At 45.3% G+C, this 144,179-nt stretch overlaps 1 protein-coding gene across 4 annotated transcripts; it reads right to left on the reverse strand.

The window, feature by feature from the left end:
• Nucleotides 1-16,302: 16,302 nt before the first annotated feature.
• Nucleotides 16,303-109,380, reverse strand: BRINP1 (BMP/retinoic acid inducible neural specific 1). Of its 4 annotated transcripts, XM_073314212.2 has the most exons (9): nt 108,978-109,380; nt 96,893-97,070; nt 81,961-82,228; nt 51,270-51,460; nt 41,646-41,815; nt 40,138-40,243; nt 29,173-29,409; nt 24,609-24,831; nt 16,303-17,937 (listed from the first exon to the last, which is right to left on the reverse strand). In XM_073314212.2, the coding sequence occupies exons 3-9, from the start codon at nt 82,176-82,178 to the stop codon at nt 16,797-16,799; spliced, it is 2,286 nt and encodes a 761-aa protein (XP_073170313.1). In that variant the 5' UTR covers nt 82,179-82,228; nt 96,893-97,070; nt 108,978-109,380; the 3' UTR covers nt 16,303-16,796. The 4 variants fall into 4 exon arrangements, with proteins under 4 accessions (XP_073170313.1, XP_073170312.1, XP_073170314.1 ...); XM_073314211.2 differs by lacking the exon at nt 96,893-97,070; XM_073314213.2 differs by lacking the exons at nt 40,138-40,243; nt 41,646-41,815; nt 96,893-97,070.
• Between the last annotated feature and the right edge of the window lie 34,799 nt (nt 109,381-144,179).

Below are 144,179 nucleotides of genomic sequence, written 5' to 3' on the forward strand. Positions count from 1 at the left end.
ATGGAGGTGATACTGTTAAGAAGAGGGAACTGCTTCAGAGAAGTCACCTCCTATACAAAATCCCCCACTATCAAGGGGATATGTCCTCACATAGTTTAACTGATCCATAACTTTGGGGGTCCCTTTGGACTCCTCAGGGTGACTGGATGTTAAAAAAAATAATCCCTCTTTCCTCTGTGACAGGCCAGAAGGCTGAATCCTTCTTTTCAGTCACTGACCTAGCCATGGTGGCCCATGCACTTGTGACCTCTAGGCTTGGATGTTGTATAAAATTTAGGAAAGAAGCTACACCTTGAAAAATCTCTAATCAGTGTAAAATGTATCAGTTAGTCAGCTGAGCAACACTGGTAGCAGCAGACACATCACCCCAATGCTTCCCTCTGTGCACTGGTTCCCCAAAGTCCAGTTCAATGCCAGTTTCCCATAGTCAAAGCCCAAACATGCACGAGTGAGTGTCTCTCTCTCTATGACCACAGCGTCTCTTGATAATCACATTCCACAAAACCAACGAAACTGTTGATCAAGAGGGAACGGTTCTGCATTAGACAGAACTTACTCAATAGGTATACATCAAGTACGTAACTCCCTCCAGCAAGAAATAAGAATGATCTACCTGGGACCATCTATCTGTTCTTAGAACTACATGAAAAGTTCAGTACTTCATCATAGTTCTACACACAGACAAAACTAAAAAGCCCTGTAAACTAATCAAGCTATTTCTCCTAGAGGCTGGGAAGGAAGAATGAGAAAGAGAGAGTCTGTTTTTAAGTACTTAGGACCCAGGAGAGGGAGATGAGACATAGATAGGATTTGGGATGGACAAATAGATGGATATTACTTATTTTTAACTTTTGCTATTGAGGTAGTCTTAGAGCACTTTTATGAAACCTCCTTGCACTCTGTGGGGGGATAAGCACTGCTCTGAGTACAGACTGCAGCAGCTTTAACAGGAGTTGTGAATGGTCCCAGGCCGGTGTTCCCTTGCTGCTTTCAAGTCAGCTCTCCGTGGAGTGATTCCTTCCTCTCCCCAACTTCCACCCATACCTCTTCCCCTGTGGGGAACTTCAACTGGCTAAGCTCTAGCATGAAGCTGTGAAAGAGATTTCACATTCAGCTTCTCTCCTTTCACCTCAGCACTTAGAGAATGAGAGAGAGTTGAGTCTCCATGGGCAAGACATGTGTGAAAAGAGGCCAGAGGTTAAGTTCCAAGGAGCTGGCAAATCTGCAGGCTAATGGCTGCTTCTCCTGTTGAGGGGATTTCAAGGCCATCTGAAGTATTTCTGAGGTGGGGAGGGAAGGGGAGCTCTGAGCGGGTGACAGGAATACTGCAGGATGGAAGCGACTCTCACTGAAGCACGTCGGGTTGTGGCTGAGTCTCTGTGTTCGTACAGGGTGTAGTTGCTTTCACTGCCTCTCTGTTAATACAAGCCAGTCGACTCCCAAGGGCTTCGCACAGTGCAGAACCCATTCTGGGAGGTGTCTTGCAACTTCCTAAAAGATGCCAACGTCAATAGGAATTGAAGCTTTGCACCTTTCAGGAGGTACTCAGCACTTTTTAGGATCAGACCAGAGATAACCCGTAACTGCCCAGAGTGTGGGGGTGCAGGGGGAGGTTGGGGGGCAGATTGAGGGTAGCAGCTTCAGCATATGTTACTGAGCACTCTCAGTCCATGTGAGCATGCTCAGCACAAGCCAAGCAACAACTCTGGGGGGTGGAGGCACGTGACCCTGAGTGCCCTCCCCGCTGCCCGTCCCTTCTGGATCAGACACTGGAGAAGCAGCCACTATCAGCCGCTATGGCTCATTCCCTCTCCCCAACTACAGTAGAAATCAATAATTAACACAATTAGAACAATAATTAATAATTTTAATAGCAAAAAATGAAACCAACCCCTAACCTCCTCTGGGTCAAGTGCCTGCTACAGGCGGGGTCTGAGGATGGGGCGGGGCTGCATTGTCACAGGCGTAGAACAGGAGCCTAGAGTGGTCTTGGGTTTCTAGGAGACCTGCAGATTTTCAGACTAAACCTAATTCATCCCTGGTTTACCTCCATCAGAATCATGTGTAACAAATCCCCATGCTGGAGGCAGAAGACAGTTATTATTAGAGCTGAAAAGGAGATAGTAGCATTCCTCCCCACCCCCCGCCAATATCCCAAGCTGCTTTAATTATTATGCTCCCTATTTCTTATAGAGAACTTTTATCAGTAGACTTCTAAGCTCTTCACAATCTTTCTAATGTATTTATCCTCACAACATCCCTGTGAGGTATGGAAGTATTATCCCTGTTTTTTACAGATGGGGAAACAGAGGTTAAGTGACTTGCCCAAGGTCACCCCAGAAAGCTGCAACAGAGGAGAGAATTGAACCTGAGTCTCCCACACACAAGGCCCTGACCACTGGACCACTACTTCAAGCCCACCTTAGTGAGGGGCCAGAACTAGAACCTTCATCTTTCAGGTCCCAAAATACTAGCCCTGATCAATTGAGCTAAAGGAGAACTCCCTCAGCTGGTGATGAATCTAAAAGATGGCTTACACAGATTTACCACCTCCGCATAACTATGCACCATTCCATTAATGAGAAAATATCTTAATACCAATTTTGCAGATGAAATCTCTATATGTACTTGTAGTATATGGAGACACAAAACAGATTAGGACTGGGGCGGGGGGGAGTGGGGTGGGAGAAAGAGAGATTTCATTCCAGTACCCATTCACATAAAAAACTAATCAGCCTCCATCTTGGGAAAACTTCTTTCCACTGCCAACTCCCACAGAGCCTTGTGACTTCTAACGGTACATAGCTATTCTCACATTGGCCACCTAGTGGCAATTAGCATAACAAAAATACAGACAACATTACAGTACGTCTCATAGATGGCACAATGTATACTATGCTTTTTCTAGTCTTAGTATTTCTATAATGGGTCAGATCCTCAGCTGGTGTAATTTGGCATAACTCTGCCAAGCTCTGCCAAATTATGTCAGCTGAGGATCTGACAGAAATATTTTTAAAGCCATTTTTAAAGGGCTAAATTCAACTACGTGAGTAGGCTGGAACTAATTCTACTTCGAGATGAGATTCCACTCACTGAGCTCCCCCAGAGGATGTCAAGTGACAAGACACTCAATCAGTGAAATATGAAAGAGCATTATAACACCCACAGAGCAACAGTTCATTGGCTGAAAGCACCTAAATGTCAGTGCAATGTTAGCTAGCAGCTTCGGAAAGCGGTTAACCCTTTCGTGTCTCATTCATGTTCCTGATACGGTCTGCTGGCTCGAGTGCCCTATCCTTGTCATGCTGCCAGTGCTGTGTATTGCCTCCAACTTCCCTTGGCGCTTGTTTCAGGACCAAGGAGTCTTTGCTCTTGGAACCATGCATAGGTGGGGGAGATGGGAATTGATTTTTCTTTCTTCAGAGGATCAAAGAAAAATAAAGAAGATGCCAAATAATAAATATTGGACTTTCAAACATGAGAAAGAGAAGGAGAAGCAGCAGCAGGGGGAACAAATCTCTTGGGATATCTTGCCGTCTGAATATACAATGTCTATTGCAAAGACTGGGTTGGGTATACAGTGTATAGAGATGTGGGTTTTACAAACAGAATCAACATGAAGACCTCTGGGAAATCACAGAATGTGTGTTTGCTTTATGGTTTGGCTAATATAAAATGTAATTTTTTTTTCCTTAAAGAAATTGATCCTTCTTCATTTTTTTAGCTCTGGTTTCGTTTTCCATATTCCTGTCGTTCAGGTCCCTGGTTTGAATTATTCCTGTTTATGTGAAAGAGGCTAATAACACTCGTCTCCTCTGTGTCTCTCAATAATTATAGGCCTTCCAGAAAAGTTGGTTTTACAGTGGAAATTTGATAAAGATTTTAAAAGATTTTATTAGAAAGGATTTGGCTCCCACACAATTATCAGCTGTAAAAGGTGCTTTGCCCACCTCCTCTCGGGAAAGTGCTATTGATCATTGTACAAAAGGAAGACGTTTGCACACAGAGAAAAGAAGTTGGGGCCTCATTGCCTTTTAAACTTTGATGATAAAATTGCATCTAAAGTGTCCCTTGATCGCCTTAACTCCGCTGGTCTGCACTAATTAGGATGGAGCAAGCCGTACCTAGAGAGAGGAACATGGCTCATAAATCCACCTGTGCTGGGCAGAGCCTGGAACAAGGGAAAGATCCAATAGCTGATTTATAGAGTGAGCTTTGATTAAGAGGAACAACCTGATCCTTTTGTTTGGCTGATTGCACCAGATACCTTATAAAGCTCTGGTACAGTCAACAAATCAGACACGCGCCTTTAAAAATAGCTGCCCTTTTAAAGTTGAGTTATAGTTTTGAAAGCCTTGCTTTAAAATATTCCATGGGATCATCATCCTGTTGCCGATCCTAGAGAGATTAGTTTAATATCAAAGCCAAGAAGTATGGAGAGAATCATTTTGCTCTTGGCTATCTGAGTCTGTCTCCTTAATTCATTAATTAAGTGTGTTTTGGTCCCAACCCAGATTGAGGCCCTATTGTGCCGGGCACTGATCGTACGCACCAGCACACAGTCCATCCAAAACCACATGAAACTTTCACCATTGAGCACTACCTAGGTCTTATTCCATAGTCAGGATACACATAAGGTGAAATCCTGGCCCCTCTGAAGTCTGTTTTGCGGTATATTTTGAAATTTGAACTTTGCATTCCTATTTCAGTCAAAAGGCAATATCAAAATGTTGCAGAAAATAAATTTTGTTTTCCTACCGTTTCTACTTGGGGATGTTAGGTGCACATTGCACCGACAATGCAGAGCAGGTCAGAATATGGCCCAATGCTTTTAAAGCATCAAAAAAGGCCAGGATGGATTCCCCCGTAGGCAGCCAAGTCAGTGCACAAGAGTGTATAGTGTGTTATGTGCTTTTTATAGTGACAGGATTCTCGGCATATGGTATTTTGGATGATATTTCAGTTTTATTCTGTACTTATCTGATGTCAGAAAAGTACATATTAAGTCTTCAAAAAGGAGGGGGGGGTTAATCAGCTTATTATAGGCTTCCATGTATAATAAAGCATTTATCTGGCAGTAAACCCTGAATCCTAAAGGAGTTCATTGTAAAGTGACAGATTCAGGTCAGGGACATTAATGAACAGCCGATTGATGTGTGACGCATAATGATTGGGGAAGATGGCATTTCAGTTTTACAGAAGAACACCGGAACGTAGGAGTTGCCAGGCCCGATATCCTGCCACTGGTAGTGGCCAGTACCTGATGTTTCAGAGAAATAGGAAGTGTGTAGAGAAATGCCTTCCTTAACCCCCCTCCTCCACAGGATCAGCTTGCACCCTGAGGCATGAGACCTGATTTCACTATATGACCTTAGCTCCTTTAGCTGTAAATGCAGAAAAGCAGGGTGGTCCATTGGATAAGGGGACTTAAAAAAGGAGACCTCTTTTTTTCCCCCACCTACAGCTCTTTAAGCAAGTTTCCCATCCCATTACATGTCTAGATTATGTTTCAGAGTAACAGCCGTGTTAGTCTGTATTCGCAAAAAGAAAAGGAGTACTTGTGGCACCTTAGAGACTAACCAATTTATTAGAGCATAAGCTTTCGTGAGCTACAGCTCACTTCATCAGATGCATATTGTGGAAACTGCAGCAGACTTTATATATACACAGAGAATATGAACCAATACCTCCTCCCACCCCACTGTCCTGCTGGTAATAGCTTATCTAAAGTGATCATCAGGTGGGCCATTTCCAGCACAAATCCAGGTTTGCAGGGATTGTCTCTCACTATGTGTGTGTTGAGTGTCTATCACAATGAGTCCCAGAGGTTTGGTCCCCATAAACCCACTGACCTTTAATATCATTGACAGACCCCCTTATTTTTCCCATTTTACTGGGGCTGCTGCAAGATATTTATATGACACTGCCCTGGAAAACCACTCAGCTAATGCAGAAGGCAGCTGCCCCTTTGTTAATGCTGTTCTAAGCGGCAACTCGAGGCAGAGACTTTGTTTTCTTATGTGTCCATACCGCACCTAGCACAATGGGGTCCTGGCCTATGACTGAGGTCCCTTGGTACTTCTGCAATACAAATAACCATAATGAAATTATTAGTAATACCGTGCACATGCTCTGTAAAGTTCACTGGCTACCAGCTTGTTTCTGGGTGCAATGCAAAGTGTCTGTCTTGGTCTATAAAGCCCTATATGCTTTGGATCCTGGCTGCCTTGGAGTTTCATCTCGTTATGCACTGTCCCACCAGTTGAGATTAGCAGGGATACTCATGCTAACGGGCCCAATTTTAAACTCTGGGCTCTCGAGGCATAGGAATTCATAGAGGGCTCAGACCTACAAGGGGCTGAGCACTCTGGCCCTGATCTGGAAAAGCACTTAAGCATAGGCAGAACTCTCTGCTTTCCCTGTGCTTAAAGTTAAGCAGGTGCTTAATGCTTTGCTGGATTGGGGCCAGAGTGCTCAGCACCTTGCAGGCCTGAGCCCTGAAGTGATCCGCCTAAGCCCAATTATCTTGACTTTCAGAACAAACTGCAAGGCTTTCTTATCTACATAGGCAATTTCCTGAGTGAGCTGTCGGCCTGCACTGAACTTTTTTCAGCAGTCTTCACCTCAGCAATGAAGGTGCATATGAAACCACCACAGGGTGGGCAATGAAAATGATTAGGTTTCCACATGAAAAGAGATGGAAAACACTGGGACTGGTTTGTATATAGAGAAGAAATGAAGAAAGGTATATGATACAGGTATACAAATGAATGAATGGCATAGAGAAGGCAAATCGGGTGCCCCTATCTATTCTTTCTTGTTATTACAAGAAAAAGGGAATAGTCAATTAAAATGAAATACAGCACATGTAAAACTGATTGAAGGAAAATTTCTTTTTTAAATAGTACATAATTAAACTGTAGAAATCACTGCCACAAGACAGCACTGAGGATAAGAAGTTAGCAGGATTCGAAATAGGCTGTGATGAGGTGTGCCAGGTGTTTGCTGTCCCTTGCCTGTGGCCCAGATGCCCTGGCACACCCCACTATCAGAAGGTGTCCTGGTGTAAGGGAAGAGCAGCAAGTTTGGACCTCCAAGGCTTGCCTTGAGAGACTTCCCATGATCAGATGCTGGCAGAACCAAAGAGAGTTGGTCCTCCAGAGCCTAGAAGGGCTGGGTGCAGGTAGAAACCAATCCAGGCCCAGTAGGCTAAATTAAAAAATGGCTGGCTGCTTCTATCAGAGGCCAGTTCTGACTGAAGCAAGGACAGGAAAATGTGTTTCTTTCAGTCCTAACTTGGCCAGGGTCAGGGCCCAACCTTTACAATATTGGCCTTGGGTATCTATGAAAGGTTATTTTTTTATGTTTTGGACTTCAAGTATCTGACCTAGGCATGTCTATGGACAGTGAGAGTATTCAAGCTACATTAGACAGGACATTATATTTAAGAAGAGATGTAAAACCCACATGCTTCAGGGGATAAGCCCGCCACTAAATGAGAGGGGTTAGGAAGAAATACACCATGGGCAAGTAATTCCAAAATTGTCCTGTACAGAGTTTCCTGTGCCTTCCTCTGAGGCATCTATCATGGTAGACTGTCAGAAATATGATACTAGAAGACAGGCCAGTGGTTTGAGCTGTCGTGGCAATTCCTTCATTCCTGTTTGTATAAAGTCCTTTTTTCCCCCCTAGTGTAGTTACTTTCAGTTTGTGATGGCTTTCAGTCATGTGTTTGTAAATACCCTTGATGAACAAATTAACTAATTAATTAGGCCAATAGTATGGAACAGTTCTTCCTCAGACAAAAGGCTTGATCCTGCTCTCAAATGCACTATTGTAAATTAGGATTTAACCCAGTTGAAATTAGTAGATTTTTCACTGGTGCAAGATCCAAATTAGAGCCATAATGAACAGAAATGAAACCTGGATGAAAATCCTGGGTTCAAACTCCATCTTAGCTTTCATGGGAGGGTCAGAATCCAAATCAAAACCCAGATTCAGGTCTTTGGCCCCTGCTTGGTTAATGAATCAAAACAAAACCCTGGATCCTAATGCCTTAAAGGAAAGGTTTCAAATCCAGGTCTGAATTTCGCAGTTTAGGGCATTCCTGACCCTTTGTGCATGACAAAATAATATTTAATTGGTGCCATGTCATTACTAAAAACACAGAGCCGCGTCCCAGCTTTAGTTACACCTCCGTGCACTACAGTGCCTGGAGTTGTACTCCAGTAACCAGGTTGTAACTGAGTTCAAGGTTTGGTCCCCTATTTCCAAAAACAAAACTGGAATAAGTCTTTCTTTATTTGTTGCGAATTTCTGTTGTGTTTTCTCCCTCTACCAGAACCAGCAAAGACTTCCCCCTGACCCCCAGCTCTTCAGTCCCTTGGGCAGGCGTCAGGATTGTAAATGAAAGTTTGGTTTGTCACAGGACTGCAACAGCAGCAATTAATGCCATGGCAAAGCTCTTTGCTGCTTTCCATATGTTGCTAAGCAACTTGCTGGGAAATGGGACCGATCCCGACACCCGGGTTTGCCAGAGAAGGTAGACGAAAGCTTGCTGTCTTTTCAGAGTTTGGTCTTGGGGATTGAAGCACTGGATGGGGTCTGAAGACATGAAGGTTCCATTCCTGGCTTTGTGCAAACTCCCTGTGTATGATGGGCAAGCCACTTAACTGACCTGGTGTCCGTATTCCCTACCTGCAAAATGGGGGTGATAATCCTTTGTTGGTCATGTCTGTCTAGACTGTAAGCTCTTATGAATTATGCGACTGTATAGCCCTGAACTCCATTGTGGTCTCTAGGTGCTACTGTAATATAACAATAGTAAGAATCATTTCTGTCTGTCTGGACACGCTTTGCATCTTTGCCTCTTGAATTTGCCAGCCCCAGGGTCCTTTAGCAGCACTTCCTCTCACGCCAGTGCCCCTCAGTTTGTCGACTTTCAGTTCCACTCCGTACAAACCGCTCTTCTATTTGCAGAGCTTAGCCACTGAGACATGTTTGTGCTCTTGAGCCCAGGCTGGGCTTTTTTTCCCACTTCCAGAAACCAACCCTGTCGATGGTGTGGGTGGAGGGTGTTCAGAACATAGGTAGCCAAGCTACCAAAGAGGAGTGTGCATGTCACACATTTGCTCTGAAACTCTGATAAGAAAATCACTTCATTAGAGCTGGTTGAAAATCTGTGGATGAAACTAGAAGAAACTTTGAAATGTCAGAATTTCCCATGGAACAGAAATTCTATTTTCCAACCAACTGTACCTCTGATTTGTTCTCACATGCTGTTAACAGACCCCACACCTTCTTTTCCCTACTTAGTGAATGTTACAGTGAATGACCAATTATTAATTAATAATGATTTTATTACTGTTATTCCATAACATACCCAGCAGCCATCTTTCCCACCTGGAACATTTAGGTACCAGGTGGGACCAGACAGATTTCTACTCTCCATTATGTTTCTGGCCCTGATTCTCATTTTCACTCAGATATTTCACTACAATACTTGCATGAAAAGGTTTTCTGCCAAAAAATGGTCTTTTAATAAAAACGGAACATTTTTTGCCCCAAAAATTGTTGCCGCTGAAATTTTCCCATCTCTTGTGAAATTTTCTGTTTCTTTTTAACCAAGATTTTTATTATAATAGGTTTCCATTTTATTTATTTATTTTATTTATTTATTGTTACTGGAAACCCCATTTTCTTGCTGAAAACCTGAATTCTGGTAAACGAAAATTTTTGAACAGGACTACAATAAAAAATTTATTTAAAAAGAAATCTTAGAAAATTTCACAAAAAAGGAGAAAGGGGGCCAATTTGGACACTGCAAAGTGGAAAGAATTTTGAAATTTCAAGCATTTCTGTGAAATCCTTTTCTGATTTTTGACCAGATCCGGTTAAATTATATTTAAACCCAGTTTAAGGCCCCCCCTTTACACTGGGCACAAAGATTATATTTCCCCCGTAGTTTAAAGCCCATCCAGCTAACATGTCTTCAGATGAGTTGACTTGTGTCTTGTCAAGGTTTCTCGGTTGCATTAAGCTAACTCAACTGAGATAATACGATTGAAAAATACCTCCTGTTTTTCCTTAGTGCAACTGAGAACCTGGCCCTTGGCATATGAGAGATGTGTAGACTCATCTCTGACCTGAATTTACAATCTCACTGTTACTTCTTCTCTTTCTTCCCACTCCTTCCATTGCCCTGGGCAAGCTTGGTACCAGGCCCCTACACATGAAAGCCCCCTACAGCAAGAGCTTCCTTTTCTGACCAGTGCCATCCCTGATGACTATACACTAGTGGCCAGACCTCCCTCATCCGTGGTGTTCTCACTCCTTGAGCCACCTCCACCTTGGATTCCCCATCTCTTAAACTGCTGTTTGTGTTTTTGAGAGAGAAAGGGAGGAGGGAGTGAGACAGGGATGAAAGAAGTAAGACAGACAGGAAGAGAGAGAGAGATGGGTAAAGAGGAAGACTACAGGGAGAAAAGGAGGAAATGGGATGAGCCTAGTGCCACGGGACCATGTGGACTGACTTCTGACCTATGCACTGGGGCAATTTAACATGTCAAGAACTTTATAACCCAGAACAATGGATGAATTCCCAGGCGGGCAGGTGATGAGAAGAAACTCCTGGTCCCTGAACAACTCCTTTGATGGATGGAATTAGATACCATGCCTCAAACATCCGGTGTTTCCATGACTTCTTTGTAAATGGAAGGTGCTGAGTTTTCGTCCCTGACATCAAATGGCCTGGGTCAAATCCCGGTCTGAGTGAAGTCAATGAGAGTAGGATCTGTACCCCAGCTATTGCATGGCTCCTCTGTGCATGGGGGACTCTGGACTGGAAGGTTTTTGAGGAAGTATCTCTGGTTGGGTGTGTATCCCCATGCGTCTCCATTTCTTCCCAAGTACCGGTCCAGCCCAGGCTGAAAAAGACTGAGGGTTCACCACCCTGCTATAATCCATTGGTGGTCTAAATCCAGCCCACAGCCAACAGGAGTCCACATCATAAAACCCACAGGGCATTAACTGGAATCCTTGCTGGCACTCAGCTGAGAGGCCAACGATGGAATGGAGCATGGAGACTGACCATCCGTCTCATCCTGACAGGTCAGGATTCAGGTACGTTGGCAGGCTGGCGTGTGGGGAAGTTTGTATTGTTGCTGCCCAGACAGAACCTTATCTTCAGTGCATAAACAAGAGGTCTTTTGGGCATTCAATATAACACTCTACTAGCACAAAGCTCACTCAGAAAATAAATCAGGAGAAAGTGGCCCTACTGATTACATTTTCTGTTCCTGACCTAACGCCTCTATTTCTGAACGCTGCCCCAGATATTCAAGGGGCAGGTGCTGGTTTGGTTTTCTAAGAGAGCTGATTGATGTTTTTCACACAGAAATGGGAGGGGAAGGGTGCTTACATTTTTTTAAATGGCCCTTTCTGAAGCACCAACCTTTTCATCAAAACGTCTCAGCATTATCAAAACTCTCTGGGACGGAGGTTGTGAAATTTCCCGTTATATTTTTTTTCACTCATTTTTCCATTTAAAGCATTTCCCACTTTTTTTTAAAAAAAAATCTGGTTTTTGGTACAAAAAGGCAGTTTTTTGATAAAGAAAAAAAATGAAAAAGATGATTGGCAAAAATTATGGCAGAAACTGTTAGGGAAACCAATAAATGGGTCCATGTTGAGCCTTGCACAACTCTGAAATGTAATGAAATTATTTTCCAATTTATTTCCTAATCCTCCACCTTCCAGCTGGACGCATTCCAGATCAACCCTCGTGATTCTCAGCTTTCAGGCACCAGGCAGCAGTGTCTATGGCCTGTGCCATTTTTCCTTTTTCACCAACCACCAAGGGGTGGATTCATCAAGAAAAATGCATTAGTGTGAGACAGGAGTAAACAGCTTGCATCACTTTTCTAGTAGCGGGAGTGGAGAATTAGCTGATGGTCCCCTGTGCACCAGGCACCATCTGCAGAATGCTCTCGTAAGTGGTTTTCGGCAAGTGGGTGAAAGGAGCGGCCTGTTTGTGATGGCAGTGAAACACAGCACTTAAGACCAGTGCAGCTGTCACAAGGACATGCACAAACAAATTGTCCTGAAGGTGGATGATGGATCAGTAGGTAGGAATGAAGGGTGGTAACTGAACAATAAACTCTTATTCCTCTCTCAGATTTCCTGGACCCTTTGAGGGAGAGAAGGTTCCATCATTGGCTTCCAGGGGGAAAACCGGCCACTGGGCCTGGGAGCAAGAGCACCAAGGGACATGGGCATCAGAGCACTGGTGTCACCTCAGCCACACAAGAACCAGCATTATGCACCCAGCTACTAAGAGCCCCACTCTCATGGTTTGTGCCTGATCCTGACCCCACTGAAATCAATGGCAAAATGGCTGTTGACTGAAACAGCAGCAGGCCCCTTGCACACATTTTACAGGAATAAAATTGGACACTGGCAGGAAGGTTTCCACCCTGTGTTCCCTGCTCTCATTCTCCCTCATCCATCCGTTCTTACCCCACCTTTGCAAAAAGCTGTTTTGCTCCAGGTCTTATGCCTTGCTCTGGTTGCCCTTGAAATTGCTGAGGGGAGACTGGCTGGCGGGGTGACGAGGGTCATGCCCTTTGCCTCTCGTGAGGGCAGAGATGTGAAGGTCCAGACTCTGCCCGGTGATTTCATTTGATAGCTAATTAATGGCCTCCCCTCGTTTCCATGGCAACCCCATGCTTTGCTCCGAGCCCTGATCCAAACGGGCATTCTGCGTGCTCCCAGTGCCTGAGCATCAGCATACGAATGAGACATGCTGACGTTACCCGCTTGCCGCCACATCAGGCTGGCAAGGCTGTAATTGAATTTACAAAGTTTCCCAGCAAGCTTGTGGCAGATCCTCCCCTCTGTCCAGGAGCAATGGGTTTCAGCAGTGCTCTCCCCAACCCCCCACTCCCCCACCCATTGCTGGAGGGAGTGTAACGAAGACCCATCAAGCTTGGTCCCTTCCATGCTTTACCTCCGAGAAGGGGAGGTTTTGCTTTTGTTTTTACTTTGGATCCCTATTGTAATACAAGGGAAAATTAAGCATTAGGGAATATATCGTAAGGGGCAATCCTGCACTGCGTTCAATGGAGAGGCTAGACTAGATGTAGCCTTAAAGCTTGGCCCCTAATTCCCTACAGTGAAGGGAGAGGTAGCTGAGGATATGGCTACAACGTCACACTTGTGCAGTCAGACACGTTGGGTGCGTCTAGTTTTCTGGGTGGAGGGACCTTCTGGAGTACCCCTATTTCTTCCCCATTAGTGACCCTTCCCTCCTAGACCTTGTGTCATGGTGAGCCTACTTCCGGCCAAGGAATGGGGGTTGGACATGGTTCTCTCCAAAGCCAATCAGTGCTGCTTTGAGTACTGATTTGGGCCCCTCGAGAGGGATACAGGACACTTTCTCCCTCTGCCACCACCTAGGAGATGTGACATGCCTCTACACCTTTCACAGCTTGCAGAGCAAAGGACCTAAACATGGGCCAGTACAACCAGCTTTCCCTGGACGCTGGATGAGATTGTCATATGTGTTTCTTCATGGAGCATATGGGGCATGGAGCATAGAAGGAAACAGAGAGCACAAAACACTGTACAAAACCAGGCAAATTTCCCATTAGTAAAACAGAGCATGAAATCTTCCTTGCTGCATAAACAGTGCCTGCCCCTGGACCCACCTGCCCTAGGAGAGCAAAACATGGTGTAAGTGCTATCTCTATCAATTCTTCTCTCAGGAACCCAACCTGTGTTTATTTCTTTTTCTTGTGAGTCTGAGACTTGGTTTAAGCCCAGTATGTTGGCTGAGCTACCAGAGAGTTGTAATTTTTTTTATCCTGAAGGACAAAATAATTGATCCACAACATTTTGTCTTCATTTCATGATGCAATGACACACTGCCATGTTGCGACATCATTCCGTGTTGATGCCAGACAAAGATTCCACATTGTATTGATGTGGCATTGCATAATGATACCATGTAATAACATCATGCCTCATTAAATAAGTTTTGGACACCAAGGGGCGTCTATGTTAGACTTTTTTCCAAATAAAACTTTCCTTTTTTGCTACCCAGGGTCCAACTTCAACAGTAGTAGCAATTGCTGAAGTGCTAGTGGTCATCAGTGACTGACATTTTAACCCTTGAGTTCTCTAAATTTGCTTAGAGCAGGTCTAGAAAACAGTGATTGAAAACTCTGGTGGCTGCCAGTGCCATGTCTACGCTAAAGTTCCCATTTTGGTACCACCAGTTTCCGCCTAACGTAAATAAAACTACAGAGATTGAGCACCCCAGGAAGTCAATAGGAGATTTATGTATGTCCTAATTGTTCTGCAAACAAACACAGGACAGGCTTTGGAAAAATGGGTCTGCTGATGGATTTCTGGTTGAGTGGCAACTCCTCTTGCTATTGATGACTAGACCTGGGTGAATAATTCCTAAGGAATAATTATCTGATGAATTTCATTTCTTTTTCTGATAGCAAATTTCACTATTCCAGATGATACACCAAATCATATCAGTGAATCCTTCTTGGTCTGTAGGTTGTTCAAGAACAATATTTGGTATTTTAAATGTATTACTATCATTCTTAACTTTCAACTCTTTTGATTGGTCCGGTAGATTACATGGTATGTTCCTGATCCTTGACTGGGTGGATGTAATTTTTAGAAACACAGTTTCCACTGCAAATACTCATAATTACAAATGTGAAATTTGCTTCTTATGAATACTCTCCATTATTTGCTTAAAAATGACTGCTTTCTAATGTGAGCATGTTCCCTGGCAGGTATAGGCATGGAAACAAACACAAGAGAAGTCACAAATGTAACTGACTCCCCATCAAACACACAGCTTGGGCTGACCGCAGGATTTTACTCTTTCTTCTCTTGGTAGCAGCTCAGAGTAGTTTGGTTATAGCCCCTCCCTAGCTAGTTTGTTTGTGGGTTTCTCTAAATAAGTGTATGTTTCTTTCAAGGTTAGCTAATCCTCTCCCCTCCTCTTTGGCGCACAGTAGAGATGAGCCTGAACCAAAACACTGCAAACTGAACTCTGAGTCTGAATCCAGATTTAATTGTCCAACTTGATGCCGGGTGTCAATACACTCCATGGATAAAATTTTCAAAAACACCTACGTTACAAAATTTAACCCCATATCTTTGCTGTGGGCCTATCCAAAACCGTAGATCCAAACACTTCTGAATTTCAGGGTTCAGGGTCCAAATCTGAACTTTTTTGAGCTGAAATATTAAAACACAAAGCAGCTCAGGAACCACGGTTTAGGTTCAGGTCTGTCTCTAGGTCTCAATTCCAGCTTGTTCGAAGATACTGCTTTATTGCCTAAAGTGACCAGGTCAAGTAGCTGTATTTCTCCTGTTAGGCACTACACCGCCTTATTTTTTGGTGATTCCTCACCAAAACCTGTTGAAATCAGTCTCCCCCACCCCATCTTCAGTGGGTTGTGGATTGTGCCCTGAGTCTTCAATTATCTGCTCTGTGGGATTTTTGAAAAACAATAGAAATATATATTCCCAGTGCAAAACTTTACCCAGCCTAGTTACATTTTGATAATTCAACCTATTTTACTTCTGTTTTGCTTTTGTGATTTTGGGAGATTGGTCTGTTCTGTTCTGTTCTTCTTCTTCTTTTTTTCAAATGTTGAGGTCACTTTGATGACAGTTTGCAACAATCTGTCTCTTTCTTATGGGGCAAAGAGTTTAGTGTCTGCAGACGAAACCTGGATATTGTTTGTAGAGAGAAGGGGGGACAAAAAAGGGACTGTGTATGTTTGTGTGTGCGCGATTGTGTATATCGTATATGTGAAAAAAACTCAACTTGTATATTTTCCAAAGTGACTAATGATTTTGAGTGTCTCTGTTCTTTGGTGCTTGACTCGAGACACTTGCATTTGTGTAGCTGCAGTTGTATAGCTGGGGTAAATTGTCATAGATCTATTGACTTCAATGGAGCTTTGATCAATGGTGTCAATGGAGCTCTGACCATTTGGCTCAGCTGGGGATTTGCCCCAGTAGAGGTCCTGGTCCTTCAAAGGGGCTGATTTTCAGACAGTGCTGAGCACCAGCCCACTGGTAAGATATTTCAAGTTGGGCGCCCGAAGATGGAGACACCCCAATTCCTAGTCTCTTTGGAAAATGTAGTCCTTCCCACCTCCTTGTGCATGCAAGCCACAGCTATTACTCTCAAAGGACTGCCATCACCTCCCTTCCAGAGACAAAGTTCATCACAGGAGGGGTGAATAATTAAACATCAAGCTGGTATAAACCTCAACAGAAGAAATATCTTTTATCTTTTGGCCATTTACTCCCACTAGAAATAATGGCAGTTCTTTTACATTTAAATGTAATTCTTGGTTGGTTGGTTTGTCTTGGCACCTGCATAGCAGAAATCTTTACAATTCATTACAGAAACGTCCCTCCCCCAGCTCTGATCCTCCCTCGGATTTATTTTTGCAGCACCTGAGTCCTAACAAGCAACACCCTCAAGGTCGAGAGAGAGTAAGATGTGACCCATTTATGATGGATTATAGAAATAACAAACATGCCTGGCAGTTTTATACAGCTGCTAGAACGGGTTTAGTTTCCAACAAATGAAGAATTTCCTCTTCCCGCCCCCCCCCTTTTTCCGTATATTAATTACATTTTACAAATTTTCTTTTCTTTTCTTTCCCCTTTCCTTGTTTCCTTTTTCTTTTCATTTTTTTTTTTATACAGTGAAAGGATCAGTTACTGATGTGTCCACAGAAGAGTCTGGGTTAGCAGAGTTTGGCTGTCATCTGGTCCGACTGTTTGAGGATCTCGGTGTTGTACAGGTCTAGTGCATGGTTCACGCGGATGATCTCGCTGTTGGTCAATTTCAGGCGGTGCTTGAGCATACAGGAGAACAGATCCAGCTGGGGCTTACCCGGCGCCACGGGGGGGGCCAGTCTGTTGATTCGGTCCCGAATGTCCAGCAGCAGGAGCATGACGGAGGACGAGGAGTAGAACTGCCCACCTTGGGTGTACGACTGGTTGACCTGCTGCACAGCACTGCGCAGCAGGTCGGCGTTGAAACGCAGGCTGTAGCCGTAGACCTGCACGTCCGAGATCTTGATGTAGAACTGACGCTTGCTGGGGTCAGAGAGGTCCACGGGCCCTTGGCCCGTCTCGTTGCGCAGCAGGGAGGGCAGCCGAGTCCGGCTGCGTAGGTAGATGTGGACAGTCTCAAAAAAGGTTTTCCATCGGTTGCCCAGCAGCAAGGTCCAGTTGTAGCACTGGCTGTTCTGGAGGCGGCTTTTCTCCCAGCGCGGGTAGCCGAATTCCCCAAAGGGCATGTTCCAGCCCTCCGAGTGGCTCCCGCTGAAGGGGTTGACGTAGACAAAGAACAAAGGGTCCAGGCTGCTGTTGCGCATCTGGCATAGGCGCAGGGAGATGCCGAGCACCATGTGGATCAAGTCCATCCGGTTCTTGCTGCTCTTCAGGGTGAGGGACATACGCTTGCGCCACCTGGGGTCGAAGAAGGTGTCCAGGCGGATCTCGTTGCTGATGAAGGTGGCGTGCACGTAGAGGCGGGAGTCCATTTTCTGCAGCAGATACTTCAGCTCCAGATCCTGGAAATCCAAGTCTGTCTCAAAGCTGACGAACTGCTCACTGCGCTCCGAGTCCACGTTCTGCGGCTCGCAGCGGCCCCGATACAGCTTGTAGCCCTTGTTGCACGAGCCGCAGAGGGAGATGTTGGCCAGACTACACATGGCGCAGCTGTTGTTGCCCCCAATGATGCACGGGATGGGGCGTTGGCACAGGGTGGTGCTGCCGTGGCACACGCAGCTCCGTTGGCTCTCCAGGAAGGTCCCCCAGAACCCATTCTCGTTGCAGTAGAGCAGGGACTGAACCCGAGTAAGCCACTGCTGTATTGTCCTGCAAACAGGAAAACGAGAACTTTAGCCTCAAGGCTACAGATGGGCTCTTACAATTGAAGCTGCGCCCCTATTAAGGGTGGGGTGGGTCTGTGAGGCAGGGTTTCAGAAGCTGCATGTTCTGGCGTCTGGCATTTGATACATCCTGGTCCAATCTCCTTCCAGGTGGAGAATTAGCCTCCTCCTCCACTGGAGGATAAATGCCCTTTAAGAAATAGCTCTGGGGCAGATTCCCTATCCTGCATCACTCCCTTTGCGCTGCACAGACCATGCAAAAGAAAGACCAGCTGGCCTCAATTTCTTGCTGGGGGTTCACCAGTGTCCATGAGTCATCTGTGGGAGTGGAACTGAGAAGCCCAACAAGGGGTTGCAGGGAAAGGCCCCTTTCACTATCCCCAGCTGGCAGCTGGTTCCTTGGGGATCATTACCAACTGCTGCAGGTTATAACAGCTTCTCTAGGCTGAGACTGGGCAGTGACTCAGGGCATCCTCCTAACCAGCCCCTTGCTATCCCTCCCTTTTCAAAAAAAAAAAAAAAAAAAAGAGCTCACAATGTAATGAGGCAAACCCCTCTGGACCCTTGATCAGCTGATGGTGCACAGGTGAGTGATGCCAGAAAAGAAGCCAGAGGCTTGGGTGTGTGGTCATAGTCCTGCTAGTCCTGTAATGTTGTCTTTCTGACTGACCACCGCTTCGTACCTCCTTTCTAACCAGCCCTCCCCAGAACTCCTTGCGCAGCTGCCCCTCCCCCCTCACTAATGAATACTTCATTGTCTCCTCTGGGCAAAAAACGTTCTTGATTGGGCTGTAGTCAGAGGACTGGCTAATGACAAATTAGGATTCAGTCCCTGCAGAACAGGAGGAGTGATTATGGACAGAAGCTCTCAGAGCTGGATTAGTGAAATTCATGGCACCTGCATAGCCTGACAGCCGAAGAATCATTAAGCTGTGAGCTGTATCAAAGAAGGCATTAAATGATACAGCAGCAAAGAACAGCAAAAGGACTCAAGGAAGAGAAGAGAAGAGAAGAGAAGGGAGGGGTGAGGGAGAGAGGGGTGGAGGAGACAGAGAAATGGAAGGGAAGATATAAATAAGGAAGAGGGGAGAGATGTGGAAAAGAATTAGAAGCAGAGAGGGAAGGAGGGAGAGGTTAAGGAGGAGTGTGAAATAGAACAGAGGAGAGAAAAGGCAAATGGAAAGAGAGAAATTGACAAAAGGAGAAACAGAAGGGGGGTAGAAAAGAGAACCATGCAAGGGGGGTGGGGATATAAAGCAGAAAGAAACTGAGTGAAAGGCTCAAACTGAGAGGGACAGGGAAGCGAAATGATTTAATAGGAAAATGCTGAAGGCTGAGAAGTGTGAAGGGACCATTAGCACATTCCTCACTTGGCATGAAGCTGCCAGGGTCTCTCCCCCCCATAACAGCTAACCAGAACTGTCCTGAGAGTGGGAAAAGGCAGAGAGAGGCTAGGGAACTTGGAAACAAGACATTGACATCTAAAACGTCACTTTCTTGTCCTGACTGGAAAGTAGGACACTATGCTCGAGTCAGGGAAGGAGTCAGCATCCATGTCCCCCTTGTCCTGAAGTGCTCTAACCACTTGACCCCCTGACTACAATATAGGTGGATCACCTTCCCCTCAAGGAAGCACAATTCATTGCTTCTGCTGTACATGGCAATCTAAATATAAAACTGCAGCATTAGAGCATGTGCATGGGAAATAAAACAACCCGCCCATCTGCCAAATTGTTTTTTTGTCTGCCTGGGTGAAAGGCTCATTGATGAAGCACGAGGTTCCTGTGACGGAACTCCCCGCTCAATGGCAACAATGGGAAATCACAGGTTGCCAGGCTCACAGCAGCTATGGTGTCTTAAAGAGACATTCCAAGCTCCCACCTACACTGCAATTTCCACCATGACAGTTATAACAGAGGAGCCCACGGGCAGCAAGACGAACTCAGGATTGAGGCACCAGGCTGGGGCTTGAAAGACAGGCGTTCAAGTCTTGGCTCTGTCATATCATCTCTTTGCATCTCCGTTCCCTGTCTGTACCGTGGGGGCATTCCTTCCCTAGGCTTGCTGGGAGAACACATTTATTGCTCTTTGCAAGGGACCGGGGCCATATACATGGAAAGCGGATGCGGTTTGTGTCCTGAATTGTGTCCCTGCTCTGTGCTAAAAGGTGGGGCAAGGCCCCAGGGAGTGACCCTTTTGGGAACAGGCAAAGGAAAGCGAATCCGATCCAGGTTTTACACTGACCCCAGTGCACAGCTGGCTTCACCAGCTCTGTGCTGCCCTCTGAGGACTCCTGGTGTAGGGAGCATTCCAGGCTAGGGGTACGGCGAGAGTGTTCTTCTGCCCAGCAATTCTGTGTGCGTGCAGTGCCGTAAGCTGTCTCCCCTCTGCCCTTGCACCGGCCTCGGTGCCAGAAGAGGGATAAAGCTGATCTGTCTCGAGTAACGCTCGTAGGCATATATCTTGCTATGGAGACGCATTGGTGTGGTAGGAGCTGGGGACACATCCTGCAATAAAGCGGCACTGGCAGTGATGGCCACTCAGCCCCACAGAGCAGGAAGAAATTTGCCCACTGGAGAAGAAGCTGAAACCAGCCTCTTGGCAGGTTGGTAAAGAGTAACTGGCGGAGTGAATTTGATCTGACAATGAAGAGAGAGGAAGGGGCTTCTGCTGAAGCTAAGTATCAATGACTCCCCAGCCCCAGTGATACCCATCATGCAGCACGAGCCACTAACACATGGGTAAGGAAGAGGAATTGAGAGGCCAAAGGGCTGCACGGACATAGGAAGCACGCCAGGGCTATGGGTGAGAATATAGTTTATGTAGTGGGTGTATGTGTAGAGGTGGGGTTCATTGCAAGTTGATTGGGCAGTTACGGTGTTTGTAGAGCTATGCTACTCATGCTATGTGCCAACCTACATGTCAGACTATGTCTCTGGGTTTTGTAAATATATAAACACATACACTGTACATAGACTTAAATAACCACCATGCACACTCTTATCTTCAAATAATAGAGAGAAATACACTACACATGATTTAACAGCTACATATGCCTATACCTACCTTAACATCAGGGGCCCGTTTTAGCTCTGGTGTAAGCACAGCTCTATTGATTTCCTTATGCCAGGCCTGAATTTGGCCTTCCATGTGCATCATGCACTCAAAGATTCCCTGTGCACATAAACATATGGCCTGATTCTCTTCTCCTTTACACTGGCTTTACATGGAGGTAACTCCACTGACTTAATTAGCATTGCAGTGATGTAAAGTTGGTGGAACAGAATGTGGGATCAGGCCCTTTGTGTCTAATTCTGAGCTCACTTACATTGGTGTAAATCAGGAGTAACTCCACTGAAGTCGGTGGAATTAGATTGCTGTCAAACCACTCTAGTGAGTGCAAGAGACTAAGAGGGGCAGGAGGTTGGTTATGTGTGACCAAGCACATTTCAGAAGATGCTCTACACGGATATTCGTCTGGGCTGCAAATGGCTCACTGCAATAAAAAGCCCAATTTATAGCTGCCACACACAAAAGATAAACAGAAATAAGCCAGAATAGTAAGAGTTGACCTGATAGAAATTAGAGAAATATGACCGTGATCTGATTCTGTAATTGCCATTGTGTGGGAAACAGGCCTATGTCCTAGTCCAGCCTCGATGCTGTTTGGATTGTACAAATGCAGACTGCCCTTCTTCCCACCCACTTTCTCTCTGAGCATCCCATCCAAGAGGAAGCTGTGAAGAACAGGAAAGGCATCTCAGCCAAGATCTGGAAACTAGCAATTTTCCTCTTCCCCAAATCAGCATTATGAAGCGGTAATGGGAAGGGAGCAGATGATGGTACAGTGTTTTCTGTGTCTCAGCAGTACGGAGATGCAAGCAGGACAGGGGAAAAATACCATCTGCTGATAGCTGCAGATATATAGATAGATAAATAAATAAAATAAGAAGCAAAACCCAGAGTGTGCCTAGGGACAAGCTATAGACATGAAAGAAAGAGGTGCAATGAGAGAGAGAGATTGGATAGACAGATGTAGAAACAATCAAGAAAGACAGACACCATCTGAAAGCAAATGTCAGAGGAAACCAATATGTTTTGGATGGGTGTCTCTTGCTCCCTCCCCCCCAGAAGGTTAGAAGTGGGGGTTAAATTTCCATGTTTTTTTGTTGTCAGATTCAAACAATCGCTCTGCAATGCTGTGAACACTAAACACATTTTGCTGGCACATTAGAACCAGAAAATGAGAGGGACAATAAACTGACTCGTCTAGTGCTTGCTCTTCAAGCCCTGTCAAATGCAAAATACAAACTACACACAACATGCATGGTGCATGCATTAGCTCTTTACATTTCTGTCAGTTCTGTCTATTTGTGTCACCTGGCTGCAGTTGAGACCAGTGAACGACCCATCACCAGAGATGAAAGGGAGCTGCAGGCAGAGTGGTCTCTTTGAGGGGCCTTTGCTTTGGAATAATTCGCTCCCCTCCCTCTGGTTTAAAAGAGTTCAGATTTGTTGACCCTCTGGAAACACTTTCTTTGGGCAAGGCTGAAGGACAGGTCTGGGGGAAATGTGGGATGGTAGCTATGTGCGCTAGTTACAATGTGAAATTAAACATTTGATTACACATTTGTGTCAACATTTCATTGACAAATAAAGGGGACAGAGGATTTGAATATTTTTGTGAATCAGCCCCTTCTTTCTCATCAAGTAATAGTTGCCATGATGGCTTGATGCCATAGTGAAGTGAAAGTATGTGCGACTATTTTCATTCTTAAAGACTGTGAAATGTATTCTTCGCTAATGACAATAAGGCCAGCATCCGGGATGGATGGTCCTCTGTGTGTACTATGTATTAACTCTAAAGTTTTAAAATAAACTTACGTGTGCCCATTCAGTTTTCAATTTTAAATACATTACTACATGGTTTAATATAGGCTACAAGAATTAAGGAGTCATTTCTTTTTTAAAACCTATGAACCTGACATGGACAATGTACTTTTAAGAAACAGCAGGTTAATGCAAATCTTTACACATTTGCTCTTTCTTTCTTTCTTTCTTTCTTTCTTTCTTTCTTTCTTTCTTTCTTTCTTTCTTTCTTTCTTTCTTTCTTTCTTTCTTTCTTTTTCTCCACTATTGACAAAGGTCAGAGTGGTATCATTCCAATTACAAAAATCTCTACCCTCTCTTTTTCTTGGAAACACTTCCTCTTCTGGAAGGAGGGCAGTGAATGGCAATTCTATTTCTCTCTCCTTTAGGTTGCTATTGAATATACAATGTACTTTTCTATAATGCTTTTGTGCACGAGAGAGAGAAAGAGAGAGAGACATGCTGTTAGTATAACCCTTCCATCCTTTCAAAGCCAGTGGCATGAATGATAAGCATCTGTCTCTATGAACTGTGTACAATTAGAAAATTAGAATGTTTCCTAGCCCCAATAAAAAGAGCACTGAAATACATACCTCTCTCTCCATATCTGTCTACCGAGCCAGTCCCCCCAACTTAGTACAAATGCGGAATGACACATAAGAGTGGAAATGATAATATGCCTGGTGGTGTTGACTTAAACAAATCAAACACATCAGTCAGTTAAAAATTCAGCTGCCAGCATCCATTTCATCCTCCCTCACCCAGCTTTTATAGTGCTTGTTGGAGGCTCCCTTTCTGCCTGGCTGGCTTTTTAAAATAGAAGCGAAATGCTAACGACATATTTATATAAAAGCTTTGTATCAGCACAGTTGGCGGCATATTTGCTAGGTATTGTTTTCTGCTTGTGGCGGTGGTGATGATGCATGATTCAAAGATAATATATGAATGTCTATGTTACTTCTGCGTAAGCCAGGTTTGTTTGTAACGACTTAGCCAACCATCTAGATGGGTCAGTTTGAAAATGTTCTCCAGAAGAAAATAAAAATCCTTTAACCTTGAACTGTCCCTGGTGTCCTCATTGGGATATCGTCCACCTGCACAAAAATCCTCTGTGATTAAAGATGCCTTAGGGACCTGGAAGCATTACATTGACTGTATATGGCTAAGTGAAAACTCAAAATGCTCGTTGCCCTATGGATAAAATAGTTACAAGAGCCTCTAGTTAGCCAATTAATTATCTCTCGAAATAGAACAGACAGCTGATTAAGCTGGTGAAAAAAAGCAGTTCATCTACAAATGCTAACTTGGCCCATCCTCTCCCAGAGAGACTTGGAAGACGCCAGGCCTCATTATTTCCAGGGTTACAAGCATCGCTCCTCAGTTCCAGACAAGAGCTAGGACAGGGTGAGAAATGTTCATTGAAACCATGGAGACAGAACTCCAAAGATGGTGGGAGACAGCTCTAAATCCCGCCGCCTGGAAAGGCTGGGAGGAGTCAGCCATTACTATAGAGTAGCGACAGCTGCTATAGCTGTGACTGGACACCCATTTCCTCAATAACTCTGAGCATGCCTCTCTCCTTCTTTCACGCTCTCATTTGTAGCTCTGTCACCAGGGTCTGAGTCACGCCAGGTCCACAGTTTTGCTCTGCATTGCTCTGAGCTTTGTAAAAGAAAGAGGCACCAAGTATTCAAAAAATAAAACAAAACAACCCCCCCCACTGTGCTCCTCACTGAGGCCATCAGCAGGGGCACCTGCCTTGGACACAGGAGGTGGGGGTAAAAATACCTTTCTCTAGGCAGCTGGTGGTTAGGGTTGTGCCGGCACCGGACACTGAGGCCAAAGAGTTTGCGGGCAGTGCGTTGGATCTTCTGCCGTTGGGCTTCCATGGAGCTCTGCAGGAGTTTGTATCGGTTCTGAAGATCCCAGTCATTGCCCCAGTGCTGGTGGATGCTCCCGATGGTCAGGAAGTGGTTGTTAGGTAGCCTTTTCATGAAGGATTTAAACTCATCTAGGAACACACAACCAAAGTGACAGGCTTTGAGTGACTCATGCTATACTGGGGGCATAAGACCTAATACTAGCTACTGAAGCAATGACAGCCAAGGTGCAGTAGGGCCTTAATGACCAGCTGAAGCAAGCTGATGAGCATTAATCCTCAGGTTTGTCATTATCCTCCAGGAAGCCCCCTAATTCTGTGGTTGTCATTGCTATTATAAGGGGGGATTTGTAGCCAATGCATGTTATGGGTGAGATATTTTCCATTTATACTTGCAGCAGCAGGACATAGATGGAGAATTAATACTCCAGGGCATGGGATCTTAACCTGGGCGAGTCACCAAAGGCATTGTGGGATTGTACCCACCCTGCCACTGCTAAATGGGAAGGGCTCCCGGCAAGGCCCTAGTTATATGGGATGGGGGATTCCACTAGATAAAATGTGGAGATTAGAGCTGTTTAAAAAATGTTCAAGTGAAAAATGTTTCCATTTAAAAATGGCCTTTCTTTCAAATCCAGAAATTTTCATGAACGAATTTGGTTTGTTTGAAATTTTCCATTTTTTGCCCCACCACACCCGAAAATGAAAAATGTTGTCACTTTTTTCTGTCTTTCAGTTTATTGTTTTCATGTATTCCCCCTTTCCTTTCTCTCTTTTGGTGGCAAAATCAAAAAAGGGGAGGGAGAAGAGAGAGGGAGGGAAAAAAGCAAAGAGCAAAAAATCCGAGAAGCAAACATTTTCTAAACCAAAACTTTTCTATAGAGATTTTCTTGAAATTTTTCAAATAAATGAAAAATTGTTCCTTTTTGATCATCGAATCATAGAATATCAGGATTGGAAGGGACCTCAGGAGGTCATCTAGTCCAACCCCCTGCTCAAAGCAGGACCAATCACCTACTAAATCATCCAAACCTGACCTTAACTATAATCAATATTTTTTCCCCACTGTACGTTTCCTATTGTTCAACCTCTAACTCAAATCTAGCAGCCTAATAGAGAAAGTCTATGTATTAGCCGAGTAGGTAGTTAGGGAGGTAGATAGATATTCATCACCATACAATCTGAGCACCTAATAAAAATAATCACTACCACCACACTATAAAGCCCATAGGACATATGGTTTCCTACATCCTTCCCCAAAGGCAGCTGGGAGATTTTCTTTTTTAGTCATCTGCATTCCACTCAATTTATAATGTGGCATTCAGTCCCTTTCTCCTCCTCCCCCTAAAATGACTCCCTCCCATTCCCCTGTCCTCTGAAACTATCATCATGTATAATTGCTTCTGTGGACCACACTGATTATACCTAGTACCTTTTAGCAATAAAAGCTCTGCTTTTGCTTCCCGCCCCTTACAAATCAATTTCCTCCAAAGACGGCTTGTGTGAAAGGCCGAGCTCTTTTCTCTCTGATGATGGATGTGCCATGATTTTGTAGAGACGAGGGGTTGAAATTTGAGTTCTTTGTGTGTATGCTGATACCAGCAGCACAAGACTCGAGAAAAACAAAGCCAGCAAAATAAAAGCTGCAGGGTGTTGGTGCCAAAAGCTAAGGTTGACTTTAAGAAGACCAGTTTCTTAGTTAATATTTATGTGTATTAAAATGGCACCTAGAAACTCCAGCTGGGGTTGGTACCCCTTTGTGCCAGGCACTGCACACACATAATAGAAAACCCCTGCTCCAAACAGTTTGCATTCTAAGTTGTAGAGCTGGTTGGAATTTTATTCCTCCCTCCCCCACAGAAAATCTCCCACAATGTACCACAGTCTTCCCTTTTGAGCCACCCAGTGTATCATGGGAGTTCCACAGCTCTGGTTTATCATGGGAGATGTTGTCTGGCTGGGGAGCCCAGCCTAGAGAGGAGAATGGAGGAATAAGGTACCTGAACTACAACTCCCATGAGGCACTATGGTAACATTTCCAAATAATTTTTGTTTAGATTTCAGCCAACATTTTTGTGGTTTTCAGGTGTTCAGTCTTTCAATGAAAAGTTGAAATTTTCCAAGGAAAGCAGACACTGTTACATGCCCCCTCTCCCCACATTTACTCAAAACCCAATTTTTCATCCAAAACAGTTTTGAAGGAAAATTGTCCAGCTCTACTAATTAGACAAGATAGAAATAGGCTGTGTTATTATGCCCATTTTGCAGATGGGAAACTAAGGCATACAGCAATTATGGGGGATACTCTCAGCTGGTGTAAATCAGTATAGTTTCATTGGCTTTAAAGAAACCACACCAGTTTTCACCGACTGAGGATCTGCTCTCACATGACTTTGTGAGATCACACAGGGAATCTGTGGCAGAAGCAGGAACTGAGGGTAGATTTTTTGAGTTGCACTCCACTGCCATAAGCTCATGTGCATCTTAAATTCACAGTTCCCTGTTCCCATTTTGGTTAAGAAGGCCTAAGGGATAATATTGGAGATTTTCATCAAAATGTTTTTTCCATGGATGAAGACCAACTAAATAAGGAAGTTTTATTCACACAGTGAAGCAAAATGCTAATTAAACCTTAGATTTAATGTCACTTTCCACTTCAAGAAATACTTTATATGGAATGTAACAAATTGATGACTGAAATGTACCAATTTGATATACAAAATACAAATAGGTGTCACTTCAGCCATCATTGAAAGGCATCCACCTCGGGGAAGGAACATGGCAGCAGTTTAAGTGCACACTGCTACACAACATACCAATTCAGACCAGTTTTAACACCTCTACACTTTCAAAAAATGTCTGGGGTCTTTAATGACAACAATGGTTAGGATGTGAGATTCTGATTCTCCTCTTATACCAATTTAAATCAGGAACAACTTCATTTAAGTCACTGGGTCAGCTCCTTGGGAAATGTAAATTGGCATAGCTCCATTGACCATGCTGATTTGCACCAGCTGAGGATCTGGCTCAATGGTTCCTCGGTATAAAATCAGTGTGGGAGCAGAACCACTTGGAGCAGCAGTGAGCACACTTTCCAGGCTCTGAACTATAGATGAGCCCTTGGCAGATCATTTGAGGCCCACTATAGGGCACCTAGGTTAGACCATCAAGGGGTCAGGAGCCTACAAAACAATGAGTAACAAAGGACCAGCTGAGAAGCGTGGCTGTGATGCTGTGAAGGCCCTCCCTCCCCCCCTCCCCCAAGCTCAGGGCAGTTTTCATAAAAAGCATTTTATCCAAGGCCTTGCACCATTTCCTCATTGGACAAAGGAACATTTGTCAATTCAGAGCCTGAATAGAGCAGTTACGACTTAAGCACCAAATTGCATGAAACACCATTCATTTCAAACCCGCAGCAGAGCTGGCCAAAAGCCAAATGTGCTCCAAATTTGCTTTGGGTGCATGTCATGTCACACAACCCCAAAAGGAAAGACCCTAGGAGGGCAGTCCCTTCCTGACAACTTGCATTCCCACGCTGGAGGCAGGTGTAATTTGGCTGCACTAACAAGTGCATGCAGTGTGGGGAGGAGGGGACCAGTGAGCGCTTCATGGATTAATTCCCACTTTAAAAGGGGTGTGTCCAGGCAGGGGCAGGAGCAGTAACTCCACCCCTCTAGTGACTGCTGGGTGGAGCATTTATTGTACCTTCCCCACAGGTGTAACAAGGGCCAATGCCCCGGCATCCTACCCAGAGCCCCTGAAAGCATTATGCTTTATGAAAGCCTAATAAGGGGCCCAATTCAGATCTATGTTACACCAGCATCATGCAGACAAAACACCAATAAAACCACCAGACTAAACCACATAAAAATCAGGAACTTCAGGCCACCAGACACCAGCACTCAGATAGAGCTCCCCCTCTCCCCCCTCACCCCCCCGCCGCATCTCCCCACAGCACACCTCTGTCACAGAGGGCCTTAATCTGCCCTGTGATATATGCACATGAGCTGCCAGTACACCGATAAGGAGTGTGTAATTCCAGGAGAGCTAAAGATATGTTCTGCACCATTTACATTGTGGCTAATCTATAATGAAGTTAAATATCACTCCTGTTTAACGATGAAATAGACCATTTGGAATGCTAGCAGGGCCAATAGAAAATTTTCCATCAAAACTGGGTTTGGATAGAACATTGGGTTTTCTACGAAACAGCGTTCTTCATGAAAAGTGTCTGCTTTACAAGAAAATATTCCAATTTTTGTCCAAAAAAATGAACATTTGAAAAACAAAATCTTCTAGATATGAGACCAAAAATATTTCGTTTTTTCCAGTGTGGGTGGGGAGTGTTTAATGAAAGGTCAAAATGTTTTCTGGAAGAGAAACCCATTTTCCAAACAGCTCTTGCTCTTCTCATTCTTAAAAGAACAACAACAAAACCACAGAAGCTGGAAAACAGCCCTTTTCCCTGGTTACCTGAATTCTCCAGATCTTTATAAGCTTCCGTCCAGGACTTGCCCATGTTTGCCAGCGTGTACTCCATGATCTGAATGTCGGTGATGGGACAGTTGCATTGTGGGAATTCTTCAGCACACTGGCAGCCACACTGGCTGTTCCGACACACATACTCTCCCTCTCCATTGCACATGATGTAACTCAACGCAGACTGGACAAATTTCTCCTGTAAATACTGAGGGAAGATGATCTGGAGACCTGGCGCAGAGACAAGAGCAGGGAATGTGAAAATAAATGCTTTGGGTTGCCGTTTCTTTTTTTAAACCTGTTTCATTAACAGCTTGGGAAGGTGACACAGAGGCATTAAAAGTTGCTATAAGATTTCTTCCCTAGTTATCATGAGCAAGGAATTTGGGGTACAAGATTTATGCCTCAAGCGCCTTGCAACTGGTGAGCTGAGATCTGATTGCATCTGCTGGCCTTAAGGAGGTCATGGCGTGGGGTATCGTCTCAAAAGCCTTGGAAAATACACAACAGTATGTACTGCAAGAAGAGACATAAGGAGGGAGTCCTGTAGGTGAAAATGACATTGTTATACTATTAGGTGCTAGAAAAAGCCTGCTAAAAACCTGTAGCCTCACAGAGCTGCCTGGGAGGGGCTGCCTCTGTACCCCAACTCCAGAGTCCCCTCTATCCCACACTGGGGGGAGGTTGTCTCTATTCAACTCAACCCCAGACTCCACTACAGTATGCTCCACCCTGGGACACAGTGCTGGCCTTTAGGATGGATTTTTTCAGCCTCATCCACCAAGCACTAGTTCACCCATAATGAGCGTTATGCCATTCCGACCTATTTTGTTGGAAACTAAATATCTCTCATGGTGCGGAAATGTCGGACCTAGGCAAGAAAGACGGAATGAAGGAAAGGCTAGAGAGAGGTAGACAGAAAGAATTACCATAGACAAGAAAGAAAAAATACGGGGCGGGATTTGTACTGGTGGTTAGGGATTTTGGAGCCCACGTCCCACTGAGTATGTGCCACATTCTTACTAATGGAGACTGGCATAGTTCCACTGACCTCAATGTAGCTTTGACACTTTACAAATCCTGAGAATCTAGCCCTACATACGTACCCATTTCCACACACACACACACACAATCGCGTGCGCACACACTCTAGATATTTTTCTGTGCTCTCCTGTTAAAGCCCAAGTCTGTGGACTCCCTGCAGACGGCCTGGGGCCCGATAGGATTCACAGCTGTTTCCTTGTACCTGATAAGTTCTGCTTGTCAGACTGTGTCAGTTTCTGCAATGCATGAGGCAGGGGAGAACAATAACTATGAGTGAAGGAGCCTGGCCTGATTGCCTTTCCTCATAAAAGGCCCAGGGATTTCAGACTGGCAGATAAAGGAGTTTATGGCTTGAACAGCAGTGCTGAACTCCAGTGTAATGAAGGCACACGGGTCAATTACCGATCTGTTTGTGTTTCTATTGCTCTGAATTACAGTATCCATCGCTGACAGCTCATTGGAGTGGAATGAAAATAAGACAATAATTCACAGGATGAAACTGTGGAGAAAGGGCAGGAGGGCTGTGATCCCATTCAGGAGTTCAGCCCCTGTCTTTGGGATGAGTCATTTGCACTCTCGGTGATAGAAAGGTGGTTGGGAGCTCCTGGGAACCCACATCAGTGCTCGTTTTAATGGACGCTCTTCCCTTCTCTGGTGCAGGACGGAATAGCTCAGGTACTGGGGAATAACCAAGGCACAGGGGACATCCCAGACATCCTTTTCTTACCCCCTTGTGCACAAGACATGGTTTATGCAGAACGCCATGTCCACTGGCAGTGAGCTGTCCAATTGTCTGACCTAATTCTCAATCAAGCGCAGAGCAGTGGCAGCTGCCGGGCAGAATAAATATAGTGCTGTCTTCAGCCAGAGGTAATATTTGGGACACATGCATGAGGAAAGGGTTTGGGGCCTGGTTTTCAGAGGTACTGAGCATTTGTAGCCACCATCGATTACCCTGGAAATTATGGGTTCTCCACACCTCTGAAAACCACGTCCTTCGTGACTACTTCTCTGCAAGAATCAGGGTTGGTGTGGGTGTCAGGGGGAGCTCCATCAGACAATGGGGCAAATACAAAAAGAGGGTGAGCCCCTGCATGTCCTATTGATCTCTCCTGGGATGGGTCTCAAGAAGAACCTCAGGACTCCTCCTTTTGACTCCAAAAGGGATTGCAGGTGCTCAGCACCTTGCTGGATTTTGCCCTGCACTATCATCTTATCCATCTATAGAAGGAAATTTCCTTTTCAAACCTCAGTACTGGAGGTAGGCGAAGATCTCCAGTTGCCAGGCTCCAAGACTTTACTCCACTTGCCTTGGCAATGGAAAGTGAGCACAGAGCCGCTAAGGACTTTAAGACTTTCAAAGCATCTGGAGAAAGATCTTTGAGACCCTGAGGCCTCCTAGATTCACTGAGGGCCTGGGGCAATAGCTAGCCATGAGCTGGACTTATCACCTTCCATGGACCCTAAAGGAATGATCTAGGTTCCATGGATTTGACTCAGTGCTTTGTCTACACTCTACCGGAATGGCCTGTCCTGGCATCTGAGATCCCATGCAAAGCCTAAAATGTTGTTATGCTTTTCAGTTCACCAAACTTTCTTTTTTAACCTTAGTTGGACAGCAGCACCAACATGCTTCCCCATCCCAGCTAATGGGGATTGCTTTCCCATGCATAACAACCCAGCTAACCTGTGGGGAACCACCCTGTACATACGCACACATAGCTAGACACATGGTGCGCACTTCTGATTGACACTCATCTCCCCCTCACTTACAGACCACAAATGTACACTCATACACATCCCCATGCATGTACACAACGTATACTGCATGGCCAAACATGCAGAAATACTTTTCAAACAAACACCCCCTCATATACAATACATGCACGCGCCTATAGTTACACACACCCATAGAAATATGTGCATCCTCACAAATGCTCACTAGCAGGTCCTAATGCTCATTTACACTAAGAATGCTTTACACTGTGTAAACTCATTTACACTCAGTTTAAGACCAGGTGCTGGGGTCCCTACCACACACAGGTGGTGAAAGGGTTAATGTGGGCCTGACAGGCCAATTAACCCACCCGGTTGCTCCTAGAGGGTAGGCCAGACTTAATTAAAGATGAAGCCTAGCTGGGGAGTGGTACAAAGAGAAGCAGTGTGGAGCAGAAGGCAGAGAGTGAAGAATTCTGCAGTCACTTTTGTGGAAGTAGAGAGACCTGAGGAAACAGGGAGGCCCTGCATGGCGAGAAGGAAATCTGACGGGGGGAGGGAAGGTATCTGGAGGACACAGGAACGAAGCAAGCTCCTGTGGCTGACCCTGGCTGAGGACTGAGTGACAAGAAGAGAAGCCATTGCAGGGCCAGAGCAACCATCGGCAGGGGGTGCTAGGTGAGAGGGACCCAAACCCAGCCGTGAGTGTGTGCTGGATGAGGAAAGCCACACACCCAGCCATGAGGGGTTCACCAGCAGTCAATTCACCCTTCTACAGGCCCCTTCATGATGTCAGTGTGGTGTAAAGGGCGCTTAGTGAGTACAGGCCTGATTAAAAGTTGGCCTAAGACTCAATCTATCAAGGCACTTAAGTATGTATTTGCATTTAAACACATGAGCCGTCCTATTGATTTCAATGCAACTACTAATGTGGCTTAAAGATGAGCACACGTTTAAATGGTTGGCTGGCTCATGCACTCAGATGCATGCATTTCCAAAACGCGGACTTGGACACAAGAAATACAGCTCTGCAGCTTAAAAATTCCACGCATCCTGCTGAAGGTGTTTGCCTTTCTACGGGAACTCCCTGCAATGCACAAAGATTATCCTCCAGGCTAGGAAATCCCGGATAGGGGAGGTTGAATGTTAAGGTTGTAGGAATATAATCACACACCCCTACACTCCTGTTCACATGCACACGTAAACACGCAGAGGTGCACTCAGACCAGAGACAGGTATGCACACCTGTGCTTTCTCACCCACCAGGCTTCTGGGAGACTGCACACCTTAGATGGTAACCCATTGGTCAGGATCAATCACAGGCCGAATGTCTGACACACGGAAGTGCAAAGGCCCTCTTTAAAATCTGGAGGGAGCAGAGAGAGGATATGGGAGCTGGTGTGGGAAGGGACCTGAATTCATCTGGAAGGGGTTCCTGGAGAGGTGTTTTGGCCTTGGCCTGGACATATCTAAAAAGCATATTGCAACAATGCAGGCACCTTCACAGAGCCCCGCAATTAGAACCGAGTGACAAAAATGTTGATGGAACAGTTTTCTCTTAAAAAATGCAGTTTTGCTGGGATCCAAATGTGTTGTGGGAAATGTGTGGATGGGGAGAAAATGTAAATGAATTGTTTTGACTTTCTCATTTCATTAAGGTGATGCTGAAATGTTTCATTTCAACTTTCTCATTTCAACTCCTTTTGTCTTGACTTTTCCCCTATATTAAATATTTGAATAGCTATGATACACAAATATAATATAATAGTGTTTTGGGTTACTGTACTGATGTTATCAAAAGGAAACATGGTTCCCATATTGAAGTGAAAAGATTTGACGCTATCAAAGAAAAGCATTTTGATATTTCCAAAATGAATGGTCTGGGGAACTTTTTGTTTTGCTGGAAATTTAGAAATTCTGGATCCGTTTCGGAATGAAAACCAATTTTGAAATGTCAGAATTTCCCACAGAATGGAAATTCCATTTTCTGGCCAGTTCTTCTTGCAATCTCCAGCATTGCCACACAGAGCCAAACACCTCCAGCAGCCAATTCCTTTCCAATCGGTAACAGAATCAGCCAGTGCTCAACCCCTTACAGCTTGCAAGGAAGCTGGGCAAGAATGCGTAGAGCCCGCCAAAGAGATAAGAATGCGGACACACATGAATGCATACATTCTGACACCCATCCACGCACACACATGCTCTTTCATCAGTGAATGCTTCTACTCATTCCAGGTAGGATCAGGCCTAGACTCAGACACTCTGATGTTTGAGGACATTTAGATCCAGTTCTAAATCTTGCAGCTGACCCTTATATCTTGTAAAGGGCCTAACCAAAGCCTTCCTATGACCTTTGAGGCATGTTGGCTCTGGATCTGAACATTACATCTTGGGCCTATGACTGCCAGGGGCTCGGGCACTTCCTTGAGAATGGGACGCTCTCACGTGGAGGCTTCAGTCAAGGTCTGGCTGCAGCCAGCTGGTTGGGAATCAGAAATCCTCTCTGTCATGAAGACACTGTTCTTTTATTGAACTGGCCTCCGAGCAGAGCGACATGATGGCAGGAACACAGATTTCTGTCAGCGGCTCATGCTTGGCTGCTAATCAGATCAGAGTAGACTAAGTCACGATTCATTACCTGCAGCCCTGTGACTAATTCTTAGTGAGCTCTCACAAAGCAGCTGGAGAGGAGAGAAAAGAACCTAAATAATTATTCAGCAAACCGCCCTCCAGATTGGGTGGATAACATTAAGGTGTAGCTTTAAAGGTCACTTTGCTTTATTAAAAGGAGACCATTCCTCCCTGCCCTTGAGCCTTTCCCTTAGCTCTGGGTTGGCCGGTGTTGGGTTTGCCCTGTGTTGTAGCATGTAAACTGTGTGTGCTGGTTAGCTTGTTATTCTCACCATGAGTCTTCTCTGCGCCAGTTCACACAGCTGAGACGCATCCCAGGAGCGAGCACTTGTCTGTCCTTCCATTGCAACCAGTACCTTCCTCCTTCCCTGTCTGGACTCTCAACCTTTCCTCTTCTCTTTCTGTCAGCCTTCTCCTGTCCTCTCCCTCTCAACCACTACCCTCTTCTCTCTTTCGTTCCCCTTCCCTCTGTTCCTCCCTTTCCGTTTGGACCATCACAGTCTCCCCCAACCATCTCCCCCTTTTCCTCCCCTCCCCCATCTCTCTTTCTAGGGATTATGGGAGTCTGAGTGAGACTGTATTCAGTATTCATAGATACTAAGGCCAGAAGGGATCACTGTGATCGTCTAGTGTGACCTCCTGCATAACACAGGCCAGAGAACTTCCCCCAAATAAGTCCTAGGGCAGATCTGTTCGAATCTGGATTTAAAAATTGTAAGTGATGGAGAATCCACCATGACCTTTGGTAAATTGTTTCAATGATTAATTACGCTCACCATTAAAAATGTACATTTTAGTCCCAGTCTGAATTTGTCTAGCTTCCACTTCCAGCCTTTGGATCATGCTGTACCTTTCTCTGCTAGATTGAATAAATATTTTTCCCATGTAGGTAGTTATAGACTGTAATCAAGTCACCCCTTAACATTCTCTTTGTTAAGCTAAATAGGTTGAGCTCCTTGAGTCTATCATTATAAGGCCCGTTTTCTAATCCTTTAATAATTCTTGTGGCTCTTCAACCCTCTCCAATTTATCAACACCCTTCTTGAATTGTGGCACCAGAACTGGACACAGTATTCCAGCAGTGGTCACACCAAAGCCGAATGCAGAGGTAAAATAACCTCTCAACTCCTATGCAAGATTCCCCTGTTTATGCATCCCAGGATTGCATTAGCTCTGTTGGCCACAGCATCAAATTGAGAGCTCATGTTCAGCTGATTATCCACCTCGACTCCCAAATCTTTCTTTTCAGAGTCACTGCTTCACAAGATAGAGTCCCCCATTCTGTAAGCATGGCCTACATTCTTTGTTCCTAGATGTATACATTTACATTTAGCCATATACAAATGCACATTGCTTGCATCGAGTTTACCAAGTGATCCAGATCTCTTTGTGTCAGTGACTTGTCCTCTTCATTATTTACCATTCCCCCAATTTTTGTGTCATCTGAAAGCTTTATGAGTGATGATTTTATGGTCTCTTCCAGGTCATTGGTAAAAAATGTGAAATACCATAGGGCCAAGAACGCAGGTTCTCACTGGAAACAGAGCCACTCAATTATGATTGCCTGTTTACAGTTACATTTTGAGACCTATCAGTTAGCCAGTTTTTGATTCATTTAATGTGCACCATGTTAATTTTATATTTCTCTAATTCTTCAATCGAAAAGTCATGTAGTACCAAGTCAAGCACCTTACAAAAGCCTAAGTATATTACATCAACACTATTACCTTTATCAACCAAACGTGTAATCTCATCAAACAAATATATCAAGTTAATTTGACAGGATCTATTTTCCATTAGCCCGTGTTGATTTGCATTAATTACATTGCCCTCCTTTTAATTCTTTACGAATTGAGTCCCATATCAGCCACTCCGTTATCTTGCCAGAGAGCAATGTCAGGCTGACAGGCCTATAATTACTTGGGTCATCCTGTTTACCCTTTTAAAAAAATGGCACAACATATCTTTCTTCCAGTCTTCTGGAACTTCCCCAGTACTCCAAGATGTATTAAAAATCAACATTATCAGTTCAGAGAGTTCTTCAGCCAGCTCTTCTAAAACTCTTGAATCCAAGTTCTCTGGACCTGGGTATGTCTACACTACCCGCCAGATTGGCAGGCAGCAATCAATCCAGCGGGGATCGATTTATCGTGTCTAGACTAGACACGATAAATCGACCCCTGAGCACTCTCCCATCAACTCCTGTACTCCACCGCTGCGAGAGGTGCAGGCGGAGTCGATGGGGGAGCGACAGCATTCGACTCACCATGGTGAAGACACCACGGTAAGTCGATCTAAGTATGTCGACTTCAGCTACATTATTCACGTAGCTGAAGTTGCATAACTTAGATCTATCCCCCCCACCGTGTAGACCAGGGCCCATTTTAGTAGCTTCTGTTTAACCTCCTCTCGAGCTACTAGTGGAATGGAAAGCATGTTGTCATCCCCGTATGATGAGACTACATCAGCTGGTTTTCCCCAAATACAGAATAGAAATATTTATTGAACACTTCTTATTTTTCTGCATTATTACTGATAATTCTACCATCTACATCTAGTAATGGACCAACTGCATTGTTAGGGTTCATTTTGTTCCTAAAACTTTTTTTAAAATGCTTTTTTACTGGAAGTGTGCAGAGACTGTTCAGGGCAACAAAACACTACAAAGCTCGCATCTTTCCAGGTGCCCCCCACTTCCATTGTTTCTCTCTGCTCTTTGGCTTTCTCTTTTTAGCTTCCACGGTGCTGCACAACCTTGGCTTTCTGAATAGCAGTGACTACCGGGATGGTCAGAAAGGGTGCAGTTTTCTGAGTTTCTCAGCCAGACAAACTCCCACCATCCCCATTCTTTTTTGCCAGAGACTGATTCAGATCCTGATAATCATGGGGACTGACTGAAGGAGTGGGAAGGGGAAACTTTCTTTCTATCTCTTCCCCCTTCCCTCTCACACACTGTGTCCTCCTTCTCTCTTTCCCTTTGATTTTTATTCTCTCTCTCTCTTACTCTTTCTTCATTCACTCTCTCCCCCCTCCCATTGAGTCAGCTCCATGAAAGCAATGATGAAGTTCCCATTTCCAAATTCTCTTTCATTGACATTCTGTTTCTGTCTTTATTTCCCCTGGTTGCATTGTCCCTTCAAACCCCACTTGGAAGCTCTCCTCCCATCATAGCTAACCCTAATTCTGATCAAGTGAAAAGCAAAAATCAGAATTTCTGACGTACAGGAAATTATGGTATTCCTTTTTCTTTTGGCCCAAATAGGGACAAACATTTGAAATGTTAATTTTTTTATCGAATATAAAGTTCCCAATAACTATGAATTGGAAATGTCAAAATGAGATATTTCTTTCTATTTTCCACTGGGAAAATAAAAAAAAATGTCAACAACAAGATTCTGTGGAAACTTCATTTTCCATAAAAAAAAAAATCAACAAGAACGAAATGCTTTGTTGGAAAATTCTTGGCCAGCTCTAATAGCAATGCAAGACTTCCCTCTTTCCCTTCCCTTGGTTGGTCATACATATCCTAATCCATCATAATTTATTGTACAGCAGAGGTATCTGCTAAAGGTATACAAATCTGAAGATTGGACACATTATCGTGAAATCAGAGTAATTGGTCAAATCTAAGACCTTACTATAAATCTAGAGAAAATCACTTACAAAAATCTAGGATAACCCCTTCCCTGGTATTTTCAAAAGGGCCAGAGGACAATATGCCCCCATTGGTTTTCAGCCAATGTCTTTGAAAATCCCACCCTTAATTATTGGATGACTTTAAGCCTTATTGTTCATTGGGGCCTGATCCCAAGTTCTTTGAAGTCAATGGGAGCCTTTCCATTCTTCCAGTCTTTGGATCAGGTCCTTAGATCGATCTATCTATCTATCTATCTATCTACCTATCTATCTATCTATGGGTTTTGATTAGTGATCATCCCTATAGTATATATACGAAGCCCCACATTATATATTACTATCTATATAAGTTACGGGAAGGTACATTTCAGTGATCACCAATACATTTAAAGCAACATGGCTATTATTTTTAAAGAAAACATTTTTTAAAAAATCCACAATATGACTTAGTAAATTAAGCCCAATTTCTGTGAAACATCCTATGTTTCACTAAAATTAAAATAACGCTTGCCAATTTCTACTGAAAACAAAACCATAATATAGCCTGTTCTTCTGCAAAATTTAAATTTAAATCTATATAAAAATTGGACAAAGTGAACTGTTAAAATTCATATTTCCTATTTTGTTAAACATTGAGTATAATGACAAAAAGTTCATGCACAATACATTTTCTGCTCCATTGAGGTCAATTGAAAGACTCCTGTTGACTTCACTGAAATCAGGACTGGTCATTTAATTAATTAATGTACTTGGCCCATGACCTCTAGCTCCAAAATACAGGTGTCTATCACTTGTCTATCAAAGGATTAGCTATACTAGGTAGTAACTGTGGCTGACTCACACACCTCTGATCAGCCACCAGAGAGGGACAAAGGGACATTTGGCCAGTATGTTACTTAAATATCAGTGGCTATGTTGGTATTTCTTTACATTGATGTATATACAACAGTAAAAAAGCACCGTGGCCATTTATTCTCTGGTGCCTTTGGCTTTGTTTTAGAACACAGTCAATATGAATAACAAACCCAGCAGCATAGATTCACCTCTGTACTCAAGACACTAACCAAAAAGTTAATCTCAGTAGGCCTAATATTCCATCCTCATTCAGTCCTCTCACCTTTCCCAAGCCCCCTTACCCCCACCACCACCAAAAAGAAGTAGCTGAGCCTCACAGCTTGTTCTGAATGCCAACAGACTCAGACTACTTCAGACAAGTGGAGAGAGTTGCAAGGCCAAGTTTAGATAGGTTAAAACCTTAAAATCTGTCTGGAAACCAGTAGGCAGCCAATACAAATCACAGAGCACAGGTGTAATGATATAGGGACCAATCCAAAGACCAGCGAAGTCAGCAGAAAAACTCCCATTGACTTCAGAGGGCTTTGAGTCAGGTCCATAGCCCTGCTATAAATCTCTCTCTCTCTTTTAGTCCTTCTCTCTTTCTCCTTCTCCCTGTTTCAACCATTGTTACTCTTTACTATTCGAACTGCAGTAGCATGCATAGGACTCAGGGCCAAAATGGCAAAAGCTTTTAGGCACCTAAAGATGCATCTAGGCACCTAGTAGGATTTACCAAAGCACCTGAGCAGATTAGGTGTCTAACTCCCATTGGAAGCCAATGGGATTCAGACACTTACATTATTTAGGCACTTTTGGAAATTCCACTATGTTCCTAGACACATCTTTAGGCACCTGAATGCCTTTGCAGTTCTGGCCCTCAGTCAGGATCTGGGTCCCGCTGTGCTAGGCACTGTATATATACATAGGAAGACACTGTCCCTGCTCGAAGGAGCTTACTGTCTAACTGAAGACAAGGCAAGTGAGTGTAACAAACACTAGGAGAGGAAGAAGAAGGAGGAGGAGGTATGAGCTTTAATTTTCTCTTATCATGGCTCCCCCCCGCCCCTCACATTCACTCTTTCTTCTGTTTCCTACCTTGCAGGTGGAGTTTGCTCTCAGTGCTTTGCAGAAGGACAGAACTCACAGAGTCCAGATTGTCGTAGCTGTTACAGCCCAGGGGGCCAGTCCGAGTTTCTGTTACCTAGAGCCGGATGCCAGAAAAAGGAAACATGCCATTTGTTTGCAGCATTTCCAGGACGGTCCAGCCCCTGACATCTCCACTGATTGACGGACACCCTCACCCACCCCACCCTTACCAAGATACAACCTACATGATGTGGGTGAAAGCCAAATATCCCCAGTGGACAGACAGGGCCAGGTTAGAAACGCAAACTTGAAAAAAGAGCCACCTTCCAGACTCTGTCCAGGTGCAAACTGTCCCATGTTTTATGTTATTGCATCTGAATCTGGGCCTGGTGAAGGGAGGCCTGCAGGTTGATCCATGGGGGATCTCTGTTGTCTTAGACCAAAAGCCAGGAGAGGAATTATCCCATTGTCTCTCCATGGCAATCTAGAGCACATGGATTGAGAACCAGATAGGGTGAGTGATGTCGTGCCCCTCACCACACAAGCACGTACTATGGATAAACGGAGAGACAGAAAATCCTCCTGCTGCTTGTAGCATAGCTGTTGTTATTGTTGGTGTCTATCTGCAGAGGAGACCTGTCCTTTCTGAATTCACAAAGAGTGGTTATCTGCTGTCAGGGCTTCAATATCTCAATCCAGTTTCCCATCCTTGAGGGAATAGGCAGGGCCAGGAGACACCACAGAACAATAACACAAGCCGGAGCCTTTCAGCAGTGGCTGAGAGTGATGGCTTCATCCCGCCTGCCTTCCTTGCAGCACGTTCCCTGACAATGGAATCCCTCCCTAGTGGAGGCTGAGTGCTTTCAAAGGAGAAGGCTGTTGTTTGTGGATCCGTTTTCCTTTCCTTTGTATTCTCCTCCCAGTAGCTTCCCCCACTCCCCCTCCAGCACTCTATCTCTGTCCATTTCATTCTGGAAGCCTTTGTAAAGCCTCATTGTAGGCTTTTCTCATTCCCTTGTAGTCAATTCACCTGAGAGCTGTTCAATAGAGACTGTACTGATACCTGCGGTGGAAGACATACAAGGGTGGCATGATGCTGTCTAATATTCCTGCCACTACAGAACTGCTTGCCCATTTCCATTGTTGTTGCTGACCTGCCATGGCCATGCCCTCCCCAATATCACTGCTACACTGCAAGGACCATGATCTCCTTAACATCAATGCCACACTGGGTGTCCCCTTCCCAAAATCACCTTCATGCCGGAATGGTCTGTGCCTACGTGAAATGAGGGACACAAGAGAATTACTTTTCCCATCTAACATCAGTAGCACAGTGCAATAATTTGCCTTTTCTTGTGAAGAATGCCACATTGCAATTGCTGGTGCCTACCCAGCAATGAAACCAATTATACCCTATTAAAGGCCGAGCCCTGACTAGCATCCCTCTTGCATCGGGATGGCTGTCATTCCCTGCTCCAGTTCTCTCCCTGGAATCTCCATAGCAGCAGAAGCAATACCTTGATTGCTCCGGTAGAGATCTGGATCTCATGGAGTCTCCTCATGGTGCCATCACGGTCTACAAAGTAGGAGGAAGCAAGCTGGTGCAGTGCCTCAACGCTTTGGGTAGCGTTTCCTGACTTCCTGTCAAGTCGGCTTTTGTCCATGTACATGGTCAAGGCCTCCTCCCCTGCAGTGAAGGGAAACAGATTGCTACATTGGAAGGTTTGCTGCTACCCCACAGGGCAATGTGCAGAGGTACCTATGGTATCACATGCTGAACCTGTACCATGCAAACTCTGAGATCTCTGCACCCCTGGCGATGCCCTTGTGCAACAAAGCCAGTCCCATTCTTCTGTGCAATGGGCCAGATTCAAAATCTGGGTACAGCGCCATTGAGGCCAATGGTCCAAATCCCCAGCTGCTGTAAATTGGAATAACTTCACTAAAGTCAATGCTGATTTACACCAATGGAGAAACTAGCCCATTATATAGAACAATAACAACAACAAGGCCTGTCATTGTGGGGATACATTTGGAGTGATTTGCATAGGGCCAATATTTAGACTTCGTGGAAGAAGATGCAAATCTCATGGAAGTCTATTATCTTAATTCAATGGCATAAAGGATAGTTTAAGTTACATTTAGCTCACGAGTGAATGGGTCTGTGCTGAAAGGGTAAATGAGTGTCATTTGTAACGATCTGGCATCCAGTGACTATGCAAGATGAGTGGTTGAGAAGTATGGGAAGTAGGAGGGATGAGATGACAAGCAGAAAAAAAGCAAAGAGAAGTAGCATAAATGACGACTCTGCTCTTCCTGCAGTCCTGGAGAGCACAGGTGAAGCATGCTGTGTGGGTACAAGAGCAAGGGAAAAGGTATTGAACAGGACAAAGGAGTGTGGGTAAATCAGGCTCGGTATTAATGAGAGCACTGTTGCCCTGGCAATGACAGAGAATCAGGAAGTACAGAAGTTAGAGTCCCAAGAGGCAACAAACATTAATGAACAATAGCAACATTCTCAATGAAAAGAAAAGAAAGATGAAGAACAAAGTTTATAACCACAGTTTACTTTAAAAAAAAATCTATTCATGATGATATCTGAGCCGGAATACAATCTAGCTGACTCTGTCTGAGCTCTGCAAGGCTGAAAGGAGTGACAGGCAAAACCAACATATTTTCCTCACTAAGGTCAGGAAATCTGATTTTGAATGTACACGCGGAGCAGAAGGGGCCATTTTTATGTAGTTAGCTTTGAGAGAAGAATCAAAGTTTAATTAGGGTGGAAGTAAGTAGCACCTACTGTAATCCAACCTGTGTATCCAACAGATGAACTGATATTTATGCTGCTGATGATCATTGTAATAATAGGGTTGTATGAAAAAAAAAATGCATCACCGCTGTTTTGATGGATAACTATTTTACTTTAGGGACATTTGATTTTTTAGAGGAAAAAACTGATTTTTTCTGTGGGAAGCAGACACTTTCTGTGACAAACTTTGATTTGACATCAAAAAGGTATATGAAATGTGTCTCCAAATTTTTCATTTAAAAACCAGAGTCCAGAATATTTTGATTTAGCAATACTACTGCAGTGCCTAACGGGAATTGTAATTCAGTTTCCTCATGTCCTTATTCTCTATGGGCTAGACTCACTAGCTGACCCACATATCCCAGGATGCACCATGGCCAGGGGTCTCCCATGACACACCCCTGTCCCCTCACCAGGAGAGGAGACTGTGGTGCATCATGGCAAACAGTCTGACCAGGGAACCCAACCTAAGCGACAGAGAATGGGAGTTTCCAGCATCCAACTACAACTCCCATGAGGCAAGCTGTGGCATTTTCAAATGAAAATATTTTGATTTTTTTTGCCAGGAAGTCAAAATTTTCGATGGAAAGTTCTGACCAAAAACATTGTTTTCCTCAAAATTTTCCATGGGGGAAAACTCCCAGATTCTGACCAGCTCTAAATAATAACAACAATAATAATCAATAATTAACGTGTTGACAGCGATACCTAGAGGCCCGAGCTGGGGATCGAGGCTTCACCGTGTTAGGCCTTGTACACACACACAAAACGGAGAAGATGTTTCCTGCCCCAAAGGGTTTACAATCTAAGCATATGATGGGAGACAACAGGTGGATACAACAAACAGACGGGGGAAACACAAGGTAATGAGATTAATATGATAAGCATGTTAAGCAGCGGTCACAGCACACCAGCTGCTTAGCTGCTGTCAAATGTTTTGCTGGCTTTACAACACATATGAGTTTTTAGGAGAGCTTTGAAGGAAGATAAAGTAGTGACTTTGTGGATTTTTACAGGGAGTTCCTCTGTATGAGGGGGGAAGCTTGGGAGGAAATGCAAAGGTGCTTGTGGGAAAATGTGATTAATAGGCAATAAAGGCTGTAGCTTGGGCCAAATGTATCCTTGATGCAACTCCGCTGAACTCAGTGGAGTTGCACCAGAGATCAATGCGATCTTCTGTGTCCATTTCAGACTAGATTACTATACATAGTAATGGGGGCTCTGGACGGTACCGCCTAGATGGCAGTTAGACACCCAGCTCCTATTGAGTTCCAGTGGGATTTGGGAACTCCCTTGTGTTCTTTAGCAAAGCCCGCACCTTGTTTTTTTGCTTCCCATGCAGAAAGATCATGGCCTATGTCAGCCCCTGGTTCAACAATCACTGGTGGAATGCTTAGCTGGGACAATGCTTTGAATGGGGGCTGCTCTTGTACATGTACTCGGGGCAGGTCTACACTCTGAACTTACCCCGGTATAACTACAACCATCAGGAGGGTGAAAAATCCCCCCCCCCTCCCCAGCCCCCGAGCGATGTAGTTCTATCAGCCTAACCCCCGGTGTAACAGGGCTATGGTGATGGGAGGGCTTCTCCCCGCGACATCGCCACCATCTGTCGTGGAGGTGGATTCACCACAGGGCCGGGAGAAGCTCTCCTGTCAGCGTAATACGTCTTCCCGGAAGCGCTACCGTGGGAGAGCCGCACCAGCGTTCTAAGTGTAGACGTGCCCTGGCACCGCTGTCGTCGAGGTAGGGTGAATGTAGACGTCCGTGTAGCTCCAGAAGGGTGGGGCGTGGCACTGGAGGCACAACCAAGCCATGCTGAGTGTATATCCGCTGGTCGGAGGCAGATGTGTACTCAACACGGCTCAGCCTTGCCTCTGCTACCGCTACCATGCTACGATGGCTACCCGGCGGTCTGTGGTCACGCTACCACTCATGAGGCAGCACAAATATGTGTACACGAGTGGGGGACTCACACTGCTCGCGTGTCGTGTAGACGCAGGCCATAGAGACCAGGCAGAAAGCAAAAAGTCCTGGTTAAATCCCCACCCGTTAAAGCTACTGGACAGTAACCAAAGCTGCTAGAATGTTAAATACTGAGCCAAAAATGGCATCTACATTGACAGAGCTGAGGGGTAGGAACAAGGGTCCCAGACCTGCATGTAAGGAGGCTATATGAAGCTAGCACCTAGACAGTAGTTGGAGAACCCAAAGCTTTTACGGCACCTGGAGATCTGTGTTCTAGTTCCAAAGAAGTTGTCATTTGCCCCTCCGAAGTGTTTCAGTCTCACCACGGGGAGGATGAGGGGAAAAAAGAAAACCCTCTATGTGCTTCATTCAGTGCACATCCGGGGAGACAAGCAGCGTTCCTGAGACGTGAAGTACGATGGCAGGAGAGGGCAGGGAGAGACCGCTGCTTGAAACCCACGCTGCATGCATGGGCCTAAGACTGGGAAAAGCACAACATCCCGACGGAAAGAGAGCCAGCGAAAGCAGCCCATAGATCAAGAGGGGTTAATAGACTTTTGCTGCATTATTAAGTCTTAATTTCTCGTTTATTAAGCGGATGCTATGTTCAAAGTTGTCTTCCCTTCAGGGCTTTCCCTGCAAATTAGCTCTCGGCTCTGTGTACTCCATCCCTGAGTGTGTATGCCCTAGAAATGACCCTGCACCAATCCCTTTGTCAGAACTAAACTGGAGCAGGGCTGGCTCTCTATCAGGCTCCAGGGGAAACAAGCTGCTCTGCAACAGAAAGGCATCAGAAAGCCTCCTCTTGTGGAAGGTGTCTCCACAGCAACAGTGGTGGATGCAGGATGGCCTGCTCCATCTCTTAGACCTCCCTGAGCCCAGCTGCTACGCAAAACAGCTGCTACGCAAAAAGGGAGTCGTGCACATTTGTCTCTCGTTCTTTAGCTGGTTAAATGTCAGGCTGAGATTTGAATTAATAAAAAGCACAATTCTCTGGGTAGCTGCTTTTTTATGTGGTCCGAGGTCTTTAGAGAGTTAGGGGAAAAGCAACTCCTAAGTGACAATCGATTGGATGTCACAGGGATCTGGACGAGCCTGCAAAATCTGAGCGGAACCTGTCCCACTCCATGCACCATGCAGCGGGGCTAAAGCTGCTTTAGCTTCATCACGATCTCTGTCAAGATGAATCCTTCATTCCTCTTGCCCTGCCTGCCCCACCCCCACTGTTCTGGGCTGATGGACCACTTCGCACTTCTGTCCAACACCAGCTCTCCTTACAAGCCTCTGGATATTTAAAAATGTCGTGTTGTAAAAACAGGAGATGGAACAAGCCACTGTGAATAATTCACAACCTCACCCGGGTGAAATTAAAAATATATTTCACCGTTGAAGGTCTTTGCTATTTGGAATTTCCAGGGATGTGGAAGAGAAAAAGGCTGCCAATGGGAAGAAAAATAAAACCACAAATAAAACTCCAGGTTTCAGAGTAGCAGCCGTGTTAGTCTGTATTCGCAAAAAGGAAAGGAGGACTTGTGGCACCTTAGAGACGAACCAATTAATTTGTTAGTCTCTAAGGTGCCACAAGTCCTCCTGTTCTTTTTGCAAATAAAACTCCATTCGCCTCAATGGTTTCTTCCTTCACTGCCTTGCACTGTGTAAAATATGATTCCAAGGAGACATTTCCTCAAAAGAAATGAGTTCTCTCTGTACAGAGTTCTTTTAGGCCCTGCTTCAACCCATCATCCCTATCCAGCAAATCACTTAAGCACGTGCTTTGCTGTATTGGAACATTTCATGTGGTTTGGGGGAGGGAGGCAGGTGGAATTTGATTGGATGCATTGAACAGGCAGTTTTGGACTAAGGATTCTTTTAGGTCTGCATTCAATAATGGCTCGGACTTCATGACTTCAATGGACCTACACCAGTTTACCCCATCTGAGGATCTGGCACCTAAGTTGTGCATGAAAAATATGCAGGCAGGCATGCGAATCGATCTAATCTTGTCTACAGAGCTGCTCATTTACAGCGTGTTTAAAGAGCTTTCCGTAGCCCCCAGAGGAACAAGAGCCAGAAACCCTCGGAATTTCACTAAGGGTTTCGCTATTGGCAATCTATTTTATATGGAAGGTGCTCAGAGAATATGGTGATGAACAGCGTCACAAAACTTTAAGATAAGATACCTTCTTTGTCACTGCAGTATTCTCAGTGCAGCTACAGATACATGCCATACATGGTATTTAACTCTGTGTGCAAAACGGTCAACAGCTACAGGTGATAAATAGACAAACAGAAGCAAAAAAAATGCCCGTAAGAAATTTACTTCCGTTTTTCATTTTCTAAATGTTTGACATTTTCTACCCAGCTCCAGTAACCGGGCATGCAAATTGGTGACTGCGCCTGCAAGTTCTCCATCTTATTGATCTACTGGCATATGTTGCCCATACCAAGACCTGTCTGCAGTCCCTGGGTATATATTTGCATTGAATTTAATTATCATTCTTTTTTTCTTAAATGTGGCCCATATTTTTCCTTTAACTGTTGCATCCAGTTCAGGCCTCTCTGTCTGTGTTCCCCATCAGTGTCTCCATCATAGAATCATAGAATATCAGGGTTGGAAGGGACCTCAGGAGGTCATCTAGTCCAACCCCCTGCTCAAAGCAGGACCAATCCCCAACTAAATCATCCCATCCAGGGCTTTGCCAAGCCTGACCTTAAAAATATCATCCCTGCCTAATGCCTTGGTATGCCACTTCACAGAGCACTCTAAGATTTTTCCAAGTCCAGTGAGTTCCTCCTGTGGGAGAAGATTGTTTTCCTTCTGTATTCAGTTTGTTTCAGAGAAAGAGAGAGCATCTGGTTTCAAGAAACAAGGCAGGGTGTGAAGGTTAGGCGGGAATGATATTATAGACACTATATCAGCCAGGCTGCTATTCTGTCCATTCCAAGAGAGAAAATCACCCAGGCAGAATATCCAATTCACATGGTTCTTTCAAATGCTGCCTGTGCACTTATTTGGAGTTTGGCTTTACCATATTTACCCTGGAATGATTATCATCACACAGGCATCAGACACACATGCCCATAGGCACCCTCTCAAACCTGCAGCATATCCACATTATCTTAAAACTCACATACTCAGATATTGGTATTTGCATCCTCATAGAGCCATACTGTGATTCTCTCACACATAGAAGTACCTAACGCCACACGGAGTACTCTGTCCTCTTAAAAGTAGTCAGACATAGGGCTCAGTTCACCCACATGGTGTGGCACTGCCTTTTAAGATCTTGGGAGGTCTGAAATACATGAGGACCTAGGAAATAGGAGATACTGGTAGAAAGAAAGTGGTCCTAGAAGTAAGTCGTATTTTGGGAGGAAATCCTGTTTGTTTCTTTAAGGGCTTGTGATCAGGAGCTTTGCAGGGTGGATGTAGCCAGGCTCCTCTTGCTCCCAGCCAATTGGGATGAGCTTTAGGAAGGGGATCAGCATATATGTTGCCTTCTCCTTCATAGTATGGCTGACAGCAGCAGGAGAAGGCTGGCCTGCTGAGCCTGAGGACTAATTGGAGGAAGGGGCCAGCTGAAGGAGAAGCTTGCTAAAGCTCTACAGCTAGCCGAAGTTACCACCCTAGCTCCAGGGAGGAGAGCTGGGGGAGCCCGGCCTTAAAGAGAGACAGAGGGCACTTTCTGAATTACAATCCATCTGCTGCCAGAGAGACTGGCAGTGGCCTGGAAGTGACTCCTCAGCGGCAGGCTGGGAAGAAGCTGCAGGAGGAGATGGAGTGACAGTAGTGGAGACCTCAGCCCTGAAAGAGCTAAGGACAGAATAGGAGCATCCCAAGGAAGCAGTGATGGATTAGAAGGATCAACCCTTAGCTGTCTAACATGGTGTCCCTGGGCTGGAAAACCAAGAGAAGAGGTCTGTCCTGGGTCCTACTACAGGCTTCAGGACTGAAAGACAAAGACAGGTAAGTCCCAGATCATAGAATCAGAGAAGATTAGGATTGGAAGAGACCTCAGGAGGTCATCTAGTCCAACCCCCTGCTCAAAGCAGGACCAACGCAACTAAGTCATCCCAGCTAGGGCTCTGTCAAGCTGGGCCTTAAAATCCTCTATGGATGGAAATTCTACCACCTCCTTAGGTAACCCATTCCAGTGCTTCACCACCCTCCTAGTAAAATAGTTTCCTCATATCCAACCTAGACCTCCCTCACTGTCACCTGAGACCATGGCTCCTTGTTCTGTCATCTGCCAACACTGAGAACAGCCGAGCTCCATCCTCTTGGAACCTCCATTCAGATAGTTGAAGGCTGCTATCAAATCCCTCCTCACTCTTCTCTTCTGCAGACTAAATAACCCCAGTTCCCTCAGCCTCTCCTCATAAGTCATGTGCCTCAGCCCCCTAATCATGTTCGTTACCCTCTGCTGGACTCTCTCCAATTTGTCCACATCCTTTCTGTAGTGGGGGGGGGAACCAAAACTGGACATAATACTCCAGATGTGGCCTCACCAGTGCCGAATAGAGGGGAATAATCACTTCCCTCGATCTGCTAGCAATGCTCCTACAAATGCAGCCCACTATGCCGTTAGCCTTCTTGGCAACAAGGGCACACAGTTGACTTATATCCAGCTTCTCATCCACTGCAATTCCCAGGTCCTTTTCTGCAGAACTGCCGCTTAGCCAGTTGGTCCCCAGCCTGTAGCGGTGCATGGGATTCTTCCGTCCTAAGTGCAGGACTCTGCGCTTGTCCTTGTTGAACCTCATCAGATTTATTTTGGCCCAATCCTCCAATTTGTCTAGGTCACTCTGGACCTTATCCCTACCGTCCAGCGTATCTACCTCTCCCCCCAGCTTAGTGTCATCTGTAAACTTGCTGAGGGTGCAATCCATCCCATCATCCAGATCATTAATGAAGATGTTGAACAAAACCAGTACCAGGACAGACCCCTGGGGCACTCTGCATGATGCTGGTTGCCAACTAGACATGGAGCTGTTGATCACTACCCATTGAGCCCGATGATCGAGCCAGCTTTCTATCCACCTTATAGTCCATTCATCCAGATGGGGGCCAAAGGCCTGGCATAAAGGCCATTAGATTCTGAGTTTTCTGTTTGGACTTTTCTGTTACCCCCGGAAGGGGGCTGAGCTGAAAGCTGATCTGGCTGGAGGGCTGGGCCACAGAAGATGCAGACGGTTGCAGAACCAGAATGATGGATAAGGGGATACTGGAGTAGAAGAACCCCTTGCAATGCCTTGTCCTGGCACAAGGGTGAGCTATGGCAGTGGGTTTGCCTCAGCCGAGAGCACTTGTGCTACTCAGTTTAACTCCGGGCATCACTAGGGCTGCAAAATATTTCCAAGGCCTTCCATCTGAGCCCTCAGCAGGAGTGTAGACACATGTATATTGTCAGGGATGAGGACTTGCAGTTGTGCCTGCCCAGTCTCTGGGCAGCCTATGAGCACAACAGAGCTGCATGATTGACACCCCATCTATTGGCCGAGGAAGTCAACAAGCACTTTGGGCCAACAGCAACAACTGATCTCTGGCTGCTCAGCCCACACACCCACGAATGCAATCACTACTGTGCCTGCCCTGCTCCTAGCACTGCTCCAGCCCTGGTCCTACTTGTTCCCAGCCTCGTTCCTATCCTGCCCAGTCCACTGCATCCCTGCTTCCCTGCGTGGTTCCTGACCCTGGGCTCTGACCCTTAGCTCTCACTCTTGGTCCTTGACCCCAGCTCTGAGCTTGGGCACTGTTCCTGGCCTGACCACCTCTGTTCTGACCACTAGGCATGACTGCCCACACTACACACATCCTGTATGCACTCAAAACCTGACACGGACATGTGCGCACACATCATATAAACACACACCATTCTCACATCAAGTATGTGTAAACGCAGCTCACAGAAACACTCCACCATGCTATTGTCAAACAAAGCACACCTGCGCTCATGTCACTCACACCAATACACAGTACATTGTCACACCAGGCACACGTATCACATCTACCGACACCCACCCCCACACGCTCTGCTTCATAAGCCAAAGGGGCCATTCAGAGTTAGCCTGGGCTTCTGAGCAGATCTGCAGGAGAGTATGGGGCTTCAGGGGGGAAATGTGACAGCCCTGACTCACCACCATACGAACTGGCCTACATCCTTCCCCGGGTCTGAAGAAGAGCTCTGTGTAGCTCAAACGCTTGCACCTTCCACCAACAGAAGTTGGACCAATAAAAGATATTTACCTTGCCCACCTAGTCTCTCTTACATTTAAAGTGACACAGAGCTGGAAGAGCATGCTTCATCCCTTCTCCCCACTGTTACAGTGAGCTGCATACGAAAATACCCCAGTTGCCACCTACCTCCTAGGGTGGCAGAGATGAGGATGTGCGTGCCGTACTTTTTGATGATGGTATCAATGAACTGTTGCGTGGTGGGTCTCCTGCCCAGCAAGCGGATGCTCCTCTGGAATTCAGGCATCAGGGGCACTGGATTGCGGAGCAGGTCTCTCCGTTCGATGGCTGTGTTCCTCACCTTCCAACGGGCAAACTCCCTATGTGACAACACAGGAACACAACACAGGTGAGGCTCTGAGTCTGGACAGGAGGGGAGAACCACCAAAGAAGGGGGAAGATGAGGGCAAAGGGGAAAATATGGGAAGACATCCCCACATAGATACACAGGGGAGGCTCTGAGGCTAGACCTAGGAGTGGGAGGAAGAAGAGGAGAAGCAAGAAATTATTGCACAATGCCAACGCACCTTAAGGATCAGGGTCTAAGCTGCTGCTGCGGGAATCTCAACAAGTTCAGAAGTAAATTTCAGATGAGCTCCCAGAAGTATGGCTGTCCCTTTGTAGGGGTCAGAGTATCCCACATCTGCCTACTGCAGTGCTCCTACACCTTCCTCTAAAGGAGCTAGTTTGGGCCACTATTAGAGACAGGATACTGAAGCAGACAGCTCTTGGTTCTGATCCAGTCTGGCATTCCCATGTCAAAGTGTTTCCATCCTATCTAAACTCTCTGACTGTGCAAAACCCAGCTAAAAAGTTGGAGGGCACAAGCTTGCTCGTGATGTCCTGATTTTCCAGCCCCTAGAGTGCAGGGCAATGTGATCCTTGAACAACAACATGGACAGCACCTGCTCAGCACCTGCCCTCTGAAAATCAGGCCCCTTTTGGGTATGTCAAGTTGGGCAGCCAAAAACCGAGGCACCCGCCATTACTAACCTCTTTTGCAAAACCTTGGAGAAGGCCGAAGAAGAAAACCAGGATTTAGAACTGTCCTGCAATATGCACAGCACTATCTTAGGCAATATGTTGCCATGTCCAAATGAGTCACAGGCTGCAGTTCCTTTTCGTTCATTTATTCCAGTAAATCAGATAAAGCATTCATTTAAATAACAGGAATAACACTGTGTGGCACTTTCTGTCTCAATAAGCATTGGCATCCCCCTGTACAGGTGGAGAAACTGACTTGCCAGGAGATGATTTAGTACATTCAGCGGCAAAGCTATGATCAGAACCTGCGACTCTTGGCTCCCAGTCTGGCTCTCTAGCCACATGGCCTTGCTGCCTTTTAGATTATTTTAATGAATGTAATTATGCATGTGTTTATTTTGACTGGGTCCCATCACCACTCACCAGGGGGACTTACAGCAATAATATCAGCAACATACCAGCCTTTTAACTTAAAATGCAAACTCCAGAGCTAATTCCCACTTGTTAATCCTCAGACTTTGAAAAAGCTAAGCAGAAATTCCATTCCCAGTGCGCCCTGAAACTCACTACACTCAGGCTCTGGAAAGAGCAGATCCCAGAAACAGGGTCCTTTCACTGGAAATAGTCTGCCACCAGACTTGGAGTGTTTCCTCCCAGCAACCAGTAACGAGAACAACCCAATGGATCGGTTATGCCTATGATGGGACACATTGGGAGTCAGATTCTTGGTTCCAAAACTATTTACAAATAATGAGTGCCTTGAATAGCCCCCTGAAATGTACAGATGTTGAATGCATGGACCAATCCCCAACTAAATCATCCCAGCAGGGCTTTGTCAAGCTGGGCCTTAAAAACCTCTATGGATGGAGATTCCACCACCTCCCTAGATAACCCACTCCAGTGCTTCACCACCCTCCTAGTGAAATAGTTTTTCCTAATATCCAACCTAGACCTCCCCCACTGCAACTTGAAACCATTGCTCCTTGTTCTGTCATCTGCCACCACTGAGAACAGCCGAGCTCCATCCTCTTTGGAACCCCCCTTTCAGGTAATTGAAGGCTACGATCAAATCCCCCCTTGCTCTCCTCTTCTGCAGACTAAATAACCCCAGTTCCCTCGGCCTCTCCCCGTAAGTCATGTGCTCCAGCCCCCTAATCATTTTTGTTGCCCTCCGCTGGACTCTCTCCAATTTGTCCACATCCTTTCTGTCGTGGGGGGACCACATCATGTGCTCACGGCGCTCACAGTGGCATATTGGTGTGATGTGGTATGAATGTGGTGCCTGATCTGACCCCATGGACATCAGTGAGCTTGGATCAGGCCCCTGGAGCCTGCAATAGCCATGCAAGATGCCTCGCGCAGCTCAGGCCACTCACGTGAGCCTGCACTAGCTGATGCAACTGAGTTGTTTTCAAGGGTAGCCTAAGTATAACTCAGTGGGGCAGACAGAACTAGCAAAAGCCATGGAAGACTGTTGTGAGTCCATGTGAAAGAGATGCTAATGCCTGATGTGGGAAAGGGAGGGGAGAGCCAGTAAGGAGGGACAGTCTACATACTGCTGCCTAGGGGGCGGCAGACACTCATACATCAGGCCTTCCTCTCTGTCCCAGTAACGAGATAGATAGATAGGAATCACCCCTTCTGAGCTAGCACTAATGAGTGAGCAGTCCACACTGTGTGTCAGAGAGATGGAGGGAGTTGCTGGGGACGATCTTGACACTCGTTAGTGGTACATTCCCTCCAGGGGAAAAACAAAACAGAAAAATGCTGAGGAGGGAAACAGAGTTGAAAGCACAGTCTGGGGACATCACCCAGAGCTCCCACTGAGTCTCTACAGATAGGAGAATACAAGGGCACGTACATCTCTATCTGGGGAGAGGAGTCTGAAAAGGAGAGGCCGTTGGAGCAAATTAAATTCTCCATCCTCAAACCGCCAAGGCGACCAAAGGACATAAGTGGAGAAACAAGTCCAGTGCAGACCTTGGAGACCGTGATTTGAAACCAAAGAGAAATGCAGCAACCAAGGAGCGGGACTGAATATGTGAAAGAAACAGAGCAGAAAGGTTCACAATGACGCCCAGAAGTACCACGCTAACTAGGCCACTTCCTCACCTCCCTCCCCTCCTCCCAGTGGGTATTGCTGCCTATGGGCCCTGCAGGACAGCAAGGGGATCCCATGCCCAGCATATGCTCCAGCAACGTGGCCCAGCACATGGGCTAAGGGCAGAATGACTCCTTTTGGAGCTGTCACCGTAGCCAGGTTGAACACCCCGCCTCCCTTCCAGCTTGCTCACTCCCCCTCTCCTTTTAAAGCACGGCTTAAAAGCCACCAGCTGCTGCATGCTGCCCACAGCTGATGAGCTGTCAGCCCGTGCTCCTCCCACACAACCCCAACCCAGGACTTGCAGTTGCCAGCCAGCCTCCTGTGCCCCCCAACACCTCAGCGTTGCTGTTGTTATTTACTGGGTGACATTAGTGTGATCAAGGGAATGAGCCAAATACCCTGCTCCAAAGGTTTGACTTTCTGAGAGCCAGATTGTACAGTTCTGCGTGCGTAGGTGAGAGACCTCTGTGGAGGTGCTTATCTGCCCCCTGTCTCCACAGTGTCCAAGCACCTCACAAGCATTACTGCATGCATCCTTGTGGCAGCCCTACGGTGTAGGAAGTTTTATCAGCCCAATAGGACAGATGGGGAACTGAGGCACAGAAAGTCTCATTGAGTTGCCCGAGGTCACTCACAGAGATTGTGGCACAGCCAGGAATGCACCCCGAGGTCTCCTGTGTTCCAGTCCAATGTCTTTATCCAAGACCATGCTTTTTGTCCCTGGCCTCACGCCCTTGATCCAGGGCTGGATACACTCATAGTTCTCCTGGCTCTTGAGTGCAAGACTCCTTGAGATTCCTGCAGGCAGTAGATATCCCCAAAGGCTCCGATGAGGGGCAGGATCCCAACAGGACCATGGCACCCACCCACCAAGCTGCCCTAACACAGAGTGAGGGGTCTTCCTGCCCCCTTTCAAAGGGTGGTAGAGGTGCTTTTCCAGCTGCCCCTCTCCAAAATGCCCAGGACAAATCCAGGCTGAGCAGTTTGTCTCGGGATTTCCTCTGCAGAATGGCCTCTCCTCCCTCCATGACAGTGTTGGGCCATTAAAGGCTGCGGTTTTCAAAGGGGCAGAAGGGAATTAAGTTCCCACAGGAGTTGCTCTAGAACCTCGCAGGATCCTAGAGCCCAGCCTCCAGCCCGAGCCCAGACGTCTACACAGCAGTGAAACAGCCCTGCAGCCCAAGTGCTGCGAGCCCGAGTAAGCTGGCACGGGCCGGCGATGGGTTTATATCTGCAGTGTAGACATACCCCTTGTCTTCTTGGAACATTCAGCCCACAGCTTCAACCTGGCTCTGTCATAGATACACAATACAGCTCAGATTAGCACACCAAAAAAAATAAATAAATAAAAGAGTGGAATTCCAGAGCAACATTCACAAAGAAAAAGAGTGCAAGCCGAAAGTGATCAGGCATGATAGATGGAGTTCACTTGCCAGCTAGAGAGACAGACAGATACATGACAGCTAACTAGCCAGACTGATGTTAGAGCTACTGATCAGGGCAGTAAACAGCAGTTTGTTACTGTTGGGGTGTTCTGCAGGGCAAGGCTGCACGTGAGGGCTGGCTGCTGCCACAGAATTATAAACCTTTGAAGGAACCCCCACCCCCCTTACAGTTCCCCCCCACACACTAAATTATCTAGTCTATCCCCCATTAACCCTGGCCAAGAGAGGATTGCCCCCCGTCAGTGGTGTGTTCTCCAGCCCTGTGTCTAGTCTAGTCTTAAGTGTTTCAAGCAGCAAGCCCTCCTATTTCCCTGGACAATTCTTCCGCCGTCTCTTGGATTTCACTTTTAGGAATTTCACTTTTTTTTTTGTTGTTTTGTTTTTCTCTCACTCATATTTTGCCGAAAAACAGCATTTTTTGGGGGGGGGTAGGGGGTGCCAAGAACAACATGGATTTTGCAAACAGGGATGAGAAATAAATGGCTTCAAACTTGGGTAGATTTTGTGTGACCTTGAGAGTACCTCGGTAAGTGGATTGTTCCAGCACTAAATTAAAACACAATCAAACAAGCATGACTCCGAGTCTAGTGCTGTGTGTTTGGACAGCGAGTGGGTCTCGCTCTGTTTATGCGTGAGACGTAATTATTGGGTGCTGGAAAGATCAATTTAAAAAAAAAAAGAGAAGAAAATGGAATACATTTTTTTTTATTATTGAGCTAAAGCCTAGGGAGGGTAGGAAGGATGATTTAGTGGATAGGGCATTAGGATGAGAGGCAGAAGACAAGGGTTTGGTTCCCAGCTCAGATTTCTAATGTGACCTTAACTAAGTCATGTAATCTGCTCTGTGGTTCAGGTGCATATCAGTAAAATGGGGATCATTTCCCCCTACTTCACAGGGGTAAAATCTACTGATGACTGCGAGGCTCTCAAAAACGAGGGCTGTATACGTACTAAGCTAGACTGTGGGTTCCAGATGCTCAAGTCTTCTTCAAGGATACTGAATCTTCCTCCAACTGAAGACAATGGCAAAACTCCCAGGACAGACGGCCACATGTTTTCAAAGCAGCCACTGATTTTGTGTCTCCATTTTTGGGGGTGCCCAATTTGAGATGCCGTCAATAGGCCTGACCACAAAAAGTGCTCCATAGCTCCAAGTGATGTCAAAGGGGGGTGCTCAGCCCTTCTGAAAACCCAGGGGCCATGCAGTGTCCTAAACTAGACACCCAAATATTGAGAGACAGTGAGAATTAGAAGCCGCTTTTGGAAATTCGGCTGCACAGCTTTAAAAGTTAGTTAAAATGTGTTGTCCCTTGGCTGAGTCCCCATTTTTGTTTGAAAGGAAACAGGAAGAACAGAAGGTGCTAGGTCGCATGGCAGAAAATGTATCAATCTGCTGGAACACATTTCGTGTAGCTTTTGGGGATGCCAGATCCTCAGGTGGTGCAAACCTGTCAAAGCTCCATGGACATCAGCAAAGGTACACTGAATTACACCACCTGGATCTGGCAAATTTTGCTGGAATCCATTCTCTCTGACTACAGGGATCTGGTTATAGCGAGATCACCTTGTGGGCTATTTAAACTTGTCAACTTGTCCCCTCCTGTTTTTATGTGATATTCTTTGTGCACCTTTCATTCCCAGCAGCACTGGATTTACCCTTTCTAACTCCAACCTTCACCATATCCTTGTCCGCACTGGGTAATTTTTGCAAATAGTTCCTATTACTGCTAACAGCCATTCAGCTGTTTGCAGCATTGTTCTGGAGTGATCTGGAATGAAAAACTTTTACTTGAGCCAGAGGTTCCCACATCCCAGGCCAGCCCCATGGCCACCATGCGGCACACACCTATGGGAATCAAAAAGCTCAGATTTCGATCCAAAAATGGGCGTTTTGATACAATTTAGCTTGGGGGGGAAACATTTTAAAGGTTTCCGGGATTGTTCCAATATGGAACAAAACCCAAATTTTGAAACCTTGCAAAAAAGTCGCCACGAACTGGAATTCTCCTCCTCTGTTCACTGCTGGCCCAATTTCACTCCCAACACAGTCCTCCCTTTAGCAAAGAAAACTTGGCATTCCCCCAATTATCGATTCAAAATTACACTTCAGCAAAGATCAGTTTTTCCTTCAGAGCCCTGACATTTCAAAAGGTTGCATGTTTGTGGCTGTCTCCATTTTGGGGTTAGTAGCGTGACACACCTTAAAGGAACTGGATTTCCAAGTGTAGGTGCTCAGAACTTTCTGAAAAATCAAGCCACTTCAAATCAATGGAAAAAGGCTCATGAAGTCTATTTGATGGGGGAAACTGAGGCACAGAGAGATGAAACCATTTGCTCTAAGTAACACAGACATGGTGGAGCCAGGAATAGAACCTACCCACATCTCTTCATAGCCAGCTCATTGCTCTATTCATCAGGCCACACTGCTTCCTATATTTTTCCTACTGATCCAAGTGAAATGATGATACAGCCCAGTGCAGTTAAGGGTGGACAGAGGCAGATGACAGCTGTAACAAGGTCCCTTTAAAACCAGCATTCAGCTGTAACTCAAGAATCCCAGTTCTCATGGGATGATTAGGCAGCAGTGTGCAAGCTCCAGAAGAGCGTGAAGCAGAATCTGCTGGAGTTCTGCCAGTGGAAAGGTGCTGGACTTGTTTTTCTATGTACGCGAGGGAAGAGGTGATGCAAATGCACACCAGCATTCAGTTGCCACCAAAAAAAACCCCCAAAAACCACCCCAGAAGCTGAGAAATCAGTCTAATGAAACGCAAACCACTTCCTTTGGGGAAGCTATATTGACCCCATCCTGTTCTTGTGTTCAGGGAGTGGAGGGGGGATTTTGTGAGGTTAAGGTGTGAGACAGAGTTGCTTACAGCTGATTCAATATGAATTTATAGTCCCCTCTATTTGTTTCTCTTCATCTTTATATATGTATTTTTATGAATAGATATTTCATGATATTTTAGCCATCACAAGTGCCCTTCATCTGAGGATCGCAAATTACTTTATTAACCAGCAAAAAGAAAAGGAGGACTTGTGGCACCTTAGAGACTAACCAATTTATTGGAGCATAAGCATCCGATGAAGTGAGCTGTAGCTCTCGAAAGCTTATGCTCCAATAAATGTGTTAGACTCTAAGGTGCCACAAGTCCTCCTTTTCTTTTTAACGATACAGACTAACACGGCTGCTACTCTGAAACCGTTATTAACCAGCTGAGTCTTTTGGTATCGTTGTGATGGCAGAGAGATATTATAATACTCATTTTGCAGGTGGATAAACTGAGGCACAAGGAGGTTAAAGGCAAGGTTTTCTTGCACTGGAATTGCAGTGCATGCAAAATGCAAGCTAGCAGACTGTGCACACAAAGCCCCATAAGCGCCTCTTTACATGAATCAATTTGGTCATTTCAGCTGTAAAGGAAAAAAAACCAACCACCCACACTGATATCCAGGAGTCAAATCCATCCCCATTGAACTCAATGGCAAAATTCCCATTGGCCTCAATGGGGGGAGCCAAGGGGGAGGGCAGGATTTCACCACAGGTGTGCAAATGCAGAGAATCTGAAAGGGCAGCAGGATCACAAGCAGTATGTGAAGCTGTCCCACTGTGATAGGAAGTACAGGCCCTGTGCAGCGGGCAGAGTGAACCATCTGCTTCTGCTAGAGGAATGAGCACAGTTACCTACCCTGATTGCTGGGCTTTGCATATGTGAGCAGGGTTGGGCCAGTTGGGAGCAATTAATTAGGCAATTATACACCCCGCCTCACCCAGCACCCTATAAGGAGATGTGCAGCAATGTGGTGCTGGGGGTTGTGTTTGTTAGTGGGAAATGGTCTTGAGACAGGGTGGGCTGGGGGCACCTTTTCCCCTGCTAAATGACCCATATTTCAGACGTTTGGGTTGGGCTGGGCTGGAGTCAGCCACTTCATGCTGTTGAGTAGCTGAAGAAAGCCCTGCTGTGCTTGGTTTGGGGTTTAAAGAGGCAGGATAACGTTTTCCCCCAGCGCTTGTACAGGATCTTTCCTTGCTTGCATGGGGCTTTGGCCTCGACACTGCATAAGGGCTAAAGGAAAAGCATTGCTGATCTCTCTGTTAAGGAGAGCACCGCTACTGATAGCTCACTACTCACAAGGGGTGAGTGATGACCCAAAGAGGGCAGAACAGAGACAATTATGGTTCTGCCTCCTCCTATGCATATGCTCACCCACGTAGCTGGGCAGGCTACCCAGAGAGAAGTATGCTGCTGAGCGATCTCTATGCACAGCAGTATTCCCAACCCCATGTGGTCAAAAACCATGAGTCAGGCCCCAAAAAATCATGAGATTTACAAAAAATAGAACACATTTTTTGTTCTTTTTATTTCCCTTCTGGATTTTGAGCCTTTTAGGGATCCTTTTTTAAGGCTTTTCTCTGCAGCTCTGAGAAACAGATTATTATTATGAAAGCTAAGAAGCAGAAACACATGACTCCAGGAGCTGGGGCTTAAAAGCGAAAACAAACAACACCAACTCTCACAAGATTCACAATAATAAATAGACCTCTCTGCCTTACTTCCTCATTACCAAATCCCTAACAAATCTGGCTGCTGGGGTATTTACCCATCTCTAGTTGCTTCTGTCATGCAATCACCCCAGAATCCAGCATTGAGAGTGTGTTTCTGACTCCGATCCTGCTCCAGTTGTAGTTGATGCCAAAACGCCTATTGACTTTCAATAGGAGCAGTATCAGGTGCTCTGTCTTTCTCATCTCTCCATCTGTCTGTCTGTCTGCTTTCCTATGGATGCCGTACTTTAAAGGGCAGGTGGTGGCTGTGTTTAGAGCCTCAATCTTCCTGAGCATTGAACCATTTTGAGTCACACACTGATCGGCGGAGCTGAGTTTCTCTGACTGATTGTTTTCTGATTTTGTTTAGCACTGCATCCGGGCTGCATTTAAATCTTATTATAAAATCATTTTCATGTCCATGGATTATAGCTGTGACTCACTCCAGTGGGGAGCACTAAAGGGAGGGCAAGAACACAGCATAGGCATGCAAGGTGCTAAGGGACTTTTAGAGGTTATATGATACCATCTCTAACAGGAGCTAGTTGAGCAAATGTTGTGTGGGGTGAACAAGTACCACTTTATCAGCTCCATATCATCCCAGGGGTGGTTTTCCACATATCAGTAATCAGTTTTCCCTCCTCGCCATCTTGCTGTTAGATTAACAGATTTTAATGACAGAAGGGTCCATTGTGATGACCTACTCTGATCTTCTGCATAACCTCAGCCACAGAATTTCACCCAGTGATGCCTGCATTGAACAGAACTCCTTGGGGTTGAGCTAGAGTGTATCGTTATCATCTGTTTGTTTGTTATTTGTATTCTGGTAGCAGCCATAATGTGCTAGGTGCTGTCTGCAGAGAGAAAGACACATTCCCTGCCTCCAAGAGCTTATGATCTAAGTCCCCGATCTGGCAAGTGAGGTCACATGGGTGGACTGCAACTCTAACACGTAGCCATGCTGAAGCCAACGGGCCTCCATACAGTCCCCCTGAGTTGTTGTCATCTGCAGTATAGGGGCCTAAGAAATCAAGCAGCCTAGCAGCCCACATGGGAGAGGAGAGGGATACAGCCCAAATGTGCAGTATATATTACAATCAATACACCTCCGTGTGCCTGCCATCCCTTCACCCTACCCTGACCAGTTTCTTATGGGCATCATGGCAGAACTAGGTCCTGAGGAGAGATTTGGAGGAAAGGGTAGTGATTAGAGTTGGTCTTTAAAAGGGGGAGGGGGTGGAAGTGGGAGAGAATACACAGGTTTCTTTTTCATTCCTTCCCCTGCCTTCCCCCGCAAAATGTGAAAAGATTCCAACCAGCCCTAATAGTGACCTGACAAGGTTGAAAAGGGAGAGAGTGCCATTCACAATGGGCAGTGGGGTAAAAGGCACTGAGGTGATTATAGGAGAAGTCAACGCGGGTAAGTCAAGGCTCACATGATCAGCTGTGAGAGGTGGAGTCAGCTAATCCTGCACATAGTTTGATCCTTCTGAAACCAAAAGGAAGGGGAACTACAGAGAAAGGACTTCTGTTGCCTTGTGAGAACAGCTAGGAATAGTAGGCATCTTGTGGTGGGGGGGATCCTCTTGTGTTGGTTACACTGTGTATGTCAACACAAGCTATTCTCATCTCTTCTCTTCTCTTTTCTTTTCATGCCACCCTCATCATCCTAGTATCTGATCCCCTTCCAGCAGCGCATTGTGCAACATGACTAACATCCTTCTCGTATGGTTCGAGCTCTCCTCCTCCTCCCTCCTGGAGGAGAACTGTGTGTGCAGGATAGTTTTCTGTGGGATGTTTGACACAAACATTTCCAGAACATTCTGTCTAGTGGAAAAGCCAAATCAAGAGAGCAGAGGAAGCAACACCTAGTAAGCTACTGGACATGGACCGACGAACAGGCTCGATGGCACTAGGACAAAGTCTCTCTCTCCACAGCAAAGCTAATTCTCCTGCCCAGGCCATGTGCATTCCAAGAGGGTTCTCCAATGTTCATGCTCTTCTTCTTTCTCTCTCACCAATCTTGATCAGATCTCTGCTCCTTTCCCCCATGCCGGCTCCTCGTCTAAGTACCACCTTCCTCCCCCTTCACACGTTGTTAGTGCGAGATGTTTCACCTCAGGAGATCCGGCCATTCGGAATCACCCTTCACGTGTCTCTCCACATCTCGCTGATCCCACATCTCATTTCAATCTCAGCTGAAATCGTATGTTTTCCCTCCCCTGCCCCCGGTGTTCCCTCTGCTGTTGTTGATGATTTATCGCTGCGAGTGCCCTAGTCAGTGCTGCAGAGTGGTCAGGGATGCGGTTTGTATGAAAGATGCTATAGGAAATAAAGTAGTATTCCACGGTATTTGTCACTCCAACTAAATTCAGCCGCACTCCATGTTACACAGAAGGCTTGTCCCTCACTCATAGGGCACTAGATTCTTCCTTCCCTGACTAGGTAGTCCAAGAGGAGGCCAGAGAGTGCAGCCACCAGTGAAATGAGCCCCACATGTTGTATGCAACTCCCTGAGGAAAAGGCCAGTGAAAAGCCTTTATACACTTCAGTCTAAAAGTAGAACAAGCCTTTAAGATCCAGCCAAGACCCCCTTCCCTGGCACCTGGTTTTTGCTGCTACATTACTCGAACATGAATGAATCCCCCCCCCCCTTCCTGGGGGAAAGACCAAGGTGCTTCAACTGTGCCTAAGCGAGAGTTTTGCTAGCAGCTTGCCAAGAAATCAAAGGTGGCCCCTAATTTCCATCAAATGGAACCAATTGGACATATTCTCATCTTTAATACAGAGCCGTGGCTCATGTAAACTACATATCTTTGCATGTAGTGTGGTGGAGCCATTTGGCTCAAAATGGAGCATGAGTGCAGGGACCCAGAGGTGTTTGATAGAGGGTGCAAGCTGTATTGTAGAGCTCCATGGATGCATTTTGTCTATGGTCCACCGCTTTGGCCACTCCTAGCCTAGAAGCTGTTGCTTTTATTAATGTGAAAGTATCAACAGAGAGAAATGCTGATGATATCTCCCATACACTGACCTCCTGGACCTGGGCTGAGAGTCATCCTTATAGTATAAAATTCTGTGAGGACTTAGATGTACTAGAAAGTCCATTAAATGAGAACTTGTCTGGACCATGTTGAAGAGATTTCTACCTGGCCCTTTCCCAGTTCTGGAAAAGCAGGAATCATCAGGAAACAGTCAAACTATTCCCAGTAAGACTCTGAGTCTGTGGACTTGTTCTTCTACATGCATACTTCTTCCTACTGGGATTTTCCATGAGGCAAACTCCATGGTGCAGCTGGTCATGGGAAGGCTGCTGCCTACACACTAAATAAATTCTCGTGTGAGGCTCTGTTTCTCTATGGAAACTGCACCCTGCATTTCTCTCCATGGGTTTTTTCTCATTTCAGGCTCCATAATAAATTAACGAGAAGATGTTTTCTTTACACCAACCCTAGGACAGACTCTCTTCTGTACTCGATTAATCTTTAGTGATCTATATTAAATACTTATCTGAGGAAACGAGCCCTGTATCGCAGCAACATTTTCTATTATGAGACTTTATCATATCAAGAGAGATTTTTCCAGTGCTGACTCCCTCGTACGTATTAAGCCGGAATTTCCGAGAGAATGACACACTTTTTTTTTCCTCCCAATGACCTTTTCTCTTCGTAACAAGCTGCTGATATGTTGGAATTTACAGGGTTATAAACGCTTTTTATTGAGTGGGAGGAGGCTGGGTAATTCAGCATTAGCTTTCCTAGGAAAACCCGAGGGAGAGGCTGTGATATTTGACACCAGTAAAGGCATGAAAGGCCTTCTGGGATCACTGGACACGAATGTCAGTGGAAGTCAGAAGGCTTGTGAGCCTTGTGCTCTCTCTGACGATGGACCTTTCAAACGATACCAGCTTACAGGAGTTTGCCATCACAGGAGACAGAAGGAAAGGGATCTAGAAAGGGACTGGGAGTCAGGATTCCCAGGTTCTCTCTCTGGCTCTGAGAGATGAGTGTGATTGGGTAGGTGATGGGGAGCCAGGACACCTGGGTTCTCTTCTTGGCTCTGCAAGGAGAGTGTGGTCTAGTAGTTAGATCAGGAAAATGGAAATAACAATTCTTGTGTCCTCTTTTGGCTCTGCCACTTAATTTCTGTGTGACTATGGGCAAGTCATCTGACATCTCTCAACCTAAATTAAACCTTATATAAAATAATAATAATTAATCATTAATTGTTATTATTGTTTTGTTGTAGTACTTAAAGGGGGACTCACTCATGGATCAGAACCCCTCTGTGCCAGGCACTATTCAAACACAGAATAAAAAGACAGTGCCAGCCTCAAAGAATTTATAACCTAATACTTCCCTGCTTCACAGGGGGGTTGTGAGTTAAGCTGGTTAATAATCATCAGTGAATAGCTTATTCCACACATTTCAAAATAGTTTTGTATAAATTGTTTGAGGAATATATGCACATTATAAATGATTTAACTAGCAATACAACCAAGCTGCTATTTTTGACTAATATATCCATGAATAATAAATATGATGAATTTCATTATATTTTACTAGTAAATTATTCATTTAAAAATCCTTCCCTCAGCTATCATTAGGAGGCTTAATTAACACTTGTTAAGTGCTTTGAGATCCTCAGATGAAAGATCTTATAGATAGGCTTGTCTGAATTCTATTTTTTTTTAAATAATTTCAGTGGATAATATCAGTGTTTATTTTAAAGCTTTGTTTTATTATTTAAGTTTTCACAATTTTGGATTTTAAGCATGTTTTTCCAATTTGTATTTATTTAAATTTTCACAGTTGTGGGCATTTACTGGGGGAGAAGAGGGTCAGGCAATAATTATCAAATGTCAGTAGACATTGAGATTCAAAAAGTTACCGCATTGTAATGGTTAAAACACAAATTGTCAACATCACATATCAAAATATACAAAGTAAAGATTCTTAAATCAGAATGCAATAAATTCTCAAGGAGAATGTTTTCTTACTTGATCTCTCTCTGTAAATTTTCATTATTATCAATGGAACTATATCTATTTTGTCAGGTTCTGCCTGCACGGTGAAATTGACATTTACCGACATTTGCCAGCAAAAATCTAATCCTTCCAAGCCTAGTTACAGAAGTGCTTGTTATTATTCCTTTCTGGATGAGTATGTCACTAGTGATTTATTGATATTATTAGGAGTAAATATTTATATTGCGGTAGTGCCCAAAGGTTCTATTTGGGAGTGGAGTCTCATTGTGATGAGCGCTGTACAGACACAGAAAAGAGACATCTTCATGGCCTGAAGGGTTTACAATTCTCCAAAAGTGGAGTCCGGCCCTTAATATTTCTCTTATTTGGGAATTTGGCTAGGACAGCAACACATGGTGCACATGCTGATGAAGTGATGGCTGTCATTTTTTAAAACAAAAGTGGAAGATCAATTTCCTAAGGGCCAGATTTTAAAGAAATTTAGGCACCTAAAGATGCAGATAGGTGCCTAAGTGAGGTTTTCAAGTGCACCTAATTCCCATTGAAAGATATACAATGTAGGCACATGGGCACTTCTGAAAATTACTATTATTATTAATTATTTGTATGACCATAGCATCTAGGAGTCCTAGTCCCGGACCAGGACCCCATCGTGCTTGGTCCTGACCAAGCATGGAACACACACATAGTCCCTACCCCAAAGAGCTGACAAACTAAATATAAAACAAGAGACACCAGATGGATTCAAACAGATGGAGGAATACATGAAAACAATGACACAATAAAAACAAATCCCTCTGCGTCTTTAGGTTCTTAAATACCGTTAACTATCTGGTTGTATGTACATTTACATGTGATTTGCTTCCTTTCTCTACAAGCCCACAGTGTGTGTTGTTGTTCTGAAGACTTTTTGTAGGGTTAGCGCTAACAACAAGGCTGTTTGCAGGGTTTAGGCAGGCGGTGTGCTGGCTGCATGTTCTGGCTCTCTTTCTCCCCCATTCAGAAATATATTAACTTCTGTGAGCTCACAAGGAAGATAAAGGACCCACAAAGCAAGAGAGTTTCCTTGCATCTCTTCCACTATGGCAGCGGATTGATTGCAGATTGGAAGCAGCTCCAACTTTCCTTCCCAAATGAAAAATGAAGAGCTCTTAAAAATTGAATAAAATCTCTCATGCTATGAGAAGGATTTCCACTAGCACAGACAGAAGAGGAGGCAGCATAGAGCCATTAAAAATATCTATACATGCTGACTGATTCTTTACACTCCAGCCCCCTCGTGTACATACCCCACTGCCCTTTATGATAACAAATCTGTGGCTTACCTATGTGACTTCATACCAATGCTGCATACCATGGAACATCTCCACCATGGCCTCTTTGCACCAGCTAGGCTGGCTGTCGGAAGTGGACCAGCGTGCGGGTGTGAGTCCCATCCTGGAGAACACCACAGCAGAGTGCTATGTCCAGGACAGTTCTGGATGCAGAGAGATGGGCCAAGTGAGGTGGCTTGAGGCCACTAGGGGGTTGTACCATTTTACACCCCCCTAATGGCCTATGGGGGCCTTTGCAACTACGTGTAAATTAGGGTAGCCCCAGCCTATACTGGGTGCTGAACTGGTCCTAGTGGTCCCTGCGTAGACTATTACTCCTTGTCCACGCGCTAGCACCTATGCCAGAGGAGGGATGTGTTGGCAGTGCTGAAGGGGGATGGGATAGCTCAGTGGTTTGAGCATTGGCTTGCTAAACCCAGGGTTGTGAGTTTAATCCTTGAGGGGGCCATTTGGGATCTGGGGAAAAAATTGGGGATTGGTCCTGCTTTGAGCAGGGGGTTGGACTAGATGACCTCCTGAGGTCCCTTCCAACCCTGATATTCTTTTGGCAACAAAAATGATTAGGGGTCTGGAACACATGACTTATGAGGAGAGGCTGAGGGAACTGGGATTGTTTAGTCTGCAGAAGAGAAGAATGACGGGGGATTTGATAGCTGCTTTCAACTACCTAAAAGGGGGTTCCAAAGAGGATGGCTCTAGACTATTCTCAGTGGTAGAAGATGACAGGACAAGGAGTAATGGTCTCAAGTTGCAGTGGGGGAGGTTTAGGTTGGATATTAGGAAAAACTGTTTCACTAGGAGGGTGGTGAAACACTGGAATGCGTTACCTAGGGAGGTGGGAGAATCTCCTTCCTTAGAAGTTTTTAAGGTCAGGCTTGACAAAGCCCTGGCTGGGATGATTTAATTGGGAATTGGTCCTGCTTTGAGCAGGGGGTTGGATTAGATGACCTCCTGAGGTCCCTTCCAACCCTGATATTCTATTATTCTAAGTTCAGGATGAAATCAAGGATAGATGCAGATCCTCTGGTGGCCAAAGCATGGGCCCCTACTATTCGAGTTCCATTTCCCGAGTATAGTAATGATGATAATTTATTATCACACCTACACATCAAAACAGAAACACATTGCAACCAAAGCAACAAAAGGTGGAATTATGGGTAAACAATAGTATAATTCAGGTGAATGAAGCTGGCCAGAGCTGGCTTTTCCCCTTTTCCCCAACAGAGGAAGCAGAGAGTGCCATCTGTTTAGGTCTTCTAGCTCTGGAGTTTATACTATTAACAGCTCAGGGCCTAATGGGGCTAAGCAGTCCCAATTCCACCCAGTAGAGGGCAGCATACACATGCACTCTGGATGGGTTATTGCCTATTACCATAGCTAGACAAAGCTTGACAGTCTGGCAAGCAAAGAGTTCAAATATCGATTGTGACTGGTGCTGTCCAGACGATGACAATTTTGGTTCACAGCAACTTTCAAGGTTTTGTCATTTGTTTTCATTCTGCATTGGAACAAAAACATTTTTTGGAAATGTTGTTGAAACAGCTGTTTTCAGTGCTCACTCCCTATCTGCGTCGCTTCAGACGTGACCAGAACGTTTTCAAAACCATTTCCAGTGACAACTTCATTGGAACCAGTACATCTCTGCAAAACATTTCGGTTCTCATGAAACAGCACGGCTTGACAAAATGTGATTTGGCTGAAAATGTTCCATCCAGCTGCAATTGTGAAAATAGTGCAAGAACTCTGCAGCCACCTAGAACGTCACGTTCCCTCACCATGTCCAGCTGGAACTTCACAGCGATGACAATGCACAGTGTTCCAAAGTACAGAGAATGTGCCTTCCCTCTTAGCAGCTATAGAGCCTCTGAGCAGTTCCTATTCTGTTCAGAAGAGGGCAGTGGCCACATACATAATAAATGAGTTCAAAAAGCCAACAACACCTTCCAAGGTAGACCTGCCATTGCACAAGATATGATCACTAATCAGGATGGTTTCAACAGAAAGGTCTAGCAGTGTGTTTAATAAAAGGTATGATGAAGATATTTTAACTTTTAAGCAATTGCCTTAAAAATGGCAACAATCAGTCCATATCATAGTGTAGATGGTAGATGTGTTCTTGCACCCATGGAAGGAACTGGAGACCCACCAAGGTTTGTCCACACATCCTGCAAGACCATGAGCCTGTGGGAGTTTGTCCTGCCATAACATTGTCACACCCTGAATCCCTCTGTTGTTATATGAGAATATCCAGAAAAATCTGACATGAGTCACTTCCTGGACACCTGCATCCACATTATCTCATGAGAAAATGTTCTTTGGTTTTATTTCTATTGACCAGTATACATTGTTTGCACAATCATAGCATCTCCCAAACATCAATGAGTTTATCCTCACAAGCATCCCTTGGAGGTAGAGATGTATCATCCTCATTTTACAGATGAGGAACTGACATGCAGGCTAGATTTTTTCTTGTCCTAGATCAGACAGGGAGTTGTGGCTGACCTAGGAGTTGAACTGAGACTTCAGACTCTCAGTCCAGTGCCTTAGCCGACCACAAGACTAGCCTTCCTTCCCTAGTATTCACAACTCTAATGGTTGCTTTGAGTTTGGGATAGGAACAAATCCAAAAACTCAAAATGAAGCTTGTTACAGGAGTGCTCTTGTGTCTGTATATATGTAAATAATTAGAAAATAGCTAAGGTGCCAGTAGATGGTGCTCAGAAACATGTAGCATAGTTCCTGGGTTTTGCAGGACCCATAAAATGAGTTCTGAATGCAGATGGCTTCCTTTGTGCAGCTCTTTACATCACCTCTTTACAAAGCTCAACCTAACCTGGTGTTCATCCAAGATCATGTAGCAGCCTCAGGTTCATCTGAAATTGACTGGTTGATGTGACTTGCTTTGGGAGTTAGCTAGATGGGCTAGAGTATTTTTATGTGTCCCCATGATAATGTGACTGTTTGGTGCAAAATACTATAGTAGGTTGGAAGTTGCTAGAATAAATAAATGTTTAATTTTATGTGGATGTTGTTCTGTGGTTTGCTTTTTCATGCACATTCGAGCAACTGAGCTTTACTAGTACAAATGCTTACAAAAAGGCTACTTTTCAACTCAAACTATTACCAATATTATGATCAATATCATTGATGTTGTTACTTTTATTATTTATATGCATATAATTTTATGTAATATTTATGTTGCAGTAGCATACTTGATAAAGGTGAAGCCACAACTGGGCGAGGTGCTGCGCAAACACAAAGCAAGACAGTGCTCCTCTGAGGCATTTACAATTGCGATTGAATTGTATGTTCGCGTGCAATATTCAAAATTTGGAATCTTCACTGGCTTTGTTAGTTTATGTAAGGCATCCAACCAGGTAACAAAAAATGGCATCATAAGCGTTCTAGCAGTATCACCAGCATCAAGAGTTAAAAAAAACATGGGATTCACTTAAAATTCATGACATTTGTAAAAGACAATATATGTTGGGGTTTTACTTGCTTCCAGCTTTCTGAACATTTTGGGGCCACATTTTCAAGTTTTTTCTCTTCAACTATGAGGGCTAGAAACCTACTTCAAAAATAAATTATCTGAGATTCTCACAAAATCACAGGACTCCAAGTGCTGGGGCTTCCAGAAAAACACCAGGCATAATGAGAATCTCAATAAAATTTCAAAAATTGGCAAAGCTGAAATCTGTGTTGTGTTGGTTCATTATACCAGATATCAAATGCTTACCTTTCATCGAGAAAGAAACATAACTGCACAGAAATTGGCATGTCATTTTGCCTCGTGAATAAATCTCAGAATTCCACATTCTGCTAATGAAAAACAAGATGCAAAATGCAAGGAGTACATTATATTTGTTTACGGATTATTCATTCGGCTTGAACAAGGGATGAACCGAACAAACCTCCTTCCTTTCCCTCTCAACCCTGCAACTTATATTTCCCTCTCTCCCCACAGCTCTCTTATTAGTGCTGATCAGACTAGCAGTGCGGACTCCCCAAGGAGAACCCAGACATTTGGAGGGAAGTAAAAAGTAATGTTCTTTTTGGTCTTGCTCAAGAGCTGGAAGCCAATACTGAAATATTTAATGCTGAATACTCAGCAGAGGGGCTCTCATTTGCTGAGTGGGAAGGAAACAGTAAGAGAGAAAAAAATGGAAACAAGCTGTGCTGGATGCATGACTGAAAAACAACTGTCCAAATTTCCCTTCTCACCCGCAAATAGGGTTGAATTGTGGTTGTAAGGTCTTTCCTTACACCTCCATGCAGTGGTGGGGGACAGGGGAGGAGTAAGTGTAACCTGTTGGTCCATGTGTGCTGTGTGTCTTCCTCTGCATTGGCTACAGAGTCTGGCTCTTTAGCTCAAGCTGTAGCAGCTCCTGCTTTCAGCTCAGAAGATCCCCGCTTTGATCCCTGGTGCATTGGCCAAGATGGTGGCCGTGACATACAGGAACCTTTTCCCTTCCCCAGAAGTCCTGCCCAGAATAGCATCCCTTGAGTTTGGGAGAATCCAGGGGCTGGTTCCTAGAGACTTCTGCCTTGGGAAGAAGACCTTCCTGAACGGGATGGCTGGGAGTAGGGGGAGCCACCTCTCCAACACTTCTTTGACCCCTGATCAGCAGGCAGTGAGGAGAATATGCTATAGCCCTTCCAGGGGCAAAACAAGTCAGTCCCCTTCCTATGCAGCTAGGGAATTCCAGGAGGCAGAATAGAGCCGTGGACCTCCACTTTACCCCTTACCATGGGCTGGGCCTAACAAGCACCGTTTAGCCCTTAAGAATTGATTAGGGTCCCGGCAGAGGCTGGGATCTCTAAAGAATGGCAAAACCTTAGCAGAAGCTGTATTACCAAAGGCTCTTTGGCCCAGCACAGCAGTCTGAGAACCAGTGACAGGTGGGGTAGGGTTGTGCTTAGAGGCTGAATGCTATGGCAAAGTGTGGGGAGCTGTGCGGTAAGCACTCCCCCTTGGGCTAACTGTGCCCCCACTGGGTGGGTTGCTCAAGGAGAGCTGGTTGGCAGCCATCACACCACACTCCTCCAGACAGAGCTGATCAGTTTGAAGATAAGGAATCTGGTGTGTGAGTGAATCCACATGAAAGATGGAAAAGGCCTATTGGACGTGGAGTACATTCCCCTCCCTACTCCTGGCCAAGGCAGGATTGTTCCCTAAAGTATATTCTCAAGTGCTTTATCCAGACTGCTTTTAAATGGCTTCCCTTAGCAGAGGAATCCAAGAGGCTCTCTATTACAGGTATGTTTAGTTTGGAAAAGAGGAAATTAAGGGGGGACATGATAGCGGTCTTCAAATACCTGAAAGGCTGCCATTAAAAAAATAGAGCAAAATTGTTCTCTCTTGCCACAGAGAGCAGGACAAGAGGCAATGGTTTCAAAAAGAAGCTGGATAGCCACCTGTCTTGGATGGTTTAGGCAGAACATACCCTGCATCTTGGCAGGGGGGTAGACTAGATGTCCCGTCTAACCCTGTGGTTCTATTAGAAAGAGAGGCTGGTTTGTTTTTTTCCCCTTCGGTTTCCCTCTCTGATATTCACCCTTCATTTTCATTGGCTTCATTCCCCACCACCCCTGACAGTTATTCACCAGTTGGAGGAGTCACAGTCATGCATGGGAAGTCCAGCAGAATGCTGACCAGTGGCAGGCACTCTGCCCACTCCAGCAGCTGCAGGAGTGGTCATGGGGCCCACATTTTCCCCACACACACACACAAGTAGCAGAAGGGGGAGCATCCGGGACAGTTGGAGGCTTGGTCTGCTCTGGTGGAGGGTTTGGGGCCAGATAGCTTCCCTGCTGGTTCTAGAGGTTGCTGCTCCTCCCTCTGCTGGGCCCTGTCTGCAGACTCAGGCAGACTTCACTGCCTGGGTGATGTTTTCAACTTTTCCTTTGCTACTACAAGCACTAGATACATAGAGCTTGGGTTTGTTCATTTAATGGAAGCTTGGATTCTGATGTCATCCTGAAACTCCAGGAGCAGGGACCGTCGGCCTGCACACACTATGGCATGTTTTCAGTGGGACTTGTGCTTCTAAATCCATCAGGCACTTTTGACAATCCCATTCCCTTAATCTGGCCCTGTTCACTGCTGCCTTCATTTCATAGAATCATAGAGTATCAGGGTTGGAAGGGACCTCAGGAGGTCATCTAGTCCAACCCCCTGCTCAAAGCAGGGCTAATCCCCAATTTTTGCCCCGATCCCTAAATGGCCCCCTCAAGGATTGAGCTCACAACCCTGGGTTTAGCAGGCCAGTGCTCAAACCACTGAGCTATCCCTTATTCCAGACCATGAGGAATGCCTACCAAGAGCAAGCAGGAGCAGGTCAAGGAAGAGATCGGATGAAGATGGGGTCATCTCTTCTCCATTAAACAGTGTGGTTGGATCCTCAGCCAGGACAACTGGAAGGACCTAGCATCCCCCCTGCAGTCTGCACTGCACTGCAGTCTGATTCCATACCAGGCAGGCTCTGGGAATGCAAATGCACTGAGATCTGTCAGCTCTGACTTTTCCTCCCCCATCCACACGTCTCACCTGATGGGAGAAGTTATTTAACCAGCACAAATGACTCCCCAGTGAAGTCGGCCTCATTGCAGCTTCCTGTAAATATTTTATTGTAAATGACTGTGTCCGGATGGAGCTCTGTGAAGCGAGATGTATGGGAAATAGTCTCCGAGGGCTGGAGAGAGAGAGAGATGCCAGTGCGCAATCAGTTACAGAGCACGGTCACCAACAAATAACGGCCCTGAAGCATGATCCTGGCATCAGATACTTGGCATCACCTGTGCTGCTATCCAGAGATGACACCTTTGCCACTGCCGGCTGCAGAAGCCCTGTTATACCTGTATAATCAGCTCCTTAAGAGAGGTGCAGGCAGCTGCATGCCACCCCTGTTTGCACACACAAACCACTGCACATTGCACGACCTGCCCCGAAGGAGGATGTAATGGATCTCTCATTGCCTGCAGAGGAATCCCTGTTACCAAAATCCCTCTCCATCCTGCTCTGTCTCCAGGGCGTACTGATTCCCTTATACCTTCTTGCAATCATGCTTTTTCAGGAGACCGGCCCTTGGTTTCTGACTGAACTTGCCTTGTCCAACAGTGGGTCTGTAAGATGAGCATGGGAAATCAGCGTGGATGTTTCCGATGGCTGTTGCAGTGGGGCTTATCTTGCTGCACTTACAGAGGTCAGTGGGCGGTAGTCAGACAGAATAAAAGAAGAAGAAGTAAGACTTGAAACACAGGGGAAAAAATTATGAGGGGGGATCCCAAAATAGAAAAAGTGATAACAGGTACAGTCATGGCATCCCCCTGTGCACTACTGGTGACAGAACAAAATGAGTCCTTGCGTCAGACAGCTGATGACTCCTTTTTTACATAACTGCTTCTGCAGAAATAAGCATCTGCCTGTTTTACAAGTGGAATTAAAAGCCTACCCACAAGGTTGAGTGATGGCTTCTCCTTGGCTTGTTAACCTTTAAACTGCTCATAAGCCACGAGGCCTCAGTCTGCCTGCCTTCGGACATCTGTGATGAACATGGAAGGCCCAGCTGAGTCTGAGAGAGGTCCACTATGGCGCAGTGCGGAGGGGACCAGTGAGTGGAGCACTGTGAATAATCTCCAAATTTGATGCACGTAATCTCCAAATTTGACTGGCTCCCTTATCGCTCCATAAGAAAGGGACTCATTCAGGTGAGAAATGAGAGGGGACAGAATTCCCTTCTAGGCCCAAGAACATGTGGTATCTCTTGGCAGAGGGCTCAGTGATTAAAACTCCTTTCCTATGCTCCTTGTGCCACCCCCCTGAAGACATGGGTTTGAGCTGCTAAATTCAAAGGAGGACGTGACCTTCCCCAAAGTTTGGAGAGATGGTTGGATCTAAGATGTTAGCCTGGAACGATTTCTAAGTTTATTAATTTTTTGCAGTTTATGCTTTCATCAGTCAGCGCCCCTCAAGATTATTAAAGATGAGATGGAATGTCTGATATCACAGCTGCCACTGATATTCTGAAACCCTGACCATCTGAATCCAAATGGAGCCAGAACAGCTGTTCATCAAACCCAGATGAAGGCCAAATTCCTTGGCTGTATGACCCAGCAACCACAGGATTTTGCAGAGTATTATACAGGCCCCAGCAAGCCCCATCATCCTCCATCCCTGCCTTTGTTCTCCTTTATGCAAATATATGAACAGTTATCCATATGCATGGAGATTCATTATGCAGGGACTGTAACAACATTGGTCCCTGAACTGCATGAAAAATGAAGGTTGTGGGAAAACGAGTAACTACGTGATGTAATTGGTTGGTTGGTTTACGCCGGTCTCCTGAATGTGTCATCTTTGCCAAGCTGCAGTGTGAGAGCAGTGAGATGGGAATGTAAATTGCCTCTCTCATAAAGTTGCCTAAACTTGTGTTAGTGTCATTTTCAGATTAACGTTTACATTGAGGAGAACACTGGAAGGTTTCATTGTTTACACACATTATGTAAATTGATTTAAATTCTTGGTTTACACATATTTATTTACAAGGTGTTTACTGATTACAAAGCAATGTACATCGCTAGTTTACATGCATAATGTAAACTATGTAAATTTCACTCTTACATGCAGTGCTCTGTAGCATCCCATTGCTTATTCCACACAGTCAACAAGATCTTCTTTTCATCTCTTCTCCTGCTGTCCTTTACCTGCTACATTACTTCTGAAAAAAACCTCACCTCCAGCGTAGAAACATAAAAGATGATGTCTCCTTTACGCCGAGAGAGTAAAACCCTCGTATGAAAACTTACTTGCTATCCCCAGAATGGCAGTGTGACTAAAAAACCAAACCAAAGCAGAGAATAAGAAATATCATGGAGCCTGTCCATTTATATAAGAGGAAAGAATGCGGTGAATTTCCTGAATGTGGTGGAGAGGAGTCTTGGTAATATTCCTTCAGATGTTACTGGTATCTAAGCTACTACACTTGGACAGAAAGCCTGCCATGAGGTATAAGTGAGAGACAGAGAGACTTTAAGATAAGGCATAGTTAGGGATACGAGTCCCAGTTGTGTCACAGAGGCCATAAAGAGACTGCACCAAACTCCTAACCTGTAATTTGAGAAGGCAGCTAATTGGTAGGTAGTGGGTTATTTTCTAAAGGATCCATTTGGGGAGTGTCCATATTTTGTTTTGGGGTCTAAAAGGTCACTGTAAAGTCGATTTCCTTTCAAATTCAGAGAATTCCCAGCCGAGTCTCGCACATTGTGTGGTACTGTACTGGACAAGGAGTCTATGAGGTTAGGTAAGTGATACAGGACACAGTCTACAGTGTGAAGTGGGTAATTAGACCTGGGCTGGGATGGGGCAAGTAGCCAATTGCGGGCACCTCTCTGCTAATGCTGATAAATGCTCCCAATGTAGAACAACAGCTTTATCTTCTCTGCAGCTTTCTTAGTGGGAAGAAAGGCCACAGTTGCTTACATGATAGGGAAGTTGCTAAAAGAAAAAAGAAATTAAAAAAGCCGAGGGGATGGGGGGAAGGTGTCTGACTTGTCAAGTGTTATTTTGCAGACTGGCCTGGGGTGTGAATCTCCTCCCTGGCATGCAGACGCTCTGTTCTGCAGTCTTTATTTAATGATTTCTGCAAATCCAGATGGTTTGTGAATGAGAAGGAAAATGAAATCTAACAATAGCCTGGTGAAGTGGCACTGGGAATGGGCACACTCTGAATGGAGAAGATTTTAGCTTTGGATTTTGTTCTCTCTCTCTCTCTCACTCACACACACACACCCCTTTTCAAGAATTAGCACCTGATTCTTATTTACACTCTGGCCTCTTTACACCTCTCTGGCATAATAAAGGGACTAAAAGTGGGACTATGTTACATTTATGCTCACTTTAAAGTCCCTTTACATATCAAGAGTGGCATAAAGGGGCTTCAGTGTAAATGTGAATCAAGTTCTCAGTGTTTGGCTAGAAAATGGTGGCTATCCCTCTGAACGGACATGGAGCAGACATCACACCCCTGTCACTGCTGTCCAGGCACATAAACCCACACTCCAGGCTGAAAATTAAGGATAAAATTAATGCTACCTCACTCATATGGCACCTGTCACCCACGGAGCTCACATTGCATCACAGAGTTGGGTTTTGTTAACCCTTTACCATGCAGAGGGTCAACAGCTGTGGGGACTGAACGTGGGACCTCTCATTTTAAAATACCCTGTTCTGTTAGGCAAGTCTTTCTCAGGCTTATCAAGCTCTCTTTCTGTGGACAGCCACAACTAGAGAGGGTCAGAGTTATACTGGGGTTACATACAGATGGGGAAACTGAGTCAGAGGGCGGTGAGGTGATTCACCCAAAGAGACCCAGGGAGTTGATGATTGTTCTGTTTGTTTGTGGTAGCAACTCATCATGAGCTAGAGACTTTTCTGACATATAAGAAGAGGCAGACAGCCCCTGTCCCAAGGAATTGACTGTCTGAAGATGGCTGCACAGACAAGTAGACAGACATCAGGGATGTGGAGCAATAAAAGGGATTTTCTGTACAAATTCGCAAGACTCTCTATAGAAAGCACAGCAGAAGTGGGTTTTAAGAAGGACATAGAGTAAAGGGGATAGGACTTTGGGGATGACTGCAGGGATGTCAGACCATGCACACAGGGCTGTGTGGAGAAAGGAATGGAGGGGATTGATGGAGAGATTGGCAGATGGGCTAACAAGGATAGGAATATGAGCAGGGCAGGTGTCAGGGAGACCAACGTGTAACTCAACCCAAAGGAGGATAAAACTTATATAGAGTCTTGAAGGAGATGACCAGTAGTTTAAATGTGATGCAATAGACAGTGAAGGGATTCAAAAAGAGGAGTGACATGAACAAATGAATAGGCCAGGAATTCCTATCAGATTTCAGAGTTGTTGAGCACCCACAATGCTCCCAGGGATTTTTAGGACATTTATGCCTCTCCGGGCCTTTTACCCAGAGTAAAGGGGCCAGAATGGGCATGCAGATGTCATCTTATGAGAACTGGAATGAGTTTCTGGCCCATCTCAGGTTAACAATTAAACTATTTGAAGAGCTATGGAATATCTCGGATGAACTGACTGTCTACATATCATTGATATGTCTTATTAATATTATAATATATAGCTGGTTGAAATTTTGATCGTATTTCATACTGAGGGCATTTATAAATAGTCTATAAAGGGTGAATGCATTATTCATAGATATTATAATGGTTAGTTGATTGTTATAGAGTCTACAGATTGCTTATAACCCTGCTTTATATCCATATATATAACACCGTCTGTTGATGTGCTTATAACCATCGCTCACACACACACATTAGTGTCTGCATTAGCGTGTGGCATCTATGACTCATTTATCAACTCTTTATAAACTATTTGCGAATCACATGTTGAATATAAAGGGTGGCTGAAATATTTACATTTTTAAAAAATGAATTTTGAAATTTCAATAAAAATTAGGAATTCTTTTTTCAAATTTATATATTTATTTATTTATTGGCTTTCATCCTCCTGACCAGCTCTAATTAATCTGTTCACTGTAACCCACAATTAATCCTGCATTTCTTCTTCCATATACTTGGTGCCCTCTTTGTAACTAGCTTATGTAACAAAATAGCTTTGTATTGTCACCCATTTAATTTGCCAGTGTTTATTGTACAGTGATGTATGTGATTTTAAGAGATGATAACATGTCTAGAGGTTAGAATGGACACTTTTTTTTCTTTTTTCTTCAGGAACTGAAATAAATAAATGCATTTGGAAATTCCACGTTTCCTCTCCCAATTATGCCCCTCCCTTCCCTATCAAGCTAGTCCTTTATTAGCCACTCTGTAAAAGAATGGTTCTTTGTTTTTCTATAGCACTGGACATCCAAAGATCTCGGAACATTTTACAGACATTAATGAATAATGCCTTGGAATGGCTCTAGGAAGTAGGCAAGTATTATTATTTCCATTCTACAAGCATGGAAACGGAGGCATAGAGCAGTGAAGTGACTTGTCCAAGGCCACATGGTGAATGTGTGGCAGAACCACAAACAGAACTCAGATTTTTCTTACTCCTGAGCTTTAGCCATTAAACTGTGCTTCCAGTACCATGTGCCCTTCCACCTAGATGACTATGCAGACAGCCCACAATCCAGCACCGCCATCGCATCCACATTATCACAGCTCACATTTTCCATCCTCAACTGCATCATAAACCAGCCTCATTATCAGAGTTGAGTCAGAATAATACTCATTCTTCATCTCTTGGTTTGATCTATACTGTCCAAGACCCAACACTCAATACAAAACAGCTCTCCGTATCTTATTTCTACCTCTCAAGACCAAATATGAGATCCAGACCTCAACTAAGGGGTACAAGCAAAATAATCTTTTCAGGGTTCTAAGGAAATTACCCTAAAATCCTGTAGAATATAATAAAGAGAGAGATCCGTTCTATCAACCGACAGAATGGAATAGAGAATTATGTCGCCAAGGTAGAATTCTAGAGCCTGGTTTAAACATTCTATGGAAAGAATATCAGTGGCCGTTCAGTTCCATAGGAACTCTGCAGAAGGGAAAGAGTCCTTTTGCCTTGGATGCCTTTGTCAACTGGAGTAAGGCGCTTGGCCTGATAGTAAATGCCTGAACTTCAGCTGTGGCAGGAAAGGGGAAAACAAGGGGCTGGGTTTTTTGTGAGGCTGGCTGCACACGCTAGAAAATCCTGTGTTTTGCTTGATGTTGCTGCGTAACATTGCCAGTGGCTTTATCTCTGAGGGTTTTCAATGTAAATGACACGGTTCTAATGTGCTGTGTCCATGTTTCCTCACAGCAAGACACTCTGGGGAAATCGCCACTAAACAAGTTACAGTGTTCCAATTAGGGACGGGTGAGCTCTTTTTTGCCTCATTTCGAACCCACTCAAAATTCACCGGTCGGAATGGCTGATTCGAATTCTAGCGACACCAGGCTTTGGAGATGCGGTGGGAAAAGGGACAGAGAGGGCAAAGCACATGGAAGACCCAGTGTATGAAAGGTGCAGAGAGCCTGAGCAACAAACACACAGTGTCTGTGAAACAAAGCACAAAGGGGGAAGATTCCAATAAAAACTCAACACTCCACATACAGGACACTCCCCTGTTCCACCCCAGATTCTCAGGGTGGCTTCGCTATCCTTAATGCAGAGCACTGGCTTCTCTTTAGCTAGATGAATACAAAGGGTGATCAAGAATCACCCTTGAGGAGGAAACTTGTTTTTAACAGGAATTAGATAGTTTGTGAACTCCAGCTTGCTTTGCTGACGTGTGCAGTAGATTGTGGAACCCACAACATGAGATTTGCCCACCCCTAATGCTAACAACACACTATGGTTGGGATGGTTTGAGATCTATGAGCCAGATATTCACCTGTTATAAACTGGCATAGCTCCACTGAATTTAAAAGGGCCACACTGATTCACACCTGCTGAGGATTTGGAAATATGGACCTGACTTTCTAGTGCTCAGCACCCACAATTGGAACCAGATTTTTAAAAAGTCCTCAGTACCCAGCTGAATATCTAAATAAAGCTTGATTCTGCCCCATTCAAATCAATGGCAGATTGGTTTGGGGTTTTGGTTTTTTTCCCGGTGCCTTGAGTGGGAGCAGGATCAAGGCCCAGGGGTCAGATTTTCAAAAGAAAATCCCGGCAACTCCAGTTTTGACACAGATGCCTAGATTTTCAAAAGAGCTCAGCTTCTTTATCGGCTCCTAACCTAAACCAGAGGGTGGAATTCCAGAGCTCAGTGTCCTGCATGCTCTATAGTGATTTACTATTATTGCTCATTCTGAAGAGCTTGTCCTTTGGGTGATTTGAGTCTGATATTTGGGCAAGGGGAGAAGACTCATCCACAACTCCAACTCTTCTATGTCCTTTCTTGACTCACACTGTCCAACTACCTCCATTGCCCATACCCTTGGCATTATCCCCTAGCTCTGAACTCTCTGACCCACCTCAGGTTTTCTCTGTCTTGTGAATCATGACATCATCCCAGCTCTCTAGATTCCAGCAGCTGCAGAATGTAATGCCCACCTCCTCACATGTACAAAAAAGCATCCCCATCCTTTGGGATACTACGGTGGCAGATGCCTTAGACACATCACAGACAAACAGATCCATTACTGTTTCCCCTATGCATTTTAGGGTCTGGTTTGAAACTACTCTCAGCTTCCTTAATCCTTTATGGATTTGTTGGAGTATATAACTGAGATTCTCTGGCTACTCTCCACCCTGCCACTTCTCATCAACCCAGTCACACTATCTCACTGCTCTAGGTATGAAAGCCTTCTCCTCTGCAATCTCTGCCATCTGCAAAGGGCTTTCTTGTCTCTCATGATCCCTCAATGAATTTCCATCTCATTTCCTATCTAATTTGAAAGCATAACTTGTATCCCTTCGTTAGGTACCTCTTAATACCTCCCTCATTCCGCTGTTAACCCCATGCCCCCATTTAACGCCATTATTTAACTCCACAAAGTGTTTTGTGGATCAAATCTGTATGGACAGGCAGTATATAAAATAATGTCAGAATACATGGCACATTTCTCCTGTACTTGTCTATGTGTATTTTATTGTGGGTATTAGAACATAAGAACGGCCAGACTGGGTCAGACCAAAGGTCCATCCAGCCCAGTATCCTGTCTACCGACAGTGGCCAATGCCAGATGCCCCAGAGGGAGTGAACCTGACAGGCAATGGTTCGCTGTTCCGGGTCAATGGGGGCTGTGGGAAGCGGCGTGGGCCGAGGGATGTGCTGGCCACCGCTTCCCGCAAGCCCCATTGGCCTGGAACGGTGAATCGCGGCCAGTGGGAGCTGCAATTGCCGAACCTGCGGACGCTGCAGGTAAACAACCCATCCCGGCCCGCCAACGGATTTCCCTGGTGGGCCGCGTGCCAGAGGTTGCTGATCCCTGGTATACATTGATATGTCGTCTTGTGAATGCATGTATAGTAGGCAGAGGGCTGGGTGTGCATATAGATTTGTACTCAAGTTCGTGTGAGCAGTGCTAAATGCATTTTGATGTGCTCATTTGTGCGTCCATGTATTTAATCTTTGCCCATATATGACACATTCACATGCACATCAGACAGGTTCTCCCCTGACCTCCTGTCTGTCTCTCTACCTTGGTTTTATGTTGTGGTAATCACCATGGTACTCACACACCTTCATCGCTTACATCACAGTTTTACCTCTACCGTACCTGAGTCTTTGAAGCAGCTGTCATTGTTAATGAAAGGCAGCAGATAGTCTAGAAGCACTCCCAGACTGAAGGAGGACATTGGCGGTTCTCAACCAATGACCAGCGTCTACCATACCCCTCAGAGTTCCCACTGGCTGCAAAGCTATGAGTTCTGTAAAAAATCAACATACCTGTATATTTTATATCTGGTTGTAAATCCTTGACGATGTCTTTCCACAAAGGATAAGTAGCTCCGCGAGTGGTGGAAAGGCCCCCTGTCTGAAATAAGCCAATCAAATTCCTTGGAGACATGTTGGTTGATAACAGCTGGTTCCTGGTGGGAGGGCTGTACTATTATATGGTCCCATATAAACAGGAAGTAGAGGAACTCAACAAGCCTCCAGTTCATGCTTTTCTGTCTGCCTTTTTCCTCTCATTCTTGCTCCATTCTATGGAGTCCTGTGGAGGAAGAGAGGAAGGGAGGGGAAGAAGAAAGAAAGAGAGAGAGGAGAGCAAGAACAGAGGAAAGAAATAGAAGAAAAAAGAGAGAGAAGAAAGAAAAATGGTTACACATGTAATCATAGACATGTTTTTTGTTGCTGTTAATTTTTTCAAGTATGTGGCACAACATGAAAACAAACTTTAAACCAGGTTTTAAATGCCCCAGGGCTACTTGTATTGTGGTTCTGGGTATCTGATCATATTTCATTGTTTGATATGTACATCTATGGGCTTTTATCCCTTCTCTCAGAGCATGCATTACCCTGTGAAACAGCTAGGTCAGGACCCAAACGCTCCACACCCTGTTTCCCCCCAGTTACTTCTCTCAGGGAAGTTCTCTGCAATGCCGCAGTGGGGAGAGGAGGCCAGATACACAAGGTGGCTGTACCCTGGGCTTCAATTACATGTTTATCATCCCTTTAATGCGGTGCCAGATAAATGTGTCTTCTGCTTTCATCTATCTCCGATGATCTGTAATCCACACTCCATGCAACCTGAGCTCTTACTTTAAAGTCATGCCAAAAAAAGAGAAATAAAATAATAATTATATAGTTTTCAGAAACAACAAAAAAAGAAATCCTGCAGAACTTTGAGGGATAAAGATCACACCAGGCAGCTGGCTTGACAGACTAGGCCTTTGAGGAGTGGGCGTAAATTAACCATTATTTTGTTATTTATGTTAAAGTTGCACAAAGAGGCTTCCACTAAGGTCAAGGCCCCATTGTGCTAGGCATTGCACATGCCTATAGTAAAGGACAGCTCTGCCTGAAGAGCCTGAAGTCTAGGCAAGACACAGAATGAGTGGGAGGGAAAACAGAGGCATAAGGGGATGAAGTGCCTTGCCAAAGTCTTACAGCAGGTCAGTGGCAGAACTTGTGACTCCCTTCCCCGTGCTCTCGCCATTAGATCATGCTGCCTCCCCACTCACACCGTTGGCACTATGCCCCCTACCAGGTGATACTTGGCTTTACATTAGTGGAAGGTGAATGGGCTTATTAGGAACACTGCAGGGATGGTCCTTACCCTTCTGTTTTGTGACAAAAATGCAAGGGAGGAGGGCACAGCAGGGTCCCAGATTGTATCAATTATCTATTCATTACTGACAAAGTCTTCTTTTCTAAATTCTGGCTGTATAAGGATTTGTGGGAAGAGGGATATGTGTGAGTGGGGCTGTATATGAGTGTGGCATGTGTGCCGTGTACAGGTACAACTCCCAGAGTGTGTGTGTGTGTGAGAGAGAGAGAGAGAGACACACACACAAAGTGTGTGCGTGTGTGTGAATATGGATTTCTGTCGGGAAGGCGTGTGTGAGAGTGACATGAGGCTACAGCATGTGATTGTGAGTGGGCATGTGTTTGCGCAGGTGCAGCAAAATCCAGAGCGTACCTGGGCGTTGGTGGCGGGGAGCGTATGACGGGAGTATGTGGGAGTCTGCCCATGTGCACAGCATATGGATGTGCTGCTGAAAGCGAGCTCCGTGGCACTTTAGAAAGCTAAACAACCCGCATAGCCTGTTGAAAATGTTCTGTTGAACAATTCCCAACCAGCTAAAGTTACTCCACATGAAAAATTAAGACATTAAATATAAGAGAGGCCATGAATATCACCTTAGAACAGTCTCTGTTAGCTTTCTCCACTAGACAGGTTTTAACCTCCTTCCAGCTACTGTGGGGGAATATTACTATTAATTGTCTTGTGGTAGTACCGAGAGGGCCTCAGTGAGGAGGAAGGTTAAGTCACTGGACTGGAGACCTGCAATCAATTCCTGCCTCGGCCACTGACTCATTGCGTGACTTTAGACAAGTCACTTTAACTACTTTGTGCCCCCAATTCCTCGTCTGCAGAATGGGGCTAAATCTTCCCTGCCTCACAAAGGTGTTGAGCGTAAAGCTCTCCGATACTACAGTGATGCGCTCCATAGTGTCCTGAGACAGCTAGCGTTAGGCTTTGCACAAACCAATAGCAACAGGCAGTCCATGTGCCAGAGCTGGCAAGCTACATCGACGAGTCAATCAAAGGGTGGAAGAGGAGACACAGGCACAGAGCGAGAGGTGAAGTGACTAATGGTCCCACAAAAGGTCAGTGGCACGGCTAGGACCAGAACCCAAGTCTCATGGCCACTAGCCTCGCCACTAGACCACGCTGCTGCTCAATATCATGGGATGATTTAGTTGGGGTTGGTCCTGCTTTGAGCAGGGGGTTGGACTAGATGACCTCCTGAGGTCCCTTCCAACCCTGATAGTCTATGATTCTATGAATATTATGGTTATCTTTAACATGTGTAATCTTACAAACACTTTCCACACAGCTCAGGACACTCCTGTCAGGTAGGTGAGCATGGGGAAATCAAGGCAGATAGAAAAGGAGTACTTGTGGCACGTTAGAGACTAACCAATTTATTTGAGCATAAGCTTTCATGAGCTATAGCTCACTGCATCGGATGAAGTGAGCTGTAGCTCACGAAAGCTTATGCTCAAATAAATTGGTTAGGCTCTAAGGTGCCACAAGTACTCCTTTTCTTTTTGTGAATACAGACTAACACGGCTGTTACTCTGAAACAAGGCAGATAGAGAAACAGAGGTGGAGGTAGGGAGAAGCAACAGAGTTACCAAGAGCAGTTGGGTACAGTCTTTGGGTAGGCAGCTACACCGATGTATATAAAAATGGAAAAAGAGGTTTCAATAAAATCTCACAGAAACACTATAGGCAGATGTTTAACAGAAAAAAAATACAGAAATAGGCAGAGGTTAAAATAAATAGGCAGGAATGAGACGAATTAATAAACAGAATGTAGGAAGTGGTTAAAATAAAGATGGTAATAATAATACAGCCCCAACAGGACGTACTCTGTACCACTTTGTGTTCCCCTTTCTTCCTCTCTTCCTTCTTCCTTTTTCCTCTCCTGTTTCTTCCCAGAATGTAAATAGAGCTGGTTGAAAATTTCAAATTCAATTTTTTCCATTTCGAATTCAAAAATTCTTTCTCCCCCCAAAAAAAATTTCAATAAAAATGGCAACATATTGTTTTGGGTTTTTTTTCAAACATAATCTCTTCCTCCTTTTGCTTAACTATTTGTAAGTGCTCTGAGGCAGGGATCATGGCTTCTGAGATGTTTTCACAGCACCAAGCACAATGGGGCCCTGATCCTGATGGGCTGCTTTGGGTTCTGCACACAATAATAATTAATAGTAAGAATAAAGACAGATGAATGATTTGCCCAGTGCCATAGAGGGAGTAAATGTCTGAGGCTGGATGAGAAGAACTCGTACGTTCTTAGGTATCTTCTGATCCTGGGTTCAGAGTCAGGATTAGAACTCAGGACAGAGTGCCTAGCTTCTAGTCATCTGTTCAGGCCACACCTCTGTTTCTCAGATTATGAGCACAAATGATACACTTCCATCACACAATGAAAAGTGGAAAGTTCACCCTCCTTCTCCATTAGATAAGTATCAGCATCAGTCTCCGCTAATGATCAGCTGTACTACATGCATAGACCTAACTATGCCTGTTGTTTGGTTCTTGAACCCCCCAGTAACTACCTCATTTGTCAGCCTCCCTGGATCAGTTCTTTAAGCCCTCTTCTTTCTACTGAATTCCTACTGTGCTGGGAGAATGGGCTTTTTGTATTAAAGTGGAGTGATATCTGACCTCCAATCCCCTCTCCAGCTCATGTCCATTGTGGAATGCTAGGTGGAATGCCTGTAATAGTCCTCAGCCAAATCACCCATCTACTATCTCAGATGTGGAGTTGTACGGTATTTTGGTTGTCTCTGTTCACCTCAGATCAAAGACAGGAACACACACAGAATGAGTATCTGCCCTCCACCATGTTTAAGGTCAGTCTTGGGGTAATGATGAAAAAAACTTGGGCGATTCCTAACCCTGCATACATATCTTCATCCAAACAATCATCAGTTGCCAGCCCTTAATCATCATGTGGACGATATCCTCCCAGACAGTAGGAAGAAGTGGGCAAATCTGGGTTCTGGAAGTAGGCTAGAAGAAAAAGCATTCAGAGCAAGGAGCAGAAGTAGGGGCAAAGGAAGAAGAAATAACATGACTTTCACCACCAGTCTAGACAATTATATCACAATCAAGTTAAATTTTTTATTAGTGTCTTTTCTCCCCATAGCTGCTGAAAAGATGTTGCTTGATATTAAACATTAATACACACTACAGGGCTGGTCCCTGCGGAAGCCATAAAAACCTACTAAGTGGGATTATTTTGTGTTAAAGGCAATATTGCGAGGTCTATTAAATCTAACTGCTAACAACCCCAAGTCTCAAATTAATGTGTTATATGGCGTTCTGGAGCTACCCCAATCCTGGAACCATCCCAGAGACTTTGCAGAAATTGGGTAGGGGTCAGAAGGGGGGAGGGATGTCCCCAGATTTATAGCCCTTGGGTCCAAATCCCAAATCTAACCAAAAATAACATCTGACACAATAATAATGCCTTAGAATGAAGGATGGGCTTGTGGTTTACCTGCCTGGCCTGTTTAGACTGTAATCTCTTTGGGGCAGGGACTGTCTCTTGCTGTATGTTTGTACCTCACTTAGCAAAATACAGCCCTGCAGTCAGTTGGGATCTCTATGCACTGCTGTAATATAAATACTTAATAGTAACTGGCACAATAATAGTTAACACAAAGAACCAGTGATCCCTGTTTATAATATGGCAAATGTATTCAGTCAAGAACATCCTGGCCCAGCGGTCTGATCCCAGGCCCTTATAAATTCATATATCCAATGTGAACAGGCACAATGTGCCAGAATAATGTTCCTTAATGAATCTGAATGGAAGGTGAGTGGGACACTGATCAGAGTTAAGATGAACGGTCAACATGGCATGAACAGCATGTCGAGGGCCCACTTCCCAATTCCAGCAAAGATCCATCACACCATTTTGCTAATGTAAACTTGCCTTTAAGTTAGTGTAAATTTACATCCAAATTTCAGTCCCTTTGCACTGCCAGAGTGGTGTAAAGTGGTCTTCGTGAACATGAGAATTCAGGCCTGAATGTTTAAAATTTGTTCCCTGCCTTGTAATTCTCTTTCTTTTAGAACACTGAGGTTGTGTAGCAAAAAGAGGCCAATGCTTTGTGTGACATGGAAGTTACCTATGCATGAGTTTACATTTAATGTCATCAGGACCAATAGCTGCACGTTTGCTAATTATATTCTGCCATAAGTCAGCGGCTTTGATCCAAGGAGTTGGAATTGCATTTCAGACATAAACGGAAGCTCTCAATGCCTTGGGGAGGTAGCTAAGCACCGCTATCCCCCTTTGTTTCTGAAATAAAGACAGCGAAAAGTCAGGTGTGTACTTGACTGCTCCGAAGATAACGGTTGTAAGGTATTCAGACACCATGTGAGATAGATACGGGTGATTAGATTTTACAGAGAACAAAACTGTTGTTACCCCTATTTTGCAGAAGGACATTGACTTGCCAAAGATGACAGTTGCAGCGGGGAAACAAGAATCCTGACTCCCAATCACCAGCTGTAAACACCCTCTTTGGAATACCAACAAGGCCCTTGTTCTAATCTCTTCACCTCCCATTTATCCCTTATATTCGATAAATTAGAGAGATCCTTCACACATACCCAGTGTTCCCTCATGCTCCTTATTGTAAACTATTGCCATCAGAAAAGCAGCCTCAAGAAAGAGAAATTACAGAACACATTGTTTGCAGGAAAGGAATGAGTCCCGTATCTCTTTAAGCTTCATGCACCAATAATTTTTCCTTGTGTCCCACATTTGTTTCTTGGCAGGTTGAGCGAGGTGTTTTGCCTGCTGCACTTTACCAGAGGGAAGGGAATAACAAATGCTATTTGTATCTGAAATACTTCTGTGCTGCAGCAACTTCACTGCTTGCGATTGGATGCTGATAAATTAGCAAAGGACACAGTCACGGGAGACGTTAGGGCTAGATCCTGCAAGGGGCTAAACACTCTGGCCCCAATTCAGCAAACAGGCTAAGCCCATGCTTAACTTTAAGCATGGCACTCACCCCATTGAAGTCCTACTGAACTACTCCTGTGTTTAAATTTAAGCATGTGCTTAAGCGCTTTGCTAGATAGGGGCCACACCTTGCAGGATCACACCCTCAGTATAATGGCGGGTGTAAATGCATGCCACTGCCCTCAACTGGAGCTGCTCAACTCTTTATCCTATACCCCCTAGGTAAGTATCAGATGTCCCTATATCTCAAATGATTGGGGATCAGTGCACTTGGAGTACAGTAGAACCCCAGAGTTACAAACTGACGAGTTAACCACACACCTCTTTTGGAACCGAAAGTACACAACAGGCAGCAGCAGAGATAAAAAAAAAAATACAGTACAGGACTGTATTAAACGTAAACTAGTAAAAAAACGGGAAAGCAGCATTTTTCTTCTGCATAGTAAAGTTTCAAAGCTCTATGAAGTCAATGTTCAGTTGTAAACTTTTGAAAAAACAAGCGCAGCGTTTTGTTCAGAGTTACGAACATTTCAGAGTTACGAACAACCTCCATTCCCCTGGTGTTCGTAATTCTGAGGTTCTACTGTAAAAGGATGGAAGGTGCAGCCCAGCTGTTGCCGTGAATTTCTGAGTCTCTGTGGTGTGCACCATAGTTACAAATGTGAAATCCCAGGAGACACCAATTACGTATATTCTGAAAGTGGGGATTGACACCAGGCACACTCATCTGTTCTAGGTGAAGCTCAAAGGTCTCAGAAGTTCCATTCAGATAAGTTCCAACAGTTCCACGGCTCAGCCAGTTAGCTCTGCAATGCTGGGCTGGCAACCACATGGGAATATTCCTTTTTTGCAAGAACTGTGGTACTTCCTGCTTCCATCTGGGTTGGAAAGACTCCGACAACAACCTTGCATCCAGTATTTCGGCTCTTCTGTTTCTGGTGCCAGAGAGAGCCAGGAAGTGAAGTGGCAGGGATAAAATGAAAATAGATAATAATAACATGAACTTAACCAAACTTTTCTGAGCCTCACAAAAGTATGGTCTAGGTGGTTTTCAATCAAACATTGTTCTGAACCTGAAATTATTAATAATAATGTGAAATTATTATCTAAAATATTATCTAGTCCTCTCCTTCATGATAAGTTAAATTACACCAAAATAATAATAGCTAGTATTTACATAGGATTTTTCAACATCTATCTAGGCACTCATGTGCCCATACATCAACAGAGTATCTGTCTCACAAACATTAATGGATTTTATCCTCACAACATCCCTGTGAGGTAGAGAAGTAGTCCATTTTACAGATGGGAAACTGAGACACAGAGAGACTAAGGCCTGGTCTATACATAAAACTTAGAACAACCTAACTATGTCACTCAGGGGTGTGACAAATTGACACCCCAAAGAGACACAGTTAAGCTGCCTAAGCCCCGGTATAGACACCACTAGGTTGATGGAAGAATTCTTCAGTCAGTGTAGCTGCTGCCTGTCGAGGGGCTGAATTTACTGCAGTGACAGAAGAACCCCTTCCATCACTGTCGTTTCTACGCTACAACTCTACAGTGGTGCGGCTGCAGCTGCATTTCGAGTGTAGACATGCCCATTGTGACTTGTCCAAGGTCACACAGGGATCCAGTGACTGAGCCAGGAATTGAACTAGGTCACTGAGTCCCAGTCCAGTGCTCTGGCCATTAGATTATCTTTCCCTCATGCTGCTGTTCCAAAATTAACTTAGCCTCATTACTGCAGCTGATTGGACATTTTCTGATTAAACTTTTTTTTTTCATGACAAAATGCCAATTTGTCGAAAGCAAAAATGTTTCACAGAAATGTGTGAATTTTGACAAAATTCCAGTAGAAAGAAAGAAAGAAGCATTCCGATGAGAATGGAATGGAATGTTTTGTTGGAAATATCATAAGTGTGGGTCATGTACAGTGAATGGGTCTGGACAGACCAAGTTAATACTTACGCTAACCTAAATGCTTTCAGCCTATTTTTTGCTTAGCATGACCATTGCTTGCTAAATTCATTTGCTATGTAGGATGAAGGTGATGTTTTGTATTGTGTTAAATGGCAAAGATAAGAGGAAGTTAACCAGTACAATAAATACACAAAAGGTGCTGACAAAAAGTCACCATATTTAAAGCAAGGAAGGTCGCTGTGTGGAGTAAGGTAACATGAAAATAGCATAGACAGCAAAAGTTATATAAACTGAAGTTACACAAGACACACTGCTTAATAATTGATTAGATGGTAGCTCTAATGTGAAAAAGGTATAAATATGCTAGAGTGTAAAGCACAGTGGGAGCCTTGTAGGAGAAATCCATTGTGACGTGCCTATGCCCCAAGAGAAGGTAATTGGCCAAGATCTTTTTCTGTACATCTGGCATTCATTGCTTTTACAGCAATTGTGAATGCAAGGCCATGCTTTTGGTTCAAACCGAGGTTTGCATTAATAAACCCGAGGATCTCCACTCCAAGGGTATAGTATTCCAGACCCATCCATTTCAATTTGCTGTTTCAAAAGCACTTTTGGTTTCAATGTTTTAAGTTTTATATTATGCCATATAAACATCTTAAAAAGTCAAAATCAGAATGAAAAATTTCAATTTTATTGAAACAAAATGTTATGATCAATACAAAATGTTTGGGGTTTTTTCAGAATTTTCTTTCGCTGGAAATTTCAGGGCTTTTTTTGTTTGTTTTGTTTTTTGCTTTTGTTCCATTTTCAACTGGAAAAATGAATGAATGAAATTGTAGAAAAATGAATGAATGAAATTGTGGAATTTCCCACCAGATGGAAAACCTGGTTCCTGCCCAACTCTATTAGCCATACACCATTAGCTAGGTAAAACTGTGTCACTATTTCACACTATTCAGCTGGGGAAACTGAGGCACAGAGTGTATATAAGTGATTTGCCCAAGGTCACACAGAAACTATGTTACAGCCCAGATTAGAGCTCAAGAGGTTTTGGCTTCCACTATCATGCTTGATCTGGATATTCTCAAAAGAAAAATACTCTGTCCTTTTGCACACCATTCCATTGCAACCACATGGGGAGTGGGTGTAGAAAGAGGAAAAACAGACCTGGAATTGCACCCAGCAGTGAGAATTGAATATCTGCTCCAAAATGAACAATATGAAAGCTGCAAACATTGTCTTGAGCCTGATATTCATAGTGACATTTCTAGTGTCCTAGTGTTCGTTGTTGCACAGACACAAAGGCATGGTCCCTGCCCCAGAGCAGTTGGGGACTGTACAATGACACCACTAATATTAGCGTCCCAAGGGTTTGGAATAAATCGATGATCCCTTTAAATACAAGAGCTTCCTGATCTCCCAGAAATCAGCTCCACCTTCCAGGTAGGCTACCTAGCTAAGCAATCACCAGAATCTTTCCTCTCTTCTAAGCTCTGGGTCAGGAGCACAAAGGGTTAAAGTCCACAGCCCATCACTTCTCAAGGTAGCTCTCCTGCTGTTTGGATAATGACAGCCCAGGCTGCTGGGATTAAAAGCCCTGTTTCACTCACCGCTTCCTAAGGACATCAGGTTCTGTCACTATACACACTGGAAAACACCAAATGAACCCAGAGATAGACGTGGAGGGGTGGGGAAGAGGAGTCTGGACTGCTGGCTGATGCGAATTCTGGCCCAGGGCTGATCTGTCTGTGCTATTTCACGGGATGACTGAATCATTTGCACTGGCTATAAAGTCTTCATATAAATTTAGACTCATGGGCTCTGCCAGCCACCATCTTTGCCCTGCGTGCAACATTCCTGTCAGGGTACTGAAAACAAGCTGAGAAAGCTTAATTCGGTCTTTGATTGAGCCCTTTGCAGAAAGAACACAGAAATATTTCAGATCACGGAGACCAGTGCTAGTGAGGGTCATTGGCATGTGTTTAATGTTCCCCTTGGTAACTGATCAGTGTTGAATATGATGCTTGCAAGAGTCATGATGTCTTGTATATCAAGCATCACAACACTCCTGTAAGATGGGTAAGTAGGGGTGTAGGATGGGTGATCTAATAAACAGGGAACTGGACTAGGCCTCAGGAGATTTGGATTCAGTTCCATGCTCTGCCACACATTTCCAGTGTGGCCTCGCCTAAGTCACTTAGTCTCTCTGCGCCCCAATTCCCTGCACTACTTCCCAGGGTCCTGGGAGGATAAATGCATTAAAGATGGTGAGGTGCTAGATAGCAAGAGATAGAAGCCGCACAAGTATAATGTGTGTGTGTGTATCAGTTATCCCCATTTTACAGATGAAGAAACAGAAACACAGTGGAATGCAATGTGGAGCCCTTTTTCATTGATGAACGCTTACTCATGGGAATAATCCCACTGGAGGGAGTAAATGCTGATAAGGGTGAGTCAGGGTCCACAACACTGGCTTCCCCGGGAGCTCCAGATTCTCAGAACCTCTGAAATTCAGGCCACTTATTTAGGTGCCTACATACTGATAGAGGTGCCTTGCATTAGACACCCAGGTTTGAAAAAATTGGCCTTAGCCACTTGCCCAAAGTAACACAAATCCAGTGGCAGATTATGGACTAGAAGCCCAGGAATCTTGATTGCCAGGTCCCTGCTCTAGCCACAAGTCTGCACTGCCTACATTTCTGCTTCTAGTATTGTAGAGTCTGGAATAAAGGTTATTAAAGTCAGTGGGACTTGGTTGAGATCTAACTGCAAGAATACAGTGGAATATTGTATTAAACCTCATCCTAAATTAAATCAAAAGTTTGAATTAACCCAGGACTGACAGAGGATTATTTAATTACTAGCAAAATATGTATCTGTCACTTTTCTACTCCTGAGGGCATTCTGCGCCAAAAAAGTAAAAATTCTGCACACACAAAAAAAATCTGTGCACAATATTTAAAAATTTTGCAAAATTCTGTACATTGCCAAATTTAGAGGCTCCAGCATGGCAGTGAGGAGCACAGGCCACTGGCTGCACAGAGGTGGGAGATCACTGCACAGCTGACCCCTGGGATACGGACTCAGCGCTGAGGCTGCACCCAACCCTGACACAGCACAAGGACTGGGCCTGTCCTAGAAACACACCAGTGCCCTTCCCCTCTGTGACAGGTGCACCAGGTGTGTGCAGGCAGGCTCAGCAAGGCAGGATCCAAGTGTGGAGTGGCTTAGTGTAGGGGGATGCAGGTGTGGGTTGAGAGGGTTCTCTGTGGGGCAATCTGGGTACAGGCAGCTCAGGGGGGGATCCGGGTGGGGGGAGGGGGATCTGGATGCACAGGAGCTTGTTGGAGAATTCTAAGTGCAACAGTAATGGGACTCTGCAGGGGGTCCAGGTAAAGGTGGCTGGAGCTCTGCAGAGAGGAGTCTGGGTGTGGGGGGGGATAGAACTCGGCAGGGGGTTCTGAGTGTGGGGGACTCAGTGGGTGGGTCCCTTCTTTGAAACTGCTCTGCTGTGGGATAAATCCATCATCAGTTCACCTGGAGCATTTCATTGTCTGTGCTGTGTTGTTTGTCTGTTTAGATAGACTGTAAGTAAAGCTGGTCCAAAAAAAAAAAAAAAAAGCAGTGAAAGAGTTTTTCTTTTTGAAAATGCATTTTTCTCAAAATTGAAATGTGTCAATTTCAGTGAAATTTTCTATGGGGAAAAATATCAAAACAAAATATTTAGTCTTTCTTTTTGTTTTGATAATGTCAAAACATTTCATTTGGACTTTCATGTCATATTAAAATATTAATAGTAGATTATATTTATACACGATTTTACACTATTATAGTGTTTTGACATTATCCAAATGAAACATTTCCGTGGTGCCAAATCAAAAATTTTCATTTTCAGAATTTTTGTTCTGTGAGAAATGTAGAAATATTGTTCTGACTTGGAATGAATTTTTGGTTAAATGTCAGAATTTCCTTTTCCTTTTCCAAATTTGGTTAAATGTCAGAAAGGAAATTCTATTTTGTAATCCACCTTCATTGTAAACTCCTTGGGCATGTACCATATCCTCAGTATCCTTTGTCTAGGGCGAAGTATGCTTGACCACTCAGTATTCATGTTCATTTTCACATGCCGTGTGAAAATGTGTGGGTAACACTGTCAGAAGTCTAAGTGATTTAGGATCCTAAATCCCATTGACTTTCAATAGGACTTAGTTTCTCTTACAAATTTTACCTGGTGTCTTTATCACAAATGATGTCTTTGTTTAATCTCCGTGTCATGATTGTTTGCCTGCAGTGCAGATACATGTGAATTTATACCACCCGGTCTGTGTATGGTGGAGGGGAGTATGGGGCTGAAAACAAATACAGCAGAGAGGCATAAGTGAAAGAGAGAGCAACAGCTCAAAGCAGAGGTGGTAACAAGGAAACTGTCTTTATTCTTTGTCTTCATGGAGGAAAATATCCCAAACAGTTCCTGTGTGTTCACTGTGATTCAATAAGAGATTGAGGGCACCGAGGTCTCAGGACTGAGATCGATGCGCCATCAGGCTGCCAGCATCTGAGTGCAGGGCTTGAATTGTGTGTGAACAGGGACTCCATCTTAAATGAAAGTGTATAGCACAATGTATACAAAGAAAGGGCACTAAGGCAACATGAAGGGCTAAATTGTGCATGACGCTGCGTGGATGCACTAGAGGGAACACAGAGCATCCCTTCTTCCCACAGCACACAGGAGACAGCTGCGATCAGGCACGGAGATCTCTGGGGTGACAAAGGCAAGCGAGGCATCAGTATAGAGACATGGAGGGGTTTGGCTATACAGAGCAAAGGAGGTTGCCATGGCCACACTCCTCCTCCCCATGGCACATCATACAGTACCAGGAGGGCCAAAGAGGTTGTAAGGGCTCCCTCTTACCTTGAGGCTCCTACGATCCCAGTCTTTGGCAAGGAAGGATTTACATAGGGTTGCCAAAACTGAACACCCTTGCTCCCCCTCTGAGGCCCCTCCCTGACTCACCTTTCCCCAAGGCCCCGCCCCTGCTCACTCCATCCCCCGCTCCCTCTGTTGCTCGCTCTCCCCGCCCTCATTCACTCAGACACCTGGCAACCCTAGGTTTACATGGCACCCAGCACAGACATCTGCACCTCTGCTTTGCTAACCAGGAAGGATGGATTGGCTGGTGCTCTCTACAAGCCAGGGGAAACCCACGGCACTTGCTTACCCTTTATAGTGCATGACATACACCCTTTAATATTTTGGTTACTTTGGCATTGCAGGCTGCAGCCTCTCTGTATGTTTGGCTCTTCGAGAGGCAGGGCCTTCTGGCCAATCATGTCTAGTTCCAAAATAAATCACCCCACACATATGCTTAAACTCCACCTTGGCATGTAGATTCTCTCCCCGCCCCCATCCCCATTTGGTCTACCACTGCTGCAGATGGCCTGGCACTATGGCTTATAGCTTTTTGCTAATGATGAACACTACCGTTGTTAAGGTCACATTGAGACTTCCATTGTAGCCCAGCGTTTCCCCGTTTGAGTAAAACCTTCTTTCCAGCACTCTAAGTCCTAGAGCAGGTGCTTGCCTCCAGCCTTCCTACATCCCATCGGATATTTTTACAGCTCAGTTCTACAGGTCGCTAACAGCAGCAAAAATATCTTAATCGGCCAGCCCTTTTCCCTGCCAGCCCCATAGCTGTTCCTCATCCCAACATTTACGTCCTTTTGTCCATAGCAATCTATTAGCCAAATAACAATGACAAAAAAGTAATTTTGCAGAACTTCAGAAAGTCAGCAGGAATTAGAGCAATGTCTTGGATTCAGGTACTAATCCTTTGGTGTACATTGTGCAAACCAGATGGTAGTCTAATCCCCACCAGCATGCAAAAACCCAGTATGCGGAGAGCACTGTAACCCCTGTGTCTGATTGAATATTCACACTCACGTCTGATTTTATTCTAGTATTGGAAGAAGTTCCCATGCAGAAACCCGCACAGATGACTAAAATCCCGGACTTACACTGTAGCCAAGTTCTAGATCTTTTCACTGCATAGATAATATATGTTCTCCTTTCCCCTCTCCCACCTCATTAAAAAAAGTCTTGCATTGCCTCATACTTCATTTGAACCCTTGCTTCCTCTTTGTCGGCTGTCTGCCCCCAGGAGATAAATCCCCCCAGCTTTCCAGCCCCAGCCAAAGTCCATAAATCTGTTCCTTTCTTATTAAATTTGGATTCAGCTGCTTCCATTGTGACACGCGATGCTGTGCTGTACCAGCTTCCAAGTATATGACTGGGTCCCAGATCTTACCACAGATCCCCCGCTGGAATCCAGGGCCAGACACTAAAATAAGTTAAGTGCCACCCACAAATCAGTTTCCTTCTCCTCTTCCATCCCCTCCCTCTCTCCCACTTTATCCACCTTGGCCCATTCCTTGACGCATCCTAGATGGTACTGGTTAAGGCTCATTATTAACACATGCTAGAGCATTAATGAGCATCTAAAGGAGGGGAGAGGAGGAGGAGAGAGTGAAGAGAGGAAAGCGGGAGTGGAAAACAGGATGAAAGGTAGCGAGAGAGGGGGGACAGGCAGTGATAAGGATGAATGGAGAGAAAGTGGACGAAAGGGAGGAGTGAAGGATGATAGAAAGTGCATATAATTAGCCTGTGGTTCAGTGGAGAGGGCACAAGCCTGGGAGTCAGTAAAGACAAGTACCCTTTTTGTGACTCTGCCACTGACCTGCTGCGTTGCCTTGGGCAAATCACTTCCTCTCCGCTGTGTTTCTGTTCCTCTCCCACCTGTTGTCTGTCTTGCCTATTTAGAGTGTCAGCAATTCTGGGCAGGGACTGTCTCTCGCTGTGTGTTTGTACAGGGTATAGCATTCTGGTGCCCCCATCTTAGGTGGGGTTGCTAGGCACTGTGATAAAATAGATAATAAAAACAGCCTGTAAAAACTCATTGCCAGGCCTGGGGAATTGCAGGGAGACTGAAGCTCTGTGAATCTGTTGAGCTGTTGAGTTCATGAACCTACTCTCCCCTGTAATTTAACCCTATGTTTATTATCCAAGGGTGAGTCAATTTAAAAAAGAAATCTACCTAGGCCAGTGCCTTCTCTGGGGGATAGGAAAACCACAATAAAAGTGAGCTAGAATTCAAATTCAAAGGAGCTTTTCATTAGAATTTGCCCCCTTTTCCATCTCTGCTCTTTCCTTTCCCTCTGAATTCCTTTCCTGTTCGGCACCAATCTCTGCTTCCTTTTCCACCCGATGTTTTCACTGGCGTCTGTCTCTTTCTTCCCCTGTCTCTTTTGTCCCACCCTCTCCCCAGTGGCACACGAGGCCAAAAATATTGGGATTCAAGAAAAAAATCGGAACTTGTGATGGGTGAGTGGGTTTGAGATGAAGCAAAGAGGGTTGGTGCCTCCCTGCTTTCAGCAATCAGACATCGCTGAGTCAAAGAGTATTCCAAATGAAGGCCTGGACACCTATGGATAAGACTAGCATAGGGGTAAGAATAGTATTTACAGGTGTTACCCACCATTCAGTGGGCTAGGCCTCCCCAGCTGTGCCTGATCCACACAGCGCATGAGCCTGCTGTGGTTCCCAGCGAGGAGAGTTAGACATCTAAATATATTTAAGGATCTGGGCCTTAATCCTTTAGCAGCAGCCCAAGCTCTTAGCTCTGGAGTGCCAGGGTTTGATCTCCAGTGATGACCAAGATGAGAGTCATTTCACAGTATCTATCCCTCACCTAAATGTTTAAGGGCCATCCAGCCTCATGCTTCAGGGCATTCGCTGATCAGCAGCCAGGGTGAGGCATGAATCCCTCCCTTGGCCCTTTAGTATATTTCAGTTAGGTTCCCTGGAGTGGTATACGACGTCAAGAAGTTATACTTTCCTCTAAGGCCCCATCAGTCTTTAAACATCCCAGTCACCGAGACAAGGGGCAAACTTCTGATTTCATTTGTTTGGGGGTGAGTCCACAATAATGTCTCTGAAGCCTATGGAGTTACTCCCGCTTTACCCTCCATGTGATTGAAATCTGAATCTGCCCCCCACCTCCCAGTCTGCAGTCACTACATTTGTACCAGTCCTTCAAGAAAAACAACAACGCATAATTGCACAGATTCCCATTCCTACCATCCCTGTCTGTAAATCCTCCCTCCCTTCTACCCCCAGCCTCCATCACCTGAAAACAAGCTTCCTGTAATGCAGGTAGACGCCAGTCTACCCACTTTCTTGCCTGAATCTCTCCTATTAATTTTGCATGAGGAAAGCTTTCCCCATTCACACCTTCCCTCCACCCTCACTTTTCCATCCAAGCCTCTATAAACACAGTAATCGTTCAAACCTACATAATACCTTATCGTGGGTTTTGCACATGCCCATCGCATCTCCCCCTTTTTTCTTATCCTATAAGCTGAGTAGTCATTCACCCCTAAACGGCAGCTTATCTCAGCATTTACACCTGCCTTGCCAATGAACTCCATGTTCTACCTGTCAGATCCCCCAGATCACACGTCTCCTGTCGGCTGATTATTCCATCTAGAGCTCACGCGTTCTTTGCAGCTGCTTCCCTTTCATCCTTTCCACCTGCTCTGAAAAGTTACCCTGCCTTCTTCCCTGGTTCCCTCATTGCTGTTGCTGTCTCTACAGCTGATTGCATGTCTGTGTATGTTTTTAATACACGTGATGCATGGTGCCACCTTTGCAGTGTAACCATTCGCACTTGCCTTAAAACAGTTGCAGTGACAAAGGCAGAACCGCTATATATAGAGGCATCCGTGAGTAGTGGTGGGCCCAATCCGAAATCCCAGATCCAAAGGATCCCCTGGATTTCGGCTCTGAGGAGAGGAAAGAGAGTCTTTTTAAGGCTCTACACTGAGAGTCTGGAGATGTGACTCTGCCACTGACTCCCTCTGTGACCTCGGGCAAGACACTTAGAGCTCACTCTTTTAGAGATCTCAGGGACAGACTTTCAAGAACCGTGTCATTCCCACAGTGACACCCCAGCATGCTGAACACTCGTTAGAAAATCTGTCCCAGGCAGCCAGATCCAATGCCCATTAAAGTCAGTGGAAAGACTTTTATTGAACTTGAAAGGGAGTTTGATCAAGCCCTTGAGCTCTCTCTTACGTCCGTCCCTCATTTGTAAAAGAAGGGTGGCAGCAGACCCTTTCCCCCATTTCTTGTCTGTCTTGTCCGTTCAGGCTGTAACCTCTTCATGGCAGGGGCTGTCTGTTTCTATGTGTATGTGTCCAGCAGCACGTGTAGGTACCGTGCCCGCCTCTGAGGTCTTTACCGTGATACAAATAATAATAATGATACCATGGATTTGAAATTTGCAGCTCAGGCTCATTACAGCTACTTAGGAGCTCCCATTTTAGGACCTGCTCCAATCCCCATTGAAATCAATGAGCGTGTTTCACATAGTAACATGGGAGCGGTCACATCAGATCAGACTGCTGGTCCATGCGGCCTGGTATCCTGCCTGTTTCAGTGGCTGAAACCTTCCTATAATGCACAGAGCATTTACTCAGAGATGTTGATTCCTAATCTCCCTTTGACTTCAATGGGAGCAGTATCAAGTCCCTTACCAGCTGTGGAATGCTCTGTGCAAAGAGACAAATTCCTTCCTAACCCCAGAAGATGATCAGTTCATGCTCTGAAACATGAGATTTGATTATCATTCTCTTCGATTGCAGAGTTGCAAATGCTATTAATTGCCATAACCCAACCTTTACATATCAAATCTAGCCACACACAATGACCCCCTGCAGCAGAGCATTATGTAGCTCAACTATTCACTGAAAAAATATATTTCCTTTTTATTTGTTTTAAATCTTGTGCTCTTTGATATATGTCCCCTAATTCTTGTCGCATCACAGAGTACAAATATTTCTGATTGCTTTCTGCCGCGTCCTTCAAATAACTGTATATCATGTACCTCAATGCCATTCTTTTTCCAGACTAAATAACCCATTATGTTCAGTCTCTTTCCTTTTTAATTGGTTAATATTTGTAAAGCAGTTTGAAAATGCATTAGTATCATTCAGTTGTAATGTATTTTCTGTTATTTTCTACCCTTTCTTTTAATGCCTCAGTATCCTCCTATAAGCTGCCATCCATCTCCATTGATTCTATCAATGAGGATGTGTAGGTCTTTATAATGCCCTGGGGAATTTCCTTTCCCCCTTCCTGACCAGGATTTTGGAACAACCAAAGAAACGGAACTCCAGTGGCTCTTCCACAGGGTTGACATTGAACCTAGCACATGCTAGGGCATGGGGACTTTCTCTGGGCCTTGACCCTGCAATCAACTCCTCGTGAAGTCTGTTGGGCTCTCCATAGGAGCCAGAGGTCTGCCTGCATGGATCTGTCTGCAGCACTGCACCTTCAGTCAGCACGGGGTTCCGGGTTCAGGAAAGCAATGAAGCACTTGTTCAAGTCAGTGGGACTTAAGTTCATCCCTAAAGGTGAGCTTTGATGCATGGGGACAGATTCAAGCAGCTGCATAAGTACTTTGCTGAATCAGGGCCTGTCTGAATACCCGTGCAGTGAGCAATACTTATCATTGTGCACTCTACTATGCAGTTTCAGTGCCTCAGTTTAAGAGGCTCCCTTTAAGCTAGGACAAAAGTCTTTTTTCCTCAGAGGATCCTGCAAGTTAAGATTATTTTCCCCAAAGTCCATTAACTTTATATTCCTCCAAGTAAAATGTCATATTAATCCTTTGGTTTGATCAGATTCTTCATAAATTGCCCTGCAACGTCCTTGCTTTTAACTAGCCTTTTCCATCATCAGCCACTTGCTACTCACGTCCTCCTCCAAATCACAGACAAAGGTACTGAGCAATGCTGATCCAATATCGACCAATGGGTTTCCCCATTATTAACTTCCATCCTTCTGAGCAGCAACTGTTCCTGATGACCCCTTAATTCCCCTTAATAATTGGCTACCTTTTAATTCACAGGAGGGATTCACTTCTCTAAAGAGGGACCTTTTCAAAAGACATCTGAGAGGAAATCCGATAAATTATAATCAGCAGGTCCCTTTTTATCCACTATTTTATGAACATTGTCAAAATTTTCTAAAAGGGTTGAAAGGCACCATTTACCCTTTAACCAGAGGTGCTAGTTAGACCCAAAACCTTATGACTTATCCAAGTGCTGGGTTATTTTCTCCTTAAAAAATATCCTCAGTCAGTTTGCCTGGAACTTGGGTGTAACTCATCACTCTGTAATTTCCTAGACTGTCTTTAGGAAGATGCACGCCCAGGGCCACATGTTATCACGGTTTCTGGGCATAGAAATAGTGAAACTAACGGGATATATATATATATATATTTGTTTAAGCAAATCAGAGGTAGGATTTGACTCCATGCCAGCAGCTCCAGGAACAGCTGTGCTCTGAAGGATACATTATACACACTCCGCAGCATTGCTGTGATTTCATATTTTATTTCTTTTTACAATTTTACCATGACCACTATCCAATTGTTGCAAGCTACTGCCCTTCATTGTCTCAGGGCACTTCATGTATACTTCAGCCACTAGTTACCCCACAATTGCCAGTAAAAAAGTGCCCCCCTCGATATTTACAAGTCTCTCACAGTACAGACTGATGCAAAGAATCAATGGAATTTCTACACAACGTCAGCACCTCTTTCTACATTCCACATATGGAGCTCTCTTGCTTCTGCTGTTTCACTTACTTTCTCAGCGTTGTTACATGCTCTAAAGAGAAGTAATGTGTCGATAATGATGCTGCAATACCAGCACTCACAGCCTTCCCACTGCCGTTTCTGTCCTAAGGTGGCATCATTCGTACCTGCTTCTCCCAGTGTCCATACCTGCCCTGCAATCTCAATACTCAACCTGCATTACAATTAATCTCTTTGCCTACTTCTTAGACTCGTTTCCATTCCTTACACCTTTCTAGCCCTGACTCTGAAATACTCTACGAGCTGCCTTGGTTTGTTCTTCTGTCCCTCTGCAAGCGTGATTGACGCACACTGGCTGCCCTTGTAATTACAGCACATTTAGGGTAAGGTTTTTAAAACCCAACCTCCCCACCATGGTGAGCACCCACAGTGTGCAGGGCCATACAGCTGCAGAGGTCAGTACCTGATGTCAGTGGTATGTCTTCAAACCTCACATGCAGTCCCAGGGCGGGTATGTAGACATCTCAATGACATCACTTGGGCTTACGCATAACTTCACCCAGAATCATTAAGGTCCAACACAATTGCAGATTTCAGAATGGGGGGTCAGAGTGATACTCAGTCCAAATCAAACCCTAAGGGACAGATCGTCAGCTGGTGTAAGTTGGCAATGCTCCCCTGGCTGGGCCAGCACTAGAGGTTTTGTTAACCAGGGAGCAAAAAGAGTTTTCAGTGACCCACCCCCACCCAACCAAAAGATGCAATAAATAAATAGAACTGACCTATCAGGCATAACTCTCACTCCAGCCAAAAACAGGGATTTCTTGAGTGGCTACCCTAATGGCCTGCTCCTAAGGCTAGCCCTGTCCTGTGGCTCCATGACACCAGCTAAGATTCTAGCCCCGTACTGTATATTCTCTATGCTACACCTATTGGCTGTACTGGGCCTACTTATAAAAGTGCAACCAACACTAATACTTGTCAGACCTACAAGGCTTCAGCTTGCACTAGTTCTGATGAAACAGCATGCAAAAGAGGCCGCTTTGTCCTCGGAACCTCACCAAACACATCACAAGCTCTAAGGGAGAGCATTGAATGTTGTTACCTGATGGCCAGTGCTGCTCTTACTCTGCCTGATTTCAAAGCGGAGTTGGCCTAGCGCTGATAAGATCCGCCGGTTTTGTGCAAGCTGCATGGCGTGGGAGGCTCTCTGCGAAGCAGAGACTGAGCATCCCAGCTGGAGAGTGCAGGTCAGCATGCGAGTGTGAACGATGTTTCTTTCTCCGCTCACATATTATGTTTCACTTTTAAACAAAAAAAGCCAGATGAAAATTACTCTCTTGTATTTCTCGAGTTTCATTTAGGCACAGGGCCCTCTTTTACTTCTGCTCTCAGGCTGTTGGGGAGCTGCTAAATAGCTGCTACATTTCACCCCAGGTTGGCTTCGCAATAATCCAGGGGTGGGTGCCATGATTTGCAGAGCATCCTGCGACCCTTTGAGATGAAAGACGCTGCATCAATACACGAGGGTCACTATTAACATTAGTGCCGCAGTAACCAGTGCCCGACACTACAGCCTGTCCAGACAACAGCACCCAGTGTTTGCCTGGCAGTAGGAAGCAGTAACAGTCCTCTTAATGTCTGGGCTTCTGTACTCTGTAGAGTATTTATCTCACCATTATAAACCGTATGCAACAATGATACATGTCTGAACAAGAGCACACAGCCTGAACCCCATCTAACCATTCATTGTCTGGAGACCAGCCGTCAGAGCTGCTCTGGACAGTGTCCTGCAGCCAGCACCAACTACCACTCCCATTACTATCATAAGGTCACATCCAGCAGCTCTTAAATTAGTTGTTTCTTTGAAGTCAATGGAACCAACCCTGTGAATAAGAATTGAAGTACCGGGGCCTTAGAATCAACACCTGCCAGGGCTCCATTTTCTGTGTGATCCGACTGGAGCAGTGCTCTAGTCCAGTGGTTCTCAAAGCCAGTCCGCTGCTCGTTCAGGGAAAGTCCCTGGCGCACCGGGCCGGTTTGTTTACCTGCCACGTCTGCAGGTTTGGCCGATCGCGGCTCCCGCTGGCTGCAGTTCGCCGCTCCAGGCCAAGGGGGGCTGCGGGAAGCAGTGTGGGGCGAGGGATGTGCTGGCCTCCCTTTCTGCAGCCCCCCTTGGCCTGGAGCAGCGAACTGCGGCCAGTGGGAGCCACGATCGGCCGAACATGCGGACGTGGCAGGTAAACAAACCAGCCCGGTGCACCAGGGGCTTTCCCTGAACACGCAGCAGACCGTCTTTGAGAACCACTGCTCTAGTCAACATCGCCCAGTCAACACAGTTGTGCTGCAGACACTGACCTGGCATCATCACTCAACATCTTTCTCAGAAGGATCAGAGGTCTAGACCCCTCAATAAAACTGTTCCATGTCTAAGCCCCATCGCCTGCCCGCTACACCTGATAGACAACACTAAGTTCTGTCTACTGCACATGCTCCATTTGAACAAATAAAAAATGTGCCCTCCCCCCCCACCCCCCGTCCTTTGGTTCTGCTTCAGGAGATTTCTGCTCCATCACTTGCTTCGTCAGTGCATGAAAAGCTGTTTATTGTAAAGGGAAGGTGCAAAGGGGCAGATACGTTGTATTAAAACCCCTCCAACCATGCAGCAAGGAGACCCCAGTCTGTAGCCCCAGCCACTGTTCACAGAAACATGTCACAGATTATTCTGTCCTCGCTTAGGCTCTGATCCAGTGCCCACTGAAGTCAATGGGAGTCCTTCCCCTGACTTCAGTGGGCAGTGAATCAGGACCTTCTTTCTTTCTTTTTTCTAATTATATTGACTCTCTTCCCTGATTAAAAGGGAAGAGCCCAGACTGTCGTGTCTAAAGATGATGTCAGTGGCTATTTCTCACTCTCATATACCAAACTGAAGTCATCAGATTAACTCACTCTAACCCCGCACACAAGGGCAAAACATAAACTAGATTCAGTCTCAACAGGGGAACCCCAAGGGTCCCCACCACCAAAGTTACAACCGGCAGCCAGGCCAAACAGGGCTGTGTTCTTCTTAGATCTCATAAGCAAAGCAACGCTGGGCCCATAAATAGCCACATTGGAGACCTCCACAGAAAACTCAGGACACAGCAGAAAGTGGCATGTGGGACTCAGTAGGACGTGCCCTTTTCTCTGAGCCAACTCGGAACCAATCAGTGCATCGCTATGGTGCTCATGGGAGAAGCCATCTTTCAGATGATAAATAAAACCAGTGGACCAGGTTGTGCACCATGAACCACTCCCGGACAGGACCTTCCCTACCATGATCTTCCCCCCTCCGAAAAGAAAGCCAGCTCAACTTCTGAATGCCCAGGAGCCGCTGCATGGTCTGGGATGATCTGACACAAGGTCCTTACTGCTTAATGTAATTAAGATCCTACCCCAGTTTTGCAAGAATAGAGCTGTTAACCAGTCCCCAGGGTCCTGGACATTCCCAGCTATGGGTGATTATATTCCGTATCCCTAAATTCGCCCCTGCCCTTTCAATGTGAGAAGCTATTTTTTTTTCACTCCCCCTCTTAAAAGCTGTAGTGTTTCTGGCCCAGATTGGCTGTTGGCCTCCATCCCAGAAGTGGCTGCATTTCAGCACTGGGTAAGGGATTCCTTTATGCACAGGGCCGGATCCTCATCATAACCCCATTGATTTCAGTTGAGGGCTGCTGATTTACACCAACAAAGGGTTTGGCCCAGAGCCTGGTAGTGCACCTGGGATCCTTTCAGACTAAAGACAGTGTATATGTCGTGATTTATTATTATCACCTGCTATTATTATTAGCTACTGGCTACAACTGTGTGAGGAGCGAAAATGTCACCGAGAAGGGCAGTACATGCAGGTCTTTGCCTGCATCCCACCAAACCTATTCTAGGCAAATGCTGTACACCTAACCTGTCTGGGAACCTAGCTGCTGTGGATCCAGCTGACCTCCTGCTTTGCAAAGCATTCCCACAACTGAAATGGAGTCAGAGCGCCCCCTTCTGGGAGCCACAATTCCATCCTGTGACACTGATTCCCTGTGTAAATGAAGATACTAGTGCAGAGACTCTGAGCTAGGAAATATCAGTGTTACCAGAAAGGTTTTAAATTGTATATGCATTTGTTTCTCACATACACACACAAAGGACATTAGATATCATACACGTACATTGCTGCATGCTTCCCCCCCCCCGAACATTGATGCGCTTCTCTAATTTCTCATCGAGGGACTTGTATTGGTTTACTTGTTTGTTTGTTTATTTATTTACCCTCCCATCCCTTCAGAGTTTCTTTTTAAATTTATTTGCTGATATTTGACATAAATCTAGGAGTTTTGATTTTCTCAACCCCAAATCTGATTTTTCATGCCTTTGCATCATATGTGACTATACAAGTGTATATGTCTGGGTCACATCTGGAAATCCAAACGGATGTCTCAGTAGGGCAGAGAGATACAACAACACAGACAGTTTTTCTCTGAGGCAAAGTCTTCGGAGCCATGTTCTCGGGGAAGGCAATGGGAGTTTTGACTGAGTGCGGACAGCAAGATTTGTGTTATAAAGACCATCTCAGTAATAACCCACAGTGGTCATGGTCAGTTCCACATAACATTCACCAGAAGCAGAATGCCATCTCTGTTCTATTTGGCCCCATACATACTTCCAAGATATTAAACATGTGGGGGAGGCAGGCAGGAGGGGAGACCATGGATAAACCTTTCACAATCCTGCTTGGAACCAGCTTTTAGAAGTAGCAGTACCCTCTCAATGTGTCCCTGAAATCAGAAGTTTTACCAGGACAGTCAGCTGGCCTCATTAGAGTCCTGCCCTTAGGGAGATTACACAATCTCCTAACTAGGCCCTTGGAAGAGAGAGGAGGTAGGAGGGGTGGTGTGGTTAGTGCATCTTAAACCAGTGACGACATCTTCCCCTCAAGCACCATACCAGTGTGTTCATCCCTGAACCAGGGGGGCAGCAAAGCAAAGGACTGTTGGTGAGGGATTCTGCTGCAAAGACTGGAGGGTTTTGCTCTGACCCCAATAAGTAGAACTAGAGTAAAGTGGGACCTTTGAAAACTATGTGTGTCTTGTGGACATACACAGAGATATTCTCTCTCTCTCTCTCACTCACTCACACACACACACACAGAGCGATATACACAACTATAACAGGGCATGTGTGATTTCTGCAAACTATCCTGACAGTCTCTAGCCCAAAGTCTGAAGGGTGCAGATGGTTCCCTCTCCTGGGAGACAATTCATGCTGCACCCACCTTGGCTGAAGCCTGTCTGTCTTTGCTTGGGTGAAGTAATCACCGAGTCCCGGGGCCATGCAAAGAGCAGTAAAACACAACAAGTCATGCAAAGCATTTTCTGCTGAGTGGCCATGGGCTGTGGAGGCAGACAACCCCCAAATCAATGCCTGGAAGATAATCCAAAGCAGAACAGTGTGCTTTCAAAGGGAGTTGCTTACCAAGAGATGTGCAAAGGCGGGGGGGGGGGGGGGGCGGCGACGCAGAGGAAGGGGACACCAAACCTGCCTGGAGATTTGATTTGCACAGACAGTGTGAATGGCAACACAGAGAAAGTGATGTGTGTGTAGATGGGTGCAGCAGACCAAGAATGGGGGTGGGAGATTGTGTGACTCCAAGATTGTCTGTGTGTTTGTGAGAGAGAGAGAGAGACCAAGATTGTATGCGTGTGCATGGGGTGGGGAGTTGTGTGCGTCCAAGATGGTGTGTGGTTTGTGTACAAGTAAGAGGGAGGGAAAGAGACCAAGTTTTGTGAGGTGTGTGTGTGGGGGGGCGTTTGAGAGAGAGAGAGAGAATCACTAGAAACTAGGCCAGATATTTTAAAAAAAAACCCGCATATTTCTTGCTCCAAAACCTTGATTATCTTCTTTCCACTTGCCAACCCCCCCACTTCTCTGTAACTCTCCTGAAAGCAGCTTAACTCCCATTAAGGAATTATTACAATAAACCCAGATGGAAAGCCAGGCTAATATCCAGAGCATCGACTCCAGATGCCAATCACAAGGCTAAATTCATCCATGAAGATCGTCAACATTTGGTCTGCAGTTTCTTTTCTCTTCTCCAGGGCTCCTGCGCCCCCCCCCCCCCCCCAGTATTGTATCGAGGGACACCTCCCACGCCCCCAGACTCTTCATGGCTCCTCCAAAACATGGAATCGGTGAGGGACCTGTCGGCGATGATGATGTAATGGTGTGGAAGTGCTCTCTCACTTGACCTCCCCAAATCCCCTATGGCCTGGGAAAAGCAAACTTATGCTCCTTTACCAGGCAGAAGTGCAAGCAGCCTTCACAACTGAGCGGCTCATCAATGCATAAAAAATCCCCAGCCCGGGGCGGGGGGACGACGGGACGGACAAAACCCTCCCCACATCTATGGTCCTCTCCCCCCGCACATACAGACGTCCCACCCCCACCCCAGCTCCCCGTTATTCCTTGCCTGTATTTCAGTTTCTTCCAATTCCCATTCGGGGTAGAGACTAATCGGTGTGGGATTTAAAGCCACAGACTTCTCCTTCTACAGGATTTGCTTGTCGCTTGCACAAATGGAGCCGTGGGGATTAAGTGGAGATGACACCATCTCTTTGGGGACGTTTCCCCGGGATGTATCAATATTCTGCAATCCAGATAGAGCTGCAGGTTTTCACCCCCGCCTCCTGCTCTAGCCGAAGGCTGCATCCTTCCTCCCGTACGTTTTAGAAATGTACCTTGCCCCTAGCTACGTGATCCCATTGCATAAAGCAACTCCCCCCCCCCCCCATGCGTGCAAATGTCCTGACAGCCACAAGCGTGTTACACACACATATATCAGAAGCTAACTAGGTTACAGGACTTCTGCATTGAAACCCCACATTAACTTAGTGCAAACCCAGAGGGGAAGGAGAAGGGGAAAGAGACTGCCCGGCAACGTGTGTGTATATGTGTGTGTGTGTCAATGGCACTGATTCCGGGGGGGTAGGGGGGGTGGGATTCAATAGGACACCTTACAAAATGACATTACAGTAAGAAGGGATCACGACGAATGCGTGAAACGCAGTTCAAAAGCTGGGCACCAGGACACTGGGCTAACCGGGGATCCGATGCGGATGAAGCGAAACCCTCCCCTTACCTGAGGTTACTGTTCCTCTTTGGCTGAGAGCTGATCGCCGGTGGGTTTTATTGGGCTCGACAGGAACTGGTGGGATCGCCTCGGTGTCCAGCTTGCATACTGGGCGCTGTGCTGATAATGCAGGCGTGGGGATGCTGGGGGTCTAGCAGTACTGTTCATGCTCAGACAGAAAATCCCTTCCCTTGATCCAGATCGCAGGCATTAAGGGCAGAGGCAAATCCTCTCTCTCTCTCTCTCTTTCTTTCGCTTTCTCTCTTTTTTCCCCTGTTCCTTCCTCCTTTTTCCCCCTCCCCTCCCCTCTCCTCTGCCGATCAGTTTGTAGCCATCGGGGAAGGAGCAGCCGAGGCAGCGGGGAGAATGGAGAGGGGGCTGGAAATAAAAATGAAAAAGGCTTCGGGAGAGAAGCGAGAGGCGGGGCTTTCTGGGAGGGGCGGGGCTTAGAGACGCCTGGATAAAATGAATGGGGGGGGGCGGGGGAAACAGGGAGGAGCCTAAACCCGGAGATTTTATTCTAAAAGGTGTTTTGTTCACAGCTGGGGGGGGGGGGGGGGGGCTGAGAAGGGGACACAAGAGGAGGGACTGGCTCGGAGGAGCTGGGCAGACAGAGCCCGGGACGTGTCAAAGGCGGATCAGACTCGAGCTGGGGCTGCGTGGAGGGGCCGCGAGTGTGTGGTGGGGGCATCCAGAAGCGCGTGGGGAGGGGGGGTCTCCATGCGGTCAAGGGCCAGCCGTGGGTGGGACTGCAGAGTTCGCTTGCGTTGAATGGGGTGTGGGGGGAAGACACGGGGGGGGGAGAGAAGGCAGCAGGGGAGTGAATTTCTCATGAGAGCACCCGGCCCTGATCTTTTTATTTTAATTTAATTTTATTTTATTTTATTTGCGAGCTTATGCTTCAGGGAGGAGCTGAAGCGCAGAGCAGAGGCGCTGGGATTGCGGGCGCTCACCGCACTGGGGATTTGATTCGATTCACATTTCAAGTCCTTCTTGCAAACTCCTTTGAGGGCAGGGAGCGGGCAAACAGGTCCTGAGCACAGACTGAAGCGGGGGGGGGGGGTGGGGGGGTTTGCAGGGCAGTGCCCCGAGAACACGATTGCAACTGCAGGGTGGGTGGGTGTGGGGGGGGGGGTGTAGCGAGTCCATGCAGCGATTGCAGGCAGCTTGCTGCTCGCTGCTTTCTCCTCCTCTCAGTGACGGGAAGGGGCCAGGGTGGGCGGCAGGGCTGAATCCTGCCGGATCTGCAGGGCTGGGAGCATTGACTCGGCCGGGGGGCCAGCACGCCCCATATCCCCCGCTGGAGGCCCGTCCCTCGGGGCGCTTTGCATCTCTGCGGGGACCCGGGGACACCGTTCAGCACCTGGGAGAGCTCCCGCAGGGGACACGTCCCGCTTGCTCAGCCCTCCGGCGTCCAGAGCCTGGCTGGAGAGAGGCCGCCGATCGGCCCCGCTGGGGACCTTTGTCCGATCCGCAGCCCGTGCTCCTCCTCCGGCATCCGTCTGAACACGGCTCTCCCGGACAGCTCCGGCTTCTTTCCGTGACCCAGCCTCGGCGGCGGATCCTCCTCCAGCTCTGCCCTGCCTCCTTGGCACCGGATGGAGCTTTGCTGTGCTTGGAATAGGGGTGGAAGCCACCCCGCAGAACAGAGCAGCGTCAGGAGGCTGCAGACAGCCCGAGCTGCCATCCTGATGCCTTCAGGCTCGTCTGGGCTAAGGTCCAAAGGCTGGAGCTGGGGAGGGGGGGGAATCTCTCCCTTCCTGGGTCTCTGGACAGCAAAAGACAACGACAGTTGTGCAATTTATCCCCATCCCCCGCAAAAAAGACAGGCAAAAATTGGGGCTGGGGGTCAGCCGTGAGGTCAGGGCGCTCTGGCTCGAAGGGGGTCACCGCATACCCATAGACTGAGCCTCGAAGGCTGCCCGAGCTGTAAAGAGCCATTAATAATCCCTGTCCCTGTGGAGGTTCATACCCAGTGAACTCTCCCTCTAGCCACCAGCTCATCTTGCCGTGGCAGATAGGCAGAGAGAGAAACAATCCGATGCCTCTGCTAGGGACGTGGGGAACGAAATCAATGGTGCAGTTATCTCCCCCCCCCCGCCAGGTCCTTCCCCAGCGGGCAATTACAGGCTGTCCTAGCCTTCACTCCCCCACCCTCTACCCTCCAAGGCTACAGAGCATTGTCTTAAGCTAAATCTTCTGCAAATCTTCCCTAAGCAGAATTAAAAGCTGTTTGGTTAAACTCCAGGCTGGCCTGATAGGTGTGAGGCTTAGCTTCTCACATTTACCTTCCACCCAACAGCCAGGTTTACTTTTCCCGATGATTGTTCCAGGGCAAGACAGAGATGTTCTCTTAAACATTCCCTGCTTCTGCCAGGTGGAGGGCCGCCACCCATGAAATTAGTCCCCCTGGTTTCAGTGGGGACAACTGGCAGAGGTGAGTGACTACTCACGGGGACTAAGAGCTGCAGGGTCAGGACCCTAAACAAGCTGCATGTCTACAAAGGAATTGTTGAAAAAATAAAGTGCCTGATGACATTACTACTCTGTTCTTTGATTGTTCCTGTTGTCCTCTAGTTGCAATCCTGTTTTATACTTGGTTGTTTTAAATTAAGAGAGGGTCCCAAGTGCATCTCCCCACCACCAATAATCATTTAGGAGAGACAATGCAAGTATGATAGGGTGTATTACCCATCTGTAGACTGTAATGGCCTTTGCCCTAGGAGGCACCTGCTGGAAAACTCCAACTCAGTATTCTCCGACCCTGTTGGCCTGAAAGGCAGATGGAAAAGGCAGATGGAAAACAGTGAAGTGAGCTGGGATGGCCTACCAGGATCTGAATCCCAAACATCCAAAAGTCTCACAGGACCCTGGTGAGTCCACACTTCCACCCATCACACCAGCATTCTCTACAAGTTACCATCCCTCTTCCAAAGGGGCAGAATAAATAAACTCAGAATGACAATGCTGCATGAAATGCTAGTTACCATTAAAAAGAAAAGGAGTACTTGTGGCACCTTACCATTGATACTTGAAGGGTAATGTAAGAGCCACACACAGGCAAACACAGAGAAGCAGTAGGATTTGCCCAGCTTTTCCCTTCCACAAATAGCCTTCACCAAAATGTTGACCAAACCCCACCCCATAACCCAAAAGCCTCCACTTTGTCTGTATCACAAGAGGATTACTTGGTGCAATGGGTATTCAACACGTTCTCTTGCAGCTGTGTTGTGAGCAATGAGCTTTGCCCATCTGAATGGAGACTTGGTGCATAGTCCACTGCTTTAATCTGCTGCTTTAGAAACCTAAGCTGGTTACAGCATATTTAGCTATGTGTCTGTTCTTATGTGTCAAAGATAAGGTTTCTGCATGTGGTTTTTAAAAGCAAAATTATTTTACTCCAGTAGCTTCTTCTTTTCAATGGTCTCTTCTCTTTAGTCTTGGATATTTCAGCTTCTTGCCTTCTCTGTGCAATGAGTGAGGGCCAGACTCCCAGCCCGTGTAAAGCAGCCTACCTCCATTAGGCCCCACATTTTCCACCTCAGACCTTATTTCTGAGGTCCCAAATTTTTGGGTCTGTCCAGTCTTCCCTTGGTGTCAGTGTCTGAAGAGTTGTATTTAGATGTGCTCCTAGACTACTTTAATAATACTAAAATAAGCACAACAGGGCATAGCAGCGGGCATGTGAATAGTTCGTAGATCTATTGCTTCTGTGGTAGAGAAAACCTATTGAAGGCACATCTCTCTCTCCCTCCCCATGGAGAAAATGGAAACCAGTCAATCAATAAGAGTACAATGGGGATATGAATGCACAATACACACAATGTAACAGTTTTTTGTTCACAGGCAGCGAGCAAAAGAAAAATAATGGAAAAAAATGAGACCATGTTTGTTGCATTAGAAGTTTATAAGAACACAGTATGAAACAGAGATGATCCATGCAGCAGAAAAAGCCTCCAGATTGTTCACAAAACAGCTGATGAAGGAAGATTGGCAGATGGGATTCCATTGTGTACTATAAGTTCCCTTTTAAAACTTGAAAGGAGCCACATATGCCCACAATAAACTAGAGATACTTTATTTGTATTTGAGATTCTACAGCAAAAGCTCAGTTCAGAGTCCCATGGGTTATTGAATAAAATCAGACCTATCCCTGAGTTCTACTCATTGCTATCATGAAATCTTTTTTTTCCCATATATCCTCTTGTGTCTCCCTCCTTGAGGATGCAGAATGTATTATTGTCAAAGTTTTGCAGCTCTCACTGTTTATTACAGGCTAAAAATGGATTAAATGTGCTTTGTGAGTGCGGTGTTAATATTCTGGTGCTCTCAGTCTCTTGTGGAATTTTTTTTTCTCCTGTTTCTCCTCTGCAAACAATACCGCACTAAGTGGTGATCTTATTTAGTTGGCATAATGTTTCATTGCAGGGATATCTGTCTCTTTAGCCATATTTATTTGTTGATCATAAACCATTGCTTAAAAATGCAGTTGTGTTCATTACCATTTGCAAATCCAGATGGGTGGTGCTGAACTCTTGCACTGGGCTTCAGCGTTGCACTATTCCTAAATTTAATATCCATCTGATGTTTGGAATGGATCCCTTTCTCGATAGACAAACTAGTGATGGGTGAAGCTCCAAAGATTCAAAACTCAACTTCCGTTTTGAGTCCGTGCTCACATTTTACCCGCTACACCTTAGCTACTTGAACCTCTTGGATTTGCAGAACTGGGATATACCTCTTTTGAGAAAAGGCTTTCTTATCAGATTTCTGGCATTTCTACCGCTGATCCTGGCTGGAAACCAGAAGTTCAAAGGTGTTTGAAAAAGAAATAAAGACACCTGAATATCACAGAGCCTTAAAAAAATGGTGATTGATGCCAGTTCTAGGAAGGGGTGGAGTTTGGGTGGTGGATAGAAGGAAGGATCATAACTTTTTTTCTGAACGGCTTTTTCTGTCTCAAACTTAAACTGATCTGAAGGTCCTCAGAAAGGCTTTGCCGGTTACTGGTGCATCTTGTACCATGTATGTATATAAGGAAACCCAGTTATGAATTCAGTTGAAGTGAAACCATGGTTACAATAAAGTGGAGTGGAAGCCCCTGTTGTTTTGATGCATTTCAGTGAACTTTCCTTCCACTTACAGTTGCAGCTTCACATAATTTAAAGTGGGAGCCATCTAATCTAATTATGCTGGGCTGGATCCTCAATGGGTGTAAATTGGTATAGCTGAATTGACTTCACAGGAGTTACATTGGTTTACACCAGTTCAGGATCTGGCCCACAGTGTCTCCTTTGTTTTGTGAGCTGAGGAGATATTAAAAGGCCCCTTTAAATTGTGATTAATCTTATTCGTTATTACAGTTGCACCTAGAGAATATAACCATGACTGGGCCCCCATTGTGCAAGGCACTGTACATATGAAGACTAAGAGACAGTGCCTAACCCGAAATGTTTTCAGGTTAGATAGACAAGACCAACAAAGAGTGGAAGAAAGGAAGTATTTTCCCCCCACTTTACACAAAGGGAACTGAGGCACGGAGAAGTTAAGAGCCTGATCCATATCTCACTGAAGTCAATGGAGTTAGATCTGTCCTTATGTCATTTGCAGGGAGAGTGGATTATCATTGACCCAGGGTGTCTCATTCCTAGATTAATTCAGAGCCAGGTCACAGGTGACTTGTGATCGGCAGTGGGCCTTTTGGTGGCTGTCTTTTTGATCTATGTCAAAGTCAGCTGGTGGAATTCTAATGGATGTGTGTTAAAGTCCCCAAACCTGACATCCTTTCTGTCTTTTTCATTCCCAGTCCCAGTAAGATGGAACCACAGCCAGCCCAAGGTCAAGGTACATTGATGGATTGGGATGTGTGTGTGTCTTTGTGTGTGTTGGGGAGGTGCGGCTGCCTGTGCTGTACTCATGGATGCAATTCCCCTCTGTGCGTAGGGGCAGCAGAAACATTGAAGTGGTCCTTAGATCTTCTGCTGGTCCACTTCACAGGGGTGAATTTCATCTCCTGGGGATAGAGGATCCAAGTCTCCTGGGCAGTCAGTTCAGTGTCTCAGAGCAGGACTCAATGAACTCTGAAGATTTTGCAAAACCAGAGTTGTGGTCCGTGCAATTTTTGAATGACAACAGCTCAGGCAAGAACCAATTAGCACCATTGCCCACTGGGGAAGGGTTGAAAAGAGAAAGAGATGGGGCGAAAATAACACTTTCCCTATTTATCTGGGGGGAGAAATGAATACAACTAAGGAATGACACATTTCAGAGCTTCCTGTTCCTCTGAGATAGCTTCACTTTGCCTCAGGTATCTCGTGAGTCACAAGGTCAATAGCTAACATACACCATCACCCTGAGAAGTCAGATTATTGTTAGTGCAGAGTAGCCACATGCCCTGGGCTGCTCGATTCCACGCACACAATGGCTATTTTCATCTCATATTAAAAAAATAAATAAACCAACATGATCAATTTTTAGGAACTGTGTTGAAAGGTATTTGCCTAGAGATTTACAAATAGTGTATACAAACATATTGTTTTAGATAGAGTGGCTAAAGCAGGAGAGGATGAGTCAGAATTCCTGTGTTCTGGTTCTGCCACTGATTCACTATGTGACCTTGGGAAATTCAGTTTGTCTCTCTGGCCCCTATTCTGCAAAGTACTTGAAGTCAGTAGAACCTAACCCCAGTATTATTATTTCTATTTCAGTAGTTTCTAGAGAGCTTGGTCCCATTGTGTTAGGTGCTGTACAACTATGTAGACAGTATATGTCCCAAAGATCTTAAAGTGCACAGGCTAGGAGGGGAAACAGAGGCACGGGAAGGTCAAATGACTTGCCCAAATCACATAGCAAGTCAGTGGCAGAATTGGGAATAGTACACAGGATCTTTGAGTCCCCAACCATTGTACCAGCCACTGGTCATGATGCCTCTCACAAGATTAAGTACTTTGTTCAATGCTGAATAAGGCGATCCCATGCCTCAGTTTGCCCCTCTATAAAAATGGAGGTGATAACACTTATCTACCTTTCAGGGATGCTGTGAGCCTTGATTTAAGTTTTCAAAGCACTTTGAGATCCTGGGGTTGAAAGTATTATACCAAGGCTAATTATTGTTATTTTCAAGTTAGATATAATTTAGAGATGACCATTTAAAAAAATGAATATTTTTGGTAGATAAAACTATTCTGTTTTTCATTGGAAAACTTTCCTGGCCAGTTCTCTAGCTGATGATAAACAGAGAAAAAAATGGTGGTACTTTTCATCCAAAACGGTCCCTCTTTTTTTCATCTGAAAAAATAATAATCAGCAAATATTTTTGCAACCATCTCTGTTATGGTTTAACATGTCTTCATGATTAGAGAGGAGAGGTGATCTGGTGTGGACAGGCACTTGGGAGATCTAGGGTCAGTAATGAGCTCCGCCACAGAATTCCTGTGTGACCTTGGGAAAGTCACTTAATCTCTCTATGCCTTGGTTCCCCCAAAAGGGATCATAACTGTGTCTCATCTATGTTGATTGCAAACCTATTGAGTCAAGGACCTGTGTGACCCAGAGAGTCACATTAGACATAACACAGGTCAGACCTGACATTCTCGTTGCCCCAACTCTCTGTTGTCATAATCTATATCCAAAAGGTGCCATGTAAGGTACCATATGCAAACCAGTAACTTGCTGGTCATTAATATTATTGCATGATGTCAAGGTTCCTCCCCCACTCTGAACTCTAGGGTACAGATGTGGGGACCTGCATGAAAAACCTCCTAAGCTTATCTTTACCAGCTTAGGTCAAAACTTCCCCAAGGTACAAAATATTACACCCGTTATCCTTGGACTGGCCGCTACCACCACCAAACTAATACTGGTTACTGGGGAAGAGCTGTTTGGATGCGTCCTTCCCCCCAAAATCTTGCACCCCACTTCCTGGACAAGGTTTGGTAAAAAGCCTCACCAATTTGCCTAGGTGACTACAGACCCAGACCCTTGGATCTTAAGAACAATGAACAATCCTCCCAACACTTGCACCCCCCCTTTCCTGGGAAATGTTGGATAAAAAGCCTCACCAATTTGCATAGGTGACCACAGACCCAAACCCTTGGATCTGAGAACAATGAAAAAGCATTCAGTGTTTTACAAGAAGACTTTTAATAAAAATAGAAGTAAATAGAAATAAAGAAATCCCCCCTGTAAAATCAGGATGGTAGATATCTTACAGGGTAATTAGATTCAAAAACATAGAGAACCCCTCTAGGCAAAACCTTAAGTTACAAAAAAGATACACAGACAGAAATAGTTATTCTATTCAGCACAATTCTTTTCTCAGCCATTTAAAGAAATCATAATCTAACACATACCTAGCTAGATTACTTACTAAAAGTTCTAAGACTCCATTCCTGTTCTGTCCCTGGCAAAGACGACTACAGACAGACACAGACCCTTTGTTTCTCTCCCTCCTCCCAGCTTTTGAAAGTATCTTGTCTCCTCATTGGTCATTTTGGTCAGGTGCCAGCGAGGTTACCTTTAGCTTCTTAACCCTTTACAGGTGAGAGGAGCTTTCCCCTGGCCAGGAGGGATTTCAAAGGGGTTTACCCTTCCCTTTATATTTATGACACATGATATATGTAGGGGTGGTGCATAAAGAATTACAGATGTGTGCTGGAAATATGTTCTGAAAAGGAGTTTTGCAAGCAGTGCCTAAGCCCAGCCTGTCCTAAATAAAGGAAAGTTGTCCTGCCGGTTTTTCTGTGTCTCCAATGTAAATGAGACAGGTAATACCTCGTGAAAAGTACCTCTACATATAAGGTAAACAAAGCCATCAAGCTAGACAAGTAGGGGGAAGGCCATTTAAGGATCGCAATGGGAAATGGAGCCTTCCTCCCCAGGAAGACTTCTTGGGTCTTGAACCAGAGACAACAGACTTTGGGGAATACAAGTAGAAAGAGAGAGCCATTTTGGCATTCAACACTTAGGGGACAAAGGGGGAGCAGAGCCCTTTGAGCATATGAAAAGTGGATCCTCTTGGTCTAAAAACCAAGAGCAGCTGTAACTGACTCTAGGTGAGAAAACTGCTTAGACAAAGATTATAACTTGCTGAAGTTAAGTTTTAGCCACTGGAAAGCTTGTTTTGTTTTGTTTTACTTGTAACTAGACCTGTGTCTTCCCTTCTCCCTTATTATCACTTGCACTTCTGTGCTTTGTTAATAATCTCATCCTTGTTTAATTACAAAGCCACTGCAGTGCTGTGTGTTAAACTGAACGGGGAAGTCCTCTGGTACAACTACCAGGCTGGGGTGCACTCTTTTTCTGTGGAACAGCACACAGAATCACTTCTCTGAGTGTCCAGTGAGGGGCACTGGACACTGCAGAGGAGATGGTTCACGGGAGATTCTGGACTGCAAGGGTTGGTGGTGTCTCCCCCCTGCAAGGAGCAGCCAGGCAAGTGGAAGCCAGGGTGAGGCCACTGTGCTATGAGCAGGCTGTTGGTGGCAGGGCTTTCAGCCAAACTTGCACAGCAGAGACACACCCAGGGTTACTGGGCAGGCAGGGGCAGACCCCCTTACCGGTCTGGGTGAACCTCCAGAGTGTCACAACCTGTCTCACACAGTGGGTTTGCACAGCGCCTACTGCACTGGGGCCTTGAGCTCAGCTGGTATGAGAGGAAAGTGATCAGGAACAGCCAGCATGGATTCACCAAGGGAAGGTCATGCCTGACCAATCTAATCGCCTTCTATGATGAGATTACTGGTTCTGTGGATGAAGGGAAAGCAGTGGATGTATTGTTTCTTGACTTTAGCAAAGCTTTTGACACTGTCTCCCACAGTATTCTTGTTAAAGAAGTATGGGCTGGATGAATGCACTATAAGGTGGGTAGAAAGCTGGCTAGATTGTTGGGCTCAACGGGTAGTGATCAATGGCTCCATGTCTAGTTGGCAGCCGGTATCAAGTGGAGTGCCCCAAGGGTCGGTCCTGGGGCCGGTTTTGTTCAATATCTTCATAAATGATCTGGAGGATGGTGTGAATTGCACTCTCAGCAAATTTGCGGATGATACTAAACTGGGAGGAGTGGTAGATACGCTGGAGGGGAGGGATAGGATACAGAAGGACCTAGACAAATTGGAGGATTGGGCCAAAAGAAATCTGATGAGGTTCAATAAGGATAAGTGCAGGGTCCTGCACTTAGGACGGAAGAACCCAATGCACCGCTACAGACTAGGGACCGAATGGCTAGGCAGCAGTTCTGCGGAAAAGGACCTAGGGGTGACAGTGGACGAGAAGCTGGATATGAGTCAGCAGTGTGCCCTTGTTGCCAAGAAGGCCAATGGCATTTTGGGATGTATAAGTAGGGGCATAGCGAGCAGATCGAGGGACGTGATCGTTCCCCTCTATTCGACATTGGTGAGGCCTCATCTGGAGTACTGTGTCCAGTTTTGGGCCCCACACTACAGGAAGGATGTGGATAAATTGGAGAGAGTCCAGCGAAGGGCAACAAAAATGATTAGGGGTCTGGAACACATGAGTTATGAGGAGAGGCTGAGGGAGCTGGGATTGTTTAGCCTGCAGAAGAGAAGAATGACGGGGGATTTGATAGCTGCTTTCAAATACCTGAAAGGGGGTTCCAAAGAGGATGGCTCTAGACTGTTCTCAGTGGTAGCAGATGACAGAACGAGGAGTAATGGTCTCAAGCTGCAGTGGGGGAGGTTTAGATTGGATATTAGGAAAAACTTTTTCACTAAGAGGGTGGTGAAACACTGGAATGCGTTACCTAGGGAGGTGGTAGAATCTCCTTCCTTAGAGGTTTTTAAGGTCAGGCTTGACAAAGCCCTGGCTGGGATGATTTAACTGGGAATTGGTCCTGCTTCGAGCAGGGGGTTGGACTAGATGACCTTCTGGGGTCCCTTCCAACCCTGATATTCTATGATTCTATGATTCTATGGTACCTCTAGGTGTTGTGGTAATATAGACGATAATAATGATTTAACATTGCTCCCTTCTCTCCTGCTACCCAGGGCCACCACTTTCCCTTGCTGCAGTTCTGTGATAGGCGGATGGGACCCTGGACAGCACTTTCATTTACAGGGCTCTGTAAGACTTCATTTCCTCTCCCCCCTCCTCCTATCCTTGCATCTCTCTGCTGCCAGGGCAGCTGGGCCCGTTCTCCGCAGAGGCTTCCGAGCTAACCCATAGCTATCTCACAGAGCACTGTCATTTTCAATATTCTGTTGCTTCTGTGCCAGACTCACACCTTGTGTTCAATCTTTGGAACTGACAGCGCTTGGCAGGAGCTATGCACACACACACTGGAGGCAACTTAAAAGGTCGCTGCTGTCAAATACTTCTTTATGTAGTTTTCAATTCTTGTTTTCACCCTTTTCTTTGGCTCGCAACACCTTCTCCAGAAATGGGAAAAGAAACATTTCTTTCCATGCCCTGCTGTTTAGGATCCCAGGTGCCCAGCATTTAACTTTCCCTGCATTTTTGGAGGAGAATAAGCCAGCACAGCTCTGGCGGGAGTGTTCTCGAGTAGCTAGAGTACAGGGCAGAGAGCCAGGAGATCTGAATTCTATTCTTGGCTCTGCTTCTGAATTGCCATGTGACCCCAAGTAGGTCACTTTGTTTCCATTTTTCATCATATGTAAAATAAAAATAAGAATACTGACCCCTGCTGCTCAGGGATACTGTTGCTCTTAGTATTATTTACATAACAGTAGCAACTAAACACCCAATTGAGACCAAGACCCTGCTGTTCTAGGTGGTCTATATACTGTAGGAAGAAACAGTGCCTGTCCTAGCTTGAAATCTAAATACAAAAAGGCAGAAAGGAGTATTATTATCTTCGTGTTACAGGAGAAGAACTAAGATACAGGACGATTAAATGACTTGCCCAAGATCACACAGGAAGTTTGTGTCAGAGCTAGGAATGGAACCCAGAGTGCCAGGCCAGTGTTGTAATCTCAAACCCACCCTTCCTTACACATGCTCTAACAAAAGGCACTATATTGGTGAAGAGTAATTATTATAATTATTTTCTTTATTTTCTTGCTTAAGAACATAAGAATGGCCATACTGGGTCAGACCAGTGGTCCACCTAACCCGGTGTCCTATATTCTGAGACAGGCCAATTCCAGGTGCTTCAAAGGGAATGAACAAACCATTCAATCCTCGAGTGAACCATCCCCTGTCATACACTCTCAGCTTCTAGCAATCAGAGAACAGGGACACTCAGAGCACTGGGTTGCATTCCTGATCATCTTGGCTAATAGCCATCGATGGACCTACCCTCCATGAACTAATTTAATTCTTTTTTGAACACCATTATAGCTTTGGCCTTCACAACATCCCCTGGCAATGAGTTCCACAGGTTGACTTGCATTGTATGAAGAAGTACTACTTTTTATTTGTTTTAAACCTCCTGTCTATTAGTTTAATTGGGTGACCCCTTGTTCTTGTGTTATGGGAAGGAGTAAATAACACGTCCTTATTTACTTTCTCCACGCCGGTCATGATTTTATAGACTTCTGTCATACCCCTCTTAGTTGTCTCTTTTCCAAGCTGAAAAGTCCCAGTCTTATTAATCTCTCCTCATACGGAAGCTGTTCCATACCCTTAATCATTTTTGTTGCCCTTCTCTGTACCTTTTCCAATTATAATAAATCCTTTTTGAGATGGGGAGACCATAACTGCACACAGTATTCGAGATGTGGGCGTACCATGGTTTTATATAGTGGCATTGTGATATTTTCTATTTTATTATTATCACTTTCCTAATAGCTCCTAACATTGTTAGCTTTTGTGACTGTCGCTATATATTGAGAAGATGTTTTCAGAGAACTACCCACAATGACTCCAAGATCTCTTTCTTGAGTGGTAACAGCTAGTTTAAACCCCCATCATTTTGTATGTATAGTTGGGATTATGTTTTCCAATGTGCATTACTTTGCATTTCTCAACACTGAATTTCATCTGCTATTTTGTTATCCAGTTACCCAATTTTGTGAGATCCCTTTGTAAGTCTGCTTTGGACCTAACTATCTTGAGTAATTTTGTATTATCTGCAAATTTTGCCACCACACTGTTTTACCCCTTTTTCTAGGTCATTTCTGAATCTGTTGAATATCACTGATCCCAGTACAGACCCCTGGGAGACATCACTATTTCACCTCTCTCCATTCTGAAAATTGACCATTTATTTATATCTTTTGTTTTCTGATTCCTAACCAGTTACCAATCCATGAGAGCACGTTCCCTCTTATCCCATGTCAGCTTACTTTGCTTAAGGGCCTTTGGTGAGGGACCTTGTCCCAGGTTTTCTGAAAGTCCAAATACACTGGATCACCCTTGTCCACATGTTTGTTGACCCCCTCAAAGAATTTTAATGGATTGATGAGGCACGATTTCCCTTTACAAAAGCCATGTTGACTCTTCCTCAACAAATCACATTCATCTATGTGTCATTATTGCTGGACCATTGGTGCAGAGGAAAGAAAAGAATGATCAGTCATTAAAGTTCTGAGAATAGATTTGGATGGTTAATCTGTAGTTTGGTTCTGGAGCAGGGGCGTGAGGTGGGGAATCATACTTTGTATGTCCTACATAAATAATAGCTGGGGGATGCATCCTTGGTTTCATTTTTCATAAATGACATGACAGATTAGTTTGATTTTCCATAGATATTTTGCATCAAGAGGACATTCTTCACTAAAGTGTAGCAATTTTAAGATAGATCAAATTCGGAGAATGAACTAACCGATGTGCTCTTTTAAATACCTGTCTTATTGTATACTCAGTGTATTCCTTTAACAGGCTTATGCCATCATTAAGGATTCACTGAAGAAAGCGAACCCATTCTGCTGGTATTACACTGCCCTAATTAGCTTTGCTGCAGATTTATTTAACAGGTTTATTCTAACAGGTTTATTCTTTAAACGACTGATAACTGATTTGTTATAACTCTTTTTAATGAGTCTCTATCTTCCTCTAGTGGGTTTAATTCTCTTCTCAGATGCACAGGAAAGGTTTGCTGCTGCACAGAAGGCTGATTGTAGTGTGTTTAGTCTTTTGATAGGGTTTATTCTTATACCAGATATTCATTTCAGTGGACTGCAGTGGGTGGATATACCTATATGCTGAGGGATTTCTATTCATCTCTATCTTTCTCTGAATGGGATATGTGGATAAAGGAAATATAATACTAATTAAAAATAAATCTCACAGTTCTGTACAGTATCTTTCAACCTGATGAGACCTAAGGTTCCATACGCACTACTGTATTAAGTTCCCACTCACTCACATATTGATTTCAGTTGGCTTTGGATCAGGTCCATATACAGGACCAAGGGATCACTGCAGCCATGCAAGAAATAGTAGAGGGTATATAGGATAACAGTGAACAAGGTGCTTCTTCCTCTTGGTCCTTGTGATATAAGGCAGCATCTTGAGATTCTTGCTTTATCCTGCGTTAAAATGCTGTCATGAGGACAACAGACACAGTTGCATAGAGGAACAGGATAGGGTAAGGAGTGTGTGTTTTTACAACAGCATACCTAGCTGGGGCATGAGGCAGGGAGCTGAAAATCAGATGTGTTCAATCCCCCCCAGGATGCTAGTATTCGGGTTATAATCTCATGTCCTAAAACCTGTTAGTGTGTGTATGTACTTACTGCTGCATGCTATCGCACATTCTATCTGAATACCCAAAGGCACTTTAGAAACATTAATTTAGTCTCACCGCACTCCTGAGAGAGAATGTTGTTAGCCACATTTTACAGATAGGGAAACTGAGGCACAGGCTGGTCAAGTGATTTATACAAAGTCACGCAGCCAGTCAGTGGCAGAGCCAGGAGCAGAATTGGGATGTCCCAGTCTGGTGCTACAACCATTAAATTAAGCATTCTCCAGATAGAAGGAAAGATTAGATGTTTGTATTTTGAGAAAAGCTATTTACAGTACCACAAATATTATGGTAATACACACACTACAAACACCAAGAATAATGAATAATACATTACTACAGTCATATATTTTTACTTACGTATTAATAAATGTATATAATGAGGGAAATGGGTTGGTACCTAAATCATTATTTTAGGTACCTGCTTGACTCACATCCCAGCAGACGATTAAATTCCCCCTTTACCAGCCCATTCATAAATGCACATAGCTAAGATCTGATTACTCCCCAGTTCCACAGCTGTGGAGAGCACCATGAAATTGATGTCTGGCTGGAGTATCTTGTATCAGTTTCAAAATCCTGTAGTTAGCAGAACCAGGAGGATGCAGAGGCAACAACCAGCTGCTATTACATTCACCCCATAGGAGACTTGGATCCTATGTAGGAGGGACTGGATCTATGTATGGTACATACAGAAGCCCCATTGTATCTGAGCACCTCACAGTCTTTTAATACTTTTATCCTCATAACACCACTTCAGTGTAGGGCAGCACTATTATCACTGTTTTGCACTAAGGGAAACTGAGTCACTTCTGTGTCAGAGCAGGGAACCAACCCAAGGCCTCCCAGTAGAAGAATCAGGTCCTAACCACTAGACCATCCTTCTTTTCCTGCATCTCCCCATCTTGCCTCAGAACTGACAATTTCATGCCATGAATTCCAACAGCATCTGCAACAAAACGTGTCTTTGCATTCCAAAGATTTCTATAGGCCCTAAGGAAAACTGGGCAGTCCTGCTATTACTGTTAAGGGTCCGTCAGCATTTTTGTGTAAAGTTCTGTTTTCAGAAGATTCATACATTAAAAGAAAAGAAAAAAAATCCCCCAAACGCATCCTGGTCTGAAATTTTTGCAAATGAACCCTTAGACTGGGAAGAGATTAATTCCCCACACAGGCTAATCTATCTGTTTCCTACTATTAAGTATAAACTCTCTCCCCCCCACCCTTAGAGTCTAAACTGAGAAATATCTCTAATAAGAAAGGAGACTGAGAGCGATCTATCAAACCATGCATTCCTCAATCAGATAATATTCACTGTATACAATATGCTCCGTCAAGACAATTGTCATAAAAATAAAAACTCACTTAAGCCTACAGAAGGCTCAACAATGGCTAGACAGCAGGCACGAGACTGCTGCTTATTAAACGAATCATGATTGCTTCCCTGGTATTGTGTCCTCCCACAATTCATTTGTTGTATCCACTCATTCCTCTCTTCACACACTAAGATTGTCAGCTCTTTATTTTTACATGTGTTTACAGCACCTTGCACAATGGGACTTTTATCCTTACTGGGGCCTCTACTTCCTACTGTGACACAGATAATAACATAAATGAAACAGGATTCTTGACTGTTCAATAGTGTAATCTCTCAAGACATTCACTTTGATTCAGTGACTCCCCCGAGACTGTAACCTAATAGTGATCCCAACACACTAGAAACATTGAAAGGGAGGGATAGCTCAGTGGTTTGAGCATCGGTCCCCTAAACCTAGGGTTGCCAGTTCAATCCTTGAGGGGGGCATTTAGAGATCTGTGGCAAAAATTGGGGGTTGGTGCTGCTTTGAGCAGGGGGTTGGACTAGATGACCTCCTGAGGTCCCTTCCAACCCTGATATTCTATGACTCGTAGGTTCTTATTCAGTTTTCAGACTTTATGACTTCAGCAGGAGTCTTGTTTGAATCAAGTCAAGGCAACTGCAAACAGAGTCGGGACCTCATCATTTGGGTGAAAAGGAGTTGCCGGTCCCTCCAAGAAGTCAAACTCTGAGATCTTTTGTTGGTTTTTACTCGAGCTTGTCAGGAAACATTTCTCCCATTCCTATGAAAATTCTCCTGTCCTGAATCCATCGAAATCTCAGAAATTTTCACCCACAATAAAATAGTTCAGGTCAATTGAAATGTTTCATGTTAATCATTTCAGAACATTTCATTTTGTTTCTGGCTACTTTTTAATTAAAAAAATTATAATTAGTTTAAATTTCAAACCAAAAAGTTGTTTTGAACCAGAAAATGGGAATTTTTCATTTCAAAAATGTCAAACCAAAGTGTTTTGACAATTTCAAAACTTTTTTTCTTCCAAAGAAAATTTTTGAGTCAAAAAATTTGTCAAAACCACCCCTTTCCCACGAAAAGTTCAGGGTTTGACCAATCAGCATTTTCCAATGAAAAAATGCTTCACCAAAAATTCCCAGCCGGCTCTGTGTTCTACTCAAGCCTCATACAGTTCCATTGTGGCGGTCAATGGGAATTTGCCTGACTAATAATTATATCATATCTTTTAGGCACAGCCCATTGTAAGGGGCATTGTGGAGGTGCAGCGCCTCAATGGGTCCACCAGGAGGTACTCTGGCTCTGGAAAGCAGAATTCCTCCAGTAGCTTCTAGACACATAGAAGGAGCCTACACCACTTCCACCCTCTATGCTGGTTCCATCCTACATGCTCCTGCCCTTCTATGCACCCTTTGGGACAGGCTCAGTCCCCTGGGCAATAGGGACAAAGCTACCCCTGTGCTCTACTCAGCACAGAGAGTGCAATTCTACCTGATCCTTTTGCCAGCTTTGCAAGGTGTGCTGTGGCAAACTTCCCCACACTGTGTACTAGCATGAGACCCAGGCAGAATCAGGCCCTGAGTAAGGACCTCACAATGTGACCTCTATAGTAGCTCCAAAAGCCCTTCTGGAACAAACAACAGGCACTTCCCTTCTCCTAGACTGTGTGTTACTGGAGTAATATATTGGTCTACCAGGGTTCATCCAATGACATTATTTGCCAGCAGGTTGAAGAGAAACATAAGGAAATACTTCTTCACAAATGCACAATCAACCTGTGGAACTCATTGCCAGGGGAAGTTGTAAAGGTCAAAAGTATAAATGGGTTAAAAAAAGAATTAGTTAAGTTCATGGAGGATAGGCCCATCAGTAGCTATTAGCCAAGGTGGTCAAGGATGCAACCCCAAGCTCTGAGTGTCCCTAAAGCTCTGACTGCCAGAAGCTGTGTCTGAAAGACAGGGGCTAGATCACTCAATAATTGCACTGTTCTGTACATTCCTCTGAAGCTTCTGGTACCAAATACTGTCGGAAGACAGGATACTGGGCTAGATGGACTATTTATGTGACCCAGTATAGCTGTTCTTATGTGCTAATGATTCTAAAGTATCCTCTTTTGGTGCCTGCAAAATATGTCCCATATAAAACTAATGGTATATGTGCAAAATCTGCAGAAGGAGGCCCCTTCCTTTTGAAAATCTGGCCCCCGAGGTTCTTTGTTTACCCTAAACTTCCTTCTGTTTGCAAGTCTGAAATCAGACCAGAACTGTGTGTGCCTGGGGAATGCAGTCCTTTCACTGCATGTGTTAGTACGAGGCAATGCTCCAAGGGGAGCCGTGGGGGCACAAAGCCTAACTTGTTTTAAGACTGAGATGGATAAGCGTATGACAGGGATGGTATGATGAGCTTTCCTACAATGGTCTATGGCCCGTTCGCGAGTGCTAGTAGCAAATATCTCTAAGAGCTGGAGGTAGGATACTAGACAAGGAGAGCTCTGAGTTACTATGGAAAATTCTTTCCCAGGTGTCTGGCTGGTGGGTCTGGCCCACATGCTCAGGGTCTAATTGATCACCATATTTGGGGTCAGGCAGTAATTTTCCCCCAGGTCAGATTGGAAGAGTTTTTTCACCTTCCTCTGCAGCATGGGGCATGAGTCACTTGCTAGTTTGAACTACAGTAAATGGTGGATTCTCTGTAACTTGAAGACTTTAAATCAAGACGTGAGGACTTTAGCAACTCTGACAGAGTTCATGAACCTTCTATAGGAGTGAGTGGGTGAGGTTCTGTGGCCTGCAACGGACAGGAGGTCAAACTGGATGATCCTGATGGTCCCTTCTGCCTTAAAGTCCATGAGTCCTCTCTGTAGGCATGAAACAGTGCAGCTTGGTCAGTTCATACCAGCTAAGGATCTGGCCCATTGTGTTGGCAGAGCTAATAAAAGAAGATATATCATGGCTTCCCTGGCAGTTTAACACAGTCATTTAATACAGTAACTCTGTATTAAATGCACACATTGTGAAGCCATGAACAGCTTATTATTAATATGTGCATTTAGAGCAGCCCAAAGACTCACCAACAGAGATAAAAGCATTATTGTCCTACAGAACCCTTGGCCCACAAAGGTGTTTATTAAAATCATTTTCTGCAACTTGACTTTTGGTTTTGTTAAAGTGTAAAGTCTTTTAAAAGGAAAGTGGAAATATGTTTGCCACTTCCTTTTTAGTTGCTTTCTGATTTCGGAGCCTTTAGTGTGCTCTCAAATCACAGTTTCAAGCTTTTCTCCACAGTTACGAAGGCTAGAAACTCACACTTTTTTCAAAATAAAAGATGAGATTTCCAGGTAATAACAGGACTCCAGGAGTTGGGGCATTATGAAAAATATCAAATATCGTGAGACCCGTGATAAAATAGTGAGAGTTGGCAACACTCTGCCTTCTGAATAGCCATTAAACCAATGCCCCTCATGGTGTCAGTGGGACATCTTCCCCTCTCCTCGGCTTTGAGCTCTTATGTTCTTTTGTACTCATTAAAAATCAGATGACACTTTGCATGGTTGTCAGAGTTCCTTAGTCAAATTCTATCTCAGGTTATTTGCATTCAGACTTTCTACATTCCCCCTGAAGTCTCATGTACAGATGTTATCCTTTCCTTTTTAAATACAGATGTGTAGAGTTCTATTGGTCTGTTGAGCAGCTGCCAAGTTCCGCAACAGAGGTGGCTGCACTTCAGTAGCGGGTTCCAGAGACCTCTGATAGACTAAAATATTGCCAAATGTTCCTTCTTGTGGATGAAGTTACCAGCTGATCCCTAATTCAATTGGGGCTCTAATGTTTGTATAGCACCATAGATGTGCATGTGGCTTTATATACATGCTCCTTGCCTCAAAGAATGTCCAGTCTAAACTGACCACAAAAAGACAGGGTGGTCTAATAGACAACAGGCAAGAGGGCCAGTGGCAGATTACTTCCCCCCAGGAGTGAGGGGGAAGATAGGGATGAATCCTGCCCCAGCGAGCTGAGTTTGTTCCTGAGCAGCCCCGTACACAGAGCTAGGTGCAAAAGGATAACCTAGCCCTGTCTGATTTTCTGCATCGTATATTTTCAGAGCATTGATTGGACCCTGCAATCACAGATCAATTGGTCATTTCATAAAACTAAATGTATGGTTGTCAACATTTTAATCAGCACAATACAATGTCTAGCCATTGACCTTCACCCCTCTGCCCGGGAGCATTTGTCAAAGATAAAGTGCCTCTTCCCTGTGCCTGTCCTTCCCACTCTCCTCAGGCTGTTGCTGTTTATGGCTGGAATGAGTCTGTGTTTAATTGCTTATGGTAGGAAGGGAAATAAATAATACTAACGCTTAGCACTCCCATAGCGTAACCCAGATTGCCACCGTGAGAGGCTCGGCTGAACGAGAGATTAGTGAGTCTGTCACAGCTGCCAGAAGGGGGCCATCACCTTTTAGCATGAACAGTAGAGGATCATGTTTTGAGTGAGAGGTCGCCCGTTCAATTGCTGCTAATGCCTTCGGCCAGGTCCACACTTAAAATGTAGGTCCACCTAGCTATGTTGCGCCGGGGTCTGAAAAATTCACGCCCCCCTGAGCAAAGTAGTTAAGCCGACCTAACGCTCAGTGCAGACACCAATAGGTAGATGGAAGAACTCTTCTGTTGATCTAGTGGCGCCTTCTCAGAGAGGTGAATTAACTACAGCCACAGGAAAAACACCCTTCCGGTGACGTAGGAAGCATCTACACTATGGTGCTACAGCATCACAGCTGCAGCGTCATAGCCGTGCCACTCAATTACCTATAGTGTAGACATAGCCTTGGTAACAGCAGAGGGATGAGAGTCATAAGAACGTTGCTAGCTCTCAATGTGCTTTACAGTGGTGGATATCCGGCCTGGTCTACACTGAAAACATATACCAGCATAGCTACATCGGTCAGGTGCGTGAAAAGAAACCACATCCTTGACCAACTTAGCTACGTCGACAAAACCCCCAGTGTAGACACAGCTATGCTTACGGAAGAGGGCTTCTGTCAGCAGAGCTTATGTCATTCAGGGAGGTGGTGTTCTCACGCTGGCAGAAAGGCTCCTTCAGTCCTGGCGGCTCTACAGTACAAAGTTAGGTCGGCTTACCTACATCACTCAGAGCTGTGAAAACTGTCACGCCCCGTGCGACTAAAGGCCATGTCTACATTACCTCTTATGTCGGCAAAACTTACGTCGCTCAGCTACAGCCTCCCGGAGCGGTGGATTTACCACAGCAATGGAAGAGCCCCTTCTGTCGTGATGCAGCAGCAGACTCCCAGCTGTGTCTTTGTAGCATTTATAATGCAGACATACCCAATATGTGTATGCTGCATCTACACCAGGCTAACTATGCTGACATAGGCTGTGTCTACACTACAGAGTCTAAGTATTATCTGCAGTTTACATATGGGGAAACTGAGGCACGGAGCAGCAAATGGCCAAAAATCACCCAGTGAGATTGGAGCCTCATCTTTCCCTAAAGCATCAGTGTATATGCTCTCTATCTGCATTTGTCACCAAACTACTCCAGATAATTGAATGACTCTTGTTTATTTGTATAGATATAAACATTTTTTCTCTGGTTATCTTATATTTTTACTACGTTTGTTTAACTTTGGTATTCTTAGAGCTCAATGAAGAATTTCCAGTGAATTTAACCTCTTTTTCTCCGGGTGGAATATTCTGTGAGCAGATCCCAATTTCCTCAGATTTCTTCATAATTCAAGTTAACCAAATGAATATCTTTTCAGATTTTTTATCCCTCTAACCACTGGTTGTAAACATTCACAATTGGATCCTGCATTGCTTAGTTGTGATCGGACAATTAAGTCACATGGCTCAATATCAATTCTGCTTCCCTATTGAATGAGTGTTCCAATGCTTCCAGGACAAATACTTGCAACTGTGGATTCAAAATTTGGTTCCTGTGAGACCTCACATAAGTGTGAGACTTGCTCCCTAAGCCTTCCTGCCATGCGATTGCTCAAATACATACAATCAGAAAGTGAACACAAAGAGAGCTAATTAAATTAGAAAGTCAAACAAAAGTTCACAGGAATTTGTTTGCATTATTCACCGGGCACTAGTCATTAGGCAGTCAGCTCTCTATGTTGCTTTCTTGTCCATCATAATAAATAAACACACCTTTTGGCTTTGTTGTAAACATGCCATGAAATGTGGAATCAACCCAGGTTGTGCATCATTTGGATGCACCAGCCGTGTTCAGGTGGCAGTATGAATTAAATGCCATACTAATCAGATCAAGCAGTTAGGACACAGAATTAGGTTATGGCCCAGAACCAGAACCCTGTACTCGTATGCCCCTTAAGTATGGGGTATTCAAATTAATTGATGATGATGATAATCATAATCATCATCAATTGTTTGTATTAGCATAGCTCACACAAGTCCCAGTCACAGACCAGGATCCCATTGTGCTAGGTGCTATACAAATACAGAACAATAAAAGACAGGTCCTGCCCCAAGTAGCTGACAGAGCAGGATCCAAACTCTATGGCTTGGGCCCACCTCTGTGCAGTCAGGATAACATGGTTTGTAGCAAGGATATAGTCAAGTAGGGTGAGCCTCATCCTCCACTCCTATCACCCCGTTGTGGCTAAAGGGAAGAGAAACTCCACCAAGTGCCCATTGTCAAGTTTTCCCCAGTTGTTCCTTCACGGGTGACACGGTCTGTCCTGATATCTCTCTCTGCTCTGGGTCTACCCCTGCCAGACCTCAACTGATGGAGTCTAAGACCATCTAGACAGAGGCTCTGGGCTTCCATGCCAGCTATGGACCTCTGGTGCTCACTCATAGGGCCAAAGCAGATGCACGTTTAGTACTTCCATTGCTAGCAGTTGTCATGGCTGAGGAGAGAGCGCTATGGAAAAGTAACACAGGCCTCGACTGTTATACTCCTGCCTTGAACTCCACGGGGCTGGTGATGGGAGAGTGTACCCACTCCTCTCGGTCTGCCCAATCCCTCTGCACAAGGGGATACCGCAACCTGCAGAGCATTGTCAGGGAGGGCGTAATCCTGACATGGAGGCAGCAGGGCCCCCTCTCTGTGCACAGAGGGTCCTTTCTCTGTGTGTGTATCTCTGAGGAGCAACCAGGCCCTCCGTTTTTACTCAGACTAACCCCCAGCAGGATTTGCCTGAAAAGCGGCTGCAGGTTCTGCCCCACAAGAACCCAGTCAAAGGGCTTTTCTGGTGACATTAGTTAGAGGAGTTCTGCGGTGGTTAGACCTGGTCTTCCTTAGCTGAGTCGCCTCGCTTCAGACCTGTTGTCTCACAGACCCGTTGCAGGGGTAATAGCTTGATCTCTCTTTGCTGTCCCTAGGGTCTGTTGAGGCCTGGCAAATTGGGGATTTTCTCAGAGCAGAGGTGTCTCCTAAAGGAAACAGATTCCTGTGCCTGCTTCCCTCCAGTGTCTCTCCCACGAACTGGGCCAAGAAAGGTGTTTATCACCTGGGGATTTTCCACCATTGGAAGCAATACCAGCACTGATAGCTCTGCATGATAAGATCAGAGGAATCGAAGGACACGCTCCGGCAGGATTTCAACTGATTACTCCCCCCACCCCTGGGGCAGAAAGGTATTTCTCCATGCACCCCCTTACCTCCATAAATGGCATTGCACAATTCAGTGCATTGTGGTAGTTTTTGCTGCCCTCTGAAGAAGTATCCATCACTGGAAGCAGGAAACCAGACAAGATGGCTGAGTGGTGTGAGAGGCAAATCCTCACTCCCTCTAGGAAGGTGTGCTTTTTTTGTTGTTCTTCTCAGAGACCGCACACAGCTCTCCTCCTGCAGTTGTGCTGAGCCAGGCCTCTTCTGGGGTGGAGGTTGGGGGCTGGGAAGAAGCTGTGGCTGCATTTTTCCCCCCGGGGCTGATGCGATATATGAGATGGAGGTGACACTTGGGTCAAGTGAGCACCTGTTCTCCCAAGGCCTCGGGGAGCCTTACTAATGTGGGAAGAATTCATTTTAACAGCTAGAAACTGGGGGAGATTATGGCAGCTCATTGTCTCCCCTGGAGTAGTAAAGCGCTGGAATTCACTTCTCCCCTCTGGGATGCTGCGAAAAGAGGAGGGGCCTTCACAAGGGCAAGAGGAGGGGCCTTCACATTATACCTCTGTGCCTTGTGCTGAAGTTATATTTGCTTTGCAATGGTGGGTGTGAAATCCAGGCTCCAGGTAACAATCCCACTTTCCCAAATCCAGGAGCACAGTGCTAAACCGACAAGACAGCTGAGGGGTTTGATGGTAGACATGAGATGACTTACCTACTAGGCTACCGGTTTGAATCCATGACAGTAGGGGTAGAAACATACATATATATACATATATATTTTGCATCCATGTCCTTAGTGTCTGGACATGCTGCAAAAATTAGACCCAAACAAAGGAATTGCTACCCATTGTAGGTAACTTAAAATATGCATCCTCTCGCCCATTGCCATCTGAAACAGCTGACAGCCAGATCACACCTTGCTGCATGCCCAGTGAGCCAGGAAAATGCCAGATTAAATGAATGGACCTTGGGACACAACCTGTCGATCACTAATCCAAGTCCAGTGGAACTAGTGATTTGGAGTTTGTTACTGTCCAGTGGTGGCCTGTGTGGCTGGTTTCAGTCAACTCCCCAGTCGCTGAGCATCTAACACATCTGGCCTTTATTAGCATCGTTATGAGATGTCTCAGCAGAGACGCCAAGGACCAAATGGGCCTGGAGACTCTACTCCTGGTGCTGCAGATAGCAGGCCTGTAGATGAAGGGAGGACTTCGTTCTTCAGGGCTATGAAGCCCAGAGCTTGCACAAGTACTAAATTAACTTTCTACAGTAGCAACAGGCACTTTGGCTTGGCCAGTGAGTCCGTGGGCGAGGCCAGGAGCAGAAACCAACTCCACTAAAGTCAAGTGGCTTAATCCCGATTTACAGTATGGTCACAACACAGAATTTTGGCCCATTCTCTCCTGGTTTCCATTCCTAAGCCTTAACCACAGAACATCCACCTCCCTAAGCAGAGATTTCATGATTCACCCCAAAGACTTTGCTGAACGGCAGATTGGCTCATGCCAGGTTTTCATGCAGAAAATCTGCAGCAGCGTGTCCTTCCTCTATGTGCACAAACACAAAGGCGGGAGGAGGGGTGAAATGTTGCTGACAGGGTGACTTCCACCTTATAGGTCCTCTGCTTGTCTTTCCCAACATCTCTGGTGCAGGGGAAAGCTGCTGCTGCTGACCTCATTCCGCTGTGATCTCCATTTCTTCTGCAAAGTACAATGCCACTCCCTTGCAAATGGGCCACGCCCACTCTGCCGAATAACCCCGCTCCCATAGGAGAGGATATACCCTTTGGTCATTGAACATGTCGAGAAGGTTGAAAACACACAACAGACGGACCATCCAGTGCATCATCTGCAGTTGGGAGGAGACATTCCCACCGTGGGATTCACACCCCAGCAAAACGAAAAAAATCATCTCCTCCAATGTCATGTGGCAGGAAGAGCTCCATAGACTGAAATCCATTGTGGCAAGGCCAGCTGATCCTTCCTCGCATTTGCCGAGCGGTCCCATTGATACCGAGAAGGATAGCCGTGGTAATTAAAAGGTAGCAAAGCTCCTCGTCTGCATGAATAGAGGCCAAGTCAATACAGTTCAATCTGCTGCTGAATTGACTGCAATCAATTTCTCTTTCTGCCTGTCCAAGGCTGCAGCTGTAAAGCACTCGGAAGCTGATCAATGGTGACCTTGAGAGTAATGAAGGGAGAGACAAAGCGGCGCTGGGAACAGAGGGACGGAGGGGAGAATCAGTAGCAAAATAAAATAAAATACAATGCAAGCTGAAAGGCAGAGGTTAACCCTTCCCTACGCCAGAGCTGAGGATATTTCTGCCAGCCAGATCCCAAACCCCAGGCAACTCCTCCTCCATCCAGGATAGTGATGATGATAGTTATATTGACAGGAGGAACTGTGGGGTAAATGATGCTCCACGGAGGTCCACACTGATCGTGCTCAGCCCTTTACCCAGAGTCCCTCTGGGACAGTGCATGTATCATTACGTCTATTACAGCAGAACCTGGAGGCCCCAGCATGCCAGACCCTGGGCACACACACAGTAAGAGACAGTCCCTGCCCTGGAGCACTGACAAACTAAATAGCCAAGCACTGCTGTTACTACCCCATGTTATAGATGGGAAACTGAGGCACGGGGTCCAGTAAGTGACTAGCCTGAAGTCACACATGGAGTCTGTGGTACAGCTGGGAATTGAGCCCAGGTCTCCTGCGCGCCAGGCCAGCACCTTAAGCACAAGCTCAGCCTTCCTTCCCCACAGCACGGTTTGGATTGGCAGCAGCCTGTCTGCCCTCTCCTGGCTGAATGGCAACAAGTGGGTCAAGGAATGCCTTCAAAGAGAGCACTGCCCGCCTAACATGGAGACTTCACCCCCTTACTGACACTTCACAGTTCAGCTGCAGGTGGGCTCCTGAAAAGATGCACCAAAGAGATGGGCAAATGCTCCTTAGCCGCCCCTTCCCCCCACTCCCTTGTGATCCTGCCAAGCTACGACCCAGCCTAATGATTGGTAATTAATTAATAAGCTCAGTCACCACCCAATGTCATCTGCAGCTCACAACATGCAACCCCCTACCCCACCCCCACATATTAAAATAATACCCTTCTAAAGGGCCGTCTCTCTCTCTCTCCCTCTCTAGCAAATGCAATTCACCAGCCTTAATGAAACACTAATTGATGGACAAAATTGAAACCTCCTGAATACGATTCTAATTCAATTTCCCTTTTCTAGCCCTGAAAGGTGAGAGCTCCAGTGCTGAGAGAAGAGCAGGTGGGGGAAGCTGGGGGGGGGCATATTCCCTCCCCCAGGTTTTGTGTGGGGGGGTCAAGTAAATAAACACTAATAATGTTGACAAAGGCACCGCCTACTCCTGCGTGTCAGGCCCTGTTCTGGCAGTTAAAGCATTATCACAGGAACAGCAATAAATAAACCGCCGTTGTCAGTCGAACAGCATCGGGATGAAGACGATATTACAGACAAGGCAAAAGGATGGCTGGGCCGGATGGGCCGAGGTACTGGCCAGGCTGAGGTCCCAGTCTCAAGGCCTCAAGCAGAGGGAGGGCTGGAGGATTAGCACCTCAGAAATTCAGGCACCCCAGGTTCAGCCGAGTTGTCAGAAAGGTGTGAGGGGGACAGGGAGCCGCAGGGGTGTAGGTAGAAGAAGGTGGAGAGGGCTGAGGTGGCAGCAGAGTGCATATACCAGGGCCCATCAACCACGGGCATAGTGGTGAAACCCCTAGAAGGGGAAGGACACAAAGTGAAGGCTGCAGAAGGAGCCATGAGCCAGGCAGGCAGGGAAATGAGGCCTGCAATGGGAGATTAAAAGTGGGGGGGGTCCCATGGATTGTGGGTTTCATTTGATCCTGGCTGCAGCAGGAGCACCTTGTGTGCGCAGAGCCTTGCCGGAGACTTTAAACATCGTTGCAAATAGCCTGTCTGGCTGGGTATAATTACATTGCTTAAAACCCCACTTTGCCGCTCCAACTAGAAAGGCTCACATCCTCGGGGTGCTTGTTCTATCAATCTGGTTAGCAGCCAAATCAGGGAGTCCTTCAGCCTCCACTGCAGATGGGCTGGAGCCCCAGGAACACAGCGCAGGGAGGCTCCTGTTCTCCAGCTGCATCTCCATGAGCAGGTCGCTGAGCTGGACCTCCAAGCAAAGTGCCAGGAAAGAGAAGCTTCCCCCTTCCATTCTCTTCCTCACCCCAGCCTGTGCTCTGTGCCCTCAGCCCGCTGTGGCTTCCGGGAGTTAGGAATTTTCACTGTGTTGGCTCCATCCTCATGCCTTTCATGGCATTCTAATGCACCGTGGTTACCCAGCCGTGGCCTGTCTGTTGTGCCATGTTGCTTAACAAGTGGATAGTGTCTAATGCCAACAGTCGGAGGCTTGGATTCTTATGTATTCCCTCTCTGTAGCTGGAGCAGGTACAGTGAGGGGGGCAGACGTGGCTTTAAACTGTGGTGTTCAGTGATCACTCAGCACCTTAGGTACTTGCAAAAGATATCCTTTATTTTGTGTCCCATTCCAACTGGCTGTGCATAACAAAAGCTGCTTCAACCTGCCCTGCCTATACTCTCTGTCTGGGGATCTCAGCCCTTAGAGTCACAGTCCCCAATACCATGTAAAGCACCTTTGTACTCACCAAATTCTGGGGCAGCCAGGAGTCTTCCTGATCCTGACCCCTGGTGTAAGTTAGAACAGCCTTAGGGATGCTCTAAATTTTCCTCTGCTTCCCATAAACCTCCTTGTGGTCCCAAGGAAACAGAGAATAGCCACAGCACTCAGCACTCTGGCAAGACCCCCTACTTTCCCCTGGCCTGCCCCCTGCCTACCCTGACACAAACCCAACCATGGTGGGGTCCAGGAGTAAGTCTATCATAGACTCTGTACATTAGCTGTACGCTAGCCGTGGTGGCTCCCTAGGCAGGAGATATTCACCCGGGGTCATTTCTGCCCCCGTAGGTTCCCTTTACATTGCCAGAACAGCATAAAGGAGCCTTGGTGTAAGTGAGAACCAGGCCCACTGTGTTTAGGTTCGACGAGGGGGTAGTAGGAGCTGGAATGAAGCAGTAACATGGCTAGGTTCAAATGGGTGTAGAAGATGTGAGCCTGGCTTCCTCCTCCTTAGGGGATGTTCAGATACCAGCCCTGCTCATTTGTCCTGCTCCATGAAAATTGCCTTACTGAATTTTTAAACGAAATGCGTTGGCCGGAAAGAGCTTTTGCGTGGGGAGGGTTTTTAAATTAAAAATCTTGGCCTTGGGCTAAATGGAAATGTCTGCAGACTTGCAATCAATGCTCATGTTGCAAATCTGACATGCCGTTTAGAAACTGGGGACTTGACGGGATTTGGTCCTGGGGGCCGCAACAAACAGATTTGCAGATTCCCAGAGCCCAAGGCAGCGTGATACCAATTGCTACCAATGACCATTATGGAGGAGAAAAAGCACCATCCCATTACATTTGCAGAGCTGTGCATGGCAGTCACATCACCCTCTCCTTCCATCTGCCTCTCCTTCTTCTCTTCTGCAACGTTTCGACCTGCGAAGAGATGCAGCTTGCACCAGGCTTGTGCAATCCATTCAAAAGATTTAAACCAAAGCTGAAAACTTCTCCCAGGCTTCAGGCCAACTAGCCACCCATACCACCAACCAGCAGAGATGGAAAATTAATAACTGTTTGCTGTTATATACTGCGCAAGAACTGTCAGAGGCAAGTAGACAAGGCAAAAACAGCTTGAACTTTGCTCCCAGGCATCTCTCCCTAATCATTGCACTGGTCCTTCTGATTAGTTGAGGCCAAAAGGAGAGCCTCCTTGGGGAAAGCCTGGGGAAGGAGGAAAAGTGGAATTCAAAAGAGCTTGTACTCTCTCCTCGTTACAGGACAAAACTGTGATGTAGTTATCAGAGAATTAAATATGTGACCTAGTCACTAATGCGCTTATAGCAAACAGGTAAAGGATACACAGAGGGGTGAGTCAAAAAGTGCCACCATGAGCAACATGGTGAGCAGAAGATGCTTGAGGGGCAGACTGGTGGATAGAAGGCTGGACACTCAGTAAAGCCAAGTGTGTGGGGGTTAATCTAGAAGCGGGGAGAAGCTAGTGGAAAGGGTAACTAACTAAGGCCTGGTCTAGACTAGAGAATTTTTACCATGTGGCAAACAGTTTCTGTTTTCCCCTTAGCAAGCTTGTAACACACACAAAAGTGCTCCACATGGAGTATACGTTTGCTGAGAGCAAATCTAATGCAATGGTGTCTAGCAGCGCTATTATTGGGTCAGTCCAAACTGCTCCAGCCTGAACTGGCTTAGGGCCAATGTGTTTTACTCCTCCCAATACTGTCCCAACCCATGTCCCAGTGGCATTTTGAAATCTCCCAGAATCCACTGTTTCTAGGCACTGTGCTAGGAACCAAGTGAAAGGTACCCACAAGGAAACTTAGAAGAGTCCCGGTATGGAAGCGGGGTAAAAGAGCCAGGGTTCACAACACAGTGAGCTGTGGCCTGTGTGCACACTGAACTGGTTTGTCAATCTGGTGCCATTTCCTTGGTTGCTCTAGGCATAGTTCGCTTCTCCTGTGCAGATACGGCATCAGTGTGTTTCTTCTGGAATGAGGAGTGGGTTGGGAGGCAGACTGTGGACTGTCTGTGAGGTCAGACGTATGAGGCTGTCTGATATCAGAGCGAAGCTGGAGGGCAGAGAGAAAAACGTGCTCTCAGGTTGCGAATGTGCCCGCTGCTCTGGGAAAGGGGGCAGGTCAGGGCAGTTTGGGGCAGGCCCATGAAACAATGTTTTGCTCTCCCTCTTCTCCCAAAGTGTAAATGATTCCCATCCATCATTATTATGCCACTATGCACAGGGCTGACCCAGGATTCTGTGGAGGGCATGGAGGTGATCCGTAAGGAGCTACCCCAAGCTTGGCTGACTCCTGTTGTAAATAAAGTGTTTGTGTGTGAGAGCGAGCGAGAGATCTTTAAATCTCTGCACTAGGAACAGAGGACTGTAAGGGTAGCTTAAAAGTCCCTTTTCCCAGCACTGTGCTGAGTTCTCCTCAGGGACTAGCCGATAGATCTGGTCGGCATTTTTTTGACCACAAAAATGTTTTGTCATCGAAAAATGCCAGTTAGTAAAAATGAAAACTTCATGAATCAGTTTCAACAAATTTCTCGGCTCGAAAAATTTACGGAAATAAAGCTTCAAAAATTTGGAAAAGTTTTATTTCAGTGTTTTACAAACAAACAAACAAAAAATTCCACTTTGAAACGACAGTTTGTTTTGAAAAGTCAGCAAATTCGAATAAAAATATGATCAGCATTAAAACAAAATGTTTAAATTGACGCAAAACATTCTTTTATAATATTGTATTTGATTTTTTGGGATTGTGGCTTTTTTTTCCCCATCCGGACTGAGGAGGAGAAAAAAAAAATTGAACTCCCAAAAATGTACATGGGGTAGGAGGTCTGTTTTTGGCTCACCTCTACTGTGTGGACCTGTGTTCAGCTCTTTAGAGCTGGTTTCTGGTCCCCTGCGAGTTGTTCCTGATTCCAGAATGCCCCATCGCAGACCCTTTGCCTCAGGCTCTTCCATGATCTCATTGTTCTGGCTATAGAGCCGACACTGATGGGTTTCAGTGGAGAGACAGGAGCACTTGTTTCCTTGCACATCCTCAGCAGGTATTTCAGGGCAGTTTGGTGCCCGCCACACTCCGGCTGAGGCTTTCAGGAAGAGCCTCTGCGAATTGCCTGTCCAGGAATCAACATCTCCCCCTCCTGGCTTCTTGTGGAAGCCCCTAAATTATCTGCCTTTAGCCCACAGGGCTCAGGATGAAAAGCGGTGCTGAGAGCCAGTGTCTTTAAAACAAAGGACATCCTGAGTGCAAGACCAGCCAGAAGCTCCGTCCTGTGATAGGCGGGGTGCCCTTCATCTATCATTGATTCTAACAGGCATGGAAGGCAATTAGCCCCTAACAGGATTGGGCCTCTATAGGAGGAAGAGAGAGAAAGATTGAACGTGTGGCAGGGGAGAGAGAGAGAGACTGTTGGAGGGTTTCATCATTCCCCTCTTGAAGCTATTTCTCCATTGACTCTATTTAAAGTCACCCCCCAGGCTTTTGGGCTTGGAGAGCTTTTAGCAGATGAAAGAACTCACTCATTAGGCAGGCTTTCTCCCCAGCTCTCACAGGTCTGTTTTAAAAGCCATTTCAGCAATTGTTGGAAACTGTCAGATGTCTTTGACAGATCAATACGTTACTGTGGAATGTGTGTGGCCCATTAGCCAATCAAAATGCAAATTGGGGATAAATTTAATACATAAGCCCCCAGTTTGTCTTCCTAATGGCGTTGGAAAGTCATGAAAGTAATTCGGCTCTTCCCCAGGACTGCATCTTTCCTGGGTCTCACATCTCTGGCTCAGCCTGTGTTTTCACAGGACGGGAATGTATCTGTGCGTATGTCTGTATTGTGCCGGTGAATGCTACAGGCATCATTTCCAAGCCATGAGTATAAATCTTCCCCTCTGACTGAGTGAGATTTATAGCTCTGCCACAGGGTCTCCCGGCGCCTCCCAGCACAGCTTCTCCTTTTCCTTTTCAGATCGAGACAGGCTCTGATGGGACGGGGTGTATGTGAAAAGGTAAACCAGGCACTCGTGTCTTTCACATGCCCGCAGTCTTGGTTCCCCGTCTCCCTTTTGTTTCCAGATGGAACTAGGTTTTAGTGGCAGAGCTGCGTTTTGTGCCAGCAGCTCACACTGCGGCAGTAATGAGAACCATTTAATGAAGGTTGAGTCAACAAAAACATGCTTCCCCTTCAACAAATAAACACTTTTATTCCTGCTCAATGTTTTTCCCACTATGTGTTTTGTGCTGTTGGAAGGTGCCAGCTTGGCATCCCTGTAGGCATAGAGCCGCTACAAAGTGCAACACATCATTCCCTGCACATGCTGCTCAACCTTGGCTTGGCAGGATCACATCTAGGGTCGGGGAGTTAGTTTGATATCAGTGGTCCATTCCGTTTTTCACCTCTGGATGGATGATAGCAACAAGCAAGCCCACTCGTGGTGTTGGGGAGTTGTGCGATTGTGGGCCCACTAGTGTTCGGGTGTTGTGTAGCTGTGGAAAGAGCTGGTTGAAAAATTTCCATCGAGACCTTTTTCAGTGAAAAAATGGGTTTTTGACTGCATGAACAGTTTTGAAAACAAGGGTCAGCACTCCTTTCAAACGCTCACTTTTCAACAGACAACTGAAAACCTGGAAAATGAAACGCTTTTGGGTTTTGGCCAAAATTTTTCAGTTTTCAGCAACCGAAAAAGGGGCGGGGAGAGACTGTTTTTTGGCTTTTTGACAAAACATTGATATTTCTGCAGAAAAAGAAAATTTACAACCTGCTCTTGTTGTGGACACCTGTCCACCAGGACTTTTACTAAAGCCACCAGGATTATTTCACATAGGCCACTGCACAGCTGTGTTAACAAATTTACCTAGGCTTATCTCACTGAACCATCTAGTCCCAGGGTATATGCTGTTTTAAAATTATGCAGATGGTTTCTGTTGGTTCCAGACAACCACCCACATTCCTCTTATAGAGTCAAACCTTAACCCTGTAGGCCCCAGTTTCGCCACAGAGCGTAAGTTACTCTGCTGATTAGCAAAGCATCCTGATCAGTTTCCATCCTGGAATAGTGCAAAGGGAGACACTGAAACTGGAGATGACTTTTTGCAGGATGAAGACTGTTCTAATTCTGCCCAAAATAGCTCACACAGGGGCCTTGACCCTTCTGAGGCTGGTTGCATGTGAACTGATATGTTACAGAGCAAAATGTTTAGGATGTGGGGCTTCTTTGTGCCTTCATATGAAATGGACGTGTCCTTCCCATGTGATCAGCTGGAGATACTTTGTTCTCTTCCTGTGCATCCAATATGGTTTTACATCTCACTCCCTTCCTAACGCCTTGATTCCTTCTCTCCCTGCTGGAGTCTGCCCTCTTATCTGGCTCACTGAGGCAGCCAGATGGTGTAATTTGTAGGTACCTCCACAGTATTTACTTGTCTGAACTGATTGAAGCCTGCACAGAAGCACCTAAAACCTCACTGAAGGGATCTGGGTAAAGCCATGGCATGTGATCGATGTGGGAGAACCACCAGCTACATACAGACCAAAGCGCACAAAAATCCAGGAGCGAGATTGTGGGTGTGCATGTGTGTATGTGAATGAGGTTTAAGTATGGGTTTTACTGTGCATCGGTGTTCACAGCTGTTTGTGTATTTGGTCCCTTGTGTGTTTGTGTCAGTGTTGATGACTGCAGGTGTATTTGCGTAGATGGGTAGGTGTGTGTATAGGTCAGTGAATACATGACTGCCTCTGTGGTTGCATACAGACACGCTTGTGCATCTCTCTCTGTTTATTTCACTATATGTTTGGATGTCTGTAGGCATGGGCCTGTGTGTGTAGGAGTGTGTTTTTGGAGGAATGTGCGTGTGTAGGTGAATAGCTTTGTATATATTTGTACGTGTGTATGATGGGAACTATAAATATATGACTAGACATGCGACCGGTGTTTGTGGGTACATGCACAGTGCACAATAAGAATCATTTATTGTATAGCAACTAGGCCTCAACGTGCTTCACAGTCCTCGAACATATTTAGCCTCAGAACAGCCTGTGAGGAATGGAAGCATTATTCCCATTTTACAGATGAGCAACAGAGAGGCTAAATGTCTTGCCCGACATCACACAGGAATTTTATTGTACTGAAGGGAACTGAACCCTACTCAGTTCTAAGCTAAAGCCCTAACTCCAGGCTGATCCTTCCTTGAGGGGATGTGTAAGGGTCTCTGTGTGCCACTGGGCCTCTCACAACTGTAGATAGCAAGTATTCAGCATTTGAGCTGATTGGTCACCTAAGTCACATGGTATTGTTTCTGCTCCCTAATTGGGTGACCTAGCCTCTATAAAGAGAAGGAGTGTTTGAAGAAACCATGGAGGCTTTGAGCAAGTGTACTTTAGGGACAGACATTCTCCATTCCCAGAGGATGGAGTAAAGTGTCTCTAAAGCAAGGGACTTTCTATTGCACTATTCCCAGTTCCCAGATATTCAAAGAGCAACTTCAAAAATCAAGAGATTGGATTAGAAATCACAAGGTTTACAAAATGTATTTGGAGTTCTTTTTACCTTCTGGCATTTGGATCTTTAGAGTTCATGTTTTCCATCTTTTCTCTGCATCTGGAAGGGGGTAGACGCTTTTAATTGAAAGATGAGATTCTCATATAATCACTTGCCTCCAGGAGCTGGCACTTTACAGACAACACCAAATGTCTCAAAGCTTGCTATAACACTCTCTACCTCCTCCTCACCCCTAACCCCACAAGGATAATATCTCTTAGGTCTCCAAATCAGCATTTTGGGGGTGAAGATTTTTCTTTGCATGTGAATAAAATCTCCCTTCCGAACACTTGTGTGAACAAAAACCTCACATATAAAGGGTCAGGGAAAGGGAATGTCGGTAACGTGGTTGAGTCGAAGATTGATCCAGAATTCGACAAAAGTGGAAATGTGGCAAGATATGTTGTGATATGTTGCTCAGCCTTCCCTTGGCTTTGAGAG

Source organism: Lepidochelys kempii, chromosome 16, assembly GCF_965140285.1.
Source record: "Lepidochelys kempii isolate rLepKem1 chromosome 16, rLepKem1.hap1, whole genome shotgun sequence".
Classification (NCBI taxonomy): domain Eukaryota; kingdom Metazoa; phylum Chordata; order Testudines; family Cheloniidae; genus Lepidochelys; species Lepidochelys kempii.

What these genes read in the sequence shown, in the direction of transcription:
- BRINP1 (XM_073314211.2), bottom strand. Translation starts at nt 82,178, where the DNA reads ATGAACTGGAGGCTTGTTGAGTTCCTCTACTTCCTGTTTATATGGGAC. An exon ending in GAGCAAACTCCACCTGCAAG is followed by an intron (nt 29,410 to 40,137) that starts GTAGGAAACAGA and finishes TCTCTGCGCCAG; the next exon opens with GTCTCCAGATCATCTTCCCT. An exon ending in CACCAGCTGCCTAGAGAAAG is followed by an intron (nt 17,938 to 24,608) that starts GTATTTTTACCC and finishes TCCTGTTTGCAG; the next exon opens with GACAATACAGCAGTGGCTTA.